Source organism: Pelecanus crispus, chromosome 10 (assembly GCF_030463565.1).
Source record: "Pelecanus crispus isolate bPelCri1 chromosome 10, bPelCri1.pri, whole genome shotgun sequence".
Taxonomy (NCBI): Eukaryota; Metazoa; Chordata; class Aves; order Pelecaniformes; family Pelecanidae; genus Pelecanus; species Pelecanus crispus.
In genome coordinates, this window is record NC_134652.1 from 18,726,250 (window position 1) to 18,870,428 (window position 144,179).

At 40.5% G+C, this 144,179-nt stretch overlaps 3 protein-coding genes and 1 long non-coding RNA gene across 15 annotated transcripts; 3 read left to right on the forward strand and 1 right to left on the reverse strand.

Annotated features, from left to right (window-relative positions):
* Positions 1–961: 961 nt before the first annotated feature.
* On the reverse strand, positions 962–67,222 carry IDE (insulin degrading enzyme). 9 transcript variants are annotated; one of them, XM_075717561.1, is made up of 26 exons: positions 66,047–66,147; positions 56,603–56,787; positions 54,072–54,279; positions 53,101–53,270; positions 51,558–51,680; positions 47,944–48,056; positions 47,368–47,530; positions 46,642–46,734; positions 46,019–46,110; positions 44,333–44,413; positions 41,357–41,460; positions 30,712–30,814; positions 29,610–29,732; positions 27,092–27,174; positions 22,903–23,043; positions 22,218–22,362; positions 19,998–20,108; positions 18,476–18,596; positions 16,061–16,152; positions 13,597–13,708; positions 12,310–12,477; positions 9,226–9,498; positions 7,130–7,191; positions 5,504–5,576; positions 3,473–3,540; positions 962–2,285 (listed from the first exon to the last, which is right to left on the reverse strand). In XM_075717561.1, the coding sequence occupies exons 1-26, from the start codon at positions 66,112–66,114 to the stop codon at positions 2,190–2,192; spliced, it is 3,171 nt and encodes a 1,056-aa protein (XP_075573676.1). In that variant the 5' UTR covers positions 66,115–66,147; the 3' UTR covers positions 962–2,189. The 9 variants fall into 9 exon arrangements, with proteins under 9 accessions (XP_075573676.1, XP_075573684.1, XP_075573682.1 ...); XM_075717565.1 differs by lacking the exons at positions 962–2,285; positions 66,047–66,147 and adding exons at positions 4,697–4,851; positions 67,202–67,222; XM_075717564.1 differs by lacking the exons at positions 962–2,285; positions 66,047–66,147 and adding exons at positions 4,697–4,851; positions 66,850–66,872.
* A 755-nt stretch (positions 67,223–67,977) lies between these two features.
* On the forward strand, positions 67,978–71,319 carry LOC142594441 (uncharacterized). The gene is made up of 3 exons (XR_012831431.1): positions 67,978–68,180; positions 70,268–70,302; positions 70,600–71,319. It is a non-coding gene; the product is annotated as an uncharacterized LOC142594441 (long non-coding RNA).
* A 2,256-nt stretch (positions 71,320–73,575) lies between these two features.
* Positions 73,576–99,208, forward strand: KIF11 (kinesin family member 11). Of its 4 annotated transcripts, none has more exons than XM_075717341.1 (22): positions 73,576–73,716; positions 77,642–77,774; positions 77,900–77,997; positions 78,077–78,155; positions 78,489–78,674; positions 78,761–78,885; positions 83,870–83,960; positions 84,256–84,498; positions 84,611–84,706; positions 85,398–85,486; positions 86,015–86,102; positions 86,883–87,071; positions 88,237–88,444; positions 88,720–88,892; positions 89,206–89,328; positions 90,273–90,431; positions 90,826–90,965; positions 91,575–91,854; positions 92,905–93,127; positions 93,384–93,538; positions 93,863–93,979; positions 94,677–99,208. In XM_075717341.1, the coding sequence occupies exons 1-22, from the start codon at positions 73,712–73,714 to the stop codon at positions 94,800–94,802; spliced, it is 3,126 nt and encodes a 1,041-aa protein (XP_075573456.1). In that variant the 5' UTR covers positions 73,576–73,711; the 3' UTR covers positions 94,803–99,208. The 4 variants fall into 4 exon arrangements, with proteins under 4 accessions (XP_075573456.1, XP_075573458.1, XP_075573457.1 ...); XM_075717343.1 differs by lacking the exon at positions 73,576–73,716 and adding an exon at positions 74,383–74,480; XM_075717342.1 differs by lacking the exons at positions 73,576–73,716; positions 93,863–93,979; positions 94,677–99,208 and adding an exon at positions 74,398–74,480 and having other exon boundaries at positions 92,905–93,136; positions 93,384–93,410.
* Positions 99,209–116,598: 17,390 nt separating this feature from the next.
* Positions 116,599–121,872, forward strand: HHEX (hematopoietically expressed homeobox). Its single transcript, XM_075717777.1, has 4 exons — positions 116,599–116,992; positions 118,627–118,805; positions 119,043–119,093; positions 120,762–121,872. The coding sequence occupies exons 1-4, from the start codon at positions 116,599–116,601 to the stop codon at positions 120,993–120,995; spliced, it is 858 nt and encodes a 285-aa protein (XP_075573892.1). The 3' UTR covers positions 120,996–121,872.
* The last annotated feature ends 22,307 nt before the right edge of the window (positions 121,873–144,179 follow it).

The following is a 144,179-nucleotide window of genomic DNA, read 5'->3' on the forward strand; positions in this document are numbered from 1 at the left end:
ACATGATTTGTGAGCTTGTGTTAAATACACTGCCATTCCAATTTATTTATATAATTTGTTAAATTAGAGTTGATAGTACTTCCATGAATATATATCTCTCTCTATTTTTTACACATGACAGAAGCCATTTAATTTTATTCACCGTAAGAGTGGTATGTTTAAATACTAAATTCCAAAATATATATTTTTATAATATGTTGTCAAAACTTTTAATATATATAATACAAATACTTTTACTAAAGGAAAACTATGAACAAAAGCGAAATGCAAGAGGGCAAAAAGCCCATTTTATGTGAAGGATCCGTGAAAAATGTTGTGAACAGAGACACCTTTACTGTTTTTGTTTATACTATGTTTAATTTTTTTTCTCCTTGGGCTACAAAAAATGCTCGTGGCCTTCCTTAGCAACAGGTTACATCACAAACTATCATCAAATTTATTAAAAAGATGTTCAAACATGTACTGTTAACCTTTAAAACAACTTTTAAATACACTATATTTATTCAATTAGAAGAGACTCTCAGATAAACACAACTTAAGGCCCTTACCCTCTCAAGCATTCATTTAATTTGGCTTCAGAGCCAGTGTAAGAACATTGATTCAATGACAAGAACAGCTCTATCGAATATACCAGGATTCTGATGTATGACAACATGCGTGTCACATCAGGGCCTTAGTTTCAGGACTTTTTATAAGAAGCAAACTCTCAGTAACACCCCTGAGGAGCAGATTTTGTATCTTCAGTGCTTTGCATACTCTATCCTACCTGAATAATTACAATTAATTTTATGCATTAAACAGGTGGAAGAACTTAGTAAGATGCTCCCTTACCTTTTTCTATTTGGGGGCTGTCCCAGGCACAAGACTCTCTGCAAAAGTCAGTAAACTTGGTGAAGATGAGACACCATATATTGTTTTACCATTTCACTAAATTATGGAATATATATATATATATATGTATATATATATATATATAGTATTTCAGCATCATTCTCAAGCCTTCTGGGTTTTGCACAGCCTTCTTAAAATAAGTAGGAACAAACATTTTGTGATGTAACCTGAACCACACCCTGTGCTATAGCAGTACTGCTAACACCGTACTGCACTCTCCCAAATGCCCTCCTGAAGGACAAGAAGGACCCACACAGATGTATCAGAACAGTGACGCATCTGGTTCATTACAGGGCCCATATTTGACATTCACGTGTTCTTGAGTCAAGAACTAACATATGCTTAAAGTTATTTGCAGTAGGTAAGTACTTTGCTGGACTGAGACCTAACATAACAAATGAGGCAAAACAGACCGAGTTCTTCATCAGTACATGTGCAACTGAAAACAAAAAATGACACCAAATAAATTATTTTATATACCAAATGGAAACAATTCACAGTAACACTGAGAAACTGAACAGGATGTTGACAGTATCAAGAGACTGGGACAACACTTTTGATAACAAAGATAAGATGCACTATTAAAGTGTTTCCAGCATTTTACTAGTTTTAATATAAAATGTCCCCAAATTTGTATAGAAAGATTAAAATCATGCCCGTATCTTCAATTATTCTCATTGAGACAATTCTCTCACTCACTACTGTGTTGTCAAATTTCCTTCTTCCCCCCCCCCCCCCAACTGATCTTCATAAAACTTAAATAGAAAATATGTTGGTTGCATTAAGGATCAATTAAAAAAGTATCATTCTACACACCACTTCAAAAAAATGTGAAAGTCTCTATTTTTAAGAAAAATTGTTGACCCTATCCCAAAAACTTTTGTCACCCCCTCCAGCCCCCAATAAGATAATTATTGGGATACTAAACGTTGTTTTTCAGGAGTGACAAGGATATTCAAGCAATTTTGTTTGGAGGGTTATTTTATCAAAATGAAAATTTGAAGGGATATACTATTTTAAAAATATACTGCATCTACAAGTTTTTTATTATTATTGTTTCAGTTGATTTTGGTTTTCAACAGGTTGTCTGTAATATAAATGACACATGACCACAACTGATTTTTTATATACTCTCTATCCCTAACACACAGGTAATGTCAAATGAACCAAGAAGGAATTCGGGACTTTCATAACGGACAGAACCATTTATCCTAATGATCTTTAATAATTTTGTTCATCATGAAGTCCCCTGAAATATCAGTACTGATCGTCTGCATTTCTTCATCCAGCGGGGTTCTTCACAGTTTTGCAGCCATGAAATTGATATGTGGTTTCACCAGCGGAAAGAGTGGCAGACTGCGCTTGAATTCTGTCATATTTTCAATCACACTTGGCTGCAAAGAAGCGTACGCAAGAAAAAGTCTGCTCAATAACTTTAATCCGAAAAGTGAGGAATTCCTCGAACTTTTGCTACAGCTACATATAAACACATCTTTTTTGCTCTTTTCTACAACATTAGTGATTCACATTTCATCATTATAGGATCTGCCAAAATACAGTATTATTTCTTATGAAATAAATGGTTTCATATTTACTCTAGGTAATTTAAAACAACAGCTATAATGCAGTGATTGCGTTACTGATAATGGCAGGAACTTAGTAAACGCAGAGCTTGTCTTTTCATTTACAAATTCTACTTCAGAACATCCCACCTATCCTTTGAACATCAGAGGTAAGATCATAAAAACAATAGCAATTCAATGACCTATTATTTTTAGTTGCAGTAACAAAGTAACTTTTTAATATTTCAGTCATAATGGCTAATATATGCACACATAAGTCATACAGAAATTTCCACCCATGGCAATTATTTCACCTGTAAGCACTGAATAAGAACACAGATTACTACTGCACTGTGAAAAGTTAATTATTTATTGGGACAAACATTACCATCCCTCTTCAAGAAAATTCATTTAAGGTCCAGTAAGGGCCCAGCACTATCATACCTAACCACACAGTGAAATCTGTAATATTTGTATGAACAGAATTTGTCAAATTGCTTCCTCCACAGGTTACACATTGACAGGAATGGGCATTACTATTTTAGGCTTTAAGATAACAACCAGATAGTTGGTTTTGTTGCTGTTGGTTTGGGGTTGAGTGGTTTTTTCAGGTTTTTTTTTTTTGAACAAAGATGATCAATTTTTTGATGTATATGCATCTTTCTCTTGGCACTTGATACATCCAATCATACACAATCAGTATTTTCAGACAATAATAATCTGTATTTTACTCCATAGTGTAGATATTCAGTAGAGTTTACTACTACTATTAGCTTTCATTTCAACGGAATAGAAGGAACAAAAGTAACAGGACAAACTGTTAAAAAGAAAAAAAAAACTCAGGAAAAATCCCTGTTATTATTGAGGATGACAATACATGTGGAAAAGAGCTGAAACGTCAGCCCCACAACAGCATGAATTTCAGGAAGTTTGTTTCTCCCCATAGACTTATATTTAACAATACTAAATTTCTGTATTAAGAATACAGCCTGGGATTTTTTGTGTGTGTTTCTTTTTACCTGTGGTAGTGGTGGTGCTGGTGCCAGGTTCACATCATTTTGGCATGGAAATTCTCCAACAACAGGGCCTATTTGACATCATGAAAATTAATTCAGGACCATAATTTAATCAGTACCTTTTACATAATAAACTGTTTTCTCTTGTAAGACAGGTATCTGTATGAAACACAGGTTATTAATTTTGAAGTATCTCTAAAGAAGATTTTCTGAACATTTTGCTTTTATACTCCATGGCTGTCTTTAGAAATACAAAGAGCTTAATCCATGATTTGACTTGAGAACATGTGCTGAGGCAGTGGCTTTTATTCATTTTACTTAAAGAGAATGCAGAAATAAAAATTGCTAATCTACTGATCAATGAATACTTAAAACTTTTTTGCAGTACAAATTATGAGAAGAGTAGTAAATGCCAGTGGTATATTCAACAAGAGCAATGCAACAACAGCACATCTTTTAGTAAGGACATGCCTATGGAGGCGTGGGGATTACTCCATCTACCAAAATTCTGGATACCAACCCCAAACCTTCCCTGCCTGTCCCCATGTGTGCCCTACTCTAGCCCCCCCCAAAACTTCTTCCTACGTCCAATCCACTTGTCCATAAGAATGTCTAGTCTTAAATTCCTTAAACCTCCCTTGTACCTCTATACTCAAATTTCAACCCGAACCTGCACCCTGGGAATTCAAGTGCTTCCCCCTCCTAAAATCCCAGATCTCTACTCTACTGCTTCCAAATTCTTTTCCACTCTCAGAGAAAATGGTGTGTCTGCCTCCAGGAAGAAGGGTTCTCACTGGGAAGCTTTTTAGCCTTCTTCCTTTGTGTTACTCTCTGGAGGATGGGCACCTGCACTTGGAAAAAATGCTCTTTTGGACTCATGGGAAATGCATTAAAGTCTCAGTCCTCTTTCATGGCAGAAGAGAGGCCACGTGCCAGATTAAATGGGTTAGGACCGGGGAGTATGTGGAGACAATACTTCGCTATAATCTCTGTAAGAGTAACCACTTGTTAGGTTGTCTCCCATGCTCACCTTTGTCTTGGGAAGATACTATTTCAAGCAAGTAAGAAACCGTTCTGGCAATGTAGTTACTACATTTTATAAAGTTTTCTCTACATAGGAAAAGTATTAGAACTTTTCTATTTAGCAGTGATTAGTCATGAAAACTGGAAAGATGCTTTGAAGCAAGTCTTTCTTACTCAGCTGCAGAGTTACAACTTCCACCGTACCATAAAACTCTGAGATGGTACTGAGACTGGAAGGAGTTTCATGACAGGCACACAGCTATCTGCTTCTTTCTGTTCTGCAGACAAGCCTTTAATATTCTTGATTTTGCAACCAGTTACATGTTGGAATTTAAGTCCAGTGTAAACTGGTGAAAAATCTGCACAAAACAACGTAGAAGTTTTTCCTCTCAGTTTATTTATATTAACCAGAAACACTTTTAACCTTTTCCTTCTTGAATTCTAAAATGGAACACAGTTTACAATGCACAGCTAACCTAGATTATTTGAAAATAAACCCTAAATAAACTTTTACTTTCTCAAGTTTAATTATAATGTTTTACATTCCCAGAGGGTTGGTTTTTGTCTTTTTTTTTTTTTTCCCCCTTTCCTTTGAGAGTGCTTCAATAAAATTGTGGACATTCATTGCTTGTTGACAACAAAAAACCCCAACTTCATTGTATTGATAACTGCAAATCCTAATTTTGTTTCTCCCTGTAGGACTATTACAGAGTTTTAAGTTTGTTTTAAAATATCCTGCTGAAAAGAGAAGTGCTATTTTAAGATAATATTGTTTTAATATAAATATACTTCAGAATGGCTGAAGAATTTGGCCAGAAACATCAATTAGAAAATTTGAAGCACCCATGTGAAGAAAACCTGTAAAAAGAAATAATTTTCCCTCTGAAAGGTATATAATCACCAAAGCTGAGTTTTTCTTATGGTGCATTTGTATCACATAACGTGTCTGGCTTTACCTATGACTTGCTTGAACAGGAATTGATTAAATACTATATTCAGCACAATACTTACAGGAATCCATTTCCCTTGCAAGGACATGTACTGATACCTTGTGTCTTCTGGGAGCATCTATTGCCAACAGCACCTAGAGTAAAAAACATCAAGTCCTTCAGGTGTGGGAAGTATCACTTAGACATTATATTTATAAAACAGTAAAAGAATGAGAGCATTTAAATTTTAATTTAAGCTTTAAAATGAGGGATGAATTTTGGGATGTCTCTTCAAATATTATTAAAGGTCATCCCTACAGTACTTTGAATAATTTTACAATCAAGTTAAGAAATTCATGTACTGTTTGGGACTCAGAAAAACTGGAAGTAATAGGAATTCAGCCATTAACTATCATAGTATCAGAAATGAAACCTAAAATCTCTGCAGAATTTTCAATCCCTAGCAGCCTTCTGGAAGCACATCACCCTGAACACAATTATTAAAATCAGCTGGACTAGCTCACCAATCTAGCCAGTTATTTCTGCTCTGGAATACAGCATCAGAGTAAGCAAAATAGTATAGATTCCTACAAAAACTGAATACGGATACTTGTTCAAGTTATCATTTATTAAAAAACAGCTGCTGAAATTCCATTTACTAAGTTTGTATTTGCTGCATATCTTCACCCATGCTATCATACTATTAAAAAAAAAAAAACAAACCCAAACCAAAGATGTTAGTGTTCACCGTGCCACGTAAATAATAACCAGTTTTAAGCATTAAGACTAAATCTCATAAAAATAGACAGTAATGTAAAAATGACCTTGGATAGTGAAAAGGATAAGACAGAGTACAAAAGAGAAACCATTTTGAAAGACATCAGCCCCCCCAAGAGAGAAAAAAAGAAAATATAGATACACACACCCATGCTGCTTCATGGGCAGAAATTTTTCCATCCAATAGTAAATTCCAAAGACATACATGCACATTATTTTATTCCCTGAGCTATTAGCTGCTCCGTAAGTAATAAAACAATATGTATACTTTGCAATATAGTGAATTATCATTGCCTATGAAATTTGCTACAAAACAGAAAGAATGAGGCCACATTTATTTTTTTGGGGGGCCCCTAGTATTTCAATTGCTTATATTAGATATCTATCTAGCAACTTCATGCCGAGTTGCAATGTACAATTATTGCATCATTACGCCGTTCCTTTGTTCTGCCTAACTATGAGAGGAAGAAAAAAAAGTGTTGATTTACAGTGAACAAAGCTTTAAAAATATCCGTTGCATTCACAATTCATGCACACAAAATAATCTGAATCGTTTACTAGTTGAAGAAAAAAAAGAAAAAGAACAAATCTGCAATTTTGGCCAAGCTTGGTCATAGAGCAGCACATTTTTTATTCAGACAGAAAGGATAAATGAGACAAGAGGGCAGTAAGAGCTGGTAAGTGGGGGAGGGGGACAAGGGCGGGGACTGACCACGACAAAACCCAATCCTTCTCCACAATTTTTAAAGTATGCTAGTTGCCATTAAACTAAGTGAGATTCAGGAAACAAAATTGTTATTAAGGTATCTGCATCAATCACATCATCTACCTAAAACAGGCATAAGTACATGCTTTCACAGTTCACACAAATAACATCCAGTTATATCTACATCTCTTTCCAAGTAACATTTTAACTACACAACTAGCTTACCTTGTAAAACTGTATAATATCATCCTTGGTCAGGGTCTTTAGGTAAGCCACTTCAATGTTATCTGCACAACAATAGTAAAAATTAGAAAAAGTCTGCAAATCATAGCTGGTCATTAGCACACTACTTATTCAAAGTATTTTTCTTTCAAATTCAGATGCTGTAATTGACTGCAAATGATATCCTTTTCATTCTTAACTTTTCAAGCTAATACTTGCATCACTAAAAGTGTCATTGGAAGCTTGGCAGAAAATTATACTTCAGTAAGTCCATTTGATTGGACTTACTAAAAAATGCATGTTTGAAGAATACTGATTGCACTGTATGTTATTCAGTAGCTAAAAAAGATATGCCTACTTCTGTATATTATCTTCAAATCAATGTTACATACTTCTAATGCAGACTGATTACAGATGGCTTTTATGCACAGTTAGGAAACAGGATGGTAGGATGTACTTTGGCAGGATGTACTTTTAAATAAATGTAAGGAACGGTGCCTACATCATACCTGTTAAGGAATAATCACCTTTAAGATATTTGGGGACAATGTGTCTCAGTAGCTACATCACTTCATATAAATTAAATTGTAATGAACTAATCATGTAATATCATTGCTGCATAAGCAGGAATGTTGTTTATTGTAGGCATGCTTGCTTTTCTTAGGGTTAGCAGGAAGATCAAGAAAGAAATATGTGCAAGAGAACAAATATGCAGCTAACAAGTCTGTGAGGCAGGCTGTAAGTTGTTAATACAAAGTTCTACAAGGAGGAAATAAAAAAAAAATCAAAACAGAGTTTGGGAAAATTAGATGACATGTGGGAGAAAATTTTTAAATTAAGTAAAACAGTGAAAGTAATAATAAAAAAATGTAAAAAACCTGAAGAAAAAACCCTTTCAACTTCTTAAGGCTGATATGAATTTCTGATTTTGACAATTCTAGTCATATTAGAATCATTAATGAAATAAAACTACTAGTGGGTAGAGGGGAATTAAAGATATAAAAGTCAAGGGAAATAATAAGTTGAGTGGGATTTAGATATGAAAGATATGGCTACAGCTAGCAGTAAGAAATTCCAGAGAGATAAGATCCAAGTATGGTAAAAACAGAAACACTTAAGGCAGAGAAAAAATTAAACTGTTTCATCAGACACAAAAAAAGTACTTGAGGGGATAAGTTTCCATGCCACTCCTTATACTCAGGCATGAAATGTTTTCAGCAGCTCCCATCCTCTCGAGACCAAGCTAGATGACAATTCAAAATTCTTCATTTTTAAAACTGAACTGTTAGTCACTGTCAACCAAAACGATTGTATTTGCTATTGTGGAAAGCCAATACTGTGCATGTAAAGCAGAAGAGAAGTCACAGGATACAGAGTGAGTTTTATGTAGGAGGCATATTATGCATGGAAGATGGAAAATTGTAGCTGTGAATAAGAGTTGAGACATGAAAATGTGAGGAAAAGCTGATCTGTACCTAAAACTGATTTTTTTTTTAATGTTAGAAACTATATCACTGATATACCTCAGTATTTTGGATTAAAGATCTTCAAACAATGACGAAAAAGGGAAAAATACAACCTAAATACTACGTAGGATCTCAACTGGTCTTCTACAAGCTTATAATCTTCAAAGTATCATTGATGAAAACCCCAAAAAATTAATGTTTCTTCAAGCCTACTCTAAGTTGAGACAGGTCACATGTTAAGATACCTGCTGTTGCCTCTGCCATTGCTCCTTCAAAAGAGCTGTGCAACGGGAAGAGGAATGGGCTTCATATGAACGTGGGCACCACCAGGAATGTCAAAATGTATTTGAATGCACCTCAGTCAAGTATTAGGCACATATGTAATACAGACGTCTGAACATCACAGAAAGAAATTTGAGCTTATGTGACATCAACATTTGCATTCAAACCACTTCCAATCCTTGACCTACTGTATGTCTCACTGAGCCTTAAGGGACAGAACAGAAGGTCAGTGAAGCATTCGCCAAGCCCACTCATACGGTCAACAGGGAACATGTTTATCCTCTATTACTAACGGCTCCCACAGCAGTGAGAGCACAGGCTCCACAAATGAGGAATTATAATTTGTCTTACCTCTGTCAAAGTTATATTGCTGGGAAATGATTTCTCCCCAGTATTTAGCACATTCTGCAGACAGCTTCTTTGGTTTGTCTAGACGACGGATTGCTAAAGCTTGGATGTGTTTCTGGAAGGCCTCTTCTGTCATGTCTTCTATGCATTTCTCCATAGTTTTTAAGAATGCTTCAACTCTGCTTTCTAAATAGTGTGGTGGCTTTTCAGATTGGATAATAAATCGCAGTCCTTGTATGCCATTTGCCCGACGTGGACCACTGAACACGATGTAACCTTGGCAAAACAAGAATAGTCACAAATTAAAAGAAATCCTTTGTTCCAGCATTAAGTTTGCCAAACATGGCATGTTTGACAGGAATGCAATTTTATGCTAAGTTTAATTGTGTATTACAAATGAATTAAGGCAGGTTTTCAGAATATGCCACTGTATTTTTTTTAAAACATCTTTATTTCACTGAGGTAAATATGAGTTCAGGGGAGGGGCGAGGAGGAGATGAGGCAGACCAAGACAGAACAAAAGGAATTCTGTCATCAGGATTAGGTAACCAGAAACTAAGCTGTACTCCACTGCTTCATTAGACTCAACATTAGGAATTTATTATTATTTTTTCATAACACCTAATCTGAATTCTCTTTGCTGCAATGTAAGACCACTATTTCTCATCAATTAGATAAAAAGAAAATACAATTCCCTTTCTTTTTGTTGCAGCTTTTGCTTATCTGAACTCCCAAGCCTTTTTTCAGTCGTCTTCCCCTCTTTTAATAACAAATCTGTCACATTCCAGCCTTTTAAATGTTGTGTTATAGCTTTCTAATCGTTCCTTGGTGCTCATGTCAAAACTGGATACAGTATTTCCAAGTCCTTACGTGAACAATATAGGAGTATTACTGTGTGTGCATCTTGGAAACTTGCATTTATATATCCCAGCGTTTTACACAGCAGCATGACACTGCTGATCTATGCTCTACTTCTGATCCACGGTAACCTGTAGATTGTTTCCTACATAACCAGTACCTAGCCAGTTGCTTCCGAGCTTGTATCTGTGCCATTGGTTATTCTTGCCAAACCGTTCCTACCAAATTGCATCTTATCTTCATTCAAGTCGTGTTTCCAAAATGTCAAACTAATTTTGAATTCAAATTGTATCTTCCTACACACTTGCAGCCTCTCCCAGCTTAGTATTATCTGAAGATTTAGTAAGTGTATTCACTCTTCTATCATCCAGAGTTCTGATGAAAATACTAAATAGCATTGGATCACAATAGAGCTCTGCAGAACACCATTTTTCTAATGAACTATTCTTATCTATTCTCCAGTCATGACTTTCCAAACAGTCTTGCATCCAAACATGTAGCACTTCCACCTAGGTGCTCTCTGTAGCCTGTTTGAGAACGTTACACGCCTTTCATACTATCAAGAAGAGACACACGACATCACCACTTCCATCCATACAGCCAAACTCTGTTCCTGCAAAAAAAACAATTAGTCTGACCTAAGTTTGTCCAGTAATAGTCTCTCAGTTATCTTCTATGAATTTAGAACTGGTTTGACAACTTATTCCGTATTTTCCAGGAATGAGAATTAAGCTGACTGATCTGTAATTTCCCTGCTCTTCTCTTTCCCTTTTTAAGGAAACATATAGCATTTACCCGTGTTTATTTTTCCAGTACCTCACCTATCATCCACAAATTCTCAGTTAGAAGCTTTCTAATTCCAGGATTTCATAGTTTTGGGTTTTTTTAAATGTAATGTAGAGTTCATCATGTCTGAACTCTTTAAAAGCTTCTAATTTACCTGAACAACCTTTAATCTGTTATTTTCTTGTTCAAAGGTAAGCCTTGGACTTTGATCACTGGTATTTATTTTGGAAATCATCTGGTCACAGTTGACATTTTAAGTGAAAACTAACAAAGCCATCCTAAAACTTTTTTACTTTTTTTGTCCACCATTGACAAGTTTTCTCTTCCTCTTTCTCATACTGCTAAAGCACTTCTTGAATGAGTTCTTGTTACTATCTCTACTGTTTAGCAAACTGCTAACTCCTGAACTTCTTTTTCCCTTAGCTTTCTCAGAGATCTTATTAACAATCCCATGAAGTTTACTGAATTTTGCTGGTATTTCTACTGTCTTCCCTCCTAAGTCTTGTGAACTCTTATCATTTGGCAGTACTGCAGTGCTGGACACACTCACACAGTTCTTCCTCACTGGTTCCCCCCACCAGCTCTTCAGCTGTTACCTCCAACTTCTATAGAAAACGTGCCACCAGCAGATTCCAAAAACCTGCTAAATAACCTGGGTCCTGCCCTGTTTTCAACAGATACCTAGATAGTTAAAATCCCTATGATCAATATGGTATGGCTGATTCTGCTAGCTGCTCGCAAAAAGTCTAAACTTGCCTCATCTCCTTGGTAGTTCATAGTCATCACGCTGAGACATTCCCCTGCCTCTCACCTTTGGAAAAACTGTACTCTTCCCTGGTATTTCCATCACGTAAACCATCAAAGTCTCTGTCTCTCCTTGTTATCCTGTTTGGAATAACCTTACCAGTTCTCAGTCTTACTGTTTCAGGTAACAATTACTTGTACTTATTGGTGAACAGCTGTATTCTTAAAAAGCCTGAAATGTATTTAGCGTGGCAGCTTACCATGACCCATACAGCAGTATTCCTAGGGCTCGTGAATCATCAAGTGCAGCTAGAAGTAGGATCACAAGCAGGAAAGATCGAACTACTGCCTACCGATTCTTTAAGACGACCTAAAATTTAGGAAACTGATCTCATCTCCTTTTCGTAAAAATTCGAAATATGAAATTTTCTGTGCAGTGATCAAACTTATTTTAAAGCCAGAGTTGTTCCAGATATTTCAGACTTATCTTAAAAATTATGCTTGTTTCTTCAGAATTTAGAGTATGTGCACAGTAACATTTCTTTGAGTCATCAGCAGTTAAAATGATTTACACTTACCAAGTGCCCTTTAAATGGCATTCACTAAGCAGGGAAAGAACACTTCATCATGTCTCATGTAAGCACGTGAGTATGCGTGTATGTGTGTATACAGAGACACAATCACTATGGGAAAACTTACCTAATTGTTCCTTGGTGCGCAGAGTATTGAAGCATGGTTCCGAGATAATTTGACAAAAGAGCTCCAAAAACATATTCTCAGAAGTGCTCTGCATGTCTGTCTGGTAATATATTTCAATGCCACAATTGTTATGAACTTCATTTCTCTGTTGATACACAAACCAACCTCCTAGAAGACAAAGTTAAAACATTTAAGTTCGTTAAAATGTACATTCTTATTGTCCACAATTAAAAAGATAATGGTCTATCACTTGTGGAATGGAATTATAATAACTGGCTTGTGACTGTTAAAGCAGAATTTCCACTAACAGCATGCTTTTCACAAGATTTTAACACATCGAAATGTCATAGCTTGAGCATATCAGCAAGTAAATTGAAACTGGCTGCTTCTACTCAAGCAAATATTTTTGGAACTGGAGTGGAATTCTGCATTGCCTCTACTGCGTAAATAGTTTCTAAAGACAATTTGTCAGAAACATTTATGAACATTAAAAATAATTCAGCATTTAATACCAATAGCTTCTTTGGTATTGGAAACTGCCAAATTTGGTATTTGGAAACTGCCATACAGTTTCTGCAGGCTGATGATCAGCTATGGGTAATTGGCTTTGGCTGTATAGCTACATACGTCATCATTCCTGTATAACTCCCACCAATTCCTTGAACGTCCTTTCTTATATATAAGATGTTTTTGTGCAATAGAAGTAAAATCATGTACAATATTAAGAGACCAAAAGAATTTACGTTAGGAAAAAACCCAAAAGTTACCTGCATAACAGATTTTTTTTTTCCCCTCAAAAGGCAAGAGTCGTTTAGGACAATCCTTCACTGAATGGTCAATTAATACTCAAAAGTGCTCCAAGAATGGTGCTTATTCAAATGTGTCTACTATGTGTAGCACAGAGTGGGACAGGGCTCTTGCTTCCATAAATCATACCAAGTGAATTAGGATTGAATCACAGAATCATAGAATGGTTTGGGTGGGAAGGCACATTAAAGATCATCTAGTTCCAACCCCCAAGAAGTCCAATTTACATACACATATTAAAAATGAAATCAAATTAATTTTCAAGTATAACAGAAAGATGATATATTAGTGTATAATTTTATTAACAAAAGCACACCCTAATTATATTTTTTAATTTAAAATTTAAAATAATTTGAAGTAAGTCTGATTTTGAAACAAACTCCTAGCAAGAGAATAATATTCATTTAAAAATGCTATTAGCAAACAGAGAATCTCAATTTAATGTGCATTAAAAAATTGTAAATAAATCATTTAACTTACTGTCAGGAAGTTGCACTTCTCTGTACCTCACTAGCTGACTGGGAAGGAGTGGCTTTGTATGAGCATGCTCAATGAGAGTGTCCTCAACCATCTGCATAATTCCTAACGCAGCCTGGAAGAGAAAACATAAGAGGATTTTTAATGATCATTAGTTATTCTGTACCTAACAGGAGGATAAGACTTTCCAATTACTGATGGCGACATGAGAGAAAAGGAAAAAAAAAAAAAGGGGGGGGGGGGGGGGGAGGGAGGGATGAAGAATAGAAAGTAGAGATATTGTAATTTCATAAAAATAGAGTGGAAGTAGATGAGAGGAAGTGGGGGTTAGGGAGGGTGAGGGTTTTCTGTTGGTTTTTTTTTTTTTTTTTTTTTTTTACATTTATCTTGTTTACATGTTTAACTACTTCTACTCCTCCCCAACACTGTTAGAATCAAGTTCAATGGGCTTTTTTTTTCCTTTCCCTTCACCACTTTGATGTACTCACCTTTCAAAGTTTGAAAACGAGATACCTACAATGTACGTTTGCAAAGCAAATGACACTCATCAGATGGAATTTTAAGAAAACAAATTCACGGTTAAGTTCAAACATGCATTCTATCGACGTGCTGGCAGTAGTAGGACACATTGCCCAGACACTTTCTTTTATTTGATGGATTAAAATAATAATAATAAATCATAAGTAGTGAAAAAATGTTAAGAATCATTAGTTTCATTCAAGAATTTAACTTCAAAAGCTTTACCTGTTAAGGGTTATGTGTTCTTGTAGCCTGCGTACTGGAAATGACAGTAACTTGCTACAAAGTAGTTTTGGCTGAAAGCTAAAATCTCTTAGCCCATGCTGCCACAAACTCACAACACCAAATGATCTTGTCAAAAACGTGCAAAAGGTTTGAAAGCTTAATAAACACATGCCCCCTCCCAATACCACCACAAAACCCTACCCAATATCAAAGACAAAAAGATTGAGGTCTAACAAAACACAGTTTGAAAGGTTAAGAGAAAAATACTATATATTCTTCCAATCAAGTCACCATATTAAAACAAAATATTTACAAGACTGTTCAGACAGATGTTCTGAACAGGATTAGTTTACTATTCACCCACTTGCAGCAAATAAATAAAAGGACCAGTCAAAAAATGAGTATCAGAATGAAATTAATTCAACAGGAAATGGGAATTTTAAGCAGCCAGATAGGTCTAATTTTTCAAAAAGTACAGATTCACTAAAAAAAATTTTCAGTATTGAAAGGTGTCACAAAAGTATGTAAATTTTGATTTAATTTTAGTTGGAAAAAATTCTTCGGTCCAGGTTGAAATTTCTGAGCTTTGTCAGTGATGATCACATCACGGGCATGAAGGACAGAGAACTTTTCCTACCCGCATCTATTCAGGGAAGTTTGCAGATCATTTCTAAACATTACACAGCTATGGGCGTAACAGTACACCCTTCCCAGTTCTCTAGCTGCAGTACTCTTCAACAGCCACCCATTATGCCAACTAACGAATGCATTTCTCTGCTATGACTGCATCATCGTGGAAATCTAAAAAATCTGGTCATTCAGTTATATTTCAGAAGGAACTGACTTTCATATACAAATGTGTAAGAAATAAGAAAGGAAAAAAGTGAGACTATTTTTTACATTTCTCCACATGAAAAATACTCTGTGAAATTAAAAAAAAAAAATTTTTTTGAGACATCCTTGAAAAAGAAAACTTTGTGCATCCAGTGCTATTGGCTCCTTTGTCTTTTTATTTTTCCGCTCCTTACTAGTTAACTTTCTTCTCCATACATTCATCAGTCACTAGCAGTATTTATAACATCTCCTGCTAGTAAAGTATCACAAAGCTGGTATGACATAGAAATACTGCTATACCAGCCCTACAGAAAAAGAACGCAAATATGTAAAAGAAAGGTACTACATTTACCGGTACATATACTCAAGCATTTGGTTAGACTTCCTATGCCAATATAAAATGTTACCATTTTAATGGAAGATAGAACAAATGTTTTCCAATTTTTACTCCCAAAAAGACAAAACTGAGAGCTGACACTTACTTTTTATGGCCCACCAGGTTTAGCTTTGTGCAAAGTACTTCATTTGGAAAGATCCTGGATTGTTAAATTTTTACTAGTTAGCCCGAAACTTTTAAATGGAAAAGCAGGATCTGCAGCTTGATCACATCACAGTAATGATATGCAACATAGACTTTAAAATATTTAGATCATAGGTTGTTTTTTTATTAAATTTCCAAGAGCAATACAAGGGCAGCACTTAGCCTAATAAATCTAAAGTGGAAAAAATGACACTACAAAACTCCCATAAAGATAAAAAAGTACGAAGTCAAATTATGAAATCACATTTGGCAAAACTGCTTTACGATCTGAGAAGATTAAACTAGCCTTCCATTTTTTATGCTGCTTTTAAATAAAAATTGTTTTATTAAAGAAAGTATCACACCAACCTGTTTTGTTATATTGCCATGGAGAAGAGCTTCAATGTGTAACCGTGACAACAGTTGAGCTATAAAGGCCTTGAGGCGGGGAAGAGTGACATCTAGAATAGATATTTAGACAATTAAATCAATTACCTGCATTTTTACATTAAGAAGTATCTAACTCATCATTAGATATGGTGCATTTCTTAGAGGAGGAGAAACTCATCATCATGAAAAAGTTAATCTCTCCTTAAAAATGCAACATTGGAAAGTTTCCAGGTCTAAATAGCAGCACTTATCATATAGTTTGTTTCACTTAGAATTCACATACCGTCTGACCCAGATTCCAAAAAGAAAAGAAAAGAAAAAAAAGCCTTCTTTCCAATCATGCTGAACAAACTCCAGAGAAAACAGTTGCAATCACTCAGGTGGTGTTCCAAGATAAAGCCTTAGTTATTAACTAAGCAAGCAGCATGTAGTTTATAACGCTCAAGAAACACACTGTGCATTTACCATCCAGACTAAAAAAAGAACCTCAACTCAAATATGGTGTTTTGATAGTATATTTGTAACAAACAATACACAAGAAAAATATTTGTGCAATATATCCCAGAGTACACATACACACACATTCTATGTTAGCCTGTCTTTGCAAAGCAGTTTTCATATATAATACAAAGTATAGTTTAACATACAGAATCAATGGAATAAGAGAGAAAGGATGGCTGAATGGATGGGGTGTTCATCCCAAAGTCAGTATCCCTATTCTTAATTCCCTGACACTACAAGAATACCCACACTATATCACCAAATCTATTAATTTCTCATTTTGTCATTTTCTCAACTAAAATAAAAACTAGTAATACTCCTGTATTTCACAAAAGTTTTGAAAAGACAAATGCAATCAAGATTATGAGGTCACTCAGTTATTCAGTGGGGGATGCATACTTATCTAACAGATTTGTGATTTGTATTAGAAAAGCCTGTATCGTGCTTATCAGTCTTTCCCTCTCTTAAAAGGGGTAACTGACCACCGGTAAAAAATTCATTTCCACATTTTTCCCCAATTCCAAATCAACTTTTTATTGTTGTATAATCCTAATCTTAATTTTTGCTTCTAGAATTGTTTATTAATAGTGCAAAAGATTATGGTCACATTGAGTGTGAGAGAGGAAAAGGGGGGGGGGGGGGGGGGGGGCGGAAATCACGCATAAACTCCCTGTATTTCAAGCAGATTTCCAGCAGTGCTAAGTAGACAGCATTCCTTTCCAGCATTCCGTTTTTAGCCATTCTTATGCTGAATACAGTAGCATTAATCATATAAAGACAACTTACACACGGAACAGAAAATCTCTTATTTTTTCAGAATTCAGTAGTCATTAAAAAAGGAATGACCTACATATAGCTGAACCCACTCCTGTGAATATTAGCATTAGTTTTGTCACTGACTTCACAGGCAGCACTGGCACCACTGCTAATCTCAGAGACGCCTGCAATCATTCAAGAAACTATCCAAATAAACATTTGTATTTCTGTCCTGGAGCAATCCTGTAGAAAAAACACACACTCCTGTGCAGCCAGCTCAGGGCATCCATAGAGTCTATCTTGATGAAGCAGTTTTCATCATCACAACTTCAAACAATAACGTATGTCACTCTTTGACAGCTATGGATATGTATTCTGAATCCACCCCCTCAAATAAATACAAAAGCCAGATACTCTTCTTGAAAAGAATGTCTCTGTGTATTCCAAGAAGATATTACAAGGTATTTTGCAAACTGTCCCAGTAACAGCCTTTTGTGGTAACACAGTAAGATACAGGCAGGGGAGAGTTCTTCAGCTATTACTAAAATCAATTAAATCTCTTAATTTGAAATTTCTTCTTCCTCCACATATAGTGGCGTGCCTGCTCTTTGTTAAGAACCACAATGTTCTTTATTCTTTATTATCGTTATTATCTACAGAAATTACATCTTTTTTTCTTTCTTATCTACAGTTCTTTATTAGCTACTGAATCAGGAGTTAGGATTCCCCGATAATGGAAGAAACAAAATAGTATGCACATTGGGAAGTACAATGCAGATACACTCCAATGGGTCTGCAAGATGTCAACGAGAGCCAAATGATTTTAGCAGTGTTGGTTAAGCATTAGATTCACCATACCCAGGCTTATGTCCACAAAGCCACTGAAGTTTTGCCTGAACTTTTACCTGCAAGTTTTGCCATTTCAGGCCTTTTGCCTGAACTACTATACTTTCTAGAAACTGGAGGACAAGTGCAGAGGCGTCAACACCCACCAGCATCAGCTCAGGTCTGGCACTGCAGGGGCTTCACTTGTATAATGGGCAGAGTTCAAAATAGATGCCTTCATTAGTTTAGTAACAAGACATTTTCCGTAAGAAAAAATAAAACCAGTAAAGTTTAAAACTGGCAGAACATTACCATCTAGAGCTTCTTTTAATTCATCTTTGGTCCAAGCAACTTCTGTCATCAGGAGTCGGAGATAATACATTGCATGCTGGTGAGGCTGTTCAGCCCTGAAGTTGTTAAGCGATCTCATATACTAAAACAAAGTAATTAAATTCAAATTATAGAACTCTATTTCCAAAGATAAAATATTAACCTTGTACTCTCAACTCTGTGTACCATCAAAAACATACACTTCAAATGTCAAGAACATTCTCTTGCTTGTTAGAGCTGTTAAAAAATTGTGTTAAATTACCTTAGTAATAATGTGGGCTTCTGAGCCTACAGATTAAGCAGTAACCATTAAGACAGCTGAAATGAGCATGAAATCAAACTTCTCCATAAAATTAGTGACTGGAAATTAAATTATTGCAGTTAGACCTAAATAAGTATTTAGGTCAAGTTGCTCTACCCAAGAAATATGCATTCTATGATGACTGTCCAGGGGTGGGCTGGGGGAATATCACTAACAGAAAATGTATTTTTCTCCCAGTTGCTTCCCTGGGCTGACTTGGTTAGAAAAACACAGGAGCATCTGGGAAATTCTTTGCATTCTTTGCCTGGATAAAGGAGGTATGAGAGAAGAATCAGTGAGCTTCTCCAAAGAAACTCCTTTCTAGTCCAGCTGCATCTTTATAAAATAAGCAAAAACTTCTTCCTCTATCAGAGGAACTGGAAAGTGCAAACTAATGGTTTTGGCAAGCTGGGATAATTTCCAGTACAGGAGAAAAGTAACTCATTTCAGGGCACACGAGTGAGAAACAGCGAGCATGAAGTTGCTAAGGATGCATCCTTCTATCTGTTCCAAACTGAAGCCAGAAGCTGGTATTTCCCTTATCTGCTAGCTGTAGACATGAGGGGAAAAGCTGCAATCTCCCCATCTTATTTGACCTTTTTGTATTTTTATTTTACATACACAAAAGGTCTATATAACAAAAGTCTATAAAATGACAAACCATGCATAATACAGAGACAAAGTTCAAGTGAACTGTAAAGACAATCAGGGAAACATCTTAAACTAAAAGAAAACAATCCAAACCAGATCATTCACAGAGCTGTGGGTTGGGTTTTTTCACCTTGACATTTGTAACATCCAGTTAAATCTTTCCAGGCAATTAATGTATCTTAGGCACAAAGAGCCCTAAGTAAAGTGCTGGCCTTTACAAATTGTAAAACAGGATATAAAGTTAGGATTTCCCCCCCTGTCCCTCTTCTTATATTTCCACTCCTATCAAAGCAATTTGCAATCCCTTGATCAATCATAAGACAGACCAACTGAAAGAAGATTCTAGGGCCAGTTATTTTTAGCTGAAGAATGTAATATAAACACTCCAGGGAACTCATGGCCATGAAAAAGAAATAAGAAAAAAGCTTCTGCAGTCCCAATGAGACAGAATTTCACTCTGTATTTCCATGGATAATCAGCCCTCAGATTTCATTTCAAGTCAACGCATTCAATTTTAAATTACTCCAAAATGTAAATTTCTCGTGTACTTACTGCTTCCTTGATAATTTCAAATCGTTTTTCATCAATCTCAAAAGTAGCCATTTTCTCAATGATCTTCTTGAGCAAGATATGTTGCTTGTCATTATAACCTTTAACAGAAAGCTAAGGAAAAAGCGCATAATTTGCTTTAAATGTGGAAGATAAAAGAATAAAACAATTACCAAGTCTTGTATAATTCAATGAACAATATACTTTTCAACACTCACTCTAAATTCAACATTATTCAACATCAGCTCACTCCAAAATAAAATCCCCTTACCCATCAAAAGATAACTTACTGATGAATGTAATAGTGCGTATTTGCCCAGGAGCTATGAATGCAGAGAATTAATGTAATTTCATGTTGATGTAAGCAAATTGTACTCGGAATACAGATTTTTAATGATTACAAGTATTGAGTTCGGTCAGCAAACTGTACATTTGGAGTACCAAAATGGTTTTACTCTAGGTTTCTCATGAAATCCAGATTCACAGCCTTCTTAAACATTCTCTCCAATTTACTTTTAACCTTGTTTCTTGTTTTTCTTGTTGCTCAAAAAATATTTTATGTAAGTGGAAGTAAGCAGTACTACAAGGAAAGGTGTACTGTCAACAGCAGCCAGCACAATTTATAACCAGGATGGTACTGGGCTGAAACACCAAGGCAGTTAGTCTACCATTGTAATGAGATATTGATCTGATCATACACATTTTTTGAAAGTGTACACGAAATAAAACTTGGTCATTTAAAAAAAACAACACAGAAACTTAAAAATTACTATATGATTGCATCAAACTACAGTAAGTTTGTCTAGTGAAAAAAGGCATTAGAAGGCCTTTTAGGGGGGGAAAAAAACCTTCAGAATTTGCTGTCTCAAAACAGGAATTTACCTGGATTTGTGCCCTTTAATTATTAAGGGTAAAACTAAATTTTAGGACACAAACCGACATACAGGTGAATTCCTGCTTTCCGGTAGGAAGATTTTTTTCTTTAGTTGCTGAAACATACCTGAACCATGAATTTGAAGAAAAAGCTATCATAAATGGATTTATGACCAAAGGCTGATACCATAAATTAGCGTAAGAACCCAAACTGTTCAACAATCACCATGGGTGATTATTCTCAGTGTAGCATCTGTCCTTGCTTAAAGTATCAACATTGTACAGTTACACCTATTGACTACAAAACTTCTTATGATATAGAAAAGAATATTAAAGTTCCCAGATATCAAAATGGAGTAAACTGATTTGAATACGTGAAAACAGAATCCTTACAGTAGAAGAATATAAAGACCCTACAAAATCCAGCTAATATTTAAACTAACTCTAAACTTCTAAACTGTGACTAAAAATGAAGAAAATTACACACCCCCCCCCCCCCTTTTTTTTTTTTTTTTTTTTTTTTTTTTTTAAAGGAACTAACTCTGACCATGGAAACATCAGCAAGCTTTGATACTGAGCATAGATAACCATGTTTGCAGTAAGTTAAGTGAATGCTAACAGGAAATGAGATTTGCATTGGATAAAAAAAGAAATTGCAGCACTCTTTCATACAGAAAATGTAAAGACAATATACAGTATATTCTCTTACTAAGATGCTTTGGAAAATAATACTTCTACAGGAAATTTCAAAACACATTTTGGTATATAAAATGATGGTTAACAAAGGCTTTTAACAGAACTTCAAGAGAGACTATTAAAATCTCCTACCATAAATCTCATAGGAGAAGCTGAGTAAGAAATAACCATTTATCAAGTAAGTATTGTCAGCACGTTAAAACAGATTCTAAAACACGTAATAAAAACAAACACTAAGGAAAAGCCATAAATATCCAACATTGCATTCTAATGAACACATGCACAATCCATTCCCACAGCTCACTCCAGCAGAATTAAGAGAATTATAACAAAATCCGTAAGTTGAGATTCATTCAACAGAAAAGTTAATCTTTTTATATAGAAACCAGCAATAGTACTTTCAAGATTACCATGCAAGCAAGTAAAAATGTGAACTAGAATTGCACTGCACACATGTTCACAAGACACTGCAGTCTTAAACCGGTCACTCGGTACTGATTAAAATACAGTTTTGCTTTGCCTTTAACTCATGAGATATATGCAAGGAAAAAAAACATTAACCATCTCATTTAGAAATGCAGAAGTCAAATGTTTTCTCCAAGCTCAACAACTCCCAAGCTGTTTCATTTCCTCCTGCGTTTTTTTCTTACTTACAAGTATTGCATTCATTCCTGATGCAATGCCATAGATCAAACCTGAGAGGCGTGCTGCATATGTATACTCTTTTAAATCATCCTTCAATAACCTGATAAACAGGTATGTCATGTTGCAATGGAGAGGATCAGCATAAATGTAGCGACTAACAAAAAGAAAAACAAAAGAAATGCTTTGATACCTCAAGCAGTGACAAAGTAATGGATGAAGAAACATGACTGAAGAGTATGTATATGCAGCCTCATGATCAGTAGTTCTTGAACAGGAAAGCTGAAGTGTACCATTTATTTAATAGCATGAAAAGAGGGTCTTCTACCCCATCAGTCAGAAGGTTTTTAGTAGATATCTGACAAACTGAAATAAATATGTAAGCTTGGATTAGGGTTCCCTTTTTCTTTTTTTAAATGGAGGAAGAAATCTTATAACTAATTAATTTCATGAATGATATAAAAATAAAGAATAAAATTTGCTTAATAAGAATGGAAAGATTGTCGAAGACTTTGAACAAAATTCAACTTAAAATTCAAATTAAAGAAAGGATGGTTAACAACCAAGATCAAAAGGAGTAACAGCCTTAGACCCATTTTTTAAATAAAAGTCCTTCCATCAAATCAATATAAAAATGTTGATGAGTGGAAGTAGTTTTAAGGCTCTAAGCTTTTCCTTGGTTTGGGTACTTACATACATCCCATAGATGGTATTTTGGAGATCATAGTTCAAGCCAGCTAGTTCTGCTGCATATGCATACTCGTTGAGGGAGTCTTTGAGTAGTTCAAGGTACAAATAGGCCATGTTACAATGCAAGGGATCCACGTAAGCAAATGGGCTGGAAGAAAATGTTGAAAGTAAAATATGCAGTTTAAAATTATTTTGCAGTTTCTTTTGGCCTTTTAAGTTTGATCTGAAGGAAACAGTATTTACTGTGAGTATGCTCATGGATTCCATTATGAAGCATTCCTATTTTGAAGCCAAATATGAATATGCCTGAAAATAATGATTTAGCTTGCTTACGTTTTGAGCGATGCCTAAATATATTGAAGATTCCAGAGATACTCTTATTTGTGCTCATAAATCAAAACACGTTATATTTACTTTGCTGCACAGTCAGAATTCACTAGGAGTGAAATAAAGCGAATACACCCTGAATAACAAGATAATTTAATAGACTGAAAGCCCATGTACTGAACATTGATTTAATTTATACTTCTACATTATCAGAAAACGAAGCCATTTCTATTAAAAAGTTAAGAGATTAGCAATTTGTGGTATGAAAAATATGCAGTACATACTAAGTTCAGCTCAGAAGTTTGTCAAACCCATTTTCATATCACCATAATTTTTTGTGTTATCTTTTTAATGGCAATAACTACACAAGCTCTACTGTTGTATTAGAAGCATCTGATCACATACAATACTGTCATAAATTTCTCAAAAAGAGAAATGCAACTCAAAGACTCAAGCCATGTTTCAACTGTGCCACTTGTTAAATATCTGTGTGCTTTAAAAGTCAAGTCAAGACAAGTTTTTTTGTACTACGATTGAGTATTTATTTCTAAAGCTTCTGAAGTACATGTAAATTCAAATCTTAGTCTACGATATGCTTTTTTACTACCACTGGGTTAATTATTCTGGGCTTTGGCTTGTGTAACTTAAGCAAACAGGTCAGTGAAAAAAAAAAAACCAACAAAAAAAAGCCAACAACTCTGCTATGTGCATTTCTCCCTACAATGAGAATTTCCCAAAACTGAGCAATTTCAATATGCCCAATGATGCAAATCCAATTAATATTGAATTTTTTAATTAAGACTGAATTCAAAGCAAGATGTAGGTCAATCCTGTGTTATCATAAACCTTCCTCCAAACTCATTATATTCTTTTCCGTTTTGATACTAGAATAGAGACTTAATCAGTTTGAATGATTTCTATGTCCGTATCAGTTATAACTTCTGTATACTCATTTAGCTGACAAAGTCCAACAGGGAGTTTTGAAAATAATGAAGATTACTAAATCATTAATCCTCAAGTGAAAAATAACAGAAAACAATTATTATAACACTGTTCTGGGAGTTGCCTTCTATTACTGACAACTTTGTAAATAAATGCTTATTTATAATTTACCTTTTTTTTTTGACTAGACTTGAGGGAGCAGAACAACTCAATCACTGATAATCTATTTGAAAAATCTTAAAGTCTAGTCTTTTCCCCTTTCAAACAGAGTTGTAAGTGACATAGCTGGAATTGACACTGAAGTGTTGATCCTGGGTTACCTTACAAGCAACTCAAGCTGCTTGAAATATTTCTTAAACTGGAAGGTAGCAAGTATCCAGTTAAAAATAATTAGCATTGTATTTTTAACATCCATTTCTCTAAACCTTGTGAAACTTGAAGTGCAGAGTTTGTAATCACCTTTAGAAAGTTTTCAAAACAACAGCACATTACATTGTTATTTTGCTTCCTTTTAAAAAAGGATACTTGTTGAGCTCTTAAGTCATAATTCATACAAAAGCAAAAGCTAACAAAACAAAAGCAAAAGATAACATCATCCTTCACGCTGGATGATAAGTCCCATGTCAGAGATTTTTACTGTGATGTTTCTTTAATGCAAGGCTTGTGCCATGTAAGGATTTTCAGTTTTGGAACAAGGCGACTTCAGGAGGTTCATATACTCAGATTGTTCTTAGCGGATTTGTATGTTTGAGGGAGAAACCACCCTCATCAACCTCCTCTTAATTCATCTACACAGCAGTTGCTGCTGTAACATCTGGGTCAGGAATTCTTCCAATGATTCATGATGAGCAGGGCAGCAGGCAGAAGAAGTCCTCCTAGTTATTTCTATCTTACTGAAGCAGTCTGTAGTGTGAATTGTAATCTGCTATAAGGCACCATAGCCATCATATTCTGATCTAGAATTGAGGCCAGAAATTTTTATGAAAACCCAGGTTATTAGGATGGCTTTATTTACCAATTCACTTGCCCACAAGAGCTATGGGTAATTTCATCAAGTCTCATGAATAAATACTATAGATTTCACCATTTCCTCCAATGACCAACATCATGACCAGTCTCAAAAGAGAGAGAGATTCACTAAGAATCTTTCTTAAGTATCAAAACCAGACAAAACTGCTTACAATTTCTTTTGGAGATGATGTACCCAGTATTGTCAAAATCTCCTCACATCTGTTCATATACAATTACCATCTTATTTTTAAAGAAAAGGAAAGAACCCTCACCCCCAACCCTAAGAAGAAAGCCAGCTTTCCACCTGTAACCATTCCTAGGAGGAAAGAGGCAAATAATTCCATTACATTAGTCAGCAAAGCTCAAGTACTCCTGACTTTTTAAAAGGGTTCACTGAGATGAAAGTACAAATCTAACCGGGAAAGACTATCACCACATATCTAGTTGAAGACATCCCTGCTCATTGCAGAAGGGTTGGACTAGATGACCTTTAAAGGTCCATTCCAACCCAAACCATTCTATCATTCTATTATATTGTGCGTATGTGCACATGCTTACACCTTTGTGTGCTCTACGTAAAATCAATTATTACCTTTTAATCGTTCACAAACTGGTATAGAGATTGGATTACTCATAGTTCATTTGGAATTGATTTTTTAAAAAAACCTGCAACTGTATAACATAAACTCAGTGTCCATTAATAAAATCCTATTTTGGATTTTAGCCAAACACAGTACAAGGGAAAGCCACCAGGTACGAACAAAGAAGGTGAAGTATTGCAATTGCTGTTCTCGGAATAAGAGATGGGCAGTTACCATTTTGATCTTCCATTTCCTGACACATCGAAGTTGAAACAGTTGTAATGTTTACCCTGTGGTTTCAAAAGGCAAAAAGAAAGAGGAAAGGCCCAGGCAACATATCTTCCTCAACCAGTACCAACAGCAGTACCAAGATCCGACACTCTGAAAAAACCCTCTATCTAAAATTCTGCCAAGAAAAATTTCAAGTGGTCGCTCAAAACAAGGACTCAACAGTGCATCTATGAGCATCTATCAGAGCCCACATAATAGCCTTTCCAGCAATATCACTGAATCATTTAATTAGGCCAAAGGAGGAGAGTTCCTGAAATTATTTGCACTTTCAATAGTCTAGCACAGAAATAGCTGCACTCTAAAGACAGCAGTATTTTTTTAATTCAAGAGTTAGAAATTATTACTTGAAAGGAACACTAAGAAGGTACGTCATTGTCATGCTGACTTAAAAAAAAACCAAAAAATCCTGTGACGAAAATAATGCAAGACCAGAATTAACATTACAGCATTTTATCATGCGTCTTGAGGTGACAACCACACATTCATTGATAACATAGACGGTGTTCTTCTAAAAATAAAAAAAATCAGTTGTTGGTGTCAGTTAAATAGAATCCCACAATTTTAAGCACTTCAAATTTTATACTGGCTTGCATTATGCAAATTAAAACAGAATTTGAACCTAAAACCATTATCAGAATAGCATTTTATAAAGAAAACACTATCTTAGAATAGTTGCAATTTAGTCATTAATTAAAAATAATACACAGCAATTTTTAAAGAGGTATATTGCTATACGGAGTAGGTCCTATTGGCAGCCGTATTTCAGGTATAGCAAATAAAACATAACACAAAATTTGGTTTAGAAGTATTTTTAGATAAACTTTTCCTGTTAATATAGATGGAGCACCTCAAACTGCTTGCTACTCAACTACTGCATAACTTACATGAGCCCTCCTGCTATCTGTATCTTATTGCATATTTGCAAGCAACGTCAAACATTTTAAAGTCTCAATACATGCAAGGAAGTTTATGCCACAGAAATGCAGATTCCCAACAAACAAGAAACTTTTGGAGAGCAATTTATGTGATGATGACATTGCATACCTGAAAAATTCAAAGTTGAGACAAGCTTTTGGCAAAAAAAATTTGTCATCTTGCTTGAACCATAGTTTGCTCATAGCAGTGTCCTGTGTCAAGAAAAGAGGTTTTTATAAGTCACGTAACTTTTACCTGTAATATATTACACTATTTTTAAAAGAAGTCTCTTCGGCACTTCAAATCTCAGTTTATTGTCGTCCCCTTAAATTCATATTCTTGCTATATACATTTGTGCATACATCCATCTATTCTTATTGAGACTCTCTTCTTACCATATGTCACCTTAACAAGGAGTTAAATGGCTGCAGCATTGTGAATGAGCTTATAATCAAAATGGGAACTACTTCTCTAGAGCAGGAGTGATGATCAAAGACAAATACAGAGTTAGCTTCACAAAATTCCCTGCTAATGCTGGCATTAAAAGATGTGCCATTATGCAGCACTACAGCAGCATGCAGTTACATGTTTTAGACTAAGCACATAACTGTGTATTTAATGCTTTTAGTAAAAAATACTCATATGTTGTATATTGTTTTAAAGTAACATTGGTAACAGAAGACACATACATGTTTAGAAAAAGTAGTAAAACTAGTTGGAAATTAGTTAAAAGATCTGTCACCAACATTTTTTAGAATCATCTCCTAGTACAAGAAAGATTTAAACAACCTCCTCTCTCCCACAAAAGCTGTGAAACAGATACTCTCTCTCTGTTCCAACTCCAGTTAACTTTATCCCCCAACACCTTTTCTTTAAATTGCTATACATAAGAAAGAACTTTTAAATGTAAAATTATTTCTCTTTCTCATATTTTTGAGCAGATGTTCTTTGCTTCTCAGGGATTTGGTGTGGTATTCTCCTCCTCCTTTTTGCATATAAGAAATAAGTCTCATCTCTTACAGCACACCTTCCCCTACACAATATTCAACTCATACTAAAAAGCCAAATTACAGCTTCTCTCCGAGACAACAAAATTTTTATTCTGTTAAATTGCTACTATGCAGTTTAGAATACATCTTACATCAAGGACAGAATGATAAACAGTAGAGCCTGTCTGTAGTACTGGAGACCTGATCCAATAGCTGGAGATCACTAGCTGCAGTCCATAGTACCAATCTGGTCCTCAGGCCAAAGCCCATATCCTAACTGCCCTCTTTCCTGAGGGTTTTTCAGGACAAGATGTGCCATTACAATAGAGGTGACCTAGGGACATGCTGCCAGTGAAAATGGCCATCCTGTTCCTGCACTATGTTCCTGTCCCTCCCTTTCTCCACAACACTGGTCCAGTCCACAGTAAGCTCACTTCAGCATATAAAAGAGCAGAAAACCTGCTTTTTTTGTACAGCTTATCTCTGCTGATTTAGTTCTTGCAATGTTTTGCTGTGGGGTCAGACAAATGCCAGGGCCCACAAAAGGAAAATTGCACAGACATACAGCTGGGGAGAAAATAAAAGAGATACAGGCAAAATAGATAAATGTCTATTTCATCAAGTACAGAAGATTAAAAACATTTTCCCTCAGAAAACATATTTTAAAGGGAAAGGAAAAACTAAAAGCAAATACATTTCTAAAGCAATGATGCCTTAAAGCAAAGCTTTTATGTGGATCAATTGCCTAGTTGCTACACAGACACTGAAGGACCATCAAGTTTCAGTAGCAAACCAATTAGTGTTACTTAATAGAGCTGTAATATGTTTCCCTGCTGAGGTTTAGGGTTTCAGTTCAGGATGAACATAAACATATGCTCAAAGTCCTCCTCTGTTAATAATACTGCTTTAAGTGTATACCTAAAATGCCCTGTGCAGAACAATTATGTTTTCCTGAAGGACGTCTTTGCACTAAAGTAGACTTACATTAATCTAGTTGCAAAAAGTATTCCTGAATTAAGTATTCGAGCTGAAGCCCAACATGTAATTGCAGAAGACTTTTCCTATTTATCCTCCAACTAAGCCTAGAACAGAGATGAGAATTAGCAAAGACAACTATGCTTTAGTAGTGAGAAGTACTTTTTAGTCAATTTTAGGAACTCAGAACAACTGAGATTTACTAAACGTACTGAGATCATTAAATAATGCTTCCAGAAGACTGGACAGTGATGTTTATATACGTGTTTACATCTCTCTCTCCCTCTTTCCATGCAATCACAAGGTCTTCCCATGCACAGTTACAAAAGAACAGCCTTGGCTACGCCCTCGACTTACTACACTGCTCAAAAAAATGTAAAGAGGGGCAGTCACCCTTCTGCTGAATAAACAGCTTTAATACCACTTCTATCAATTGTTAACGCACTTTCAAAAGCGCAAATAGAGTTCAAGCTGTTTGTAGATTCATTTTTGTAGGAACCCAAACAGTCATAATCCAAAGAATGAACTTTCTACTGCCTTTCTAGTGGTATCTTTGAGTTTTGTACTTTTTTGTTTGTTACACTTTGGAATATGACATGATCTGTATTTTAAAAAGAAATAGGAATTAACTGCTAACTTCCCAGAAGGTTAGTTAGCAAACAGAACAAATACAGATAGCTTACCTTCACAAGGGCAGGGTACTGTGTTGCATCTTTTTCCAGCGGCAAAATCTCAAAGTTAGTAGGGATGAATTCATTCTTCATTGGAAGCTTGAACTTCCCATTCAGGTCAGCATTTTGCCATTTCTATATAAATAGGAGAAACAATGAGGCTAAGTAGAATTTCTGCTTAACTAATAGATATATACCTATTCATTTTTGCTGTAACAAAAGGTTTTAAAATGTGCTCCATTAGCTTATATGTAAATACTATTAAGATAGCAGGGAAAGAGAGAAATATCTGTGAAACCAAGTTGGAGTAGGCTATCAGGCAGGATGAAGTGCTCCAAGGAGGAAGACAAAAGATAAAAAATAATTTTGAAGTTTATAGTAGAGTGGAAGGTGGTTCTATGTCTCATCTTTTCTCCTACTGGGAACTCTAAATGACGCTATTAAACTAAATACATAAGCAAGAATTTTAATCAAGAAGATAGGTACAGACAGGCTAAAGGAAATTATGTGTTCCTATGCAATGTCTGTTGAAAGCATGCTTGGCAGGTCAAATTTAGCTCTAAGGCGTTATTTTATAGCCATCTCTTCTTAAAAGAATAGATCAATAACAAGTTTCAATAAGGATTTGCCCACCTCCTTTGTTGGAGTTTAGATTTTTAGAAGCTCATTTAATTGCCAAAATTTACTCATTTTCTAAGATGCAAAAATCAATTTCAGAAACAGTTACATATAGCACTTGTAAAAAGATTCCTTTCCTAAAAACAAATTAGTTCATTAACATTGAATAGAGACTTTTAAGTTTTAAAAAGTTAATGCTTACACTTCTAAATAGCCACTGCATGCTGTGGATCTTTTATAGCAAAAATCTATCCCTGTACTTAATATGGTTTAAAATCATTAAAATATATCTGTCCTATGTAATAGACATTTGAAATCTAAAGACTAACATAAGAGCCTTACTTCTCTAACATTATAACAGATTCATTGTACAGTTTTCATGCTATGTAGAACAGCAGATTTAACTTCTCCCTTCAACTAAATGGAAAATTAGACAAAGAATTTACCACTGTCTTTCACTTGCAGATATTAGAATATATTAAAAGTTTTAACGTGCCTTAATAACTTCATCAGAAATTGCTTCTTGCTTGTACTGTGTTCCATACCAGTCTTCTGTTTGATCAGTTTTTCCTTCAAAAGACTTGGAAACTATTGCAACTCTGAAAACAAAGAGACAAAGCACTTTGGCATGAATGTACCTGAGAAAAAGACTGTGAGAAGTTATTCAGAGCACTATTTCCGTTCCATCACTAGAATGCGTTTATTTCTGGAAATGGTCCCTGGACAATTACAGAGTACATTTGGATAGCATGTATAGTGTGTAGTTCAGTACATACAATGTTAACCATGAAATCAGGTTACCAGTGTTATTTTTTCTGAAGTGTTACAGCGTAGACTTACACACAATTATTGTTGCATGCAATTTCTATTTTTTCAGACTTTGTCCTTGTTCCAGAAAACACAGAAAGCAGTTCTTGAGATCTCCTACAAAATTAATGAGGTGACTACATTTCTCATACCACCTATATCAACACTCAGATATGTGAAAATACTGACTATAGAAATTTTATTCCAGACCTTGCATTTTAGATTACATTATTGCAGTTTCACTCTCCCATTCATAATCTTGATAGTAAGAGAGTTTCTTCATTTTGTATCTTTCTCATATTCAGACTGATTCCTGTTTCTCCCCCACGTTTTTTTTTTTTTGTTTGTTGGTTTTGGTTTGAGCGGAAGGTTTGGTTTGGTTTTGAAGAGAAGAAAAGGAGGAAGATTAATGTATTTTACAGTCAATACAACAGAATTATACTCAATTAGAAACCTAACTCATAGAATCATAGAGTATCTCAAGTTGGGACTCATAAGGATCATGGAGTCCAACTCTGTCCTTCTCGCAGGAGTACCTACAACTAAACCATATGACTAAGAGCATCATCCAGACACTCCTTGAACTAAAGAAAACACCTAAATAAGATGAAATCCAGAATAAAGAAAATTACAAACTTATCAGTATTTTTCAGTAGTCTTCATAATAGGTATTGAGAAAACTCCTTTAATTCTTTTTAACAACCTACAACACAAAAGAGTATTCAATGGAAATAAGTAGCTAGCTTTAAGAGTAAATAGATGTTTGTAAGAATTCTGAAATGGTCAGAAATGGTAGCACAATTACTTCCTCCATATATTTAACAATTCCTAGATGCTGAATAGCACAGTAACAAACTTTGTCAAATCTTGTGCAGATGGCTAAAATACACATAAAAACATCAAAATATATGCAATGTAAGTGTTCTTTTTTTAATCACAATATCTTCAGGCCAGGAACATTCTGTTGTGTATTTCTAATGTGCACAGCAAAGTGGGGCATAAATCAAAACAGGCACATGGATGTGCCTCAAACTATAGTATTTTACATTACAAGTATGGAGAATACCCTTGGGATTAACTTTGTAATACGTTGAAAAGTTTAAATAGGTGGACTATTAATAATTGTAAATGTCTATGTCCTCATCCCTCCTTTTTCATCTAATGTTCACACATAAATGACTAAATGATCCAAGAAGATTGAAGAAAACAAGATTCTGCTGTGTTTAGTTTTAGATTCCTCTATTATAAAATTTTCAAATTATTAATAATTTAATCTGTGCATTGCAGTTCAAGTAGCCAGAGAAGAATGCAGTAAATAGCTAGCATTAGATGCATTTAAATAAATGACAAGTACATCTCAGAGTGACATGTGACTGTAAAGACATTCTCTAGCAATAGACTCAAACATTGAAGCAGGACTTGCACCACAGACTGTCTAATTTTGAGACAATATTTTAAATCATACACACTAAAGGGGGGCAATCAAATCTTATGTTTCAGGCATGCAGATTTCCTCTGGGTTGAGGAAGGGAGACATTTTTACTTGCCCGCCTTTGAAAGAACCATGTGATTAGCATGAACACGTGCACACATACATGTGCACAAAACAACCCTTGCTCCTCTGCAGAAGTTATGCAATATCCAAACCAGAATGAGAATATTTCATCTCTCATTGCAAATGGCAATAAAAATGGTTAACGTTTTTATTGTGACTTCATACAAAATGGCTTCATATCTGTATGGATGTTACTTCTGTTTCATTTTTTATACAAAAGAAACAATACTAAATAAATATTCAGCAAACAACTAAGCATTTTAATCCTAGAGAATATTTGTTTTTGCAATACAGCAGACACTAGCTTGGTCAACAAGGTGATATCTATTAGAGAGATTGTTGTTTACATTAAAATGAACCACAGAAATATTCTATTATGTTTTGCATTTTAACTTGGACAGCTGGTGAGCAAAAACTCTATCACCTACAGATGAAGTTGCTAAGAGACTATAAAACCCATAAAGTCTAGCAGAATTTCAGAGCAACCTACCAGGCCTCTCTGTCCTTTAAATAAAAAATAAAAAGAAAAAAAGAGTCTTAAGCTAAAAGATTATCCTGATAAAACTCCAATAATCAGTCTGAGCAGCAAGATGAAGGTGTTTTATACTATAATACACAGATGTCTGTTAGTTGACATTCCCTCCTTCTACCCTTCACCAATGTACCAATGCTCAAGCAGTAGTGACAATCCAAGCACCCAAACATTTGCTGTAGGAACATACTAAAATTAAAGAGCTAAATATAATTCTGTCTGCTCAACATATAGAAAATGACATTGTGGAAACCAGCATTGCAATTCTTCAAGCAGTTCTGCTTCAAGGGATCCTCCTGCCCTCCCTATACCCCAAATCACTGCTGGAATGATTACTTACATTTTGAGCTCTCAGAAACATACCCACAACCACATGAAACAAACCAAAAGGCATTTAATCTGCCTGAGACTTACAACCTAAACCAAGATACAAGCACCAACAGCAATGAACACCAGGACAGGAAAAGAAGAGAGGAAAAGAAACACCACAGGTAGAAATACAATGCTATGCAGTTATTTGTATGTATCATGATGCATCTTTAAAGTTACAAATTATGTAATGTTACTTCTGCTTTTCATTTCTGTGTTGTGCTGTACAGCACTATTAACATCCACATGGTTTAAGACAGTGTTGAAATGCACTGGAAAAGCAAGACAGGCAATCAGGCAATCTTTAATAGGTCCCGTTATAACATATTTAAACTCAACCAGTGCAGTTAGGCTTCCAAGCCATTCATGAACGTGGAACACAGCTGAAACTATAAATGCAATTTACTTCTATATGCACATTCTTGTACATGCAAACTGTTGTAGTCCTCAGTTATGATCAATTTTCAAAAACGAGCACAATTTCTATAACATGATATGTATTTCCTAGATACCATCTTGTTTTTCACTCTCCTGAAATCTAAAATGAAGCTACAAGTGAGAGATCCACAGAAGAGTGTTACTTGAGAAGAGAATGTTTTAAAATGAATGTACTTCCAGGAAAGATTATCAACTATTATATTCCAGATTTACATAACAAAACTCAAGCTTCTAAGGGCGAAACAGTAATAGAATTTGAGACCACAATATTTGTGGTATTAGTAACAGACACGTCAAAGCAAATTTGCTGCAAAAAAATGAATTTATACTTAAAAAGGAACAATTAGGTTTTTTAGGAACTAATTTAAACTTTGTCTTCCAAATGATGATACTGTCAAACAACAGAAAAAGTTACACATATCTTATTGAAATGTATAAAATAACATGACTGAGACAAAACCAGCAAAAACCTAGATTTGTTTATAACTTCCCCCCAAATCCTCAGTAAAACTGATGCAAGGCAATATAGGCTAATCAAAGCCACTTCCACACAAATCTCATTAGAGAACAGGGTAAGAGGGGGAACTACATGCAGAGAGATGCTGCTGGGGTGCAGCATTCTAACCATTGTGCAGAAGCATGAGTTATTTGTTAGGGTTCAGTAAAACTAAGTCTCTATGAACACAATGGTTTATGGGGGGAAACAAGTGAACAAACTGTGGTTTTCAAAATCTTTACTCAGATACAATGCGATTAAAAAATAAATACATACATTCCGTATTTGTAACACGTTTATCATCAGGAATGAGCATCGACTGCATTGAAATAACTGTTTGCTCAGTATCTGTGAAATTCCAGCCCTTAGAAATTTCTGTATCAACATTTTTGGCATTCATCTTATTCTTCTTCCCCCTAGGATAGTGCTAGTGCTGCACGTCAGATATGAAGAGAGGAAAAAAGTCCATTTACTATCCAGGGGAAAATGTTCTTTAGTTGCTTAATCTGATGAGTCACTAGCTTCTTAAATTTTAATAAGAGCATTTATTCTGCAGATGATGAGGGGAAAAAAATTGTATTGGAAATGATGGGAAAATTACATTTTTCAGCTAGGATTGCGACACATGCCAAGTCTACTCCCTTATCTTCACAGATGGCTGGCAAAACCCAATGCAGTTTGAACAAGTAAAAATGATACTTACATCTTAAAAAGGTTTCTGTCTTAGGGAAATCAAGCCACTAAACGCAACAAGTAGTGTGCGGGGGCAGGAGGAGAGAGGAGAATATGAAAACTTCCTGTTATGGTTCAGTCAAATAGAAGCACATATGGGTACTTGCTACCATCTGTGAGTATGGATATTTTTCCATACTTTTTAAAACCACAGTTTGTTAAGAAAATAACAGTTGCAAAACTAAACTTTTTAAAAAGACATTGAACAGTAGTCTCGAACTGTGAATGCAGCTACCCCAATATAGATATGCCAAGAAAAGTCCTGAGTGTAGGTGAATTCCAATAGGGTTACGAAAAAGAAATGATAAATAAAACCATGATACAACAGAAAAAAATCACATCAATGGAAACGAAACCATTGCAAGACACAATTTATGCAAGGCATAAAAACAACAACAAAAAAAACCAAAACAGGAAAAAAAAAAAAAAAACAGGCAAAGTTAGGATGATGTGGCACATACTAGTTCCTTCATAAAAAGGGAGAATAGAAAGGTAAACATGAGTATAAATACCAGCAAATGGCAGATAACCAGAACACATATAGGTACCTAAAAGCACATGTCCACACTTTTTTATTAGTATATATAATTTGTTCAAGCAAAGAAAAAAGAAGGAAATGAGCTACTGGATTGATAGTTTACTACATACATATAGATACAGATATATAGATAGATACATACAGTAATTAAAAAAAAAGTAAAAAGACAAGGGGACCCTTTTATTAGCACCCATAATCTCAACTCATTCTTTCAAGAGAGCCCACTAAAAATGCAAATTCACAGTGGCTTTCTCGAATCTTTGTAACATACCATGAAATCACTTTTAGTAATATTTAACTAACTTGGGTTTTTCCCCCCCAAGATCTTGCCAGCAATTTAAAATAAAAGATACTACAAAGTTATATTCCTTGTTATATTTTACTGTACTTTGAAGTATCTTAAGTAAAAGATGAAAAAATTCCTAGTTCATTTCATTCTACTTTTAATTTCAAAAGTGCTTAAAATTTGTCTAAAAGGAACATAGTACTATATACAAGTTAATATTTTGTTTCAATCACATGAAAATAGGAAATTCTAATTAGCTCAGCTGTTTAAACACCTGATGCCCTGAATAAAAACATTTAATTCCCACTGAAATTGAAAGGACTTACGCTTTTACAGCTGAAAAGAATCAGCTTTATTATCATAGAAGCATAACTGTAACTTTTGAGTCTACACTGAAAAAACATCATTTAGAGAAGCAGGAAAAAGCAACATGACACAAGAATCTTAAATTTGGTTTGATGTTTTGGGCTTCCTCTTATAAGTTACAGTTTTGGAGAAGACAAATAGTCTGAACATAAAGAGAACTCAGATGTGAATGTATAGTTATTATGGCAATAGCAAACACTAGCATGGTTTTAGTGTACACATAATAAGCAATACATTTATCATTACGCTGACCATACACCATTCAGACTCAAAGTATGCCTGCTGCTACATCATCATAGGCCTCCTGCAGGCCTCATTCGATCCATGTTAGAATATCAGTGCTTTGCTGAACTCTGCTGTCAAAACTGAATTTAATCAGTCTTCGGTCACTCTCTAGTTTGTAGGTATTTATATTTAAGCCTTAACAGGACAGCTGTAGGCATAGCTGTGGGTATTTAAGCTTCAGAGAACTAACCTAGTTGTATTTACTACCTTAAAGCCCTACTAAAATCTCTGCAACAAAAAGAATATGTAATTTCTCTAACAATAAACTGAAGAGGCCATAAAACCAGGTATATTCCAGTCCCTTTATCTCCCAATATTCAAATGCTTAAAGTTACATAATCATTATGATCTATTTCTTAAGCCAGGTAAAGTGAGGAGACAACGTGGTTAGTCCTAAGGGAAGATTAAACGCAACGTATTTCTTCCAGCATCTAAAAAGAAAGCACAGTAACAAGCTAGAAGAAAGCAGGGTGAGACCCAAGACATTTAAAGCCCAAGATTGCACGGAGACCCACATACACAGAAGTTACTAGATGACCATCCCTCTCTGATCACAAGCTTTCTTGATTCAGTCACCATGCCACCATCACTCTTCCATTATGAAAACTTTGAGACTTTCCTGTACAGAAAAGCATACCTATTCTAGCAAATTGAGTTTCCAGAACACTCCCACCACTGTGCCTCTCCAGTCTAAATGCACTACACTTTGCTACTTGAAAAGTCACATACACAGAATTCAAAACAGGTTGAATTTGAAAAGCTGAGATGAAACAAGTATCTCCATTATCTGAAGGATTAATGTTTCCCAGTTGCTTCAAATACTAAAGCTGATCATTTTCAGTTGGTATTCACTCTAGATGTGTTCCATCTTGAAAAAAAATCCCTTTTTTATTTAAAATTAATCCACAGTTACCAAGTGTAGAGAATATTCTCATCTCCAGCAAGTCACTTCGTCAAACGTGAGAAGACTGATGTAACCCTACAAAATTCCTATAAATATTAGCTATATATAATAGTGAACAATTATTTTCCCTGGTTACTAATATTTCAATTAAGTTACGGCTAAATTCCATGTCTTTTTAGAAGTACTTTCTCCTCTCTCTCTAGCGAGATTCTTGTTCATCTTGCTCTTTTCTTGCCTTTTTTTTTAACCTGAGGATGAAGAGGAATGCAGAATGGCAACTGCAAGTACAAATATGGGCTTGTATTAAAATAAAAGAACATTGTGAAACAGCTATGTTTACTACATAGTCGAAAAAAGCACACCATATAACATTCTAAATTCTTCTAAAATTTTCACCATTATTCCTGTGCTTCTGACCACATACTATAGACTTGAATTTTCTCCGTCTATGTGCATTTTCTACACTTTCCCTTCTCACACTAATAACTTTTGAACAAGTTAATTATGGCTATTTTATGCTGAAGTACTGTCAGCTGGAAGGGAGTGGCAAAAGGCTGGCATAGCCAGCAATGGGAGTGACACAGAAAAATGATGAGTGGTCTGTGGCGTCCAGCAGCATCTGATAAGCTTAAAGAGTCTATGAATGTATTTACATATATTAATTTCCTCGAGCAATTTTTGAAAATTTAAGCAAGCAGATGCTTTGGAAGTTCTCTGGCTAATAACAAAGACCCAATTTACATCATGAAAGGTATCCTTCCCTAAGATAATATTGACTGTTTCCTTGCAATGTTCAGAGTCACATTTTAAAGCTATGTGAAGCTATAATAAACATCAGATCTGATTAAGCACCTGCAGCTTGTTTACTAAATCAGTATAAAAAAAAGGTTTACCTATTGCTTGTAAGCAATTCTAAAACCAGTTAAAAGTTCAAATTCACGTGGAATTTGGTTAAGCTTTCTTCAAAGAAGAAGTAATTATATATTCTCTCTTTTATTTACTAAAACCAGTGTTTATGTTAAAGGTAAGCTCTTGTATCAATTTTCCAAGAAGCTGGGCAGCAGATCAGCATGAAAATACATCCAAAATACAAGTACTTAATACAATAGGAAAGAGAACCTGGAAATTTTCTTTAGAGTATTGTTTGTTCAAAATATGATCTCTCAAAATATTCAAGCTTCAGTTGCAGTATCCCACACACATTACACATAGATGCACACCCACACACAAAGATATAGGCCCTTCTTTAAAGGGCATTAATTACTATGGCAACTACTGTCACTGACACAGGCAGCTCCATTTAATTTATCATTACTCGTATACCCCTAGAAACACCAGAACCCCATGACATTTGCAAATACAGTTCATAATCCAATTTTATCCTACTTTATCCAATAATTATTTGAAATATACCATCTTTTGAAAATAAAGTAACATGCATCTTAAACTAAATGAATATACAAGAGAGATTTTGTCATACAAAGAAACATAGTGAAGATTCATGCCCAAACTTTTAAGTAATACACAGTAATTTCAGAAGGCTGAAATATAAACTCTGGAAACATATGAATGCATGCCTCACTGTCCTTCTATATCCAACACTGTCTGAAAATTGCCGTGTAAAACACCCCCCTGCCCAAAATTGTTATTTTTTTTTATCATACAGCTGGCTTCCAAAACACTGATAAACAGGTCAAATACAGTAAGACGGATACACAGAATCACAAGCAAGAGCTTGTTTCTGTGTTTTCATACATTTTAATAATATCTCTACACCACTAATTTAATATTACAATTTATTACAAGATACACAAAAGGTTTACTAAAAGAACCAATGGAAAAAAAAAAAATTCAGGCTCCAAAGTGCTAGTATAACTGTTGCCCATGCAACCTTCTAGTAATTAGATTTTACCACATTATACATACATATAAATATATACACACACCAATTTATATACTGTCCTACTGAATCTCTGCCCTGTTCAGTGCACAGAACAATTAAGAAACAGTTATTCAATATTTTATATTTTTTGCTCAATGTATGACTTGAATTCTTCTCTTTCCAATATTCACTTCTTTCTCTAAATAAATAGAATTACTGAAATGTCCCTTCCACAGCATTCAGTGTTACAGGAACTGATTTCATATTTTAAAATACCCCAAGAAACATTATTTTTCTAGATAAGAAGCCAAGGCATACAGAGATCCACAAAGTTATACTGTCCCCATTCATTTTAGATGCTCATTTTAACACTTTTTAAAAAGTTCTTCGCATTGTATGGTGCCTCACAGATTAAAAGCAAAGCTTCTGTTGTTTGTGGATTCAGGTACTCAGCAATTCTTCTAGTCAGGCCTTAAGATCTTAGGCATACTCAAGAAAATAAAAAGGAATGAGTAATTACTGGCTTGCTGTGAAAAATTGGTTTTAGGAGCTTGTCTCATGCCATTTAGGAAGCTTGTCACAAAGCAAAGGAGTTCAGTTCTCCTGAGCAGCGTTAAACAGTCTTAACCTTAAATCTGTACTTTTCTCTTTCTGCAGATTCCTGTTACTTTCATTACACACCTTCCAACTACATTGGTAGGTCAGGCAGAGCAATGCATGGCACTGCCATCTTATCATGTAATTCAAGAACATTTCTATTCTGTAAGAACTGAAACTGAAGTTGCCTTGCTAAGCCTGACATAATCTTTTCTTGTAGACTTGCTCTTTTACCTCCACCCTGCCTACTAGTCCCAGTTCCCATCCACCTCTCATTTTTTTGTCCAGTCTGCACTTAACCATCCCCAACAGTTCCACTAGCCAGCCTCTCTATCCATCCTTGACTGAGGTACCAGCTCCCCACAGCTACCAATATCCCCCTTTAAATTACACCCATGATGCCCCTTGCCAGCTCTCTTGTCCCAGGCTCTTCCTCCCTTCGGTTAACCATTTGTCCATATACCCTTTTTTCACTTGCCCTCATTTTCTTCCCTACAGCTTCCAGATTCCTTCACTTGTAACTCATCATCTCAGCAAAGTATTATTTCCCTCATCCTGGTCACGCTATTGTTCTTTAGGTATTCAAATAGACATTAGGTACATTTGTTCTTTCAGCCTCCCTTTTTTACCCTGCTTGGGGGACAACAGAAGATCCGCAAAAGCACAGGAGAGACAGGCTTCCCCTTTTCCTTTCAACATCTAGTCTGACCCGTTACTGAGCCCTGAAATTTGTATTGCAGCACGCTCATTCTGTAAAGAGAGCACACGCACAGCACGGTCACACTCACATCACAGAGATGCTCTGGAAGCCTGAGAGATTTTAGCAGCTAAAGACACAGCTATTTCTACCCACATAAATCGGTATTTTTCAGAGGGTCTGCTAATCTGCACAAAGTTTCGTAGCTCTCTATAGGAAAAATAAAAAACATACAGCAGATAAAAGCCATCCTCTTAACAGACTTCCAGACCTAGCTCCAAATTATGAGTATTAGAGCATTCCATATAAAACGTCCCAAGAATTTAGTGAGGCAAGATAATTTTACTAGGCTTTTTCTCAGTAACAGTGGAGCTATTCTCAGTAAGTATCTTCCTAAAAACTATTTCAGTCTGAGGAACACATCCTTCATAGAAAGGACTGCAAGGATGTTTCTGTCTGAACAGGAAGAGTTGCATGCACTTAAAAGCGCTTATTTTCAACGGGGAGCAGAGACATTAACACACAGAACAACTAGCTCTTTCTCAGTGACATTTACTTTGGAGCTGTAAGAGACACCTAAGAATTTGTGTTTCCATTAGTTCACCTGCTTTCTTATAATGTTTGGGTTAAAATACAAGTTATTGCAGTTTAACTTACCGAACATTTTCTGGTCTCAATTTATCCAGTACCATCTCTATTAAATCAGGCCTGAATTCTTCAAGCAAATATTCAGCAGCCAATACTTCTTCTATAGGATAATACTAAAAAAAACAAAGCCCAGAAACATGTAGATGAATTAAACAAAAGCTAAGCATGAAAAAAATACTGTTTTCTAAAGGAAATAAAAGTGTATACTTCTGGTCACTAAATCTGTATTACCTTGGTAATTTCAAATTAGAAGTGCATTAGAAGTCTTCATGAGAAGTATTAAAATCTTTCTCTTAAAACTAAACAAGACGGAGTAGTACTTTAACTATGCAATCATATTTCTCCTGTCTTAGGTAATTTTATATACTACATATTACTATTCTTTCCTCTTGAAATATTTTATGTCTCAATATAAAAAGTCACCCGCCTTTAAATACTGTTTTGAAGTAACTAAAGTAAAAATAACATGGTAAATGCTGACCCCTGCAGGATATTTTTAAAAATAAAAGAACACCAAGCACTCACCAGAGTGCATTTGCAAAAAACAAACATAAAAAAGCAAAAGCAAAAAAAAAAAGAAAACAAAAAACCCCACCAAGTTTTTTAGGATTCTCTAAGTATATTTCAATTATCTAAAAGCATAATACAAATTTACACAATTTTAATTCTAACATTTTTTGTTTAGGATCAAAACTGAAAATCTCCTAAGGTACATCACAATTGAAGAAGAAAAAACAGTGTGGTTGACAGGAAAACTTTGTTGATAAACATCTGTTTACCAAGGGAAAAATACCAGGTGACCTAAGCACCGAGTACTTGGAGTTTGCCATATAGGTATATTTTTTTTGACCAGAATTATTACAAAATTGCTTTCTGAATTACATACACTATGCAAAAAACTACAGTGGAATGAATTCTAGAACACAGAGTAACTCACACAAAGGATTCTGGAAACGAGAAAGGGGCAGGTGCGGTGGAGACAAAGGACAATGAGACAAACCCATGTTACAAAAAATTCAAGTGTGAATGCTAAAGATCCAGAATTTGAAAGGTCTTGTCCAAAAGATTCATCGTACTTTGAAGAATGCTCATTTAACTACATTCTGCATAAACAGCTCAGCAGACTAAGCAACTGGAAGGGGCGATTTTAAATAATCTATGCACTTCTAACCTGCAATTACCAAGGCAATCCAGACTAAGTGACGAAAAGTCTACACTTTATTTCCTTTACAAACACGGGCCACAGTCTGCCCACCAACTGGAATTAAACATAAAATTTATTTGGTTACTTTGTCATTTTTGTATTGCTTCAGCAGGAGGGTTGGACAAGATGACCTCCAGAGGTCCAGTCCAACCTCAACCATTTTGTGATTCTGTGATTACTTTTCAGGAAGGTCAGAGCATAATGAAACTGAAATAATAACAGAATAAAACAATCCACATACAACAATCAGATTAAAATGAGATTTTAAAAATGATACGATTAAGGAGACAAAACAAAACAAAAGAAAAAGGGCACTGCAAACCAGAGAACAACTACTTGGAAAACATCAAGCCTACATGACAAATACGAAACATGATTTGACAGCAAGACCTTAGTGGCGACTCCTTAGACCAGCACAAATGTGCTTTAAAGATGAACATCTGTTTTGTTGAATAAAAAGGTTTTTTAAACGCTTTTGGTAAACATGTAACAACTTACAACATTACATTTACTCATGCTAACTTATACACAGGTTCTTCTCCAAGTTATGAAAAACACCTAGTACTCCTAAGCTCATGAAATGACCAATCAACAGTTCTAGTTTGGTTAATTCAAAGCATAAAATTAGTATGACTTAGAGGCAATAAAGAGAACTATGAAAGTTATTTTTCTATTAGTGTTTAAGCAACTAACAGCTGAATCAGAATTACCATTCATACTGCAAAGCACAGCAAAAGAAAAGCGGTGAAAAAACCCTGTCCTGAATCAATACCCCGCTCTTTGGAACACTGATGGCAACTTCCTGGCCTGATTTTTGGAGACAGCAATTGTAATCAGGAATGATCCAACAAATACAAACCACTGAAAGATTGCTTCAGAAGTCAGAAGTCCATTTGTTAAAGAGATTTTATGCATTTGACAGAACAAAAGCAAGAGACAGCATCCCAAATAGGAGCTCCTTTAAATAACCTTTTAAATGTTTTTTCGGTTAAGTCTAATGCTTTTCAGTAAACAGAAAGACAATTCTAAAATTCAAGATCTTTATTTTAGACTTTACAAATTAAAGGTGTAGGAGCATTAAAAGGAATTCCTGCAAAGAAACCAAAAATGCCTCTAAGTAGATGTAGATATTAGCTGTGCAACGGAGAACAGTTGCAATGTATAAAAGTTGCAGGAACTTCACTAGACAAAAAAAAAATCCTACCTAAATCTTCCTTTAGTGCAAAATGAGGGAACTGAATTTTGCAAGAAGTATAAAGACTAAGTATAAGCTACATGATGATTGTTTCAGTACAAATACATAGTCACATTAGTAGAGTCAAACATTTCCAATTTGCCATCTTAATATGAACATTTCTGCTTACTGCAGTATTTCAACATTGTTAACTATGGAAGCACTGAGAAACATAGTGCTTGTGTTTATGATAAAATATTCTTTCTCTAATATTTCCCTAGTGAACATCTAGCTATTAGGTAGACACAGAATGACAAGGTACCTATGTCTTAAGAAACACTGAAACAGATCAAATTGCAACTCCAGTTACTGTAAAATCAGTTCTACCAAGTATAGAAGTATAAAATGGTAGAGTGAAGGAAATATGACTTACTGACTGCCAAAACTAAGATCTATGCAGCATGATATTAGCTTCCTAAGCTCAAGAAGGGCAAAGGACCTTTGCTGATACCTGTATCTATTAAGAGTATAATCAAACATACTGCTAAATGATTCCTATATTGTTAAAAAAAACCAATGAAACAAACAAAAAAACCCCCACACTTACATGCAGCATTCCCGCAAGCTTTGATGTATAACCTCGTGGTCGTTCTTTATCTTTAAATCTGAATGCCACAGCATTTAGATCCTAGGAAACAATGTAGGAAGGGTTGAAAACCATGTATTAAATACTATTTTGTGAATAATTATTGGCTACTTAATTCCTTTTTATAACGTAAGAAAAGGAAGGAGTTTTGCTGCATCCATTTTATAGTAGTTAGACAGGTACCTAACACAAAAGTTTTCAATAATATTCACATTGCACAAAACTCACAAGCAATTTCGGATAGTCTCACAATGTGAAGCATTACACAAGTCTTGTAAGTCCTGTTTGAAGTGAGAGATCTGTCCCATAGCTCATATATTTAAATTTCCTGATAACCTGAAAACACACCAACTTTGATACAAGCAATGTATAGTGTTCCAGTGCAATGTTTGTTGTCTGTTAATGAACTGAAGCATTTCCCCTCTTCCTTTTTTGCTCCTTTTGTGCAGCCAGCCAAAAGCTAAGTTTAGAGACAGAAAAAGTGTTTCTTTATGCCATCTTAGCCACCGAAATAGAACACATCATTCTTAGAATACAATAGCAAGGGTGAATTAAAGAGATCTAAGACTACAAAGCCAATGAAAAGGACAGTCCACCCTTCTGTGAAACCATGCAGAGAGTCTGGTTAATTCAACAACTCGGCTGAGAACAAAATCCAAAGCAGATTCTTTTCAAACTAGTTTGCCAACTCTTCTGACTCACCTCACAGCCTCAAGAGTGCTGGGGCTGATACAAGAGGTGCAAGGGAAAGACACAAGGATGAGATCGGATGATGGAACTACCTCTTTCAAATCTTGTATTTGCTTACAATGACAGTGAAACGATTCCATTGGGACTTTTATCTTTTACTGGTATACAGTGTCAAAATGCAAGAAACAAAGTTAATGCATCTGCAGAATTTCTACTCTTAGACAGAAGAGACTCAACAGTTTTCACCAAATAAAGCTAAGATGGAACAAGAAATTTTTACCCAAGTATTTGTAGTGAACCAATGAGACTGTATTATATATAAAAATAAAACTTCTAATTTCACACTGTCACTGAGAGGTGCAGTACTACTTAATCCTAATAGGATATTTTACATTTTTGCTCCATGCACACAGAACTATATAGACTTATAAGAAGCATGAACAGTTCAGCAAAGACTGAAGTGTACAGCCAAAGCACTCCATGAAAAGTTTTAGTTCACCCCTCAAAAAGGTGAGAGAACAAACAGCAGACTAAATGTCCTACTGCCTTTACAATCTCAACTATACAATTTGACACATGAAAGAAGAGAGGAGTAGAATAACAGCTATTTGAATTTCCAGTTCATTGTTACCCCTCACGCAAATGCTTCCCCGTCTCCCCCTTCAGTGAAGACTAAGGAAGGTTATGCAAAATCCTTGCGGACAGCATAAGATACTTCTTCCTCCACCTCCATCATCATAAAATGTAAACTCACGCTCCCTAAGAGCATCTACATTAAGACAATATATTCCGAAGGTACTTGCCATTTGTGCCATGTTGCACCTTTAAAATTAATAAACTTAATTACCATGTGATTATTAAAGGCTATTTCCCCAGGCAAGGAATCTGTTTCTACTTAGAATCCAAAAATTTGTAAAAATACAACCACCACATTATTTCAAGTACCAATCATTATACCTTGCACTCTTGGAAAACCCATTCTTGAGGTCCTTCTGTACGTAGTTTTTGAATATATTGAAACATGTGCAAAATAATATCTTCAACGTGCACTGGGAAAAAAAAAATTTGCTTAGTAATTCACTCAGTTCTGCACAAATAAAAAACTCTGATGAACACAAATATGTAAGGTTTTGTTTTTAATTACACCCTGATACATCAAGATATTTAAGTACATATGCAATCCCACTGGCAAAGTTAAACATGTTTTTCTCAGACATGAGTTTAAGACAAGTGTTTAGGTCCCCAGACAATTCTGAGAACTGCATTGAACATGTCTTATGTTAAGATACTGATTTATAATATAATTTAACTCAGGTCTAAACAGTATGAATAAGTAGCACACAAAGGTATTAACAGATTTTCTTTTTTAAAAAATTTACTTTAATATAAACTCAAATAAGTTGGTTTCTTATGTTAGATGAAGTGTTTGAGCATACTGAGAGGATCTCAACACAGAAGAATAACCAGTTAATTAAAATAAATTGTCTTTCAAGCTATAAACACGATTAGTCTCTTCGGATACAAACACAAACCCATCAGATCAGGAATAACGTGGAACGCAGACACAGTGTTTCACTTACAAAGCCCTTCCTCTGTCAAGTCCACATTAATGATGAAGAACATGAAACCTCTAGCACCTTCCTTCTGTCCTCCAACAAGAGTATTTACCCATCCTATGAAAAAAAAAAATATCTACTACATAAAGAAATCTAACAATTTATGCTACTTTTCGTATGCTTCAGCAACATTACTTTTTTTTTTTCCACATTTTGACTACTTTACATGTTCTCCTTCTCTTCCTTAATGCCTATAGCAACAGTGCAAATTAAACATAACAGAAGTCAGACCTATCTGATTTTGTGCTCAGAGCAATATAACAAACTCAAGATCATTTGACTACTGAGTAATTTATTTCTGTTTGGAACACAGTAATATAAAGAAAAATAGTGAAAGATACACTCTTCTAGTCTTCCAGACATTAAGAGACCTGACAGCAGTCTCTAAGTCAGTGACAGAACAGAGACAAGATCATCATGTCAAAGTTCACGTAATTGTCTAAATTGGGGTAGATAAAAGGTGAGTGCAAGAAATAATACCTTCAGTAGCCTGAGTGCCTGTTTATTTATTTATTTTTACCCACCACAGAAACAAAAATAAAGCACAAAATGACTTATAACTCAAATTACTCAAACAGTTGGGGCCTTTAAATTTAACATGCAGAGGTCAATTTCAAGTGAAACATAGCTAAGCTTTAAAAAAATTGTGTAATAAACTACTTTTTAATTCTTTACCTTCAAAGGACTTACCTTTGGCTTTAAGCTCTGATAAAAGACTCCCCGGGCCTTCATGCCCAATCAGATGACCAAGATAATGGCCAGGGTTTGATTTATAGTACTTCTGAAGGTCCGGTATAGGAAATGTGACATAAAGATTTCTAATATCCTTAATAGGTACCACTTTGTAAAGTTGCTGAGGGGGGAAATAAACGAGGAGATCCATAACCAAAAGGAAACTCATTATTTTATTCATCTCAGGAGCACATATCACATTCCTTTCACACACACATATTTTATTACAAACATACCAACAAAACCTCAAAAGTAAAGGTATCTAAAACTTAGGGCAACACTTTAGCCATGCATAATGCAAACAAAAAGAGAATTATCTCTCGGTTGCTTACAGCTGTAACCAAATGTGCACTATAAGCTATACAAAACTATACTATATTAAGCATAGAAAGGTGGGCAGAAAATTAAGAAAGAAATATGGAACTTGACAGGGACACTGACACAAAAGTAGTGAAGTGCACAATGTATTACTGAAACATAAAAAATATCATTTAAGGTATACACTCCTGATGGAAGATGTATCTCTATACATACCCGGAGATGTTCTTCTTGGAAAGGATGTTCAGGAAACTCTGGTATAGGGACATTTTTATTCTCTACTTCTGAAAATAACTTTACCACTAGGCAAGTCAGTTCATCCAAGGATTCTAGAATAAGGAAACATTAGAAAAAGCATAATCATTACCTGAAGATTCTGGCAAATTTGGATTTTGTATATTCTTTGGGGGAGACATGAATTATATGGAAAAATAGTTTTAATGGTATGATGATTATTAATTTGAGAAAGAAAATCTGTATTAATACTTAAGATTTGAACTATAACATACTATAAGCACCATGCTTATTAAAGGAAGGCTTCAACCATGATTAAAATAAATGCTGTAACCGGAAAGAACATCTTTAAATTTTACTGATGAATCTAAGCTGGAACTGAAGAAAAGACACATCAGATATTGACCATTTACAAAAATAAACATTCCACAAAAAGCTTAAGGGACATGGAATTACAGCTGCAAACTTTCCAGAGGGAAAGCATCTTTGCCACAACTTGGATTTTCTTCAGCCTCAGCTCACCTCCCGCACTTCATGTACACTGTGAGCCAGGGTCATCTGTCCTTAGCGCCCCAAAATTTCACACACACCTGTGACCTGTTTAAGCATTTCTACTTTTATATCCATTCTAGTTTCAGTCCATGACTCTAGTATGCTCCAAAAATGAGGGGAAGACCATTTGCGGAAAGAATTTTACGTGCATGAATTCACCTTAATTGACCTATACCATTTCTGTTGAAATACTGCCTTCAAAATAGCTATCTGCTTAAAGAAATGCGTTTTGGAGCCCTTCTCAAAGTGAAAACAAGATAAGAAAGACTCATCCGTCAAGCACACGCCTTTCAAGGGTGGGGTGGGTGTTGTAGAAAAAACTGGGCGTTTCCTGCACGTCTCAAAGTACAACCTTAATCCTTGAAAGACTTCAAAAAGCAGTCACCTTGTCGGTCAAAACAATCCCAGTTAGATTTAGAAAGCAGAACCCTTCCTGCCCAACATATGCATGCTCCTACACTGAGAGAACCATGCAGGGAAAAAAAAACCCAATGCAAACCAAGACGGGTCGCTGTATAATAAAGTTTTGTGAACTGCATGTGATTCTATTAAAGACCACTATTTTTTATCCACATCAGCAAAATACAAACTCATTTAAGCTTTACAGTTACAGTGAGGGTCTTCTTTAGGACAAATTTCCAGTTGCCAGGCTGATTCTTATGGAAAAAGTTTCCGTTTAAGAGTCTAGGTGTAAACTGCTGTACTAAAGCCGTTCTATGATTTATCACTATTTACTAGAGAAATTATATTCTGATTCCCCCACCACTTTTTACTGACATTTTTATTTGTTTTACATTACATATATAAAGCGGTAGGAAAATCAGAGAATTACTAGGCTGCACATAGCTTCAGACATCCACTTATTTCAGAATGCACAAGAGTAGAGACATCATGGGGGACTTGCAGTGTGCAACTCAACATGTTTTTATGTTATAGAATTTCTAACTATTTATTTACGTATTAATTATCAGTACTGCTACATTGATAGCAAGGTATTTCAGCAAATAATTTATGGAATAATGCTAACAGGGTTTGTTTTCTGCAGTTTGCTTTTTATGGGTGGAGCTCCCTGAAAATCAAAAAGAAAAATCAGGATGAACGTGGAACTTGTAAATTTTCAAATTTGATGCTAGGGCAATTTGAGGGCGAGTCCTAAAATAGCCAAATCAGTCATTAATATAAAGCCTTCTGGAAAGCAATTGCATAATTCTCCTGCTTGAACAGAGTGAGAAAAGGTATGTGTCTTTTCAAGGAAAATAAGACGCAACTTTTGTCCAAACAGCACCTCACTATTACAGTGACAACTACTTACTTAAATATAACAAATAGGGGTAGTTGTACGGCATTTTGTATACAAGCAGACTAACAAAAAGCCTGAGAGCTACCTTTCCAAAATTATAAGATTGAAAGGAAAAATCCCAAAGGTTTTTCTAAGTATTGAACTATTTACAAGGGCAACTCACACTGAAAGAATTTGACTGTGGAAAATTACTAGTAAAACCACTTGAATTCAGGATTTTAACGAGAATAATTCTTGTATTTTTGTAGTAAAAAGATACATATGTGCAAATTGCAGAAATGTTTGAAAGGTAACAGATTTTAAGACTGTTTTCTACATTTTATTGATATTAAAAATCCAGATCTTGTCTGTCCTGGAATATTGCCTGTCCAGTAAAGAACTAGTTAAAGAAAAAAAGATGCCTGGAAACCTTGAAAACAGAACTGTTAAATGAGGAAGAGAATTTTAATTCAATTGTTTTAAACACTGATCAATATCTGTTTACCTTAAATTAATAAACATTTTTAAAGAAAAAAGAAGATTTTTTTTTCTATTTTACTCAGGTAAAATAAACAGAAGGAAAAAAAAAAACTGAGAAGGGAGAAGCACCTCTTCTAAGTAGCAATAGAAATAAATTCACAATATTGAAAATATCTATAAGCTATCTTCATCAATATTGCAGTGTTTACTTGCAGAGAGTTTCCACTGCTACCAGAAGAAAAAGCAAGGCATTTTCACACATGACATACATTAAGCCCTTGTGGTATTACCTACATACCTACTAGTAACACATCTGATACCCCACCTTTAAAAAAAAAATTCCAATACATTTTACTCTTCAGCTTGCAACAGTGGTGGTGGGAGGGGAAAAACCTTTCACCACATTCTAATCAATATGTGATGTTACAGCAGGTGAGATATAATAGTAAATTGAATTGAAAGGAATTAGGGCACCTGGAACTGATTCAGTAGTGAGTATATGCACAAAACTTGGATTCAGTTAAGAAGTATAATCCTCATCGTGTTTGGCCACCTTAAAAATCTACAAGAAAAAACGATTCATGTATATGCTATAATTGAAATTAAACAGGTACATTTTGTTCATCAGCTCCATACTCAGCATCCTGTAAAGAAGTAGCTGTAAAGGAAGATTTCACTTTGCTAATTAATTTTATTCCATCCATACTCACCATCCAAGTATTACTGTAAAACATCATACAAATACCAGTCTGCCAGCATATTTTCAGAAAGCAGTTTTCAACACACTGTTATTAAGCTTTTGACAATCCTGTGTAAAATATCATCTCGACTGTGGAAGATTTTAAGCAGTTGGAACCTCTGTTAAGTTAATTCAGAAGTAAACTGAAGTAAAGGCTTTTTACCTAAATGTTAGGTTAAGTTTATCCTTTGATAATACAGAAGTTTTTGTAGTGGAAGTCTAAAATATGAAAACAGTATCAAAAGCTCTCCCAACATCTGAAACTAGACAGGTGTCAGTCTTCAGAAGACAAACATGCAATGACAGCAACTGGTGACTTGATAATGGGTTTAAAATTTTCAGTTTATTTTTTCTACTGTAAGCTTATAAACACATAAATTTATACATTGCAAGTTGCTTTGGAGACGTCACTAAACATACAGTTATGTTTGGTTAGCTTGTTCTACTTTTGTCCTTTCTGTAGATTTGCAGACACTTGCATACACTTCATTTTCTTCAAACATAAATACATGTAAAGTCATACTCAACCAACAAAACAAAACTCACCTCTTCCTAAGACACAAATAGCCATTAAGTTTGATGAATAATAAGTAGAATGGAACTTCAAAAGCTCTTGTCTTACATCTATTCCTTCTTTGGTTGGTCTAGTTTCCAGAGTGAGTTTGTTCCCTGTAACATAAAAAAAAAAAAAGTTAACAATACTTGATGTTTATGAATTTACAAATCAAAAAGAAAAATATAAATTAATAAATCTGCTTTTCTCCAGATGCATAGTAATTTTAAAAACAATTACTATGCATAATAAGTAAACTCGATTAATACTGTCTCAGCTTATTGGAAACAATAAATACTTCCACTCTCAATCTGCACATTCCTAAAGAACTGAGGATATTTTAGTCTTCCAAATTAATCTTTTTAATTTGAATGGGTTATTTCAAAGCAATGCAAGTAAGGCCAGGCTCTAATTCAGAAGAAGAAAAAGGTTTTTCTTTAGCACATTTGGAGTAGGTTTTACTCCCATGTACACACACTCCTGTCATAGGAATCACTGTGTGAAACTATTTGTGGCATTGTGTGCCACAAATTATAGCCTAGTATATTAAATGAAATAAATAATTACTAATTTACAAACATGATTTGTAAATCGTGACTGTTCAGCTGCTGAACACAAACAGCTGAGCTGTTGCTGCAGTAGAGGAACAGGACTAGAGAGGAAGTAAACTACAACTCTCCCTGAATAAGACCATAAGCAGAAGATACCAAACTTTCTCCATTAAGTTATCCTCCTGTTAACTAGCGCAATCTTTATATCAACATCAAGCTTTCAATAATTTGCTCTAAGGACATACTCCACATTTATAGTCAAAGCAGAAATCGTGCTTAGTAAAGGCAAGAACTTGAAACAACAGAAAAATTAGAGTCTACAAAGAACACGCTGGATTTTAATCAACTCCACTTCCCATTACTACAGGGACACACAAAATGGTCAACAGAATCTACAGACCAGAACTGCAAACAAATACTCTATCTATTAACTTTGAGACCGGTAACTCCCTGAAGCCACAACCAGACCAGGTACAGAAGAGAGCAAGGGATGAGGAGGAAGAATAAGGCAAGAAAATGTAGCAGAAAAGTTTCTTACTCACTAATTTTCACACTACTTTGCTGATCTTTCTGATTTGACCTAATCACTGTCATCTAGTCCTAATGCAATACTAGTTAGCAAAAAGAGGATGTGGCTAACAACAATTTAAACACAGTTCACTCACTTTGTTATGCACAAAGGCTTAACAGTACCAAATTATGACAAATCCAGTAACAGGAAAACAGCATTCACTGCAGTAATTATCAGAATCATAAAGGATGCTTCATCACTGTACTGCAAGTCTTGGATCACTCTGTCTCCTATGTTTTTGTCTAGCTCTGTTTGGTCTACGATGCGGAAAATGTGATAAAGCACCATAATAAACATGTATGGAGAAGAAAAAAAGGGAATTGTTTCAGTCTGTCTTTAACAATTTTATATAAACAATAATTCTATCTATGTTACACAGAACTCCAATGGATGGATAATTATATTCTGACAAACCTGTTCCAAATTTACTGAAGGGATGATTGGGGTTTCCAGTAGCCTTCTCCAATTGAAACAACCTCCAGGCATCATTCATCAGATTCTTCTCATGCTCAGAATCAACAGCATTCACTTCCCTGTCTTTGCAGCTTTCATCAAACAAAGGGCACAGGAAAAACTGGGCAAATCTAAACAGAAAAATTTTAATTCAAGTCAAGAGTACTCAATGTAAATGCTAACAGAAAAGTATAAAGCTTGGTACTTCCTGAAAACAGCTGAATATATTATTTTTTTAATGCAGAACTTACAAATTCTGTAACAGTTTTGACACCAATTCACTATCTTTATTTCTCAATTTCTTTATCTATAAATGCAGACAACAACGTATTCATCACACAAAGTACTACAAGGACCTTGCATCATAATTCATACACTGAAAATTTCTACTGTTTGAAGTTTAGCTGCAAGAGGCTCTTAATCTGACAAATCAAATCAGTCTTGTCAGACATCCAAGGAAAAACCACAGGGAAAATCTACCCTAACTCACTGACTACACACCTTTCAGTTTCTGTCCCCTCCCACAAAAGGCAGAGATGCCTTTACTAAAGGCATCCTAATATATTTCTAGACTTCATCCTTCTTTTGATGTCAATGAAATAAGGATCCTATGGGAAGCATAGTAGTTGATTATACAATCAGAGTATTTGCACAATGCGTAAGTTCACGATCCTATTCTGTGCCCCACGTTTCCAAAAATATTCAAACAACCTTTGAAATTAAAAAATTCAGCCTCAGTGAAGAACTCTGCTAGCTGAAAAAATCTGAGCAAAACTTTTGAACTGAAAAATAACTGGTATCAGTTTTAATAAAAGATAGTGCTCTCAACCCTTTCTTTAATATCATAATGATGAAACTATCAAAAAAACCTTTTACACAATTTCAAATAGCACCTATATAACAAAAAATTAAATATAAAAAAATGAGTTTACCTGTCTAGTGCACCTTCTAGGTGTTCATGTGACACATCAAAGTAATAATTGGTATGTTCTCCACTCGTGAAAGCATTTGAGCTCCCGGCATGCTCACTAAGAAATTGGCTGTACTCATTCTCTTTTGGATATTTCTTGGTTCCCAGGAACAGCATATGCTCACAAAAATGACTAAGCCCAGCAATGTTGGGGGGATCAGACAAGGATCCTACAGGAGGAAAAATTTCATGTAACCATTCATAAAAAGCAACACTAAAAAGTTACGTCTTTTAAAGTGCTTTCTATTACAGTATGTTGCCTCAGGCAATTATATCAGTTCTGTAGATGTAAGTAGACACTTGTGCAGCTATAGTCAACTAAACTCAATCTTTAAAAAAAAAAGAATTTAGAATGAGTAACTGAACCAATTAGTGTCTCAAATTGTCTCTCCAGATCTGCCTGCATTGCCTTATAGAGACAATTTTTCAACTGAAGTCCATGACTCATAATCTGTAAAGACCTAGCAGATCACAATGTTCTGAATTCTATACCTTGACGTTAATAACTGCACTGTGTTAAACAGCAGCAATTAAGGACATATTTATCCTGTAGTTTATAGGATGAGTGATAACCTGTAAGTGCCTGAACACAAGCAGCTATTGATGACCAGCTAGTAGGTGTGAAGGCAGACAGATTAAAAGACAGTAATGATGTGCAAGAATGGAAGCCAGAAATGTGCAGATGACACCAAGTTGGGTGGGAGTGTCGATCTGCTCGAGGGTAGGATGGCCCTGCAGAGGGACCTGGACAGGCTGGACCGATGGGCCGAGGCCAGCTGTATGAGGTTTAACAAGGCCAAGTGCCGGGTCCTGCACTTGGGTCACAACAACCCCATGCAATGCTACAGGCTTGGGGAAAAGTGGCTGGAAAGCTGCCTGGCCGAAAAGGACCTGGAGGTGTTGGTAGATAGCCGGCTGAACATGAGCCAGCAGTGTGCCCAGGTGGCCAAGAAGGCCAACAGCATCCTGGCTTGTATGAGGAATAGGGTGGCCAGCAGGAGCAGGGAGGTGATTGTCCCCCTGTACTCGGCACTGGTGAGGCCGCACCTGGAATACTGCGTCCAGTTTTGGGCCCCTCAATACAAGAAAGACATTGAGGTGCTGGAGCGTGTCCAGAGAAGGGCAACGAAGCTGGTGAAGGGTCTGGAGCACAGGCCTTATGAGGAGCGGCTGAGGGAACTGGGGTTGTTTAGCCTGGAGAAGAGGAGGCTGAGGGGAGACCTTATTGCTCTCTACAACTACCTGAAAGGAGGTAGTAGTGAGGTGGGTGTTGGGCTCTTCTCCCATGTAGTTAGCAATAGGACAAGAGGAAATGGGCTTAAGCTGCGCCAGGGGAGGTTTAGCTTGGATATTAGAAAAAGTTTCTTCACGGAAAGGGTAGTCAAGCATTGGAACAGGCTGCCCAGAGAGGTGGTGGAGTCACCATCCCTGGAAGTGTTCAAAAAACGGGTAGATGTGGCACTTCAGGACATGGTTTAGTCTAGTCTACCCTTGATTGGTTTAGTGTGGACTTGGTAGTGTAGGTTAATGGTTGGACTGGATGATCTTAAAGGTCTTTTCCAACCTAAACGATTCTATGATTCTAAATGTGGAAGTTTGAATCTGGCAACCCTGCTTTGGAGTGTGCAATGATGTGCAATGGGAGAGTAGAGATGAAGGCAACAGATACATCTCCAGTACATGTGCAGGAACTGGATGCTGCAGTTGGCCATTACTGTCACAGTATCGAACAAAACCACATTTGGGATCCTCTGAACTAGAAAATGATTTGTGACAGTCATCTCCATAATAAAAAAGCCCAGCAGTTTTCAAAGTTACTCTACTACTTCTGTCCTAACACCAACAGCAGCAAGAGCTCCCAACTACAAACATAGCAACAGGATGCTTAGGTAATGAGTAAGGATGCTTAGGTAACGTGTGCGTGCATCATACCTTCCAAGCAACTGAGAAACTACACAAACTTGAAAAATACCTCAGATATAAGAAAAGGCTTTCATTATTCCAAAGAGTCAAAATAACTGCCTTCCCCTTCTATGTCCAGTATTTCTGTTTGCACACTTAAGCATCACTGAAGTTAGGGAGTGCCTCTCCAACTCCTCCAGCACTACAGCATTTTCTCACCTCTACACATCAACAACTTAACATGAAAAAAATAAAAGTCTGACATGACAGATGGAGCTGTCTGAAATAATTGCACTCACACCCGCCCCTTTTTTGCTTACAAAAGATCTTTCATAACACAAAACTTAATAGTTAAAAGAAGTCTTTCTACTGACTGAGCTACACTTGAGTAAACACAGAGTACAGTAAGAGAATTTAATTAGCTCTAATTATTTTCAACTTGATGTGTCAAAGAATTAAACAAACTCTAAATTACAATACAAGGCTAGGCTGCCAACTGGATACCACTCCTGTCAGTTTATTTGCAATTAAGATACCAAAACTTAAAGCACTTTTATTAATGACATAATGAACACAAAATGCATTAAATACCTATGTGTACATCAAGTGCTGCTGAAGACTTATCTGTGGTGGGGTCACTAATGAGAAGAGCTTTAATGCCATTTGCCAATTCCAGTCCACGATATTCTCGTTTATCCTCAGGTGATTTGATAATTTCATTTGTTATTCTCTTAATAGCTGGATTGTTCATTTTGTTGTTTGTCTCTTTCTGAAACCTTAAAAAAACAGAATAAATTTCAGTTACTATTTTTACTCAAGCCCTGCTAATATTTTAATATTACATTGGAGAATACCGGGCAATACTCACAACAAGGAATTTAGTTCTGTGCAAAACTCGCAGAACTTGCCTAAAAGTATAGTTCAGATCCTGAGAGATACTGCTGTTAAAACAAAACAAACACACAAAAAAAAACCCCAAAACCTGAAGACCAAGCAACATGATAAAATTGTAGATCTCGTAATTGAATGTTTCAAGTTTCATATTAACGGTAGTTAAAAAAATAACTTAGTAAAGAAATATCATCCCCTTATTCAATTATAATAAAAATGAAATTAAATGAAGCATACATTGCTATCTCAAGTATACTTTCAGGCTTCAGAAAAGTATTTCATGTGTCTGAACTGGTGGTTATATTATGAATATTGTAACTTTGCAACTGTCAGATAAAGAAAATTTTACTAATAAACCACCGGATTTGTACACTCAAGCAAGAAAGGGTGACACCATTTGCATTACTGACATAAAAATACAAACACACTGCAGAATTGCCATGATAAAAAGGAACAGACTGTGTCACATGTTTAAACTTCTACTATTAGTTGAACAGACGTGCTACGAGACATGCTTCTTTAATGGCACAGTTTTGAAATGCTAAGAAACTAAGCCTGATTCTGAAATTATAAACTCTGGTTATTCGATTTTTGTAAATGCCAAGTGAAAAGGTGAGACATTCAGACTTGGATATTTGGGGAGGTAGAATGGAACCACTTGGCTGCATGTTGAAAAAAAAAAAACAAAACCCTGAAAAAAACACCAACACAAAAAAACCCCAAACAAACCACACACACACACAAAATAAGCAAACCCCAGAAACGGGAAATCAGAGAGCTATGCTCTGAGCCAAGCATATGGTGCATTCCTGTATGTAACAGCCACTGAATTCTCACCCTGTTTTACGGGAAGGGTTTTAGAATGGGGTCTATTGTAAATATATAGTACCAACCAAACTCAATCTTTAACCCTGTGGTGAAATGTTGCTTGCCATATTGCCAAGTCACTTTCTACATGAGCTTCATTAGTCATTGCTGAACTAATTTCACTTACAAAGAAAACGAGTCTAACTCCTTACCACAACACATACACAGAGGCGTGAGAAATTTTGTATGGTCCTGTCAGTATCAAATAGCTAACAAGGAGTTTCACAGTATTTACTTTTCCATTTTCAGGTTGTACAGTTCAAGAAACTTCATCCCAGTTTTAAGACTGCACACAAGCTTTAAGACCATACGGGATGTGGAACATGAAGGACTGCACAGCTCTCAACACACTTACTGTTTCAGGTCTTCAGTCATGACATTTTAACTAACTCTCTAGCTAGCACATCAACTGCACACTCAATGTTACCACATACAAAACAAAAAACTTTGGAAAAGAAAATCTGATTATGTATTTTATTTACAGTTTAAAATCACAAATGAAAAAGGGAGTCGGATAATAAAATCTCCTTCCTAAAATGCTGTATCATTCTCAAAATGGGAAGCAGTTCTGCGAACTACTGTCCCTCTGGATTATCTCCTTCCCATTTATGCATGTTATTCTATGATTCTGTGGTATAAAAACAACAGCCAACTTGAAGCCAGCAGATGCACAGTCATCAGTGTTGGTGTTATATATTATAAATGAGGCTGATATAGAACTCATTATTAAAAGCACATTAAGGATAGAAAGTTTATGAACATAATGTCTACAGAAGAATCAGTGAAAAACAGTGTTTCACAAACAGAAAATTAAGATTTTACCTGCAGCAGAGTGAAAGTTTGTATAAGACTGGATTTATTCTTGAGGAAGGAGACACGTATGTAAACTGGAGAAGATATTATTGTTAAAAAAAAAAAGCAGTAAAGTAAGCATTAGATCTTTGAATACTTTTGAAAGAAGTAAAAAGATTACTTTGGAACTTTCAAATAGACTTAAGTTATACTGCACCCTTATATGAAACAAAGCAAAATTACAAACAGGAATTATAATCCAAATAAAAAAATAGAAGCCGTGAGTATAGGAAGCATCAATGAATAATCAGAATCTGAATGTCTCTAAGTAAGAGACATAAACAATATGAAGTAACGTTTTAAAATGTGCAGCTCAATGCATTTTAGAAGGAAACACTTCCACTAGTAAAAAATGGTTCTCATACTATGCATTACTTAAAAAAAAGTGCAGTCAAATGTAATCACTAAATAGTAACTGAAATGATGAATTCAAATTTAACTGTCTACACTCTCATTTAAACCTGTCATTTATCCGCTAGTTTAACCCTGTACTCAGGCTAATCCTGCTTGGAATATCTATGGGCTTCTTTCCTCTGAAAAAATGCAGATACCATTCAAAAACAAAGAGTACTCCAAGTATGGCAACATCTATGTTTCGCTGCATCAACAGCAATGATATAATCCATGCCTATGATTTAAAAAAATGCCTCCTTGTTCAAAGTTCAGAGTCCTAAGTAGAAATACTCTACTGATCTTAAGACACTGTGTGAAATTTATGAAGTGAGAATAGGTACTAATTTTCATAAATGAAAATCAGTAACTAAACTGTTAATTGTATTTCACTTGCACACAATTTATTGGATTGACAAATGTAAGTATGTAGGAGAGGCAAGGAGATCTCTGAATCTCCTGATTTCACCTCTGCTAAGGAACACCTGTCTCTTGGTTTTTAGCTAAAATATTCCATCTCATTAAGATGCTAGTTGCTTATTGTATGATGCATATATACTACAAACTTCTCAAATTTTTTCTTAAGTGTTATACATTTCCTTGTCATCTGATATCTCCTTGTTATTTCTATACCACATCATTAAGTCACAGAACTTTACTCTTTGTTCAGATGACTCATCTTTCCAACGTGATTCATCAAACTACACAGCTTCTGTGAAATCTTATGAGATTTCAATTGATGTCTTGTGAAGTTGTATACCTCCACTTCATTTTATTATTCCCTACTTCCGCCTCCTTCATAGGCTACCTCCAGCTTGGTAGTCAAATTTCAGTACAGGAAAAAACTACAGTTTTCAAAAGGTCAAAATCAGTAATTAAGCCTTCAAACCAAGGACTTAAACTTGCATCTCTGTCTTCATTGTTATTTCAATGGGCATTATGAATACAACACTCTCTTCAACTTCAAATGGGTTTGCATGATTAACCCAGTTATTTCCCTGCACAGTAAATTGTACTATCAGACAACTCATATAAAAGCAAGAGCAGTTCCAACTATGCAATATTCCTGGAAGGCAATGCGTCAAAAGAACAAGACCAATACTTTCCTATTTAAGTACCATTCCTCCTGGTGCTATGTTACTACAATACAATAGCTAGAAAAGAAAATTTCACTGAAGATAGAGTATTTATACAATGCCTGTTTCTTAAGGAGTAAACGGTAAGGTGTAATATTAAACATTCCCTCATATGACTGTTTTTCTGTGCAACTTTTAAGTTCTCTAAGTGCAATTGCTTTATAATAATATCATGTTCCATTCTTTCACACAAGAATCCTAAAACACTACAAACCACTTTTTGACAATAGAACTGCTTTTGACCATAGGAAAAAAGTAATGGAAACAGAAAAAATTCTTTATTTCTAGTTTTTTGAGAAGTAGCTTAATTCCTAAAGTTGCGTTCAGATGCTGTCCTGAAGTACATGTGCTGTATCTACTTGCTATGCTGTCATTACAGTGAGCATTGCATCCTGATGGTCAGTAGCAAAGAAATTCATCCACAAACTAGATACTATGTTTATTGCAGAGCTAATATCCTAACAAAAACGTCATTAAAAGAAATATTGTCATACTACTTTCACAAAACAGAAGCAACAGAGAGAGACCAAATAAAGCAAAGACAGCAGGAACAAATACAAAGCATTACTGTAGCGCTTGGAATTCTTCCACTGGCTCAAAAATTACAGGTGGGCAGATAACAGAGCTAGAAAGAAAAAGAGACAAGAACGGGGATGTTTGAACTGAGACCTGTGTCCCTAGTCAATGACTGGGAAATATTAAACATTCTTCCTCCTCATCAAAATTCCTTCACTTGTACAAGAAAAGTATCAGTTAAAACAGACACTGAATTCTAAGCTATAGCACTTTGAAGTAAAATTATATTCCGTTCTTTGAGGCCCCATTTTCGTAATGATTTCCAGGCAGACAGTCCCTTGGAACCAGCGAGGCTCTCTGGGGACACCAGGTTCCACCCGCAGACAGAGTATTACAGAGTGGGATTAAGTGATATATGATTCTGCCTAACTATTTTAATCTTTCAAAGTTATTTTAGTAAACTTACTTTAATTAAAAATGAGCCAGTGTAGTCAAATCTTAGTTCAACGTTTGAACAATTAAAGGACCATATTTGAAAACCAATTAACAGAAACTCCTGAGGGTTACTTCAACGCAAGAATGTAACTAGCTAATAAAAATATGACCCCCAAAGCACAAACTCCAAAGCACTTTTTAAGATTTTTTTTTTTTTGCCATGACAGACTGCACATATTTAAGTCAAATGCTGGTACATAGGTCTGAGCCAGATGAATGGCTATAAACACTAACCAGCTTGAAGTAACCAGATGAATGGCAACAAACAGTTACCAGCTCAGCAGATTTTGATACTTGCTTTCAATTTATACCAGCTGCCTCAAAATTTTGGGTTTGCTTGAAGCTTTTATGCAACTGAACCCAAACTACTTCTATGGACACACCTGTGGGTGTTGCAACATACTCACTTTAAGTTTACACTTGTATATACTAGGATCTGAATTGCTCCTTGTTTTCAACTCATGTTTCATCTGCCTTTTAAATACACTTGATACACTATGCTGACTGCAATACAGTTGTTATTCAAGTTCTAACTGTCTTTGAAACTATACAAAGACCACAGTAATGTGTAATCTCACATTTTGCACCTGTTCCAAGTTCTGTATTTTATTTATATACATTTCTTTTTAGTTTTTTTTTAATTCCAAACTTAATTGCCTACCATTTACCAGAGTGAGGTGAAACCTTTGTTGAGCCAAAACCTCTCTGCTCTGTCCTGCAAGCGAGCTACCATTGATAACATGGTCTCTGTATTATTTACTAATCCATCTTGGTTTACAGCTCTTAGTAACTTGCACAAAGATTTCTTCAGCTGCCAGTGTCTGAAGTGAAAGAAGTGCTGCGTGCTTCGGCAGGAGGCCCAGTGCTGCAGAACTACCAGCCACAGTTTTCTCACCTCTCTTACAGGGATGATAGCACTGAAGTGAGCACTCTGGAGGAGTCCATGAAATTCTTCAGTTGCAAGCTCATGGCTTTGCAACAATAAAACAAATCTGCATTCTCGCACAGGTCTTCACCCCTCCTTTTTGTCTCTTGCACCTACCTCTCCTCACAACAGCAGTAGAATTCGATGGCATTGTGACATCCTTGTATGTGTAACAGTGATGTTACCAGTAAGTCAACCAACAATCTACCTCCTCTCTTAACTTCTCAAATCACTTGTATGCTATAATTAAAAGTTATTTTTTAGAGACTAAACTGTAGGCAGTACAGGTTTTTTCCTAAAAATCAGACAAATGTTTTTACTAAGTTCTGTTACCAAGAATGTAATAAAAAAAAAAAACATGGAGCAGAGAAAGAGTAATCTCAAAAAAAAAAAAATTTACATCAACTCAGGTGACCATTACCATAAAGGATATTTCAGGAGGCTATCCTCTTTCAGGTTAAAGGTTCATCAGTAGACAAACCTACCAATCCTTCTTTTACACATTTAGAGATTAAAACAGTACACATTATTCAACATCCATAAAGCAGCAATCTTCTGTGAATTTACTTGTCACGAAGCTAGAGAATGTATAAGATCCCAACACATTCCTGATGCTGATCTAAATAAATCTGATTGCATACACAGGCAGATAGACTGCATAAGTAGATAAACTGCTCAAAATGTTAATGTGTTTTATCACTTTTAAATTCATCAGGAATTCAGCATATTACTTCATACACAAAAGCTCCAACTACAAAGACCCACAATGATTTAATCAGTGCTACCAAGTTATTAAGAACAACTAATCATGCCAAATCAGGCAAGTGCGAAGATTATGAATATTTATAAGGTTTTGTTATGCAGTTCATTTTGAAGAAATTCTGAAGTCTCACTACAATTAAAGCATTTTCAGAACCTCTGTCTGCAGCGTTTTGCCAAGTCTGTAACTGACTCGGAAAATTCCCTCCTAATGATGGCGGACAGGGCAGACGCCTACCTTGCGCTCATTCCCAGAAGCGTCCAGCTTCTACAGCTTCTAGATCACAGCAATAAAACTTGGTCTGCCACAGATGTCACTGCCAACGTGACAGCAGAAACAGGACGTTACCAGTACAGGAATTACCAGTATCATTAATGAGACAATACCACGTGTGAACCTGGCAAAAACAAGGGCCCTGGTAGCTTCACATGTAAGATCAGGCCCCAGCTGAGTAACTGGCCTGAGTAGTAAAATGATGTGTGTTTTCAACAGTCTTGTGTTGGTCAAACAGGATGGGATATACAATCAAGACACCATAAAGCTAATATACTGCCCTAAAACTACATTCCTTAACTTGACCATTGCACAGTTTCCAAAGCACTGGGTAAAAAAGTCAAACAAAAAGGCAGGATTTTATACAAACTGATTTCAGACATAGTAATAAAAGATAAAAAGTTTTTAAAAATGTCTAAATCACTTCAGCTTACTTTTCCTCTCTCTTCAAAAATTGCCCCAAACAATTCATCAAAACACATGCTTCAAGGTAAACAAGTTTTATCCAGGTTCACCAGAAATAGAAAACAACTGAAATTAATCTTTCCCTAGCACTTCTTTGCTTCAATTTTTTACAAGACTACTGAAAAACAGGCACATTCCAAAAGGGTTTTGAAGCCTTTCCTTATTTGAAAGATTGGTTCTTTTTTAAATTTAAGTAAAATTATCTGGTCTTAATGTTTAGATGATATGATGATATAGGATCTTCAGAGTGATTTCACAAATCTGGCATAGTATTTTGGCTTGCATCTTTATTATCACCAGTCTCAAATTATGTGCTAAGAGCAAGACTGATAAGACTAGGTTCTGCGTTACATGACCAGCTGCTTGAAAGTGTATTTTACTCATTTTCTTCAGAAATGTACTCATTAATTCCATTAGTTGCTTTACGCATCAAATACTTGCAAGCCAGTGGTTCTCATTCTCTCTGCCTACCTCCCTGACATTTTTCTTCCACCACCCTACAGCTGTAGGGCTTGGGTCACAACCACAGTGCAGCGCAGTGGCGTCTAGCGCATGGCCCTGCACACACTAGGGAACGTAAAACTGAATGCTACAGGAGAGACCTCTGTGCTTTGTTCTAACTGTATTTTGATGTGTATTTCACACATTTTATCTGGAAGTCGCACATCAGATTGCCCGAGACTCTTTGTAAAGCCAACTCACTTAACACTTTATGCTACCATCTGTCTCATACCCTCAAAAAGAAAAACTTGTGAGGTCTGAATTAAAAAAAAACCAAGATGAGACTAAAACTTTAGTTATACTGCATAACAACAAGAAATACACAGAAAGATGAGAGAACTGGCAAGAAAATCTGATCTAGCAACAAAACCAGAAAGAACTTCAGGATTCTGAATCATGAAAAGTACGTAATCCCACATTAAAAGCAATTGCTTATCTAACACTTGAGCTTTGACATAACTAACAGACCTATAACAACGAGCTGTTTGCAAGAGTCAGCGGTGTGTTTCAACAAAGGAAGTCCTGCCTCTTTACCCATTTTATGTTTTAGTTTTTATTATTTTTGGACAATTCAATTCTAGTTCTACTGTTAACGCTGTAAGTAAACTCGACTCCACAGCATATTTTTCCATGTCAATTGTTCAAGCAAGCTATAGTTCTGACTCATTCTAAAAACAAGTTGCAGAAGGTCAGATTTAAATAGAAAGCTATAGTGAAGCAACCTTCAAACAAGCTCCATCAAAAATTGTATTACATATATACAGTGCTATCTCATAAGCATGTTTTATCAACTTACGGACATCATAAAAGCTGAGAACATAAAGATGCTCATTGACAGACCACGCATATACAAATACATAACTAGAAACAAAACTGCTTAAATCAATTCCTCTACAGACTTTTTTTATTACAAACTTTTTGATTCCTATCTTGTTAAAAGATCAATATATCAAAATTATTATGAAAGCATCTAATACAATAGAATTAAAATATCAAACATATCAACCCAACACGTGATCTCCCAAATGGTCTGACAGTATTTTTAGTAAATTACTTCTGCAGTAACCTGCAATGACCCCTAGCTAGGAGCCTAACACCTTCCAGTTCACGAAACACTGGAGGTAATGAACTTCCTGTCCCTTCTCTCTTTCTTCTGGACCTAACAGGATACAGAACTACTTTTCTATTCATGTGCAAAGTTAGTTATATCCTTGACACAAATTCCCAAAGGTACCCTTTCGTCTAAGGGATTAAGCCACAGCCTTACAAGCAACTGAAGACAGAAAGGAGAAAGGGAGCAAAAAAGCATACAAACATGCAAATATGAACCCTTCTAGGGACTTCCCAGCTAGAATAGATAATTTCAATGCTGCACATGAGATGAAAAGGAGGAGATAAGCTTAACTGAGAAATGACCTTGCTACTTGATGTGCAGATGAAGGTTAAAAATTACATGAGAAGGAAAAGTTAAAGCTGAAAAACAGGTGAAAGTATGAACAAAATTCAGAACTGGAAACAGGGAACACGTAATTGAAAAAAGATTCTTAATTTTCACATGTTCGCCATCTTAAAAAAAAATCATCACGTGAAAGCACTATGCCTGCTCTCATTTCATTAGTATTTATGTAAATCCTAATTCACAATTAAACGGATGATTAAATCATGGTTGTAGGCAGTATGAAAACACAACAGGATTTCTCCTGAGAAAAGCATTGGCTCCAAATATGCACTGTGGATTACCTTCAGAATACTGAAGCGTAAGTAGCAATTACGAACAACAACAGTGCATCCGAATTCTGACACACGAGCACTGACAGCATGAGTCATCATAACTCACTTTTTTCCCCCCAAAACATGCTACTTTCGACGTCTCTTACTTTCGCAGTGTTAAATATAGGTTTTGCTATTAAGATAACATACAGTGCTAAAGAAAGAAAGAAGACAACTTAGCCTCTTCCCCTTACCCAGCTGCCTTCCTGGAAAAACTTTGCCGAGTAGTTACGCAGTTTAATTTGCCCCTGAAGTGAGCCATGCCAAGCCTCCCGGCCGCTCCTCCCTCCGCCGAGGTTACTTACTGTCTCCACCGCAACCGGTAACACACGCACGCAAAACCAAGCCCCACTACGAGACAGCCCGTCGCAAACTGAAGAGGCCGCTCCCATCAACTTCGAGTAACTCTGACAGCAGTTTCTTTTTAAAGAATGCAAACGTTGTTTTTTAACATGTATGGCTTAGGAAGACCGGCCAAGTTAAGAAACATGAAAATTCCAGCTTTTTTTTTTTTGAGGGGAGGGGGGAAAAACGCAACAAAGCAAGCCCACCGGGCAACTAAAGGCGCGCCATGGCCGCCGGGCCGATGACCAAGGCTGCTTTGCCAACGCCGGTGCACCGGAGGCACGGGAGCGCGCCAGCCGCGCCGCACACCGGGCCCTGCCGGGGGCGGGCAGGGCAGGGCAGGGCAGGACGGAGGCCTCCCGGGCACACACGGGCCCGCCGCCCCCAGCTCCCCCCACCCCGAGCTTCGCCGCCAGCCCCGCGTTTCCGCGGGCGCGGCCCGAGTTCCCCCGGCTCCCACAGACCCGGGGCCGCCCTCAGGGCAGGGCGGGCGCTCCCCTGGCCGCACAAAGTGCCCCCGCCCCGGCCGCGCCGCCACCTCTTACACAACACAGCGGGGGACGGGAGCGGATCTCCGAGCTCACGGCCCGGCACACGGTGCCGGCACCCGGTGGCCTGCCCCGCCCCGGCCCCCGCCGCACACGCACCGTACCCGAGGAAGCCGCGCCGCCGGCACTGAGGGAAAAAGCGGGAGGCCGGGGCGGCCCAGGGGCGCGCTAAGCCCAGCAGCGCCCGGCTCAGCACAGGAAGCAGCCGCTGCCGCATATCCCGGCCCCGCCGCCAGCGCCCGGCCTCTCCCCGCCGCCGCCGCCGCCCGCCCCGGCCCGGCTCCGCTCGCCTCAGCACGCGCCGCTCCCCGGCGCCGCGACCGGCGGCGGCGCCATCTTCTCCGCCCGCCTCCCCTCGCCGCCTGGCCAATCCCTCCCCGGCGCCCTCGGGGTCCCGTCCGCCCTCCTCGCCCGGCGGGGCCGCCGCCACCGCGCCGGGCCTAGCGGGGCCCGTACCTGGGGGTGCGGGAGGCTGCCTCTGCTGCCGGGAGGGCCGCGGCTGCGGCTGGGGAGGGGGCAGGGGGGCCTCTGGGAGGAGGCGGAGGCGGCGGCGGCAGAGGGGGTGGGTGGCTGGGCGGGGAGCCGGGGCGACACTCGTCGCGGCGGGGGCGGGGGGCCGGGGAGCAGCGTCCGGCGCAGGCGGACAGGGCCGCGGCGGGAGAGGGCACCGGGGCGACCCCGCCGCCGCGGCGCTGGGTTGCGCCCGCGAAGGCACCGTGTGGCGGCCCGGCGCGGAGGGAGCGGCCCGCCCGCTTCGTGGTGCCGGGCTCCGCGTCCCTGCCGGCGGCAGCCAAGACAAAAGGTAATGAGACGCCTCGTAATTTGAGTAGAGCGTGTGCGGTGCCGTCCTGCGTGGCAGAGATTTCGGATCGCCCGGTGCAGCGGGTGGCAAAGGCTTCCCTCCCCCTGGGAGCTCCCCCGTGGGAGCTCTCCGGGAGCGGGCCCGCCGCCACTCACCTGCCGCGGGAGCTCTGCAGCGCCGGGGCCCCGCTGCTGCGGGCGCAGGGCTCTCCTTGCAGGATGGGTTTACGAGGTGTAAGTGCCGGGTAAGGTTGAACTGCTGTTATAACTCCAGGTATTTGGTTTTCTCGGGAGATTTTTTTTTTTTTTTTCCTTGGTAGACGTCCCTGTGGGAAAGTCGTGGTTGTGGCTGGCTGCTTTAATTCCTTTCTAGGCAGGAGGGGGAAAAAAAAAAAAAAAACCAAACAACAAACCACCCCCAAAACCCCCACTGTTTGCAGTTCTAGTAGTATGCTTTCTTCAGATGTGTCTGTTTTCCTACGTCTTCTCCCTCAAAGCTAAAAAAAAAAAAAAGAGAAAAAAAATTAATGTGCTACATTTAATGCCTGACTTTAGCTTCCCCACTGCTTGCCTTTTATTACGGATGGTACCTCACAGCTGGAAGTTCACAGAACCCTCCTCCTGTCATGAAAAGGTAGAAAGATGTGAGCTGACAAGTTAGCTAAGCTTATATCTGCACCCAAAGATGGGACTGAAGATGTATTGGAAGTAGCTTAAACTAGCCAGGTTTTGTCAAATTAGCTGTTAGAAGTGGCAGCACACCACTCCATATGGTCAACAAAATCTGTCAGGGAATTTGGGTAGACATTCAGCTGCTGGTTTACATTGAGGTCTGCGCTGCTATAGAGACGCTCTTACCAGTACCTGAGCTACCCCGTTTAAAACATTCGTGTCTACATCAAGTACACCCACACTGTTGGCCTCAGTTTAGACACAGAACTGTCTCTCAAGTTAACTAATCCTGGTTGGAGCAAGGCAGTTGGTAGTTTCCACCTAAATTAACTCGTTGGATTTAGAACTGTGTGGGAGCCTAATTTTAACACAGTATGTTAACTCCTGTGAAAAAGAAGGATATCTTTGTCCTCGTGGGATTCTAGTTCGAGGCAGTCTGCTTTTTTTTCCATTTCCTAGTGTATGTAGAAGTCAAAACCAGGTCAGAGGGAAAGAGGACAGGATAAACGGTGAGATCTTAAATCTTCTGCCCTGTTGCCATTGCCAGCGCATCACAGAGGGTGATGCCATTGCATCTGGCAGAAAGCACGCTGCCAGATGAGTGCCTCTTCGTGATCTATCTCCTCCCTCTCTGAAGCAACCGGGGGATTAAGAGGTTATGAGTCGGAGTCGCGCTTGTAAATTGGATGTATAGTAGAAATGCTTCTGCCTTTATCGTTAACCCCAAGTTGTAGGTATGTTGTATCAGTTACCATGTGCAGGTGAAAGCTATAAAAGTATACAGAGTTTCAGGCAGTTTATTCTTTTTTCAGGTCCTGACAGACAGTTTGCTAGCCTAATGTGGCCAAATGTATATATTTAGCTAATGCTGGCCTGATGTATATTTAGCTGCTCTGATAAATCCTGCCTTTCCCTGTAGATCTTGCCTAAGATATACACAGGGGCAATCCTGGGAAAGCAAAGTAGACCACACCAGCAAAACTGTGGTGGTCTGCTAATGGTTGCATCTAAAGGAAGTGCTTCTGCTTCTGTAGCTGTGTTGATGAAAGAGCACACCTCATGCATCTAACGTAGCTATTGCAGCAGAAGTGTGCAATAGAGGTCACACCTACTGTACTTTACACCTATTTTATCCACTGTAAACTTATTTAGCGGCTGTTCAATGGCACTGATGTTTATTCAGAGCAGATTGTGTTCTTACAATCTAACCCTTCTCTGTTTCCGTTTATACTTGCCAAAATCACACCGACTATTTTGGATATCTTTTCCATGTTTTAAAGGTATTTTTAATACGACACCGTCAGCAAAAGTAAAGAGGACTTTCAGTAAAATTCCTTTCTCAGTGTAGTCCAGCATGACTACATGAAACTAAGTTTCCCCATGAAACTAATTGCTTATAGACAATTGGTGCTTTCAGTCCTGCCTTCTTCATCTGCCCTAGTAGAAAAACAGGTGTTGTCCAAAAGGTCAAATGAACTTAAGTATAATTTAGAGTAAGTGTGGAAATTATTCAACAATTCCCATGAAGAAGCCTTATGGAGTAGCAGTGTGGAGATCCCTCTTCAGGATATGTGACATAGGTGTACAGTGCAGGGAAAGTGATCCTCAAAGTAGGCAGGTTACAAATAATTTAAAATAAACCTGGTGTTTTATAGTCCTCTTGAAAGCTAGGAGGCAGCAAGTGTAAAACTCTTCAGTACAGTCTTGATATGCTTCTAATGGAAGCATATTTTTCCACCTATCTAAAATTCTGGATTAAATTCAAATTGTAATTGTATATAAAAGGGCTTTGTAGCAACTGGCCTCAGGCTGAAAAAAGCATTGCTTATGATTGTTATTTCCACTCCAAAATAAATAGTGGCAATTTCATGACAAGGCATCTGTTGACTGCTCTCAGTATAAAAATACTGAATGAATTAAATTTTAAAATACTAAAATCAAAAGATAATGAGAAACCAAGGAGACATTTCCTGTTGACTCCAGCGGGTCCTGTCAAATCTGTATGTTTCCAGTTTTCCCATTCATTGTTTCTTTTCTTTTTATGTAAAGGGTGTCATCCAGCTGCATGCCTTAACTGAAAATAGGTAAGTGTGTGGAAAATTGCTTCACTCTGAACTAATTACACAAATGCATACACCTCCCTACGTGTGGTGTTATTTTTTTTTATTATGGTGACTATAACTATAAAAAGATGTAAAAGTGCTACCATCTGTGTCTGTGTTGGACAGTGATCTGGCACACATGCAGAAAAAAGAGATCCTTTATTCTGTGTATTTTCCCTGGTTAGTTGAAACCCATTCTGTTTTTAATCATGTTAAGAGTCCTTATTTTTTAACAATAAGGTAGTTATTTTATCACATCGTATCTTTCATTTTTAACAGTGAAGTAATTATCCTGCTACTTTGACTGAAGGAGAACCCTGTCCTCAGCTGAGAATATACCAGTACAATGTTTGTGTAAGTCCTTATTGTTTAACTTTCTGTGTGTGGACAACACAGACTTTAGAATATTACTGGCCAACTGGATGGGCTGTTCAAAGGCTAGAAATTGCTTTATGCTTATCTGAGGTGCAGGTCGTCTCCCCTTTAATGTGAATATGCAATTAATCAGTAAATTTTTCCTATGTCACTGGTAATATTAAATAATATTAAACTCTCCACATATTCAATATGACGCATACACTGTGTAGCGTGTCGGTAATCAAAACAGGTGTTACTAAGCCTTGAAGAAGTTTCACCCAAACTTATAATTTCTATTAATTATATCTCTCCATTATTATAACCTTTCTTAATTGTTAGCTAATAATGTTTAGGGTCAACAATTTTACTATATGTCAGGCCTCCATACCTATAATTACCCAGGTCATCTGATAATAAATCCTAGGAAAACACTGATTTTTTTTTTTTTTTGAAGACTTGCATTGTTTATGAATATCACTATAGTACATTGACTTCTTGTTGGCAAGCTTTAGTGAAAAATTGTCCTTTTTGATCAATAAATGGGGATTAGTAATCTCTACTGAAGTCATTACATTGGCAATTGTGTGTATTATGATATAATTTATTTTTCTGTAATGTTTTTGTCTCTCTTTAAAAAAAAATAAAAAGTATGTGTCACAGATGATGTACATGCCTTCTTAAAAGTCATTCTCCCAACCACTGTTAAGACTATCCTAAGTATTCTTGTTTCTTCTTTTTTGTCTTTATTACTTGTGAAATGCTAGCTCCGTTTGTGTTTGTAGTGTATTAGTATCTTTAGGCTCTACCTAGTCTAAGAAAATGTATGACCTATGCTATAAATTGACGTTGTAAAACAGAGCTGCCGTTATTAAACTGTATGCATTTTTTAAGCTAACTTGATTACCAGAAATACATCTTTTGTGCTTACCACAGCTATGGCAAAGGTAGCTATCGGCCAGATTCAACTCCCAATAATTAAATAGATTCCTCTTGTTTAAATGCAGGTTTGAATGATCTCTTCTTTTCTTCTGTGTTTGTGAGAGACATATTTATATTTTGAGCAAAATTCTGACTAATGCAAGTTACGCTTTCATACTAGAAAAGAACAAACAGGCAGAAGTGGCAAGAAAAGACTTCTTGTGTTCCAGTGCTGCCTTCTTTTGTATGATCCATATGAAGGAGTATAAAGCAAAAGGTAAAGATTCAGTATATTTGCATACCTGCCTTTGACTTTTCAGTCTAGCAGTAGATCCTACACAGTTGTCTGTGTGAATTATTTTTGCTCTTAGCATACATGGAATACAAAAAGCAAGCAAGAATAAGGGTGGTCTCAATATGATTGCAATGGATATCGCTTTTATCTTATATTAATTTTCCCACTTGGTTAAATCTTCACTTAACTGAAACAAAATGTATTATTGTGATTTTTAGTGGTTCATTAGAGGAGAAGAAAATAGCATGTCTTATTAATACTAATCCACCAAACTCATTTTGGTTGGAAAGCTAAGCTCTAAGACTGTTAGAAAATAGATTCCTTAGTTGTCTATGTATATAAATTTTAAGTGTTTTATTGCAAGCTTTTTCTATAGAATCACTGCCTTATTTCTAGGTTTGAGGCCAAAAGGTTAAAAATTGATTTTGAAGGGCAGTAATTCATCTGGCAGTTACTAACTTGCAAATGTCTGTCCTTGCAAAGCAATTTTCTTTTCATGTAATATATTTATATGCTATATATACTTTAAGATTGTATTGTTTTCAGTGGCATGCAAGCAGTAAAGTCTTACATGGAGCAGACAGAAAATACTCGCTCAGAAAGGCTGGAAATGAAAATTGTTATTAATCAGTATAAAGATTTCATAGCTCTTGTCCTGTCTCATCATCAGTCTATATTTAGCATGGCCGACAAATTTGTTGAATGTTAATGTTTTCTGAATCAATTTCTGCGCACAGCAGACTAGGAATCCAATACGTCATGTCCTTTTCTATAAAAATAATGTATGTATTTCTCAGATCTTGTTCTTCATGCCTAGTATAAGGTTGATTGGCTCTGACATTGTTCTAACTTCTGGAATCAATGGTAGAGGACCATAATGTGATGCTGCTTCATGTCACTGTCAGAAAAATTACCGCAAGCCTTAGGGGTTAGGATTCATTTGTTATTGACTTTAAGAACTCACGGAGGAGATGTAAGTTTCAAAGCAGCCAACTTTAAAAAAAGGGGCAGGGCAGAACCTGCAAAATTATAGATGGGTAATCTGAATTTCGGCAACTGGGGAGGCCCTAGAACAGCAGCAGTGAAACACTGCAGCACTGTAGGCCGTAACAGGTAGGTGAGAGTATGACAGTCTGTAGGAGCCAGTACGGATTTGTTGAGAACAAAGCATGTCAGACCAGTTAATCCCCTCTACCCACAAGACCTGTTATCCTGTCATAGATGTCCACCTAGCAAAGCCGTCAATACCGTCCTAAAGGAAGCTCTCACAGGAAAGCTAGGGTGACAAATTAAACTGCTGGTGAGAGGGTGCACTTGTACTTGGTGAGTGGTTCACATGATCTAGTTTCAAAATAAAAGGATGGATGTGGTGCACCCACAGTGCTTTGTCCTGAGCCTTTAACTATTTATTTTCATTCTGACATAGGGTTTTCCCACTAACTGAGCAGGCAATACCAGCCTGTAAACATGTTGAAAGTTAGGTGTTGATGAATTGAGCTGGAGACCAGCCTGCGTTCACGCACGCGGGACGCGCGGAGGGTCCAGAGCAGAGCTCTCCAGGCAGGGCCAGCGAAGCGCCCAGCTGCGGGATAGAAACTGCCACAGACGCGTGGCAAGCTGCAGTGGGGCAACCACGTCTACGGAGATGTGATGCTATTTTTTTTTAAACAGGCAAAGGCTTCCACTCCACCCGGCACTGGCTAGGTGTTCTTGTCTAGCTTTGAACGGGGCATTTAAAGAAAACGTGGACTAACGGGAGAGCCAGTGGGGGTAGAAGAAAGGATGGCCAGAGGGCTTGACCTGTGATGAAAGATCACACGGATGATGTGACTCTTGGAGAGCGATGACTGAGGTGAGGCGTTTGCCTGCCCTCCGGTAGGCGGGCGTGCAGCGGCAGCTGCGGAGGCAGCCGTGCGTATCCCTGCTGCCCCCTCGTGGGCGCGCGCGGTAACGGTGGCAAAACAGCTGCACAGCGGGTTCGAGTTTGACGGCGGGTAAAATGTCACAGCGGTGTGGGGAACCAGGGCAGGGGCCGTGACGCAAGTGCGCCCCCTCCCTCCTCGTCCTGGACCGCGGGATCCGCCTTCCCCCGCCATCCCGCGGCCCGGCCGGTCTAATTCGCTTCACCGTGCTGCCTCCTCTGCTGTGACGCCCGCGCCGCGGCTGCCGGCTGGGCTGGGCTGGGCTGCCGGGGGCGGCAGCGAGTGCGTCGCCGCCCGACCCGCCGTCACTCGGTCACGTGATAGCGACTACAGCCCCCAGCATGCAGTGCGCTGCCGGCAGGACGGGGCGGTGCCGCCGCTTCCGCCGTGCCCGTGCGTCACCCCCAGAATTTGAAAACCGTTCCCATGGTGCCCCGCGGGCTCCCGCTGATTGGCCGGGCCGGGGGGAGGTGCGTGGTTCAAAGTCGGCGGCGGAGCGCGCGCCCCCCCGGCCGGAGCGCGGCGGCGGGCGGTTGGCCGAGGCGGCCCGAGCAAGGCGGTCAGCGTTTCGCGCCGAGGCCCGCCATGGCTTCCCTCAGCTTCCAGAGCGGCGGTGGCGCCAAGAAGGAGGAGAAGGGCAAGAACATCCAGGTGGTCGTGCGGTGCAGGTAGGCGCGGCGGCCTCCACCCCCCACCTCCCCCCCCGCCCCCGGGCGAGCGTTGGAGGTCGGCCCGCAGCAGCGGCCCGCGGGGAGCCGGTGAGGACCCTCCTCATAAGTCCCTCAGGGACTTCGGTCCGAACCGTTTGCTGCTCTCTCCCTCGGGGAGCCCGGCGTGCCCAGGCCGCCGTCGTGTGGCAGGGGGCCGACGGGGCGCCGTGCGGCCCGCGGCTGTGCCGAGGTGCCGCTCCGCGGCCCCGGGGAAAGGGATGTCCCTCCGAGTGTATCCTTACTAAAGAGCCCGCCGTTACTTCCAAACGGCGCTCCTTACCGCGCTTTAAAAACGCCTGAACGTCCGAGGCATTAGTCGTACGCGCTGTGGTGGCGGATCCCTGTAGCCAGCAGGTAATCGGCGCTTCCGCAAAACGAACGCTGGTATGAATAATCTTTTACAGCTTAAAAAGGCAAAAAGTTGCAATTTCCTAACTTGATTCAGTGTGCGCCCGCTATGAAGCTGTGTAGGAAGGTTAAGAAGAGCTAGATGAGAGTTAGTATGACTGATATTCAAGACACAAAAAGCCCCCCTGATTTTTTTTATCTTCTGTCAGCTTCTGTGGGAAGCCGCTACGATTTAACAGCTAATAAAATTTTTACTACACCCACTTTCGTATCTTTCATATAACTTCAGTGATGCAGACTCTCCGAATTCAGACTAAAAGCTATGGGGGTCAACTTTTTAAGTAATAATGACCAGCTACCTTAGTTGATGAGCTGAATTTATTTTTTGGTATGACATGAGAAATTTCATGTACCATAAAATTAGGTTCTCTTTGTAATTTTGAGGTGACTTTAAAGACTTGCTCACTGACGCTGGATATTAAATGCTCTTAAAGTGTTGCTTCTTAAAACTCTACTACTGCTAAGGGTTAAGAACAGTGTTCAAAATACCTTTGGAAGTTGGGGGTTTTTTTGAGCCAGAACTGCAATTGTTAGCTTACATATTATTGTTATTAATGCCTTTTGCAATCATTATATCCTCATGCTCAGAAGTGCTTTTACAGATGCACAATGAAAATGGAAATTAAAAGCGTTTTTCTCTTATTTTTGCAACACAACTAAAAAGCTGCTGAAGCAAATGTTGTGGGATTGGTGAAAGTGTTGATGTAAATCAAGGCTATTGCAAAAGACTAATTTTATTGAAGCAATTGAGTTTGAAATGCTGTCAAGAGCAATCATTTTCTTTTTCATCTGATTAGTCTCAATTGTTCTTGAATAGCCTCACTAAGTATCAGTGTATATTTTAATCAAATATAATGCTCAATATGACAGTAGCACCAGGATTGTCCATTTTGCTTTTGTTGCAACTCATAGACTGTCATATGTCAAGATTTTGTCTCTAACCCCTAAAAACTTTCTAGCTCACCCTTGCTCTTGCCTCTTGTACAGCTTTTTTAATAGAGCTTCACTGTATTTGAGCTAGTAAATGGTCCTTCCACCTTTCCTTTTTCTTCTGCATCAGTCAACTTCTAGTTATCTTACAGATAGGTAGATAGATGCAATTGTATTAATTTGCTTCCAAAACCTGATGTGTCTGAGCTTATCAAAAACCTTTTCAAGCAACACATTCACTATGCTTTGGTAAAAAATTAATTTGGAAACTCCAAATGCATGCATTGGCATTGTTAATATGCTTCATACCTATGGGGTTAAACCTGTGATCAAATGTCACCATGGCATACCAGGTTGCTGCTTGTCTAGTAGGACGTGCGATGGTCTGCATGTATGCTCCAGCCTAGCTGAATTGTTCCTCTAGTCTCACAGTTGTGGGCTATCATACTGTAAGGCTCCTGCATTTGACTGGTTCACTGTCATATCATTACAGAGCAGAATATATTCATTGTTCAGCCTCCTACTATTTTAAAAGTCACAAAACCGAAGCTGTAACTTGCCTCAGAACAAGATCATCTGTTGTCACCAGTCTTGCACCAAAGTGTCTAGTGGTCTGTTTAGAATCTAACACTTCAGCCTCAGTGCTGTGTTGAAGAAGAAATGTTAGCCACTAGAGTCAGGAAACTCAAGATGCAATGTGCTTGTGGGGTTTGTTTTGGTTTGTTTTTTTTTAAAGCACTGTAATTTAAAGAGTTGGCATCTGAAGTGCCTCTACTGTCAAAATATTTTAAAGATTACTAAGGTTGTAGAAGTTCTATTTTCAAGTTGACCGTTCAGGTCAACTATACAGGTAACATAGACATTCAGTGCAGTAGCACTACTAAATGAGCAATAAAATTGCATTTCATGCTTTTAGTTTTCAGCCCATGATCATTTCCATGCTTTTTGGGAGAAATTGTTGCAAAAGCCCCTTCAAGGAAAATGGTGTGCACTAGGTTTAAATTAACTTAGTGATGAAACAAAATGCTTACCATCAAGTTTCTAAACTTTTATTTTACACCTCTATTAAACTTTACTTAAAACTCAGTCAGAGTAAAAAGGTATGTGGACTTTTTCCCCCAAAATCTGATGTTTTGTCTGCCTTATTAAATTCTATTCACAATTCACAAATTCTGTTCAAATGCATCAGCATTATAAAGGTTCTGGTATTGCTGTCTACTGTTCTGCTATTAGTAGGGTCTACTAGTATTTCTGATGCTTCAGTGTGTTGTGTCATCAGTGCGAGATGTAGGCTTCATTGCTTGTGTAAATGCAAAAAAGAAATTTTTTAAAGTTAATTAGTTTTATTCACTATTGCCTTAGCTTTCATGTATAAGTTTTTCCTTTTTTTTTTTAAGGCTTTTATTTATACAACTATCTGGTATTTAATCTCCCACCCCCCTGCAATCGAACAATATTTTCTGATGCAAGTTATCTGTGTGCGCATCTAAATTATCTTAAAAGTGTTTATGGACTTGTTAAAAAAAAATATGTAAACAAATTAAAAGCTATAGGTACTTAAGTTGTCCCACAGTGGGTGGAAGGAGAAACAAGGTCTGGAAACTGCTGAATTGTGGCAGTTATTTGTTAAACAGTTGTTAAACAAATTAAGTTAAAAGCTTTATGTTCCTTTTACCCGATTATACTATTCTGGATCCTTAAACTTAGTGATATTACTGCTTTGTCAGTTTATGTTCTTGTTAGCAATTGTATCAATCCATTCTTAACTCCTGTCTTTTTAGGCCTTTTAATGCCTCAGAACGTAAAGCAAACTCCTATGCTGTTGTAGACTGTGATCAAGCAAGAAAGGAAGTTAGTGTCCGCACTGGAGGAGTGACAGATAAGACGTCAAGAAAGACTTACACGTTTGATATGGTAACTGCTTGTCAAGTTGGGGACTTCTAGAAACAAGCTAGTACACTTCTAATATGGTCTGATTACTGTGCAATGCCATACATTACTGTATGGATAAAGGGAATGTGTTGTCTTTGCCTCAACAGGTTTTTGGAGCTCAGGCAAAGCAGATTGATGTATACCGGAGTGTTGTGTGTCCCATTTTGGATGAAGTTATTATGGGCTACAACTGTACAGTGTTTGCGTAAGTAAGCCAATAATTATTATTAGGAAGTCTTATTTTAATTTTAGTTTCTTGTTTACATTTTAATTTTTTCTCACAGTTATGGCCAAACTGGTACTGGTAAGACCTTCACCATGGAAGGGGAGCGGTCACCCAATGAGGAATATACTTGGGAAGAGGTATATTTTCACTCCTGAGATTTCTCTTGTCTGTACTATAGTTCAAAGTCAGCAATTGCAGGAGGCTACAGAAAACCTGCAGTTGATGCCTTTCAAATTCCGAAGCTGACTTTTCTTAAATGTTTGTAAGTTAACAAATGGTCTCATTCATTTATATGAAAATCAAAACTTTACGTCTTTAATATGTGCATACAAGTCTTGGCTGTCTTATGTAGAAGATTATCTTTGTCCAAGGTATTCTTGCTTCTATCAAATCAGACTATTTAGCTGAAATTCCACCCCCAAATCTCTTTCAGTACATTTATGTATGAAATATCTCACTTTAATTTATAGGATCCATTAGCAGGTATAATACCCCGTACATTGCATCAAATATTTGAAAAACTCACAGAGAATGGTACCGAATTTTCAGTGAAAGTCTCTCTTTTGGAAATCTATAATGAGGAGCTTTTTGATCTTCTGAATCCTACTCCTGATGTTGGAGAAAGACTGCAGATGTTTGATGACCCTCGAAACAAGGTTAGTGCTGTTTTCCAAAATTTGTTGTCTTAAGGCTTTCAGGATGGTTGAGAGATGTATAATAAGCATGCATTATTTTCTGACAGAGGGGTGTAATTATTAAAGGCTTGGAAGAAATAACTGTACACAACAAAAATGAAGTCTACCAAATCCTGGAAAGGGGTGCAGCAAAAAGAACGACTGCAGCTACTTATATGAATGCATATTCCAGGTACAAATCTTCCCCATTTCAGAAATTTTGTTTTGTTCTTGTTTTATTAAACAGGATCTTACTGAAGAAGTGAAAGATGTTGCAGCTAGTGCAAACCTGGCATGATCGTGAGATTGTGTATTGCAGTTCAGATCACCAAATGTGGGTTAGAAAGCTGTAATTAAAACTTCCTTATCACATCCTGTGGGGTGATTCTAATAAGGGGCATTATAAAATCTGAATGCTTCTCATCTTAAAAATAGTCAAGCTGTTTCTGCATGATTTTTCACATAAGCTTCCCCTCTTGTTTAGACTTTGCATGCTTTGTTATGAATATATCCCTTGTTAATATGCAGGGTCTAGTTGGAACAGTAGCCCTGGCATTCCACCTAACTCTAGCTGAGATATAAGTAGCAGAATGTTCTTAATCTGGCATCTAGAATATTGAAATTTAATTATAGAATCATAGAATCATTTAGGTTAGAAAAGACCTTTAAGATCATCCAGTCCAACCATTAACCTAACATTACCAAGTCCACACTAAACCAATTAAGGGTAGACTAGGCTAAACCATGTCCCAACGTGCCACGTCTACCCATTTTTTGAACGCTTCCAGGGATGGTGACTCCACCACCTCTCTGGGCAGCCTGTTCCAATGCTTGACTACCCTTTCTGTGAAGAAATTTTTCCTAATATCCAATTTAAACCTCCCCTGGCACAGCTTGAGCCCATTTCCTCTTGTCTTATCACTAACTACTTGGGAGAAGAGCCCAACACCGACCTCACTACAACCTCCCTTCAGGTAGTTGTAGAGAGTGATAAGGTCTCCCCTCAGCCTCCTCTTCTCCAGGCTAAACAACCCCCAGTTCCCTCAGCCACTCCTCATAAGGCCTGTGCTCCAGACCCTTCACCAGCTTTGTTGCCCTTCTCTGAACACGCTCCAGCACCTCAAATGTCTTTCTTGTATTGAGGGGTCCAAAACTGGACGCAGTATTCCAGGTGCGGCCTCACCAGCGCTGAGTACAGGGGGACAATCACCTCCCTGCTCCTGCTGGACACCCTATTCCTCATACAAGCCAGGATGCTGTTGGCCTTCTTGGCCACCTGGGCACACTGCTGGCTCATGTTCAGCCGGCTGTCAACCAGCACCCCCAGGTCCTTTTCGACCAGGCAGCTTTCCAGCCACTCTTCCCCAAGCCTGTAGCGTTGCATGGGGTTGTTGTGACCCAAGTGCAGGACCCGGCACTTGGCCTTGTTGCACCTCGTACACTTGGCCTTGGCCCATCGGTCCAGCCTGTCCAGGTCCCTCTTCAGGGCCATCCTACCCTCCAGGAGATCGACACTCCCACCCAACTTGGTGTCATCTGCAAGCTTATTGAGGCTACACTCAATCCCCTCATCTAGATCACGGATAAAGATATTAAACAAAGCTGGCCCCAGTACTGGGCCCTGGGGAACACCACGTGTGACCGGCTGCCAACTGGACTTAACTCCATTCACCACTACTCTCTGGGCTTGGCTACCCAACCAGTTTTTTACCCAGCGAAGAGTATGCCCATCCAAGCCATGAGCTGCCAGCTTCCCAAGGAGAATGCTATGGGAGACTGTGTCAAAGGCTTTGCTAAAGTCCAGGTAAATGACATCCACAGCCTTTCCTTCATCCACCAGGTGGGTTACCAGGTCATAAAAGGAGATCAGGTTGGTCAAGCAGGGCCTGCCTTTCATGAACCCGTGCTGGCTGGGCCTGATCCCCTGGCTGACCTGCACTTGCCTGTTGAGTTCACTCAGTATGAACCTCTCCATAATCTTTCCTGGCACCAAGGTCAGGCTGACAGGCCTGTAGTTCCCCGGGTCCTCCTTCCAGCCCTTCTTGTAGATGGGCGTTACATTGGCAAGCCTCCAGTCATCAGGGATCTCCCCTGTTAACCAGGACTGCTGACAGATGATGGAAAGTGGCTTGGAAAGCTCCTCTGCCAGCTCCCTCAATACTCTCGGGTGGATCCCATCTGGCCCCATAGACTTGTGAGCGTCCAGGTGGCATAGCAGGTCATTAACTGCTTCCTCCTGGACTATGAGGGCTCCATTCTGCTCCCCATTCCTGTCTTCTAGTTCAGGGGCCTGAGTACCCTGGGGATGACTGGTCTGGCTATTAAACACAGAGACAAAGAAGGTGTTAAGTACCTCAGCCTTTTCCTTCTCCTCCGTGACAATGTTCCCTGCCACATCCAGCAAAGGATGGAGATTCTCCTTGGCTCTCCTTTTATTGTTGATGTACTTATAAAAACATATTTTTTTTTTATTATCTTCTACAACAGTGGCCAGATTGAGTTCTTGCTGGGCTTTTGCTCTTCTAATTTCCTCCCTGCATGACCTAACAAGATCCCTGTACTCTTCCTGAGTTGCCTGCCCCTTCTTCCAATGGCAGTAGACTCTCCTTTTTTCCCCTGAGTCCCCACAAAAGCTCCCTGTTCAGCCAGGCCAGTAGTCTTCCCCGCCGGTTGGTCTTATGGCTGGTCTTAAGGCACACGGGGACAGCCCACTCCTGCGCCCTTAAGGCTTCCTTCTTGAAGAAGGCCCCGCCTTCCTGGACCCCTTTGCCTTTCAGGACTGCCTCCCAAGGGACTTTCCCAACCAGCGTCCTCAACAGGCCAAAGTCTGCCCTCCGGAAGTCCATGGTAACAGTTTTGCTGCCCCTCCTCTTTACATCGCCAAGAATCGAGAACTCTTATCATATCATGGTCGCTAAGCCCAAGACGGCCTCCGACCATGACATTTTCCACAAGCCCTTGTCTGTAAACAGCAGGTCAAGTGAGGCACCTCCCCTGGTAGGCTCGTAGGCTTGCTTACCAGCTGCGTCAGAAAGTTATCCTCCACACACTCTAGGAACTTCGGAGACTGTTGCCTCTCTGCTGTGTTGTATTTCCAGCAGATGTCTGGCAAGTTGAAGTCCCCAACAAGAACGAGGGCTGGTGATTGTGACGCTTCTGCCAGCCGCCTGTAGAACGTTTCATCTATCTCTACATCCTGGTTGGGTGGTCTATAGCAGACTCCCAACAGGATATCCACCTTGTTGGCCTTTCCCCTCATCCTTACCCATAAGCACTCGACCTTATCATCACCACTGTTGAGCTCTATACAGTCAAAACACTCCCTAACATAGAGCCACCCCACCACCTCTCCTTCCCTGCCTATCACTTCTGAAGAGCTTATAGCCATCCAGTGCAGCACTCCAGTTGAGAGTTGTCCCACCATGTTTCTGTGATGGCAACTGTCATAGCTATCCTGCTGCACAAGGGCTTCCAGCTGCTCCTGTTTGTTGCCCATGCTACGTGCATTGGTGTACATGCACTTGAGATGGGCTATCGATTTCGCCCCCAATGTTGCCATGCTACCCCTGGGCTCCTCACTAGCGAGCCTGTTTATATCCCCTTCCCCCTTCAAACCTAGTTTAAAGCCCTCTCAATGAGTCCTGCCAACTCATGACTCATATATGACTCATATAACTCAAAGTTAAGAAGTTAACTTCTTGAAAGCTTTCTATGCCTATGGAAACAAAAGATGCAAGTTTGACAGATAAATTACTGAAATACATTGTCTGTACTGGCATGAGATAAATATTCTCTGCAGTAGATATGGTACATCTTCAAAAAGAAGGCTGTAGTCCTTTCAAGTTTGGAAGATGTTTAGCTGATATACCTGTATTAGAGAGGTGGGTCGTCTTCCTTCTAGCTGTAATGGGTGCTTGGGTTTTTTGCCAATCCTTCTTCCTTCGAGCTGTTATGGGTGCTTGGGTTTTTTTGCCAATCCTGTTTACTACTTGGTGTAAGAGTCTTAAGTATCCTTTCCTCTCCTCACCAGCAGTAGAAAATGGTATATTAGGATTTGTTACTGAAGTTGGAATTTCAAAATACTTCTAAGATCTGCTTTTTACAGGTCAACACAAGACCCTCTTTTCAAACCCCAGCTCCTGAAAACTTGCAAACCGGATTGTGGAAGTTGGGGATAAGGTTGAGGGGGTTTATTGTATGGCAATGCAGGCTACTTCATATGATTGTAGCTCGTAGTCAGAATCTGGTAGACACACCTTGGTCACAAATATCATTGTTTAGTACTGATTTCTCATTCTTGAACTGCAGATGTGATATCTATGTCACTGAACAAGCAGTGATCCAGTGTTGCAATAAGCAAGGAACACCCTGCCCGTGTCATATTTTAAATTAAAGATATACAGAGCTCATCTGTCTACTGGTGCAAGGGAATGGGTATATTGGCTATCGCAGTTTAGAACAGAGAACTAATTTAATCTGAAATTACAGGGGATTTAGAGAATTCATTCTGCCTGAACTGTTTTATGCAAGGTCAAACTGGTGTAATTTGACGTCTGTGGTTTTCTATATATGTCAGCTTCCTATTGTAAAAACTTAAAGGAATAAGCTCAAGCTAAAATAATCTTAAACTGTACTACCGTTTTGAATGAAAACTGAATTGAACTTCTAAATTTTTAATATTGGATTCAGCTACTTGCTGATTTTCTTAGCCTGAATAAAGAAAACTGAATTTCTTAATCTCACATTCTGTAAAACTGTACTGGATGATCGTAAAGGTCTTTTCCAACCTAAACAATTCTATGATTCTATTCTATGACTAAAAAAAAAAAAAAAAAAATCTACAAGCCAGTTTTCTTGACATATCTGTGAGTGGAGAATGCACAAATGTAAACAAAACTGAAGTGTTTCTTTTGGTTTTGCTTGAAATAAGATAAAATTTACCAGGCTTGAATAAGGCAAATATCATCCAGTTGTTTCATCACTGTTTTTAAGTACTGTATTCCTAAGTATATACATAAAGATATACTTGGTAGAATAACTTTGTGTATTGAAAATGTGTAAGTCCCAATTAATGGGCCAAATGTATTTCCTAAAAAGAGAACAGATACCTAACTTGCAGCAGTATCATGTAGTAAGCAGATAATAGGATGTCCATCTGAAACTGAATTCTTTTACAGCCGGTCCCACTCTGTGTTTTCAATTACCATCCATATGAAAGAAACGACAATAGATGGAGAAGAACTTGTTAAGATTGGGAAGCTGAACTTGGTAAGGATTTGCACTAGATGTCATTGATGACATTCTTAAAGTAATGAACTAGAATAATCTGACCTCATTCTCTTCAGAATCTAAGGTGAAGTTTTTTCCCTAATAAATAATTGTTTTTCATAAAGTGGTATGAACTGTATCTGTCATTCTGAGAAATGTCAGTCCCATTTATCACCTCAATGTCTCCTGAACAACTCATAAGCTAGTTCATGTGTGGTGTGTTCTGCAACACTATGGGGCAAGCATTCTTCAGGGTGATTTGAGACAGCAGCATGTCTTTCCTCTTGTCTTTCAGGTGGATCTTGCAGGAAGTGAAAACATTGGTCGATCTGGGGCAGTTGACAAAAGAGCTCGTGAAGCTGGAAATATCAACCAGTCTCTCCTGACATTAGGAAGAGTTATTACTGCTCTAGTAGAAAGAGCCCCACATATTCCATACAGGGAATCTAAACTCACAAGAATCCTGCAAGACTCTCTTGGAGGACGAACCAAAACATCAATAATTGCCACAGTTTCTCCCGCGTCTATAAATCTTGAGGTGAATTTAAGTCTGAAAATCTATTCCTAAAATAGATATTATATTTTGCTAATGATACAAAATTATGAGTTAACTCCTCAGCTTGACCTAGTGTTACATCTATTTGTCACAGGAAACATTGAGCACGCTGGAATATGCCCACAGAGCAAAGAACATAATGAACAAGCCTGAAGTTAATCAGAAGCTAACAAAAAAAGCTCTTATTAAGGTAGGCCAGACATACAGCTTTACAAGTTAAGTTACAGGTTAGGTTTGATTCTGGTAACATAGTTTTTGCTATGCAGGAATTATGAAGTTGTGGAGAAGCTATAACTAGGAGCAGTGCTTTTCTGAGGTGACTTTAATCGCTGAACTGATGCTTTCAAACTAAGCTGCTCTAGTGGTACAGCATTGGTCACTTTGCAGATACTGAAACTGTTGCTAAGACTAAAGCTGGATAGAGAGGGCTATGGCTACTAGCCATGACTGTGTAGGGATTACATGTTTACAAATTAGTGGTGAGCCACTAAATGACACTGGATTTTTTTTTTTATGGACTTGCTGTATTAGCAGCCTCGTTCCCTACAAAGTGCCTGAATTAAAGTGAACTTATCATAAGTATGAATGAAGAGCCAATATAAAGTAGCTGACTGCTACTAAAGAAGCTGCGATTCCCATTGTAAGCTGTTATATGCAACAAGTACGATTCAAATGGGAGGTTACAATGCTCTACATATATCCAGTGGTATGAATTTGAATGGTGCTATATTGAACTTATTTGGAACAGAAATTAATTGCTTTGCTCCTGTGCTTATGCAAAACTTCCACAGAGCACTATTTTTGTGAAGTATCTGTTAAGCTAAAATCTTGAAAGCAAAGTAGAAATTTTCAGGTTTACATGCGATTGTTTCTTTATGCAGGAATATACTGAAGAGATTGAGCGTCTGAAGCGAGACCTTGCTGCTGCACGAGAAAAAAATGGAGTCTATATTTCCCTTGAAAATTATGAGTATGTCTTCAAAATTTCTATAACATTACTAACAACAAATCTCAGATACCAGTACCTATCCTTATACAGAAATGCTTTCAGATCTATTTTCACACCAAAAAATTGAAGATAGTCAGGAGAATTTAACTGATGGGTCAACTTGTTCTTTAGAAATTAATTATTACACGGATAGAAGCCTAAAGAGTAGGTTTGCACTGGGGATCTTAGTTATATGTGGAACTTACCGTAAGCATAGTCAGGATGCAGATTTACACCATGCAGCCCTTCTTTCAGTGGAAGCTCATATAGGAGAGCAAACTTGATGTAGTTTACTCCACTTTGTAAGAGGGCTAATGTATGCAGAAAGTTTACAATGAAAAAGTGTCTTAAATCCTTTCTGCATTAAGTGAAAATGACCTGCTTTTCATATGGAAGCTAGCAATACTTATTTTTCAAAATTACAAAATATGTCGTATAAAAAACAGTCAATAATCTTGAAATCAGCTCTTACTTGACTAATCTGCTTGTTTGTTTTAATTCTTGCTTGAGAGCCCTTAATGGAAAGCTGACGGTTCAGGAAGAACAAATTGCAGAGTATATTGACAAAATCAGCGTCATGGAGGAAGAAGTGAAAAGAGTAAGCAATGTTTCTCAGCCGTGGCTTAAATCTGCCAAAAAAATGAAAGAAATCTTTGGGGAAGGAAGAAAAAAGTTTGAGCAAAGAACAGTCTAAAGAGTTTTTGTTCTTGAAGTTCCCTAATTAGTCAAGAGTGGAAGCTTCCTAATCCTTGAAGTTAAAGGAAGTTGAAATATCATCTATGAAGTTGCAGGTTGCAATATTTATTTTTTTAAAGCTGTTTTAATATCTACCACTTTACCTTTAATTTGCTTTGCTGGGTTTTCAGCAAAAATCTGCTTGTAAAATGGTATCGTCTCAGTTGACATATCTGCTTAGGAGCAAAGAATGAGGGGAGAGAGGAGAAGGTGATGAGCTCCCATTAACAAATGACACAGAAAATGGGAGCTTCCTCTTTAAAAGAAATGCAGATATTAATTTGCTGGAATATGTAACTACTCTGTGTAGTCAGTTTTACTGACTCTCTTCTTCATTCTATCTGCTTAGGTTTGTTTAGTGGGATTGTTTTTTTTCTTGTGCTGTAACAATTGCTTGGTCTTGTGGTTTGAGTGGGGAAGCAAGGGATTATTACAGTGAAGATGGTGTTGGTTTGTGCTATTTTCAGTGAATATAGAGAATATACAAATCTATAGTCTAGCTTTAAGACCTCTGAGCCTTACAGCTGAAACTACGTTGGTAGATGACAACTTGCCTTCTGGTATTGTGGCATAATTTGAGAGATGTGACTGTTAAACTTATAAAAAGCAGTGTTGCCCTATTGATGTTTGTGTTCCACTTTAGATCACTGAACTATTCACAGTTAGTAAAAATGAACTTGAACAGTGTAAAACGGATCTGCAAATCAAGGAGAAAGAACTGGAAGAAACACAAAAAGATCTGCAAGAAACCAAGGTTCATCTGGCTGAAGAAGAATATGTGGTTTCCGTTTTGGAAAACACTGAACAAAAACTTCATGGCACAGCTAGTAAGGTAGTCACAGTTCTTGTACCTAACTGTAACAGTAGCTTCCCACGTTTAGGAGTTTCATGGGCTGTTCAAGGAAATCATTGTTGCTAAACCATGATGTGAGTGTGACAAAACCTGAATTTAAGATGGAAAACTAGGGTTAGTGCTCTCTATATATTATATTGTGATGAAAAGCTACTTAAGATTGCAGGACTTTCTCTGTTGTAATATTGACAGTTGACTGCTAAACAGGCTGTTGGTCTGGAGCTACCTTTCCTTCAGGCCAGTTTGTCACGAGAGTTATAGTGCTTTGCAGTACCTATTGTCATGAGTTGTTTTGCAGAATTAAGTAGTTTTCTTTACTAGAAACTTATGGCTGGCCCTACAAAAGAGTAAAGTTGTATATAATTGGGGCAGAAAAATAGCAAAAAGCTTTGCAGAGATGTGTGCAGTAATTTACACTCACTGAGTGAATAATGGAAACTGTTGCCCTGTCACTTCTATATTTTAGGGTATGGTTTTGATGTGTTTGTAGATTGGTCATAATTATCGAAACAGACTTGATGTGGGGGGAGAGTGAGTATCCTGCTATTTAAACTGCAAAGTGATGAAACTTGTATCTTGCGTCAACATGAAAATTTCTTTCTACTTGGATTCCTGTAAGGTTGGGAGGGGATGCCTAGGTTTTTTGCGTGTGTGTTGTGTTTGTGTGAGAGAAATGGGTACAGAAATTATTTACGCTGATTACAAAACCAAGAATCCACGGTAGGTTCGAATTCTAAATTATTTGTTGCAGAACTAGTGCTGGAAACCTCTTGCTTGAGAACTATTAAAGAATATATTTACTGTCAAATCTTTCAGAAAAAGTTGAAGTGGTCAGGAATTTTTTTCGGCTACTGTTCTGTGATAAATTATATCTTAATTCCTTAAATACTGAGGACATCGTTTATTAATGCTTTAATTTCAAAGTCAGAACAAATGGTCTCTAGTAGGTAACTTTTTCCTGTGTTCTGAGACTATAAATGACGTAACACCAGGATTAAGAAGTCGTAATTTGATGATGTAAAGGGAAATACCTGTCCTTTCTAGGGAGATAACTTCTTTAACGCAGAACTACAGTTGCTTTTTCTTATACAATGTATGCTTGACTTCTTGTTTAAAGACTGACTAAAATAACTTAAAATTGTAGCTACTTAGTACAGTTGAAGAAACTACAAAAGATGTATCTGGTCTCCATGCGAAACTGGACCGTAAGAAGGCTGTTGATCAACACAATGCTATCGTCCAAAATACATTTGCAGGACAAATGAATGTTTTGTTCAACAAAATACAAGATTCAGTTAGTGAAAACTGTTTGAAGCAGCAACAGATGTTGACATCTTACACAAATTTTATAGGTAAGTGTAATAACTGTATCAGTATGTCATCCTGAATTTTTGCAACAGTAGTACCAAAGACCAGTTCCTAAAACAGATCTGTTTTAGTAAGTGGAAAGGGCTTTATTTTAAGCAATATACATTATTACTGGTGCAACTGTAATAATGTATCTGGAATGATCAACTGCCTTCTGGTGCTGTAAGAGGCAATAAGGTGATGAGCAATAAAAAGAGTTCCTACCTTACAGTGGAACTTTTAAAAAAAAAATTGTAATGCTTCTTGATTTCTTTTGTAGGTGACCTCCTGTCTACCAGTTCTTCAGCAGCTAATATTCTTGCATCAGTTGTATCAGCATCTTTTGCTTCTGTTAAAGAATTGGTGTCTACTGAAGTTTCTCACGTGTCTGCAAAAATAATACAACATGAGAATCTGTCACTTGATTGTAAAGCTGAGCTGCTGAGATTAATTGTTAGTAAATTTACATACTCTTAAATATTTGAAACTGTTCTTGATCAAAAGGGGTTCTGTAAATATTGTATAGGTTTTTTTCTGATGCTCTCTACCTGTCCCTGCTTCAGCACTTGGCCATGATTATGTCCCTCCCCCCTTCCCCTCTCGTGTCACCACCACAAGCTGTAATGTACTATATAACAAATACTGTTATAGCAGAGTACATGGTTATGTATATGGATAACTTCTTACAAATATAGGTGGAGGAACAGTCATATCCTGTTTTACTTTTCCTTTTTTTTTTTTTTTTTTTTTACACCATTGTTCCTAGGAGGAACATACATCTGGATTAGGAAAAGCATTAAATAGCTTGACTCCAATGGTAGAATTTGTCTTGGGGCTAAACTGTCAGTTTCAGAGCAACATGAAGAAATATTCTGCTGTGGCTGACAAGGTAATGCACATAACTTGTCTCTTACCTTGTGCTCTTCTATTTTATTTAATTTAGAGATAACCCTTTGGTGGTTTTTCTGCAGTGTGTCAGAGTGTTTCCACTTCTGGTGTGGCCTTTTCTCCTTTATTCTGTTCCATGAGTTCTACCTTTTAGCTCTTTCTTTCAGACTTCTTTTCCACTTCTGAGTGTGGTGCCACAGAACAGTGGTAAAATGTGGATGCTTAGAGCTATATGTAACAAATATTTGATAATATTCTTAATAGAGTCTCTCCTGTATTTTAGAAATCTAAAATAACCAACTTAGACCAGTATTATCACTCCAGATTTATCCATAGTCACTTTGATTCCTGGAGAATGTGGTGCTGTATCTTGTTAACAATAACCATAAGTGCAGACAATGCTGCACTTATAAAAAAGTCCTTGGCTTCCATTTTTAGTTCTAGTTGATCTCATAATGTTTATGTAGAACTGCAGCCTCACTCTTTCATTACTTTTGTTCCATTTTGTCGAAAACAAATCTTTGTTCCTGGTGACCTGTTGCTCTGACTGAAAAAATTCCCCCTTCTGTCAATTACAATCCATGTGAAATCAACTCCCTTTGTCTAGAGGCTTTTTATTGGTTTTCAGACTTAGACAGCAAATAGTCCATGGCTTACCAGCTCGCTCTTCTTGCTCTTGTCTTAACCAAGTACCTTGTCTGTGTCTTCCTATTTTGTCTACCTCACATGCCAAATTTTGTGTTTGGAAAAGCCCATACCAAGTTCCAGTCTGTAACTTCAGATTGCTCTAAGTGGTATTTTCTACCTTTTATGCACAATGCTTTATTAGTGCCTTTGACAATTTCCTTGCGTTAGAGTTTGTTTCTTTATAAATTATGATAGGGAAAAGTATCCAGTTCTTACCTGAAGACAAATATCTAACTTTAAATAAAACTTTTTTCAAAGATGGAGGGTCATAAAAAGGAAATTGATACCTTCTTTGGAGATCTTTCTCTCACTCTGAAAAAATTACGGGAAGAAACAGCCAGTGTTTTTGCTCAGCTTCAGAATGATTGCGAGAATTTAAAAGAAGAAGTGGAAATGACAAGGCTGGCACATACAAAGGTATCCTTAGAGTAAGACGAAATCCAAACATCAAGTGTGATTGCTTGCTTTGATTTAAACTCTTTGTGGCAGTAAACAGTTGTACTGACTTCAGAAGAAATGTTAGGACAGTAACTTGATGACCCTAATTCTTTTCAGCCTTTGTTGTGCTGCTTTAAGATCCTTATGTAGCAAGGTAACAAAATTTACCTTTGGTCTGAGCAGGTCCAGTATATGTGCCTTTACATGTATCTCCAAAAGCAAAGTGTCTATATCTTCTCTACACAAAAATTGTACCTTCAGCTTTAGAATGACAAAGCTTTTTTATTTGCTGCATTTTTAATAGAGGCATTCAAGTACCCTTTAAGAATGTTAAGAAGTGCAGAATAACAGTGTATGACATTTTTCTTAACAGAGCACAGCTGAATTAATGTCCTCACTGCAAACCCAGCTTGACCTGTTTGCTAAGGAGACTCAGAAGAACTTAACTAATGTACTTGCAAAAAATGGAAGCTTGAAGACTGCCATCAATGCTGTGCAAGAAAATGTTCACCTGTAAGGAGCAGATTACTTTTGGTGTATACTGATGCAAGATAAAAATATGTATGAAGAGGACAGCAAAATTAGATGCTCTTCATATTTATATGCTTATAAAGTCTTCTGGTCAAGACCTGTATGTTAGAGCTGAGTTCTGCCACAGAATGTAGATCATAGTTCACCTTTCCCCAGAGTAAAAGTAGCTCTACAGGACTTTTCCTCAAACTTGTCTCTTGAGCATTTGCAGATAAGAGACCATGGTTTTGGGAGCAATATGCTGATGAATGGCCCTTAGTATGGCTGGACTTCAGAACTTCATACCATAAAGGCTTAGCTTGAAGTATAATAGTTGTATCTATTGCAGCATGCTTCATGCAGTTGCAGACTGAAGTAACTAAGGTCTTGCCAGAGTTGTTGTTTTTTAGTTTGTGGCGGGGGGCAGTTTTAGGGAATTTAACAAACCTACTGCTCCGAGTGCTGCAATTTGTAAAGTTGCTAAATAGAGCAACATTACAATTAACTGGTTTGACAGAACTGCACTAGTTCTGGTCTCAAATATTTCTAAATGTAGAATGTGTTAAAATCCCCTTTCCGGATCTCTGAACTGTTACAAATATGTTGTTGCAGGAAAACTACAGACCTAGTCAGCAGTACAACTTCCAATCATAGCAAATTTATTGCATCTCTGGATAATTTCTCTCAAGAACTCAGGATTATAAATGCTGAAAACAAGATGATGCTGGAAGAATCCACTGACCACTGTCAACAACTTCTCAGCAATCTCAAAAATGTGTCTCAGGATACTGATAAATGGGGTGAATTTACAACTGCTCAGATAGTCGACTTTACCAATCAGCAGCTATTGTCCTTCAATGATGAGAAGCAGCAACTTCAGTGTTTGCAAACGGTACCTATAGTTGTTTGTAGTCTAATACAACATTGCGACAAACATTTACAGTAGAATTTGTAAGGGGAAAATAGTTCTCACAGAACAAATTTGTGGGGTTTTTTTAATCACAGCAGACTTGTGTTACTCAGCTTGAATAGATGCAATTAGAGGAAATCGAAAGCTGAATTAAGAGGAAGACTTTGAACTTAATGTGCAAATAACCTCAAAAAATGGTGTCTTGATTAATCCTGTGCAGCTAACTTGTAACTTGGGCTTTTTACATCTTTTTGGTAGTATATATCTCTAATTCTAAAACTTTATCTACTAGTAATGTCTCTGGGAGATTTGCATGATGATCAAATACAGACTGTATTCTGGAGGATGCAAATGACTTTATTCGTCAGATAGATTAACATTATGGGAGAAATAACTCCTTTTAGGTACCTACTAGTTCTGGCCTCTTATTGGAGAATTTCTTTAATTTTTTTAATTTCCATTGCAAACTTCACTTCCCATCCTTCTTGTTCTATTGTTCTAATAGGTAATGAAATAGGCAAATACAACATTTTGCTAACTTTCAGAAAGAAAAATTTAAGTGTTAAAAGCATTTGCAGTCTCAAGACACCCCTGTACCTGTTATACCTACTGAACACTTCAGGAGTTTCATTCCAATGGGAATGGCTGAAAATACACGTTTTCCTTCTTTTCTCCTACAAATGCATAAAGCTTCTACTGCTTGTAGAATTTTCACTTGAATATCCTAATTCTGTGCACGGTTGTGCATAGAAGCATGAGGAGTCTGATCTGAACCAGATGGCATCATCTTTATTCTTATGAGTAGCTTTCTAAAATGATCATACTTTCTAAGAAACTGACTCTTTTCTGAACACAGTTCTCGAAACAGGAGTGTCAAACTGGCACTGAAACTTCTCAATTTGAGGTCTCTCAGTTGTTTCATTTCAGGTCATGTCACTAGTCATGCACCACATCTTAGAAAAGAGGCCATAACCTTAACTTTCCTGTTAACTTGGTGTTTTTGGTTGGGGGTTTGTTTTGTTTTGTTTTCAGAAAACCGAAGAAAACTGTGATAAAGCAATAGCTGAAATTGTTGACTGTATTGGTACACAAAAGGCTTCTGAGGAGAAGGTACTAAATGGCCTTATCGACCAGATAAAGGTTGATCAGGAGATACTTCTGGAGCAGAAGCTAGGACTTAATGAGGAAGCACAGCATGGATTGTCTCAGGTTAATGGTTTCCTGCAAGAGGATCTTAAAGTGGATATTCCAACAGGTATTTAAAGTAGGTCGGTGACAGGAATGCTCTTACAGAAAGCAATTTGAGTTGGAGAATTCATAAGTGAAGGTTAATGGGGGACATAATATAACTAGCAGCCTTACACCTTTTTTTTAAGGTGCATGCAAAGAATGCTGACTGAACAAAGCACAATTTCTGTTATTGAGTTAATGTAAAATTGAGGATCTGTAATTAAAGCAATTGCTGAAAGTGTTTAATAGTGCCTTTCATTAGTGTACAATCTTCATTGAAGGGACAACTCCAGAGAGAAGAGACTACTTCTATCCAGTCACGCTTGTGAGAACAGAACCCCGGGAACTTCTACTGGAGCAATTAAGGCAAAAGCAGTCAAAGCTTGATGCTATGCTAAGCAGTGGGGCGAAGGAGGTGGAGGATAATGCAGATCAGGTATGTGTATGAATGGCAAATGGGGCTCTTCAATGAAGATTTCACATCTTTAGGAGGTTTTTTCATGCCATTGTGGAGAGTTGATTGGAACCCCAGAGCTGTTGCAGCCTTTGTGTTTTACAGGGGACTTGGAGTTACGTGTGCTGAGCTTTTTGACAAAAACAGTATCTTGAAAAATAAGAGAGGACATTAACAATTTAGAGACTTTCATTTCTGTTTTTCAAAAATTGAAGTGATGTGTCTTTTATAGATGTGATCGTGCTTAGTACATTCACCTAGGAAATTCGGACATTAAATACACTTTTCTGAAAACTGCTGTTTTAGGACCTGTTGGAAGAGGAGGAAGGGTTGCAAGAATCCAGTGACAGCCTTTCCAGTGACAAATCCTTAGTGGATGCAAACATATGCTGCCACACAAATGGTGGCATTCCCTTTTTCCAGGTAACTTCCACATATTCCAAACAGCTGTGTATTTAAGAGTGAAGAAAAATTATTGTTCCATAATAGTTCTGTAGTCTAAAGTCACCTGCTATACTTTAGTGCAGTCTCACAACTTCCTTGAATCCTGTAGAATATGCTTTGTTAAACTTGAGCTAAAATAACAGCAGATTCTGGTAACAGTTAACAGCAGGTAAAATAATGCAAATTTCTGACAAGCTTAGACAGACAGTAGAAAACTCCTCAGCAAGTAGTCCTGCATGAAAAAAGTTGTCATAATTTACTAGACATTAACACATGTGTTTTAATGGAAAAGTTGAAATTAGATGTGGAGTATTTTCTTAGAGGCCAGGCAGAAATATTAGCATTCTTGATTCTTCACTAATTTTTTTACTTCCTTCCTTCCTTTTGACCCTCTTGCTCTACCAATCTATCAGTGTAAACCCCTGGTATATTAGACGTGGGTTTGGCTTGGGGGGTGTTGTATTTACGTGTCATGGATCCCTTAAAGTAGCTGCTGAACTTCTAGATGTCTACAATAAATCTCTTTAGATGCAATATTAGGAACCTTTTTCAGGAGTTCTACCAACTTTTTTTTCTCAGAACACTATATACTGCATTGTACATGAGCAAGTAGTCTTTAACTTCTTTGTATTCTCTTAACATGGATAATTTATTGGGCATTTTCTTTAAATCCCAGCACAAAAGGAGTCACAAAAAGGATAAAGAGAACAAATCTGCAGCTACAGTGGAGAAGAACAAAATAGAGGATATGACGGAACAGTTTCTTCCAAAATCTAAGCTTCCTTTAAGATCACTGAACTGAGATACATATCCACTGCATATCCCTGTTTTGAAATACTTTTATGTCTAGTTTTCTACTGAGCCATAACTTTCTTTGGTTATTCTTGGTCTCTGTATATAGTGATATATTGATGCAAAGTTGGATCAAAAGGTTGCCCTGCGAGATGTCCTGCCTTTGTCCCATTTTTATATGCTGTAGCTTGCAAAGTATTAACAGACTTTAAAAAAAAAAAAAAAAAACAAAACACCACCCTGCAGATCATGGTGCTGTATGTTAAATAGACTTTTATGTTGTCAAGTAAGAAATCCTTTTCTGTTTCTCAGTAGATTTAAAACAGAGCAGAAGGGGATATGGAAAAATGCTTTGTCAGCATTGCCCGCTACCGTTTTATTTTTTTTAATTAACTGTAAATAAGTGTTCTGGTTTTGTACCTGCTTTTTAGTCTGGTTCTATTTCTATCAAGTAGATAGCTGTCTTTTGACTGGGATACTTCAACTAAATCATTGATGGAAAATAAATGTACAAGTACCTCCCTCAGAGTCAAACAAGTTTACATGACTTTCATCTTATATTACCAGGTTTAATTTAGCTAAAACATTAGCAGCTATGTCATTAAGTCTTGTGCAGTCAGAAAAGGATGGTTCCCTCATTTCATAATAGACAATAGGTTTATTTCAGTGCCTCTTCAAGTGTATGAAAGCTAGGCTCACTGCTGGGTTTTGGGGTTTTTGTTTTCATTTGTTTTGAACCCCACTGTTCTTATCTTCCTCTTAACCTAGAGCTGTGATGTGTTGTCTTGGATGTGGTGTTGTCAACCACAGCTTATGTATTGTAAACTGGCGGCATTTCTTTTAAGATGTAGATACTTAACATTAAAACATGCAAACTTGGTTACAAATGCAGCTCCTATGTTGTATAACAGTGAATTTCCCGTAATTGACAGCAGCATTTGACCAGCTGCTCTCTTCATGCTGCTTACCTGAGAATTTGAAGAAAATTTCAAGCTATGATGTGCTAGAAAAGTAGATGACTAGGACTATGATGGGAGGGGGGAAGGCAGCCTTAATTTACATTGAAGCACTATTCTTAGCTAATTGTCAAAACACGATTTAGGAGGTTGTTCATTTTTTCTATATCTAGTTTGCAGGCTTAAGTTGATCTTTCTTCAAAGGGGTAGTCCATATGTCTCTCTGTCTTTGAGCAAGTATGCCAACTGGATATACTTTGGACACCATTCAGACAGCACACTGCAGTCCTGCTGATAGAGACAGAAAGACATAATTTGAAGTATGCCCTTGCACTGATTCTCTGAACTCTAGCATCAGAGAGATCATTAATCAGTTGTGTTTCTCTGAAACACCTATCTTAACTCTTATTTATCCTCTCTCTTTTGCCTCTGTGGGCAAAGCTAATTGCTTTTTCTTAACAGCCTGATAAGAAGAGGAAAAGTATTAATTCCCTTTCAAATGAATGACAGACATAAGTATGGATTTTTAAAAATGTATTTATGTTACTTTGGGGGGGGGGGGGTATGCTATCTTGGTACCTAGTTTATATACCAAATCTTTCTAGTGTTGTAAGGGACTTGAAACACTGGAAACTGCAGGACTGCCTCCTTCAGAGAGTGTTTGGCATATTGTCAAATTCTGGCACCAGAAACATAATGGACTTAAGAACTCTCCAGGGCCTAGGATCCATTTTCTTGCACCACATGCCTGTTAACACTGACTAAATATTAGCATGATCTTCCAAGACTGTTCAAGAAATCATTTACGAGCTAAAATCCAACCAGAAGAGCTGATTCCACAGCTGTATATTGGAATGGCCTAAGCCAAATGCCAGAGTCTTGTGCAAGCCTTTCACCCTACTACTTCATTTTCCCTATGGAGTGCACTGGATCAGTATGAGCAAACTGGAACAGCCAGTACCCAAGGAGGTTTGCATCCATAAAATCATGCCAGAATCTGTGCTTCCTGGCTTTATCCTCTGTGAAACTGTCTCCTCTACCTTAGCTATTTGGTTTCCACTGGTACAGGCACAGGCTGCTGTCCTGGTAACTGAGAGCCTTAACAGCTGTACGTATTTCATGGACTGCTTGTATGGTTTCTCTTTTTCCGAAGTACCCCTCAGAGTCATGTTTTCTTTTGCTTGCAATACTGGCATGGCAGATCATTGTTTCATTGGCCCTGGTGTCTGGAGGTCACACCAGAAAGCTGAATAGGAGGAAAAATACGGATGCGGTACCTGTCTCGGCTTCTCTGTCCATGTCCGTTCTCCCACTAGATGGCTCTAACACTAAAGCATTAGTCCAAAGCTCAAGTACTGGCCACTAACCAGGACTTAGAAATAAGCATTTTGCCAAGCATCTGTTAAAAGAACAGGTTTCAAAAACTAATCTCTAATTTGTGCTTCCACGAGGCTAATTCTATATTCAAGCTTGGGCAAGGGGTCGTTTTATGAAGAGCTGCGTTTGAGAAAAAGATGATCCAACCTATGTCTTGAGTTTTGCTGCAGGGCCAATAGACGCTCTTAGTAACTAAATTCTTGTCCTGACCTGCTCTCTGGGTTTCCCACCACATGGACATTGCCCAAAGTAGAAAGGAAGGCCTGTTTGTTTTGGTATATTATACAATGTATGATAGAAGGAGAAAAGGAGGGCAAGAAAAATAAAGCAAGAGCTGTTCCTTGTACATAGTCACTGGATTCACAGGTCTAACCCAGAGAGAAGGGATGGCATGTTCCAGGCTAGCTTACGTGGTGGTTTGAATTTGTCTTGTTATAAGGCATCCATTGTAAGAGTAGGAGGAAGCCATTTCCACAGAATAAATAGCAAGGTCATACCCTGACTGAATTAGTCCAGCTGAGCATGAGGGAGAGTTGTGGTGACTGGGGCTGTAGTATATGGCTGTGTTCTAATTAACTTGATGAGGGTTTTTGGTTTCTGGATTAGTGGCCAGGTGGGACAGCTCTTGATTTAACAAAAAACCCAGGTAAGATGAATGTAATGTAGGGAAGTGAAATGAGGAAAACTACAGTTTAAATGCACATAAAGGGGGAATACGGAGATAGCGATGAGGGCCGTGGGAAGCACAGATAATCAGAGCCACCAGCTCGCTTTTCAAGTGAAAAATGAGCAGCTAGGAGGAAATGGAGGAAAGGAAAAGTCCTGCTTCCTCCTGGAAATAGGGGAGCTGCGGCACTTGTTGCATCAGAGTTCCTGGGGGATGCAATTTTTATTTGAAGAGAGGAAAGAAGACTAAGCTGACTAGCTGCTATTGATGGCTGGTTTTATTTTGGGTGTCAGAAGCAATTATGTGGTGCTAGAGAGAAGCGAGGAGAAGGTGCATGGTTGCTAGACTCTGCCTTTCTTTTTTCTGTTAAGTGCCAGTCACCATTGCAGTCATCTGTTAAATGGGTAGAGGAAACAAGAGGAAGCCTGTAACTCTTTGGGGTGATAAAAGAAGAAATAAACCTAGAAGGAACTGGAAAAATAAAGTTTAACATTCCTTTTCCATCAAAAAGAGATTGAAGGGAAAAAAGAAAGAGTTCTAATGTTCCAGAACATTAAAAACAGGAAAAAAAAGCAATAGATTTTAAGATATATAGTTGGTAAATATATGCTTTTCAAACAAGTGTTTACAACTATTTGACTATATTTTTTTCTTTCCCTGTTAGAACCCACTTTTTATGGTAGAGGGTAATGCTCTATAAACTGCACGCCCACCCACACAGTTACATTATAAAGTTAAATAATAATAAATCATGCTACGCTTTGCATTGGTAGGCTTTATGTGACATAGTAGTATAGGTGAGATGTAGACCACCTAGCAAAGTAGGCCGTTCTTGTAGGTTGAACACAAACTCAATCCACAGCAGCATTGCTATGCTCAATCTTGAAAATGTGGAAAGTACGCACACAGTGCAGCGAAGTGAGTGTTTAAATCCCTATGTTGAGAATACTTCTAAAATCATCTTTGGTTCCCTAGTAAAGGGTCTAGCTACCAAAAGGAGGGCACGTTGTAGCTACACAAGCAGTCTTCAGACAGATAAAAAGGAGCAAATACTTGGTCCAGCAGTCTCTTGTCAGGGAAGAAGTTAGAAACAAGCTGCCATTTTCATATGAGGTCTGAAAATTGTTCCATATTTCTAGATTTCTAAAGCCTTGAGAAGACTGTCAGTTTTCAGGTGGTGCAAAGTTAGATTTTTTTAAAATAATGGAAATTAACTGGATTGTTTGCTTTTTCTCCAAAATATTAAACCTATATAAATGTTCCTTTGAATTCCTTAGTTATACTTGAAATGCTTTTGTGACTCTTGGTCTGTTAATAACCTAAACACTGTAATTCAAAGAATGAGGCACAATGACTAAACTTTGAACTTGACCCATGTATTTTCTTTATTTAAGATGACCAAAATGTAAGAATGAAATAAACAGGACTATGACATAAAAGTGCATTAGATTTTTTCAGATCTTTCCAGATGGAATCATCTACAGTTGTTGATAACATATATATAGTTTTGACTGTAATTTTATTCTGACAATGTCCAGAGCACTAAAGCTACTATACGAAGATGTTTTTCACGTGATAAGGAATTGTATTTTCTTTGGGAGAAGTTAATTTTTAAAAAATACCTTTTTTGCCTAATTGCAAAGCGTCTGTGTTAAAGTGAAAAATAACAATTAGCAGGAAAGAAAATATGCTCTTTTAGCATTTATGACAAATATTAAACAAAACAGATTAAATAGATGGTAAGATACTTTCCCTCCTCCCCAGCCATTCAAGTAAAAATAATGAATTCTGCTTTTCAGAGGACCAATTTCCCCACTGCACAAGTCCAGTCGTACATGGGGATAATTCTGCTATGGTCACTTGATTTATACTAAAGTCATAAGGTGAAGGATCAGATTCTCCGTTTTCCAAAGTATATACTGACTTGATAATGCTGCTTAAAAAAACAAAAAAATCTAAGGCCCTGTTTGGTCTCTATGGCCAAAAGATTTCATGGCATTTAGAAGGGTTTGTCTAGGCAAGCCTAATTCTGTATGTTCTTTCATGGGTACTTCAAGCATACCCATTTCCCCTACTTTGTAAAATGACTTTGGGATCTTTCAGGATAGGTGTGATGTTATTGCTCTGCTGTTAAAAGACTAGACCCAATGTCAGTTGAAGCTAGCACTGATTGTAGCGGCCACTGTATGATGCCAGTGCCCCTAGGCATAGTGTGCATCACAGGAAGAGAAACCTTTTAAACCTCGGCAGGATGGCACAGATTTCCCATCTTCCAGAATATAACTTCATGCTGAATCTGAACACCACTACTCCCACTTTGGAAGTAGAAGCTTGTAAACATGTTTCTGAGGGAATAAATTCCTTTTTTTTTTTTTCTTTTTTTTTGACACAGAAGAGCTTAAGTGTAACCCCTGTCATATGTAAAGCCTGTTTTGGGAAATTGTTTTTTCACACTTCAATTAGCTTCCCCTGAGGCTCAAACCAAAACATAAGTGGCATTATCATTATGTTCAGAAGCTAAAGGAAACAAAGTGAATCACTTATCATTTGTTATAGCCACCATCTTCCATGACTTAATTAAAATATGACATTAATGTCAAACCCATTCATCTGTAGATAGATATATATATATTCAAATGGTTATAACATAATAATGATAGGCGCCAAAATCTTGCTCATTCACTCTAACAGTTTATTTTAGGAAACTCAGTCCAGCAGATGAACCTTGAATATACAGATTAATGCAAGGAAGGAAATTTTATGATGTCTGTTAGTTAATACAGAAACCAATCTTATTAATCATGGATTTACAGAGGGCTGTTTTATTAGATGTTAACCATAGCTTATGTTGACAATTGATTTTCATTGTAGGACAACTAAATTTATTATTTGTAATAAGATAAAGATAATTAAATTGACTTTATAAAGGTTACTATCATAAATGTTAGTACCTGTGAACAGCAAACATAAAATTGCTTTAGCAGTGAAAATTCAGTTAAGTGATAGGTGCTTTCTTTCCATTACATATAATAGTCCCTGAACATTTTTAACCTGCATTTTATTTTCCAGAGTTTATACCTACTGCTGTGAAAAACTGTTTGGGTTGAAGCCTCACTCTCAGTTTATTTTCTTTCCAATAAAACAGGATTAAAACATTTTTAAAGTTATAGAAGTAAAACAAAACAAAATGAAGTGCTAAGTACAAATGTATTACGCAATCGAGTTTTGTCCTGTCATTTCCCAGATTTGTCATTAAATTATTCAGAATAGTATGTTGAAAAAGACATTGGTTCTACAATAAAATCAGACTTTTAGGGGGTTTTAAGTATTAAAAAGAGTAATTATTAAGGAAGTTAATTTGGACCTTTCAAAAATGAGAGTACTTGGAACTTATTTAGTCTTTTTTAATTGTATTGGGTTTATGATACGTATCTCTCCATTCCTTAATACCATCTATTCATCTGGGTACGATCTTTTGAAAATGTGGAGGAATACAGCAAATGTTAGAGACCTTGGAAAAGCACCTAAAGTAATATCTTCAAACCTAGTGACAGTACATTCCTGAGCTTTGACAACATGGGAACTATCCAGTACCAAAGTAATTCTATCAGAAGGCTCACAGTATATTTTTACTGTAATCTTAACCTTTGGTTTCTAGTTCTCAGTTGCCACAACATTACAGGCTTGTAACTTGTCATTGCTGCTTTGGTGTTTTGGACCAGTAATGAAAGGAAAGAGGGAGTACTTTAGAAAGACTGTTTTAAACTGTGGTGTAAGACTGAATATTTGACAAGTTGGAGTTTTTTAATGAAATATGATTGGCTGCGGGATCTTTGTATTATTCAAGCTAGTTGTGATTAGTTCTCCCATGGTTTTGCAGGTTGTGGAAAGAAGGGTTAGCTAGACGGCAGAGCACAGAGGAAGTGAGCAGCATGTCCAAGAAGTACAGTTTACCAGAGATGTTGGGCTGCTGGTTGCTGGGCTGCAAGACAGATGCCAACCTAGTGTGTCTGCTATATTCAGTTTATAACTTGGCACATCAGCTTGGTGCCCAGAGCAAAAAGCACTGAAATTCATCCTAACTTAAATTGATGGCCGGTTTCCCTATGGCATCGTTACTGGTGTAGCTTTCTCTAACAGAAGAGCTATAAAACACTTTGTGCCCACTGTAGTTTTCATGCTTTGTTGTTCTTGCGCGGACACTGCTGATGATCTGACCCCAGAGCTCTTTGCTGCTTGCTCCAAGGGTAAGTACAGATCTTGTACTGCCAAGATCCAAGTATCACAGAGAAATTCCTCATCTCTGTGGCATTCCTGCTGTGTAAGCAGCCACAGAAATCCAGTCAGAAATGAGTACCCGCTCTGAGTGAAAGTGAAGAAGGGTGCTAACACATGGGCACTGGCAATGCATGCTGCCATGCTTTGAGGGCTGACCACCACTGCTGCCTACCTGCCCCGCCAACAAAAGCTGCTGTCAGAGCACAGGCCGTGCATCTCTTCCTACACCACCACGGTTTGGATCTTGTATTCATGGAGCTGCAGTTATTTCCACTTGTATTTTGTGTGCTGAGGGGCCCAGTCTCAAACCCAGCTGGAGCCCAGTGCGGCAGAAGATGGGGTTTCAGCCCTCGCCACCTCTTCAGCAGTCCAGGTGAAGCTTCAGTGGAGATTGTCATCTTGTGCTCAAGCCACCTCCTGGCCCCAGATTTTCCTCCTAAAGCAAAGCATGGCCTGGATTCCCCCTGCCTATGTTTGGTGAGGTACCTAAGTGAGAACCCTGTCATACCCTGCTCTCTCCAAAGTCAGGGGAGAGAGACAGGAACCTCAGAGATGATTCAACACTAGGTGCCCTGCTTGTTTCTCTCCATCGAATACATAGGAACCTAAGGAGGTAACAATTTTAACTTGGATGCTGCAAGTCCATAGATGAATCTGGGATAAGCACCACTCACTTTGAATTTTCCTATTGTGTTTTTTTAATGTTAAAGACGTGCATTGAAACATAAAGTACAGATGCCTTGGCTGAATTTTGACTCTTCACAGCTACCTCACACTGTACTGTTAGCCACCTTCAGGTCATTATAAATAGCACTTTCTGATTCTCTGTGTGTGCGTTTGTAGTGAAGGTGCTGAAGCCGTTGCAAGAATCTGATATTGTCTGGTTTTAATACATTACTTAATCTGCTCAGGACTAAGCCAAGGCAGACTCATTCTTCAGGCAGTTTCCATTTTGATGTAGTATTTACTTTAAATGAAAGGCTGTGATCCTGTTCAAAGACATGATTTCCCCCTCTCTCCCCTGCGGTCATTAGAGTCAGATAACAGGAAGAGACAGGAAGATAACTGCCACTTATTTGGATTTCGCTGAAGCTTTCAGGCAGAAACGGGGACGCCAGCCAGAGCCAAATCAATTCATTTGAATGATTTGCTGATTATCTGTGTTAGTTATTCCCCGATTATCTTGCCTGGTGTCCAGGACTAGCTCTTTGCCTTTGGGCTTGGGTTGGCTGTTTATTTTAACCTATTATTTCTAGGGAATATTCCGCATCATGAGTAGAGCATCCCAGTCTGTAGAGAAAAGAATAATTGGCATTGGAAAAACTGAGGACTGGTACATTAATAACTGATTGACAGAAAAAAGCTTGATCATAGTTTTTCATGGGGGCATCTTAACTTGTTAGTGAAACAGGGCTAATAAAGTGGCCTTTGATAGCTTCTTTCAAGACTATGGCTTGAATATTTGGATTACTGCTTTTGTGTTGTGATTAATATTTAAACTATGGATATTCCAAGAGCTCCCCACCAAGATACACTGAACAGGGCACTATGTGGATCATAGTCTGAAAGACTGGTCAGGGAGCAGGTGAACAGGCACAGACAGGCATGGATGCGGTGACCTGAGCTCCAGCAGCAGTGTGCTGTGGCAAAGGTAGGTGGCCGGGTCCCCAGTTTCCAGTCCAGAATTGCTGGACCGTGGTCTTCTTCCTCCCCTGTCTGGCAGCACAGGGCTACTGCAGTCACTGCTGCATCCCTCGCTGGGAGCTCATGTTCTCCATCCCAGTAGCACTCAGACAAAAAAAGAGAACCAGTGTTGCTCCTAACACTTGACTTTAATGTAAGCTTTTCTTCTATAGAGTCTACCATCATACAAGACAAGGAATTATAGCAACATTTAGGAAATTTGAGTTAATAACATTGAAATGCTAAGGTTAAAAGTACTGTGTGATGGAGCTAGAGTAGCAGACAACTAGTTTGTTCAGATTGTACAGTCTGACCTTCTCCCTCCTGCAACCAAAGGATCTGAAAAATTCTTGAAAAATCCAAGGAAAAATCCCGTACTTCAGGGCTTCTGGCGACAAAGAGAAAATGAAGCCTCTGAATTTGATCCTCTTACATTGCCATTACCATCCCAGTGAGGCAGGCCCTTAGCCAACAGACTGTTTTCTGGCTTTTAACTGCGTGCATTTGAACAACATAGTGTAGATATAGACTATGTACAACATAGTGTAGATATACATATACAGCTTTCGCTACAATAGAAATAAATCACTTGATTCTATTTGTTACCTTGCCTGAGTGAATTTGTCTGCAGTAACTAAGGCAGTTAGCACACGGTCTGAGCTAATGCAGGAGAAGTGGAGAAACAGAGCTGTGACCAACATGAGATTCTGTCATTCTGAATGATGCAGAAAGAAACCTCAATGACAAAGCAATGGAGATGAAATCAGACTACATGTTTTGCAGCCAAACACATAGAACAAGAAATGAAAGCAATTCATGATGCTATCAGAATTACGGGCCAGTTTTCCCTCCCTCCCTCCCCGCCTCCCAGACTGGAGCAACTGGTGCAGCCTGTGGGGTGAGGCTCCCTGCCCAGGCACGAGCGGCAGCCACGGGGCCGGGGCTCGCTCCCTGTCTTGCCAGCCTGCCATCCTCTCCTTCCTCATCAGCCTGCCGTCCTCTCCTTTCTGACTCTGAGTGTGTGTGTATGGCTCTGCTCGTTTTGCTCGTCAGTTAAGACAAATCGAGAAGTCCGAGGAGACGCTGATAAACCAGCAATTACAGAGCAAAGTCAACAAGAAGAGATGGCACCATGTTGACCGGTGGGAGCGTTTGTTCAGGGAGGGGAGAGACCTCCAAGAGCAGATACAACTTTCACAGCACAGATAACGGGTTTCCTCTTGACATCACTCCCCAAAGAAGTTGATCCAACCTGTAATAGCTGCAAAATCAAACTTTTGACTAGGCCAACAAACCTAGCCATCCTGAAGCCTTAAAATATCCCATTTCAGTCATACAGTTTGCTGTAAACTTCACATATTAACATCAGCTGGATCAGATCTGACAAAAATGTCCAAAGAGGAATTCAGAAGTGTCAATTTTCAGCTTAAAGATTAATTTTTTTAAACTTACAGGTATCTATTGACCTCTGTGTCTTGTTCGGAGAGGAACATTAGAGCTGCTCTACTAAGGCAGACCATTGACTCCAATGTCTTCTTCCTGCCAGTGACCAGAAGAGGCTACTGAGGGGAACTCTGTGAGAAACAGGCACAGAGAGAGAAATCTTTTCCTGTCTTCATCAAACAGCAGTGTAAGAGCTTCCTGAGCCAAGTGCTGTGAGCAAGCTACTATGTTTAAATACTCATCAATGTACCTATCCTCCATTAATTTGTCTTCTCCTTTTCTGAACCCATTTGTACTTTTGGCATCCAGCGCTTCCCATGGCAACAAGTTCCACAATTTAATTATGCACTGTGTGAAAAAGTACTTCCTTTTGTTTGTTCTAAACCTACTAAAACAGAATTACAGGATGCACAACAGAATTGCATGGGCAGACTTAAATGGGAAGATAATGTGGAACGACAATGGAAAATCAGTCTCAGCGCAGAGAACTGGAAACCGGCTTTGTTTTTGCTTTACTCTGACCACCAGTACGGGGTTAGTTAGTTCTTCCTATCGTTCCTCTCCCTGTCATAAATAAGCCAATTTACCTGATTTGTGTGAAGAGTTAGAAAACAATCTGAGCTCCCTACAAAAACGGCAATGTTCGTCAGAAAGGCGAGGTCCGCCGCCTTCCTTTTCTCTTCGGGCGGAAAAGATGTGCTGACTGCTGCGCCGGGCAAGGAGGGCCTCTGAATTTGCATTTGCTAGGTGATGCAACGGTTAAAAATATCAATACAATTTGGGGCTCTCGTGGAGACGCACCACAGGGAAAGAGCGAGTGAGCCTCTCTTCTTGGAACTGACATGCGATAGCATCTGGAAAAGGTGAGCGCAGTTCTCTGCACCTCGTTACCAGGAAGACAAGCTGGAGGAAGTTCAGAGAAGAAGAGCCAACTGTAGCTATATGCTTGGAAGAACTGGGTGATGAGAAAAACTACAAAGAGCTGACAGCATAGCATTTGCTAACCAACACTTAGGGAGTAAGATGACATAATAACAGTTAACTAATGTTTTAAGTGTAAACCTGCAAGAATGAGAGGAACTAGGTTAGTGTGGGACAAGAGAGTAGCATAAGTAATGACGGGCTTAGCAGAAGGAAAATGTAATAACAATACTTCATCATCCTTGGCCTTGCCCCATGTCTGGGTTTGACCTGGGCGTTCCAGGTCTCAGTGCGTGATGCTTGCCAGGAGCATGCAGGCTATGATGCTCTCGCCCAGCAGAGAGAAGTGTGGGCACAAAGTCACCAGTGCTGTTGCCTTCACTATGAAGAGGGGCTTGAGCTATCTACTCAAGGCCCACCAGAAAGGCCCAGTTGGTGCCGCTGGAGTCATTGCTCTGCATGTCCCAAAAGCAGACAGAGGCACTGTTCATGTCCCATTCGCGCTCCTGTCTGTGGCGATGCCAGCAGGATCTTGACCTTGGTTCAGGTGTTCTCTGGAGAAAGCACGTTCCTGGGTCTAAGTTAGGGTTTAGGCAGATATGGAAAGACTAATCCTGTTTGGACCTTATACGTTGTTCTCTGTGTACTCCTAAGAAGCTATTCATGTCGTGAAACCCACAGATGGGGAGACTCGTGTCCAAAGCCCATACATGAACTAAACACGAAGAAAACTGTAGAAAATGAAACTGCAACACGGAATGAAAATGCAACAGGCAGAAAATGAGAGCGCATCGAGTTGCAACAGATGTAACTGCAGCAGGGTTTTGAGGAGTGCCCACTGTGTGGCAGACCTGGCCAACACGACTTCCTTCTGCTACTGTGATTTTATGGTTACCTAGAGCATCCTGACTCTTTAGGAATTTACTCCTCAGTGATATAGACAGAGGCTTTGGCAGGCTGTGGCGCTCTCTCCCAAACAAAGCCGTTTATCTATAGAACACACTTATCCTGGCTAACTGACTTAACATGCATTCTTACAGTTTAATATTTTACAGGTGTCAGATGCTGCTATGAAGGCTACAGAAAGAGCAACATCATGTCTCCCAATAGATTCAGTCCTCAGGTGAAATGTAACATAACTTGAAAGAGACAAAACCAATAGAAAAGCAGCTTGGGAAGCCACAGAAATGAAGACGTGCAGTGAGGGCTTGGTTCAGGCACATCCTAAAATTAAATGGCTTATTTATCTTTAAAGGTAGACTGTTCTGACTTGATTCTGTAACCATGGTCCAACTAAACTTGCCTTTACTTCTGGTCAGATTTTCAGTGCATCTGAGACTGTAGAAGACCTCCTTTCTTCAAGAACAAATCTCCTAGAAGGTGATGCAATGGCAAAAGTCAGGCAGGGTTCACCCAGTTCCTCTCAGGCTGTCGGATGTTCTTCAAAGAATAAATGTGAGCTACCTCTACCTTCAGTTTAAATTGGTTATATCATGTTAATTAATCCTGAAAATTTAATTTGCATTACCTTTTTAAGAAAATTACTGAAATTGTATGTATTTCCTAAAGTCAGATTACACAAATGTAAAACACACAACTACAGAGAGGGCAGTGTAGAATCTGTTCTTCTAAAAGGAACACATTTCTCCAGTTAATTTCTAGTACATGTTGATAATATTATATGAGGAATCATTTTGGTCTGTTATGATTGTGCAATTAGTGGGTCTCTCCCACAATCTACAGTGTCTTTGAAGTCTCTGTCCTGGTGAGCAGCCTGCTTTCTGCATCTCCTCCCCAGATGTTCTACATACCCGGTGAGTCTGAACAGATTTCGAAAATCCCATTTTTGTTCACATGCTGATTATACCTTTGGCTGTCCTTGACATGTGAAGAACTGCATGCATTGGCATGTGAGCCATATGCATGACGTTTCTCGTTGCTTGCTGTATGAACGACCCCGCAAACTGCACTGCCTGTTGCTGCCTTGGGGTCCCTGGAAGCAGAGACGCTTTTGAACGGTGGGCATTTGCTGCCTGTGCTGGGGAAGGGGAGCCCCGGTGCAGTGCTCCTTCTCCAGCATTCCTGCATGTGCCTGCTCCAGCAGATGTAGGTGCAGAAGCGTGGACTGTGGATCTGCCTCTGAGTTACTGTGCTAATTCAGCAGCTGAGCTGAACAGTGTACAAGCATCTACGAGGATGCAGCACTAAGCTCTGGGTTGAAATCCAGCTGCCTCTTCTCAGCAGCTATGTATCACCTGTCTGGCAGCTGAGGATATTATTCAGACACCTATTTACAGCTTTTCACAGTATTTTTGCTGTAATGTTTTAAAGCAAGCATTTTAAGATAAACAAAGCATGGTTAGAGATCAAGATTTGGATTAGCATCTGCATCGGGTTTGGCTCTCATGTCATGGTGTGACTTCAAGGAAACATCTAGGCTATGGTTTAGATTCTGCAACACTAAAACTCCTATGTCTGCGCCTACAATTTCAGGCCCCAGTACTGGGATGAGGTAAGATTATGAGATGGTCAAACTAAGGAAGGATTGAGAAAGAGCAGCTGTTCTGAAAAGTTAGTCAAACCCAAACCTTAATGTGTTAGGAAAGAACTGTAATGTTTTGAATACAGATTTTACAGATATATACAGATTTTTATATCAGAATATTTATTTTCATGTCAAGCATGATTTTTTTTTTTGTTTTGCTTTTACCAGAAGTATTATACCAAGTACAAGTTGTGGTGTGGATATTGCCATCCCAGCATATATTGTTGTCCCGGTTTCCATTCGGCAGTAATTATATTTGGTATAAAGCACCTTGCTATCAGCCTGACTTTGTGCCTACCAGGAGAGCTGTACTCTCAGCTGCACAAGCATTTCAGCAGCTTTTCATGACCAGCTTTGCTGACACAGAGAAGCAAAGCATAGAAACATGATAGCTCAACAAAGACAAATTTCCCAACCAGACTATAGGGAAGAAAAATTTAAAAACCCCCAAAGGTTATGAAATAAACTCATAGAGCATGGGAAAGCCTGCAGCTTTGCAAAAGCATTCCCCTTATTTCCAGACTCTGAAGGGACTTGAGCAGTGACTTGCGTGACAGGCGATTATTGCTGGAGAGGGCAAATGAAACCAGATATGACAAAGACCCACTCAGGATGCTCACCTACACCTTCCTCTGAGCCAGCTTAAGCTCACATCATTTTAGACAGCCAGCAGTGAATACAGAGCTGAAGCAAGGCTCTGTTTATTAAATGATGCATGCTTTCAGAACAGTAAAAATAAAATAACTTTCCAGGTTGGATGTCAATTGCTCCTATATCCCGCACATTGAATGGAATCTCTTACCCTCCACTTCAACTGGGAAAAGTATCCTCGGTTTGCCTTATCTCCCAAATCGTGAGGGTTTCCTCTCCGCTCCAGGATAACATCAGGGGCCAAACCAGAGCTGTCAGCAGAGCTGGACAGTTCAGAAGTCAGTCCTTCCCAATTCTGCACCTGGAGTGGGGCAAAGCGTCCAGAGGCCAGTTTAGCTGCGCTTCCAGAGCATGCAGCATCCTCCCGAGTCCCTGTCACAAAGCAGAAGTCCCATCAGCAGGTGCCAAATACTCTCTGTGTAGCTGAAAGTACCGCTAGTACCCTGGGACACTGAGATTTTGCCACTACCAGGAAACTGTAGCGTCATCAGACCTAGCAGTAACTCTCCCGCCACCTCTGGCGTGAACTAATGGAGTATAATTGGCACAACAAGGTCCTCCGGACTCAGAGACTCGAGGCTGGGTACCCTCTGCGACTGATGCTGCCGTGTTTCATCAGTCAGTTCGGGGCTATGCACTTTCCATTACAGGGAGACCTCAGCTCTGGGGCAGGAGCAAGAGGGGGAGATACCTGCCTTAGGAAAAAATGATTCTTCCTTTCATTTCTGCCATTTAATATTGTACTTTACGAGATATTTTATTTCCATGTGCAACCGTCAAGGCACATTCTGTCATTGTTATGAAAAAATACATGATCCACCTATGAAAATCATCAGCTTCAATGGACTCCAAACCCATTACACAAGTTCTGAATTTGTCTCTAAGGCAATTCCTCCTTTAGCCTTTTAGTGCCAATTCTACCCAAGTATTTTGGCTCCTACCCATGGAAATGAAGCCTTTGAAGAATTTCTGCACCTGAGAGTCTAGCAATCTACTTTTTAGATGAGGACAGATTTCAGATCCATCCTTCTAACTCCACTGTTAAACAGCCATTAATAGTTAGCTAGATTGTTATTGTAAGCTTCTGTATTTGACTATTAACAGCAACTGCATGTGCGTATCAGCTCCAGATAAAACAAACCTGCCTAGGGATTGATTTTATGATGCCAAAATGATAAAGTTTGCTAAAAAATGTAGGGTGAATGTGTAAGCTCTGGAAAACATTAACAAAAATAACTAAGTAACACTCCCTTTTCATACCTAATTCCTACTGACATCAAATTTAGCTGTGTGTACTTTGGACCCATTGGAGCTGTTACAGTGAAAAATCTTGCTGCACAAGTGCTCTTTGAAATGTACAATATTTTGTATTCTGATTACTCTGTAAAAAAAAGATGTTTTGTCATCACTGTAGTTTAGGCAGATTCGCTATTGTCTGGTATCTTGTTATAGTCATTTATATCAACACAGAGTGGGTGTATGGTAGCCAGCAGTCTGTGTTAGCAGCGTTTTATATTCAGTTTGCACTTACGTAAATGATTGTGCAAGATGTGAGAGAGAATCTAGCCCCTGGGAATTATATGTGTTTTTGGGTGTAATCTTTATGTATGTAGCCAACACATAAGAATATAGAGAAGTTTTAACATGTTACCGTTGCCATCACCCCAAATAAATATAATTAACCGAGCAGCTTTCAGTTGCACTTATAGGAAGGATCCAAAATAGCTCATGGTTTGTGGTGGCAGATATATAGGAAATATGAGCCTGTAAGGAACAATATATTGCTTTGTTTTTCATAGCATTGTTCACCACATTCTCGTAATGGTCAGATAAGAAAGTCTTCAGGCCAAGGAAGGGTTAGGAAAGTGCATTCCAAAAAACATTAAAGCCTACATAGTTTCATGGGATGCCTCTTTGCAATTCCGAAGAAAACTCTGGTGAATTATGTCACACTTCAGCTGAGTTAAACTCTGGTTTAGAGAAGCTGGTATCACGGTAATCACTAGGACAGCCCAGTCCACAAAGAAAATGGTATTAAGCTATGTTGCTAATACAGGGCCATGTGTTCCTTCCTTTTACCACAGAGCCATAAATGTTGCATATCCCACTTTGCAAGTCAAGGTGTCCCAGAAGAGATATTAACAATATTGGGGGCTAGAGGAAATGGAGGCACCTTACCAGTGTGCTCCCCTGAGCATCTGGCATGTGTTGGCTTGGAAATTCTTGACAAGACTCAAAAGCACTATTAAAGCTTTTCTGTAGCTTTTTTTTTTTTTCCCCCTCAGAACCGGTGACAGCATGTAGGCAAAGAGCACTTGCTGGTGGCAGCCCGTGTCTCATACCTGCAAATATTCAGTGCCAAGAAAGAAGAGCTCTTCAAATCATCGGAGAGCCAAGTCAGGCCCAGGGGTGGCCTAAACACTCCCGAGGTGTCCGTGTCTCTCTGCAGAGGTTTGGGATCTTTATTTTGCCTGAGTGTAAACCACAGCCTCGGGTGGAAGAGCAAAGGAAGAACCGAAGAGGCAACCCCTGGCTGACTTTTTGCTGGACGCTTTCATCTCCTGAAGTTTCCCTTGTGGTGGGGCACGGCAAGTTTTCAGTACAAGGCAAGGATGTCTAAATGCCAGCGAAAAAAATCTGCTTTCCTCTAATCCAATGCACAGAAACAGCTGAACCAGTTTTGCTGAAACCTTAAACATACTCAGCATGAGGCAGATTCCCTCAGAACAGAATTTTTTCCACCTGGATGATTTAAATTTGGCAAAACCATAATCAGATTAATATAGGGATGTAGGATGGAAAAAGATAAGCTCCTGCCAGCTCTGCCTGGAATAATAGTTCATATGTTGTCCACCCCTTTTTAGACCAAGATTTGTCTTGTTCTGCTACATCTAATGAATGCCTTTGAGACTGACCTGCCTTCATGTTTATTACGGTTGTAACTCATTTGGTAAATCAAATCACAACGGTGAGGAGGAGGAAGATGTGAGAAGCGAATATCTAACAGATGAGTTATCTGGAAGACGGCAGCACCGACTGACATCACCCCACAACGCGCGGTGCCTCTGTCTGGAGCAGTCTGGCTTCCACGGTGCTAGGAAAATCAGAGAGGTGAACTCCCTCCTATTTCCTCCTTGGAAGGTGTTCAAGGCTGTGGCCTCACCTCTCTTGGAAGAGTCTTGAAATATTTTCAATAATGGGATGGGGTGGAATGGCTGCGGGCTGGATCCTCTTGGAAAGTGCCCTGTAGCGTTAGGGGATGACGCTGCTGGTAGCCCGCTCCGGCTGTTAAAAGATGGACTTTGCTGGATTGCTCACTAATTCTGTAACAGCCAAACGCAGTTACTTCAGCTAGGAATGATTCATCTCTGGTGTAACTCTCCTGAAGTCTGCGGTGTCACAGAGGCTGCTATTTTGGGCGAAACTCCCGTTTTTGGGAGCAGAAACCGGGCAGGTACCATGCCAGAAAAATACACGTTAGTGGTAACAGAACCTGCGAGGCAAGGAAAGAGTTCTGTGCCTCGAGACTCATTTCACTTATAAATCGCGGCGTAGTTCACATATTGCCCGGAATAACCACCCCAGGAATCAGAAATCTTCTGTGGGGCGTTTATCGCAGGTAATTGGGGGCGCGGTGGAAATACCACCTGGCCTGTGTCGCAGGTTTTGGAAGCATTCATTTCCTGATGTTCCGACGTTTTTTTGGGGGGGGGGGGGGTCGGTTGATTTTTATTATCACTATTTTTCTTACTTTATTTCAACGCACTTGCCCGACGACGGCCCGGCGCGGCCCAGCGCCCCCGCCCCCCCCCCCCCAGCGCCGCCCGGCCCCAGCCGCGCCCCAGCACGGCGGCTCGGAGCGGCGGAGCTAACGCGGCGCTGCCCCCCCGCCGCGGGGCACCGGGAGGGGGGCAGCGGCGGCCGGCGGGAGGCTGCAGAGCCCCACCGGAGCCCGAGGGCTGCCCGCTTCCTCCGGCAAGGGAGGGCTTCGCCCCGCGCCGCCCGAGGCACCCGTGGGCGCGCCCTCCTCGGGGGGAGCGGCGCCGGGCTCCGCGCAGGACGGGGCTGAAGGGGAGGGAAACGGGCTCGGAGCAGCCGGGGAGCGCGGCTGGGCCGGGCTCAGCACGGCCCGGGGGGCACCGTCCTGCGAGGCCGCCGGGGCAGCGTCGCTCGGCGGGCATGTGGGGGGCGGCCGCTGGCAGCCGGGCCCCCGCCGCTTCCCCCGGGGAGCCCGTCCGACCCCGGCCCCGCCGGCCCCCGCTTTGGGGGACGCACGAAGCAGCACAGTTGCGCCGGCCTCCCCCAGCCTGGGCCGCTTTCGCTGCCCGCCCCGTCGGGAGCGCGTCCCGGGCGGCGGCGGGGGAGCCGGGCAGCCCCCCAAGGCGCGGCCGCCGGCGGGGCCGCCCGGAACTAGCGGGGGCCCTGATTTTTATTATTATTTTTTTTCGCCCCCTCCTTAGCTCAGAACTTCTCGAAGGCGGGGGATTTCACAGAAAGGGAAGGGGAGGACAGGGCCCCGAAGTTATTACACACAATAATGAGTTCTCCAGCCGATCCCTTCGGGCTGAGCTTGTGCCGGTGCGGGGATGCACGCATCCCGCCCCGCCGCCCTCCAAAAATCCCCAGATTAGCACGAAAACTTGGGGGTGTTTCAAGCGCATTCCAAGAAAACTAATGTGAAAGTTTTTTTAATCGGGAAAGGAGTGTATTTTTTTTCTCTCTCCCCCCCCCCCCCCCCCCCTTTCCCCGAGGTTTTTCAGATAAATTGGAGTGCTTTCCAGAGGGAAACTGGAGAAGAAATAACAGAAATGTTAAAGCGCTGTCGTGATTGCACTGATCTCGGGGTGTCTGCAGCACCTTAGTCGAAATGCCCGCTAGACTGTAAAATGCAGTCAAAACTGTATTCGTCCCAGCAATATTGGTAATAATGTATTTTATCCGAAGCCGCATTATCTCCCTCACGACAGAAACTACAAACAAAATGTATGTTCCAAAAGAAAGGGAAAAGGTTTTATTTAATCCAGAAAATAATTAAAATCTCATGTATTTTTATTGGTTTTAGTATCCAGCAGAGTGAAAATATTGAAACTCCGAGACCCCTTGCATTAAAAAGTCACAACTGTTCTATTTTATTAGTTCTGACTGTGTGAAAAAAATTATAAGGACAACATTGAAAAAATCCGGGGTTTAGAGCCCCGAATGGCCATAAAAACAATAAAATCAACTATAAAACCTGCACTAGTGATATTAAAAAATTATGTAGTTCAATAAAAGTGACATTTCATGAATGCAGATTTAATAGTCTCCAACCCCTGGAAGGAGGAAGGCTGAGGTCTAACAATTGAATTTGAAAGGGGCGGTGCTGTAGAACTGCAAAATTAAGTGCTTCATTTTTCTTGTTGGGGATTATGCAGTGGTAGTGGAATGTAATAACTGTGCCATTAAAACTTCCTTTTAACAAGGCCTATTGCTTGTATAAAAGTCAGAAAAGAATAATCTCTTCCTCTATTTATTTGTTTTCCAATAATACAGCAAAACATGTTTTTTTTTTCTTTTCGGTTAAACTTGTTCTCAGGATTTTGAATCGACAGCTTGTAAAATATTGTGGGGGCCCTCCATCCTGCTGCCTCGTATCATGCACGTCGTTATTCCAGAGGGCAACGGGTCATCGGTTTACTGTACATTTATTAAGTAAATCAAGCTGCAAATCCAACACTTCCAGATGAAAACATTAGCTAAACCCCTTGGAAAGAGCAATGCCTGGGAGACTGAGCGGAGAGAGAAAAAATAATCAAAACTGTCAGCTCGCTTTACGTGTACCTGATATTTACAAGACACAAGACCACGCTTTAAAGGTGAGTTTTGGCATTTGTTAACAATGTAAAGAAAAAAAAAAAACCCACACCAACCTCGCTATATTATTAAAAATATATATATTTCCATTTCACCAACACCCTTTCGTCTTGCTCTGAGCCTCTTAGTTATTAAGATCTTCGTGGGTTTGAACTGGAGACCTTTTTAAAAAAAAAAAAAAAAATTAAGTTAAACCAGCACCTGCTACTCCTTAACAGCTTTGCGTGCTCGCTGTCAGCTCGGAGGCGGGCGAGGGAGCCGGGCGACCCGGCGGGGTCCGCGGACACGCAGGGGGCACCTGCGGCCTCCGCTCCCACGGAGGGGGGGGAAAGCGGCGCCGCCCGCTGCCGTCGGGGCGAGTCCGCGGGTGGGTGACGGGGCGCGGGGAGCGCGGGGGTCGCTGCCCGCCCCGCACCCCACCCCCCCCGGGGCCGGCAGCGGCGCTCGGCGCGGGGCAGCCCCGCCGCGGGGCCGGGAGCGGCAGCCGGCGGCGCCCGGACGGAGCGGCCGGCCGTCCCTCCCCGGGGCGGCGGGAAGAGCCGAAGAGGCGCCGCGTTCCGCACAGCCGCGGCGGCGGGCGCAGGTGGCGCTGCGCGGGCCGCCGGGCGCCTTCCCGCGGGGCTCCCGGGCCGCGGGTCCCCAGCGCCGCCCCCCCGCTCGCCGGCCGCCGCTGCCCGGCCGGGCGCGAAGCCGAGAACCGCGCCGCGCAGCTCCGCGCCCCGCCGGGCTCTGGGCCCCCGCCCTGGGGGGGACGGGGCAGGGGCCTACGCGCCCCCCCGCCCCTTTCCCGGCCCGCGCAGCCAGGCGGAGCGCCCGCGGGGGGCTTTCCAAAGGCCCGCGGAGCACGGCGGGCCCCGGGGCACACACGGCGGGGGGGGGGGGGAGCGCACCCCCCTTCTCCGCCTCCTCCCTCAGCCCGGGGCCGGGCCACGCTGCGGGGGCGGGGGGGGGGGGGGTGTCAGCGCTCTCCCCCGTGGGGACGCCGTGCCGCGGGCGGGCGCAGGAGCGGGAGCCGGCGGGGGCAGCGCCGGGCGCCCAGCCCGCTGCCGTCCGACCCCCGCTCCGCAGCCGCGGCCCCCCCCGCGCCGTGCCGTCGGGGCTGCCGATCGCGCCCGGCTGCCCGGGCTCCCGCGGGCCGCGGCGGTGGCTGCCTGGCGCCGCGGGGAGCTTGCTCGGGGAGGCGGGGGGAGCGTTTGCCGGCGGGGGGTGGTTTCCCCCGTCGCTGGCCGGGCTCATTGGCTAGACGGAGCCGTGGCAGGAAGGGGACAGAGACCACGCGGGCTCCGCCCCGCGCCAATAGAAACCTATCGAAGGGTAACCCGAGCCCAGAGAAACCCGCGGCGGCGGTGCCAGCACCCAGCCGCCGCGGTCGGGGCCGGCTTTCCGCAGGGGCGGCCGGGGGCGCGGGGGGTGCGCGGGCGGCGGCCGCGCCATGCAGTACCAGCCGCCGGGCGCGGCGCCGGCGGCGGCGGCGGCGGCGGCCCTGGGCGTCGGCGTCCCGCTGTACGCGCCCACGCCGCTGCTCCAGCCCGCGCACCCCACGCCCTTCTACATCGAGGACATCCTGGGCCGCGGCCCCGCCGCCGCCCCGGCCCCCCACTCCCTGCCCGCCCCGCCGCCGCCGACGCTGCCGTCGCCCAACTCCTCCTTCACCAGCCTGGTGTCCCCGTACCGGACCCCCATCTACGAGCCGACCCCCATCCACCCGGCCTTCTCCCACCACCTCGCCGCCACCTACGGCACCGGCGCCTACGCCGGGCCCCTCTACTCCTTCCCCCGCGCCGTCGGCGACTACGCGCACGCCCTGATCCGGCAGGACCCCCTGGGTAAGCCATGCCCTCCCCCCCCACCCCCCCCGCCCTCCCCGGCTGCCGCTCCCATCCCGTCCCCGTCCCGTCCCGTCCCGCCGTCGGGGGCCGGGGTGGGATCGGGAAGTGGCTGAAACCTTCCCCCCTTCCCCGCCGCCGCTCCGCGCTCCCCCTGTCTCCCTCCGGCCCCCGTCTGATTTACAGTAAATTAAAGACGCGGCGCGCTCCGGCGCTGGCAGCGGGACCACAGTGCGCGGCCGCCGTGACTCAGATTTGTTTTCCTTCAACCAAGTGACTCTGAGAGTGTCCTTAGTAATGTCGCGTGTGGTTTTGGTGGGGAGTTTTAATTGTGCCGGGGGATCGCATGGCAGATGTCAGCCTTTTCCTGCGGATAACTTGAAAAAGAGTCGGGAGGCCGGCTCCGCTCGCCGGGGCCCCCGCGGCTCCCCCGCGGGCCGGGGCGGGTCGGGCCGGGGCCCCGGCGGCCCCTCCTCGCCCGCGGCCGGGGGAAGCGTCCCCGCTGCGGGGGCTGAGCCCCGCGCCCGGGCTGCAGCACTTGTTCTTAGTGATTGCAAAACTGGACCTGACTCACCACATTTGTGCAGTGAAAGAGGCTGACCCTTTCCGTTCATACAGGAAACCTTGAGCTCTCGATAGGAGTAAATCTGGTTTCAGAAGCTGTTAAGTGTTTTCCTGGCCGCCTGAAGCAGGCTCTTCCCCGGGAGTCGTGCACATTGCTGATTACTTTATCGACATCCTCAATACAGACAAATTCAGGAAACACTCGACTTCTGATAGCCGGGATCCGTTTTTCTGATATTGTTCATTTCCTCTGTGTGGGATGTGACTTTATGACAGCTAAAATAACCAGTTGCTTCCTATTTTTTGAGTCTGTTTTGCACCAGAATTACTAAAGCCTGACGCAAGCAAAATCTTGAAAAACAATGCAGCCAATTTCAAAGGGTGCAGGCAGCAAGACAGAAAGACAAACAGAGTGACTCAGTGGCACTGGCCAGAGCCTCCGGCCCCGGGACGCGGCTGCCGCTCCGCAGCGGGGCTGGCTGCCCGCCGTGTCACCGCCCCGCACCGCCCCGCACCGCCCCGCTGCCCCGAGCCCCGGGCCGAGCCGGGCGGAGGCCCCGCGGCCACGGGCGGGCGAGCCCCCGGCCGGCGAGGGGGGTCGGGGCGCTTCTTGCCCGAAGCGGGTGGGCGCCCCGTGCCCGCGCCCCCCGCCCGGCCCCGCAGTGGCCCCGCTCTCCGCGGGGCCCCGGGCACCGGCGCGGAGAAAGGGGGATTGTTTCCCTGGGGCATCGCAGCGAAAGAGCAGAAGGAAGCAAAGGTCTTGTCTTCTTTTTTTTTTTTTTTTTCTTTCTCTGTCTTTTCTTTGCGAGATAGACCAACAGGAAACACATTGACGGAAATGTTGCCAAAGCCCGTAGAGTGGCTTTAACTGGTCTCTGTTCGGCGGAGGTGAAAAATCAGAGGAGGCAAAAGATCAGGCTGGGAACCGGGGCAGAGAAAGGCGGGCGAAGGAAAGCGGCGGGCCGCGGAGCCGGCGCGCCTCCAGGCCCGGGCTGGGGCAGGGGCCGGGCTCCCCGGGCACGCGTGTCCGCGGCGGCCCGTGACCCTGGGCGCTGCGCTTCTCTTTGAAGGCAAGCCGCTGCTGTGGAGCCCCTTCATCCAGCGGCCGCTGCACAAGAGGAAAGGGGGGCAGGTCCGCTTCTCCAACGACCAGACCATCGAGCTGGAGAAGAAGTTCGAGACGCAGAAATACCTCTCCCCGCCGGAGAGGAAGCGCCTGGCCAAGATGCTGCAGCTCAGCGAGAGGCAGGTGAGGCCGTGCCCGCCCCGGGGAGCCGCGCCCCAGCCCCGGGCAGCCCCCGCCGCCGCCCGCCCCGGCCCCGCTCCAGGCTCCGGGCCCCGCTGCGGCGGCTGCTGCCGGGGAGCCGGCCGGCCCGGGGGGGCGGGGGGGGCTGGCTCTCGCTCGCTGTCGGTGGCGCGGGTAGGGCTGCTGGCGCTCGTCGGGCTCCGAGACTACCCCGTGCCTTCTCTCGTTGTCGTTGCTCAGGTCAAAACGTGGTTTCAGAATCGCAGAGCCAAATGGAGGCGTCTAAAACAGGTACGGGGATGTTTCCGTTTCTATAGAAATAAGTGGTTTAATTGTCTTATCTTACGCCCTGCTCGCCTATTCCAGGTTGTATGCAGAAGTCATCTGAAAGGCTGTTTAACCTCTTCACCTTGATTAAAAAGACAAATAGTCATGCTGGAATCCGTGAGGGCTCGTTCAGGCAGCACTAACGTTAAAAGCTCCTAATGTAGTTCCTATATCAATTATGCCCGGCTTTCACACACCGCCTATTAAAACTCCACGCTAATTGTTTTGTAAACCCATATGTTGTTTAGCCAATTAACGTGGAGAAGATAAGTAATTGTCAGTAAATTACTTAGGCAGTTGTTTTGGAGCAGAATATTTACAGGTCTTTCAAATCGCCATCCCTTAATAAGCACCAGTCGATTTATTCTGCAGGCTTTGGGAGAGGCCGGTACAAACGCCTCGTTTGTTTTGAGGAGCTGCATGGAAAACTGAATAGCTTTTACTTTTCGTTTACAGGTAGTTACAGTGTATGAGGCTGAGAGGTTGAAGTGGTTTCCTTTCCCTTAGAAATTGTGCTCAAGCAGATGAATCTTTTTTTTTTGTTTGCGGCCCAGAGGGCCCGGTCGTGCCCAGCTCGGCCAGATCGAGCCCCTCGGCTCAGAGGGTTGTGAAAAATCCCTGCACCGTGGTCCGAGCCTGGCTTCAGTAAGTGGGAGACGGGTGGCCGAGTTTTATTGGTAAATCAGTAATTTTTATATAAATTTAATATAAAAATAATAAGAAAACTAATCATGGTGCCACGCTCTAGATATATTTGTTCTGTGACCTTCCCCTGGGTTTAACCCATGCTTCAGTTGGTTTTTGAATAAAACTCCTTTCCTCCAGCAAGAGGCGGGCTGGGTCCCCGGCGGTGCCTCCTCGGCGGGGCCCGACCTGCACTGCAGTGTCCGGAGAGCTCGCTTGGGATCTCGGCCATTTTAAGTCATTTCCTCCTTTTCATTCACTCGCATCCATTTCTCTGAGCCCGCACGGTTATATCATGGGTACATGTCTCTGCCTGCTTTCTCCTGAGAGTATCATTTCATGCCCCCTTAGGGGACTGGGCTGCCCAGACGGCTGCCGACGCAGGGCTACTCCTGCCTTCAGAAACAGGGTTTTGGGGTTTTTTTTGGTTTGTTTTTAATGGTGAGTGTTTTAATGTTGAGTTTTAGCTTAATTAGTAATTTTTTCCCGTTTGCTTTCAGGCCACTGATGGATTCGGCCTCCCTCCTTTTGCCGTTGGGTGTAATTAAAGAAAGATCAGGGCAGGAGGAAGCTGTGTGTCAGTGTTTGTAGACTCATAATAAACATTTGCTTTGCTAAAGACAAAAGTTCAGAGGTTCCTGGGCTCCGGCAGCTCCTGACTCTTTTGAAGTGGCTGCGATAACCATCGCAAAGGAGCCTTATTCACGGCAGCGGCCCCCGTGGCTGCTGGGGAGTGGGATCGGAGCTGAGCCCCTGCGTGGCTCAGCCCTCGCCTGGCCCCGTCCCATCGGGCCGCTTTATAGGCAGGAGGCCCGGGGCGGTAGCGGGACACCTGCCTTTTCCTGCGAGAAACCCAAGGTGGTTTTCCCACCCAGCACAGCTGGAATTCCTAGGCCTCCTGGCCCCGTGGCCCGTATTTCTGTATAAAGCAGGCTTCTTTTGTTGCAGGAGAACCCGCAGGCCACCAAAAAAGAAGAAGTAGAAGGTGCTGACAGTCATAGTGACCAAAGGCTGGAGAGCTGCCCGACCCCCGAGCAGAAGGGTAAGGAGGTGTCCCTGGACGGCTCGCAGTACACCCCCTCGCCGGCCTCACAGGAGGACCTGGAGTCAGACGTCTCGGACAACTCGGATCAAGAAGTGGACATTGAAGGCGATAAAGGCTATTACAACCCTACCCACTAATGGCCCCATGCAGAGAGTGGACCCTAACTCGGCTTGCACTTTACCAGGGGCTGGTTTGGAAAAATATTGTGCTACAGGAGAAAACTTTCACCGTTCCACTGAAAGAAAAAACCACCAACACCAAACAGACTCATTTTATAATAAGCAGAGAAAGAAAGATGTATTTTTCGCAAACAGTCCATTTTTGGCAGATCTCTAATTTGGTTAAAGGAACATGGTTTGTATTTAATTATTTGTAAGATATATTTGTACATTAATAATCGATGTTCTAACTGGAATATAATACTGCACCCTGTCCTTACTCACAGGGGGTCTGAATCAGCTGCTGTTGGTGATCAGGCAAAACTCCTCTCTAGCTAGTGTGGAAGTGAGTATGGATTGCAGGACTAAGCCCTTTGTACGTGTAAACAAATGTAGTTTAAATAGATTAATTTAAACACCCTTTGCAAGCAGAGAAACATGTTCTGTGAAATAGGGAGGGATTTGACCATCCCGACAAGTGCCTTACGCTCATACCCTGTTACCTGCCGTGGTGCTCTCCACCGAGACATCCTTCCGTTTGTCGGGTGGAGTCTTTGGACAGATTCATTTTTGCTCTTGCGTGAGATGAAATGTGCCTTCTCAGATTTTTGAGGACTTTGCCCCGCAATCTGGATGGTTCCATTTGCAGGAAAAAAGCCCCATATTTTTCTCCTTGAAAATCTCTAACGCTGTTTGTTACAGATTTCATATTTGAGAAGAAAATGTGGGGAGTGATAGGGTCCTGCTGCAGGAGAGAAACTGCCTTCAGCTGTGGGGGTTAAGTGAGGCGCACAGCCGTGGGAAGATAATGCCTATTGTATACACATCTGCTTCTGTACATACTAGTTTTCTTTAAAAGTCTTGCGGTTTTATACCTCACGTTGTTCATATTTTGTACATATTTGTTCAATGTTTAAAAAAAAAAAAAAAGCAAAACCTGGTATTTAATTTTTGATGGACTTGTCTGTGAAATAAAAACCTAAACTCTGCACCACCAGCCACGCTGGCCGTCCGCTTACTGACAGGAGAAATCCCAAACCTCCCCCCCGCCAGCAATGCCCCAGGCGTGCTGTAATCCGGCTTTTCCCTCCGGTACCGTGCCGGTCACCGGCCACCCTGCAGCCCTCTGGGCGCTCTCGCGTTGCGGGGGTCTCGCGTGGGCTCACTGCCTTTTTTTTCTTTTTTTTTTTTCCTGTTTTTCCAGCCTGCCAGCCCGCGGTTCGGTTTTGCCTGTACCTGTGCCTCGCTCCACGCCTCCCGTCAGCTCGGGAAAGGGCTCTGCGGCGGGAGGAGCAAAGCCTGGTCTGCGGGTCCCAGCTGGGAGCGTGGGTGTTCACCCCCGAGTCGCCCCGAGCCTGGGGGGGCCGGGGGGGCGCGGGCTGGAGGAGGAGCGGGGCCTGCTCGGGGCCGGGCATCGACCCCAGCCGGGGCAGCCGCTGACCCGCCTGAGTCAACAGTGGTTATTCATCGGCCTTTCTCCGAAACCATGCGGGCCCGGGGGCGCGGGGAAGGATCACGGAACCCCCCCCGCGGGGCCGGGCATCCGGGGGTGGGCACCCACGCGGGTCAGCCCGCACCGTCCGGCGTCTCCAGCCCCCCCCCCCGGGGGCCGCAGAGAGGCCCAGGGGTCGGGGAGCTGCCCCCCGTGGGTGCCGCGGAGGCTTTTAGTGCCAGGCAAGGATTTTGGAGAGCGGCAGGTGACCGCTTCGATGGGCGAGGGGCGGCGGCGCTGGGGGCGGCCGGGCGCCGCGTCTAAGCGGGTCTACGCTTCGCGAAATGGCAGCTGAGTTTTCTGAATGACTGAGTGCCTTTAGCTTTGGTTTGTTCTTTTAAAACTGAACGGAACGGGGCCCGAAAACATGAGGTGAACGGGGAGGTGCCGTTGCCACCTGTTCGTGCACGCTGGGAAAAGGGAGAAGCCCCCGGCCGCCCCCCCGGCCCGGCAAGCTGCTGCCGCTGGCATGGCAGCCCCGGGAGCGGGGCACCGGCCCCGGTGTGACGCCACCCGCGACAGAAGGGAGCCCCGGGCCGCGCCCGGGCCGCCTCGGGGGTCTCTGCCCGCCCTGGAGCTCGGACGGAGCCCCGGCGCGGTGCGCGCAAGGCGAGGAGATCGCCGTCGGGAGCAGAAAGCGTGGAGCGGGGCTCCGCTGAGGACGACACCGCTTTTCCATCCGTGGCATCTTCCCCCGCCCAGTGTCGCTGCCGCGGGTCTCGGCCCGGGTCCCCACGGGGACGGGAACAGCCCGCCCAGAGCCTGCGGGGGTGGCGGGAGCGGGGCGGGGGGCGCCTCCCGGCCCTTTCCCTTCCGTCTTTCCTCCTCTTGGCTGTCTGTCTTTCCCGACCGGGATCGGGGAGCACGAAACTGGCGTCGCCTCTTCGGGGCGGCTTCGTGTTACGGCTGTGAACACGCGTGGGACAGAGCCGCCGCGCCGGGTGGGCGGGGGTGCGGGGGTGCGGGGCCTTGGGTGCGCTCGGGTGAGCCCCAATTCCACGCGGGGCGGCGCCGGCATCCCCCGGCCGCGGCGAGGCGGGAGCCAGCCGCGCTCCGAGACCTGCACGGCCCGCTGGCACGGCGGGAGTGGGGGGCTCTGCCCGCGGCGCAGCCCGGCTCCGCGTCCCGGCCGGCGGAACGCGGTCCCGGGAGGCCGGGCTCGTCGAAGCCAGGCGCTTTCCCAGCTGTGCCGGGGGCTGCGGCGGCTCCCCGCAGGTGGGCAGCGCAGATGCATCGTCTGCAGCCGCCGGGCCGGGGATGTGGATTTCCAGGGTGTCGGGACAGGTGACAACGGGGCTGCCACCCAGGCTCGGCTGCGGGAGTGCCCTGGCTCTCCCTCCCCGCCGGGCAGGGGGGCTCAGGGCTTCGCGGCGCCTGGGCGAAGCGCCGCGGCGGGGGCGGGGAGCCAGGGGCTGAGCTGCGGCGGCGGTGGGAGCGGTGCCCCCGCAGCTGCCCCCGCCGCCCGGAGCCCGTTTCCACAGCGGGGGAGACCCGCGTGGGGGTGCCCACGGCCGGCCGGGCGAGCGGCTCTCCCCGGGCAGTCCCTTCTCCTCGGCAGGAGAAAAACGGCCAGAGCACTTTGCACCGCTCGGCAAAAGCTTCGAGCCCCTTCCGTGCCACCCTGCTTTTCCCCGTTTGTTTGCCTGTTGGCTATTTCATGCCGAACTAGCACGTATGACCTTTCCAGCACAACTCCCGTCTTGTTTTCGACTCTTTTATCAGCCGATTCAACTTGAAAATGGTTATCATTTAGCAGAAAAACAAACAGAAAAGCACATTTTTGTAAGCAAAACGTTAATGATTGGAAGAATTGCACCAATTTCAGCTTGACAGTGTGTGATTAATCCTCCGGGTCAGGTACTTATATTTTTAGTCATTAGGTTCGTCGCCCTTTGATATGCGGGACTGTTTCTAGCCTAATAGGATATCGACCAGCCGCCTACGTACTTTGACTCCTGGCAGAGCGCGGCTCCCCGGCCCGCGGGGTGCCCGGCCCGCTCCGGCCCGGGGGAGCCGCGAGTGGGGCCCCGGCCCGAAGGCAGCGGCCGGGGGCACCCCCGGGGGCGGGCGGGCGCCCCTCGGTCCGCGGAGGCCGCCCACGCGTGGGGCAGGGCGAGCCCCCCCCCCCCGCTGCTGCGGACACGCGTGGGTCAGCCCGTTCGCGCTCCCCGAGGGAGCCCCGAGTGCTTCGGCGGTGTGCGGGGGCGGGGGGAAAGTGGTTGCGCGATGTTTGCCATCCTGGACACTTTAATCCTTCGCGCTGAAATGGCCGGAGCCTCTTTCATTGCACAATAATAGGAAATCATAACTTAGGGCTCCGAATTGTTTGCTTTCGCTGCAAAGGAGCGTCGTCTGCTCGTATCGGATAGCGGAGGGTTTACCGCGCAGTGGAGTGGACAACAATAAATGATATTAGGCCCGAAGAAATCTGCTATCAGATGTCTTCTCAGAGGACAAAAAAATCAGACAAAAATCTCTGTGCGTGGGTATTATCGTCTTTCAGCTATGTGTTTATATAAAAAAGGTTAGATTTTAAAGACGTTACTTTAGCACGTGAGAAAGTTTCAAGACAGACAGTGCTGAAAACCTGAAATAAGCATCAACAGCAGGTGAGAGCGCGCTGATCTGACCCAGATCAACTTGCCATTAATATTTAATGGTGGTTTGGGCTTAGCAAGGACAGAAAGAGTTTGTTCGGGTTTGTAGGTGACAACAACTGCTTACCAAAGAGTCTTTGCTGACTGTAGAGTCTCTGTCTTATTCTGAATCATAGACTTTGTTGCCTTCAGGCCTCACGAGCACAGGAGATGGGTTTTCTTCCTATTTATTCAAAACAGGAAATCAATGTATATTTCTGAAATATTTCAGGTGGCGCACACCAAGGACAAAAAAACTTGACACAATCGTGACAAAGCCTCATCGTGATAACTTAACTGGCTCCATTTCACAGCTCCATTGTTTGAGAGCTATTGACAAATGACTACTAAACCCGGGGAATCTCAAGCAAGCCCAGACTGCGTTGTTTTGGTCCCTTGGAGTCATACCAGCAAATTATTATTTGGTGGACTCTTTTGATTGAGTTGGTGACTTGTGAATTTTCCCCTGAATGTCAGATACCCACCCATGTCATAAAGACATAATCTCTAATGGGACTAATTGAGATGTAGATGTTTTTTCCTACCAGACTGATACCCATCCATGCAATTAAGCCTTGATAATAAATAGAACTAATAGTCTCCCCCCCTCCCCAAAAGGGCCTGACATTAAACGGTCAGAGAGGCTGGGCTCATGCTTGTTCTTAGTTGTGGTAGCGACTTTTTCCTTTTTTTTTTTTCTTCTTTCCTGAAAGTATTGTTTAAGATGTCAAAGATGCTAGTACAATTCTGGGAAACAGTTACTCTAACTTGTTCACTCTCCAGTCAGCTTGGTAGAAGCAAAACAGTGTAAGGAAATATATTAATGACTAAGAATTTATCTGCTGACTTTGTAGAAGACAATTATTACAAGGGGTATGTGTGCACACACACGTTAGACATTGTCAAGTAGCTGTTTAAAGGCGTAGATTAGATGGAGGGTTGAGTCTGAGTACATTTCAGTAAAATGAAGTCAAAGTCAAAGCCAATTGCTGTCTGGTGGCCTGTAGAAAGTGAGTTGGTGCTCACAATTGACTAGAAATACTAATGCTAAAGGCACATTGAACTTGGCGTTTGTTGGTACAATTTAGGCAAATGAATTGGGTTCAAAGATTGAATGGGCATGGAAAAACAAGCTACCATCTCATCAGCCTTAAGGAAAGGGCCATTTCCAGGAGACCTAATTTAATCAAGCTTATTTAAGGACTAAAAATCCTATCTGACAAACACATAGACCCCAATACCTTTAAACATGATTTTAACAGGCTGAGTTACAGCCAGCCAGGAGCCCAGACTATGACCTGCTAAAACTGAGCAAAAGATGACCTTAGTAGACTTTTAGTAGGGTTTGCTTTTGAAAAAAGAGGGCCTGACTGAACTAAATCTACTGAAAAAAGGATCTTTTTCTCTTGTTGTCTAGACAAGGCCTTCAGGGTTTCCCCGCACGTCAAGTCTGTGCCATTGCTTTGAAAACCTTTGTGGAGAAACTGCTTATTGATTGCTTCCTATGCTATAATTCTCCTTGGCTGTTGCAGTGGGACTTCCCATGAGCATGGCATGTCATTTTAGAAAGTATTCTGTCATTGTCTAGACAGGTATAAAAGTTGTATTTTTAGAATGACTTAGCAAACACTTTTTAACACCTTTTAGCGTTTGACTTGTCCTATCTATGCGAGGTTTCAAAACGTGTTAGTCAAGCTGCGTTAGCTAATATCTTTAAAAACACAACTTGTATCCTAGTCTAGACGTACTGAAAGAGAGTACTTGTCCTGGGATACACCCACATGAGGGTACAACCGTTTTAAAATGAGTCAGGACTGTCCGCTACCATGCAATTGTATCTCAATGACTTACTGCAGCTATCAGGATAAAGATCGCAGGTTAAAAGGGGAAGAAGTAACTTTGTTTTATACACATCAGTTCTTCCACTTCCTTCTCTATATGAGGAGGAACCCTCTTACCCAGCCAAAAACCTCCTAATCTAGCACACAGAGTCAATCAGAGAGCAGCTCAGACCTGTTGTAGACCTAAGGTATAGACAGACCCAGTTCTGCAAAAGGCCGGGCCAGTGGCCCAGGTTACTCTGCAGGGGCTTGTCCTCCCCATCATCATCAGAGCCCTTTGGCTCTGGCCAGGGGAGCCCTTTCCAAACCTACCTTGAATGAAAATAGCCCAAGTTAGTGTAAGCACTTTAAAGAAAAGGTCTGCACTAGCTTGGTTCATTTTGGCTGATGGGTGTTGGAGCTTTGCTGGCACATTGGAGAAAGTTTTGCTAATTGAAGGAGTTTAGATGGTTGGTTCTGGGCTCCTTGGCTAGTAAGACACCGGGATAAATTTTGCGCTGAGCATGTCGGTGCCAGTTAGATGTGGGCAGGAACTGTGAATCAGTTGCTCTGTTGGCTGAAAACAAACACAGAGCTGTATATAATTCAGGGTGGGAGCAGCTGAGGAGGAGCTGTGCTACGAGTAGAAGAGGCTTCAAGGGGCTCAGAGGCCGAGAGAGCGGGATGGGACGGTGGCTCTGCAGCCCTGTGGCATCCTGGTACAGGCAGTGGAGCAAACCAGGAATTTCTTCTGAAGTTTGTCAAATGACAAAAAGAAATTTGCCAAATGATTGCTTTGGGTAAAGCGCAGAGACTGCCCTGGCAGCAGGGACCAGACTACAGCTTTCCATCCCGGTAAGATTTTGGGATAACCGAGCGGCCAGCACACTCTGCTAGGCCATGGAGGGGGTCTACCCTGCCGAGCTAAGCCCATTTCTTTGGCTTTGGCCCTGGAGGCTGACACAGGCAGCGCTGGCTCACTCACCGGTATTGTGCCTCATACAATATTGTCTCCTTGGTGCAACAACAGCCCCCCCACCAAAGCATCTTACCCTGAGTGAAGAGTCTAATTTTATTCAGTGGAGCAGCAGCGTTAGTGGCAGCAGCAGAGATGGCCGCTCTCGGCAGGTTCTACCACCTGGATCTCGCCTCTGTGAGCAGGCAGGAGACGTGCAGCACTTCCCCAAAATCACACCCCTTTACGGTAACTCTTTTTAGGAAGCTGAGGATTGAACCCAATCAGATCACTAGTCACTTTTGAAAATCTCGGTCAGAACTGTATGCAGGTAATCTTCATGTTGTTCACGGTTTCCCATACTGTGGTACGAGAAGACGACGCTGACGCTGCAATAGCTGAATAAAAGACACCCATTTTCTGCCAGTGCTACTCTCATAATGAATATTGTTCACACTCAGCACTGGTTTGCTCCACAACCTCCTCTCCCCTCCCCAAACCTTTGGGAGTGTCTGGGTGGTCAGGGTGTACTCGCAGGAAGTGCAGGTGGTGAATATCAGCATATAAGAATATGTTGTGTCCCTTAATTAAAAAAACCTTACACTGGAAAGTCACCAATTTACCTGTTAACATCGCCACATTGCACTGCAGTTTTTCTCCCTTTTTAGCCATTGCCTGATATTTTTGCTGGAACAAAATATATGCTACCTGCAGGTGGAAACAAATGTTTTTGCTAGAGAAGAGAATTATGCTACAGATGCCTGTGTGATGTGACATCAAAACTCCTCTGAACGTAATGTGTGGTGGGATATGACTGCTCGATTTCAGAATCTTCTGCAAGACAGCAGAAGCTCCCTATGCTTCAGGTAATAGATATCTTACACTCACAGTCGTGGTTGGGGAGGGCAGTTTATACTGATTCATTATCAGCCACTCCAAAATGAGATCGCTGTGTTGTAATATAGCCCTTGGAAGGGGTTTCCTGACAAAATTATTTTATGGTTTTGTGCATTTTTTTTCAAATATGATAATTTTGCCTCATGACTGTCTCCTGAACTATCAATCGCATGGTTCATTAACATGACCTGTAGAATCTTATTTCCTATATATGTAATCAATACACCTAGCACTGCCAGCTGAAGGACACATGATTATATTTTAAAATACAGAGTATTAAGTTATTTGTTGGTTGCACTAGAACAAATGTAGGATAAATAATGCCGTTAAACAACAAACAAATTAAGGCCTTATTTTTCCTTAGTTGCTTACGGAATCTGCATTACTACATACTTTCCATTATTTGCAAATTACACCAGACTGATTGAATAAATGCTTTAAAATGGGTCCTGAACACTGGTTTAGAAGCACAGAGGAAGTGGTTTCTTAGACAACTGCTACCCACATATTGATTTGATAACAGGGAGGTGGAGGGGCGAAGATGATTATGTTGATGTACGGAGCTGTTGATTGTTTAATTGAAGGTAAAATTTTTAGCTTCACTAGTCAATTACCTGATCTCATTAAGTTCTTAAAAATCACTAAAATACCATTCTGGCCGAAGCAGCTGCACTTTGCTACTATATTGTCTAAAGCATTAGGAAAATCATTTGCTAATGGTGATTTACAAGTGTAAACATGTGACATTTTTAGCATCTGAATAAGCTTTCTCCATGTGAGAGGTCTTGAATAGCTACCATGCACCACCTATGTAAAGACAAAGAAGGATATGAAATGTGTTTTTATGTTTGCTTAAATGAACTGTAAACTCCTAAATATTTCAAGGCTTGGGCTAAATATTCAAACCTTATCAACAGAGTGGAAAATGGAAGAAGAAAATCACAATTTCTTGACATTAAAGCTGTTTCAAGTATAAATGTAAGAAGTTGTTCAGTGCCTGGCACAAAACAGAGGTTGTTTTAAGGATAAATGTAAACTAAGACAGCATTTGGCATCCCTGTGGAGGAAGATGCCCCGTGCTATGAAGCTGCTATAGACGCCAACCTGGCAGCACAAGGTAACGGTGCTCTGGGGACTCCGGAGCAGCAAGGACGACTTGTGCTGTGCCTGGCCTCCTTACTTTGGAAGCTGCTGATAGGGGGCTTTGCATAGCACCTCCCAGATTCTGCACACCACGGTGCGCGCGGTACTGACAAGCACTGCTGGTTTCCTTGCAGAAGAAGGAGTCTGGGATGAATTTCTTCATTCTTGCAAGCAATGTGACTTCAGTCACAAGAACTTGATGAACTCTCAAAAGGAGCTAGACATGTTTTCCTCTCAGTGCAAAGATGTAACAAGAGGTTATGAATCAAGTTCCAGAATGAGAGATAAAGGAAGAATTGCCTTTCTTTTTTGTTTTTTTTCTTTTCTCCTTCACAAAGGGGAAATGGTAGATATTAGTAGTTGAGAAATAATTTAGAACAACTTCAGTAACACCAGCGCTTCCCAGGTTTTGGGGTTATTCCCATTGATGGCTGTTACTGGTTCTGTTTCAATCTGTGTATCGCTTAACAGTCTCTTTGGAGTCAAAGATGACTGTCAAAATATGAAGAAGGAACAAAAGCGCATAGCACTCATGAAGAAAGGTGCCAGTTCCCCAACCTTAGAGCACAAGCCTCCAAACATCTCAGGAAATAAAATTATTATCTCCCAGTAGTTATGTATTATAACTTTAAGTTCCCATACCTCAGTAGTTCCCAAACAACCTGTCTGCCTGTTACGTTTTTGGGTACCTGAATTGCAGTGCAAAGTGCAATGCAATGAAACTGCTAGTGTTGCATTTTGAGGTTATGTAAATTGGCAACCGGATTCTGCACAAGGCATTGAAATAAATTATGAGATCAACCCCACATTCTAGGGCATTCACAGGGAGTCCTCCTTAATGTTACGGTAGGTGCCATAAGGTTTTTTATGTTCTAACACAAACAGTGGCATGAAAAAGACAAAAACCACTTTTCAATAAGACAACATCGATTTAGGTCTTTGAGACTGCAAAACTACTCAGGGTCTGGGTTTTTTTTTCCTTTTTCTGTTTTTTTTTAGACTGGCTATTGCCTTTTCAGGGTGTGGGGAGGGGGACGTCTCGGTCCTGCACTGCTCTGTATTGGCTGTGGAACTGGGCAGAAAGAGTAGGAGCTGTGTAGAGCTGTTCTGTGACTCACTTGTACTGTCAAGGCAGACAAATCTGTTATGCCAGCGTTATTGTGATCAACCCGTCTGTCCAAAATGGTACTGAAACCTTTCTCAGGTTTAAATAGCACAAACCCATTTTCGGAAGGGGTAGAGCCACTATAACTTGGTTTACCATCACAGTTTCTGGCGGGGTAGCAAATTCGGCTGTGATTTGTTTACAGGAACAATTAAACCATTTTAAACACTGATTCAAAGGCATTTCTTGGTGATAGCTGCTATCAACAGTGGGTTGACTTCCTACTCGGTAAGTGGGCCAGGAGAGCCATCCTGGTGGAAATGAGAGCCTGGGAGCTCTCCTCCGAGCAGAGCCCTGTACGATAGGAAGTCCCGCAGAGAGAAGCTCTGGGAATAGCCAGCTCGGGAAAGTGCCCAGGGCCAAGTATTTGCAGAACTGTTCTGAACTATCGTTCTGCTTAAGGTCTTTGTGGTTTTGAGATAAGAAACTGAGGAAACTGAATAAAAGCAACTACCCACCAAAAGAGTTGTATAAGAATATCACTTCTGTGCGCAATCTCCTCCCCCTTACAGATCCGTGCGCTGGAGGAGGCTGCCTCACTGCTGTTGGTAAACAACTTTTGAAGCGTTTGACTGGCATTAAAGTTCATGCAGCTTAAGAAATTAAGAAATGCCAAATATCTCCTAACCTGCACCCTGAAGGACACATGCTGCTACATGGCTATACATTTACAAGAATCCTTTGCAGAATAGAATGGTGGAGAAGAATCAGGGTGTCATTTTCTTGAATATAATAAGTATTTAATTCTGAAATCCAGCTTTTTTAAGTTCTCCTTAGTTTTGTGTGTTTTTGTGGGTTTATCTTCAGTGATTTTTCACTTTATTTTCCGAGTATGAAGAACTATTTCTCTGGTAGCATGAGCTATACCAAATCCCACAGGGTGCACTTACTATTGATTTCTGTGGCAGACTTACCTAGGAGTGTCAGCCTAGAGAGATCTTTTTCCTAATCAATAAATCAACACATTTCCTAAAATGCAGGTGGTAGGTGATTACTTATTTTGTGTCTTTCATTCCTTTTTCATTTGAGTGGAGCTCATGCTGTCTTACACAGTGCTGGATTGCATTTAAACTTTCTAAACAAGTTCTCTAGAAAAGGAGCAATTACAGTGCAGCGTATTTTGAAACTACAAGAGTCTGAAGCCATAGTATTTGACAATAAAGCACTTTTCTCAAACTTCTGCCAAGAATCAGCTAAAGTATAATTCTGGGAATATAATGCATAGTGAATTAAGATATTTCAGTGATTTGTGAGGATTTGTCTCATTCTATTTCTAGATATGAGTAGGTAATTAACTAGCCCATAAATATTTATACATTTTAAAGAAGAATTTCCTCATGCCCACTAAGACCAGTAATATATGATACAAAAACACCGAAGTGTTTGATTTTACTTCAGCTGTAATCTTTTCTCTAATTAGGTACATCTTATTCCCAAGACAATACACTTTCTGACAAACCTTTTCATATGATCACTCACAGATATTAAGGCTTTTAATAGTCACATCGTTCAATGCTTATATTGCCTAGCCTACATCTACTGTGAATCTATTAATGTCCTGCTTTTAATTCCTAATGATACTAAAATTAAATTAGCTATGTGCTCTCTTACAACGTCTGTCTCCAGATCTAGAAGGCTGTTTATTCAAGCAATCAGGGAAGTTAGCTGTTCACTGGCAGGGCAAGTGTCTGCAAATAGTCTCTGCAATAACATATTAGCCACTGCAAATGGAGGAATATGAATTAAGCATATAGATTTTGCACTTGTTTCCCTTGTGCCTCCCCCCTTTCCTTGGCATGTTTGCTAATACATTTGTAATGTCAGAAATGGCTCCAAATGTTGAGCATTAATTAGACGTGGGAACTGGAGCATAAAATAACATCTACATTTTATCCTTTTTAATCAAGAGGAAATGCTCTAATGTTGGATTTAGATTTAATGCAAAACTAAATATTTGACTCACTATATATTATGTCAGTAGATTAGCTGGTATTTATCACAGTTTTCAAAACTAGGGCTTTAATGCCTCATTTGACATGATTTTGTCAGTCCCTGGCAGAAAGCTGATAAACCGTCCATTTATGCCATTACAGCTGCCTCTTGTAGCACTGTGCTGCTATGGAGAGGGGTCAGTTGTCATTTCCTTAAAGCCTTTGGTTTTGGTCATTTTATAACAGGTTGATCTTTAAAGTTCATTTGGCTGTATTACAGTAGATAAGTTCCGGACTATAAATCAGGTTTGATGGTACAAAAATAGCTTAAATTGACAGAGTGGCCAAAAGTTATCTAAATACTGCACTCTTTCTGTCAAGGTAGCTGAAGCTGGAGTTAAAACTACCACTGAACTTGCATTTTTCCCTTATTTTCAGTTTCTTGTCTATAGGAATTTTTTGTTTTCTTTGCTTCGGCATTTTTTTTTTTCCTGAACAGGTAGCAAGAAGAAAGGTTTTCCACACCAAATGGCAAAGCTGAAATGGACCAAATTATATGGCCTCTGCTGACCAGATAAGATGATTCCAGAAGATCCTCTAGCTCTAAAACCCTCTCCAGGCATGTGCTATTGCCCAGGTGGGATTGTGAGAATGGGCAGCATGTTACCCTGCACCCCGGCTCTTAGAGACAACATGGATATGCCAGTGCCATGTACCCTGAGCTCAGAAGATCTGCACTGGGAATGTCATTAGTCCTACTGACTTCTGTTGTATTACTTGCCATTTCCACTGGGAAGAGCTGATATACTCACAGGCCCAACTACAGATGTGTTTGAGATGATGAAAGCCACCTACATTGTCTGAGATGATGGAAGCCCATGTACAAAATGGTTCCAACCATTCCTCCGGAACAGGGCAGATTCTCCATTTATACAAATGCTGTGCTACACTCCTTTTGTAAAGTCCAAATTACATCAAGTCCTATTATAAATGCAGCAAAACTATTTACCATTAATTTCTAATTCATCTCCTTTCTTCTTGGTTTTAGAAGTGGCTATTGTGTCACTGACCCACTGATAGGGCTGCAGCACTGCTGGGATAGCTGTGACAGCCTGACAAGTTAAAAAAGAGCTGGGGATTTCTGTTTCTCCTGTGATACCTTTCACTTCATCAGGCTCTGCTTACAGAATGAGAGCTTTACTAGTTTTACCAAAATCAGTAAAATAGTAATAAAAAGACAAATGCAATCCCAGCAAGAAGTGCTTGGTCCCTCACGCACACTGGCAGGTGAATGGCTTCCTGCAGGACTGGCTGAAGCTCTGTTGGGTAGTTAGTGAGTGAGCTGCACAACAGACTCCCTGTTCAGTGTAGTAACTCCATTAGAAATATGAAATATGTGTCTATTTAGGAAGTCTGGCACATTTTTACAATTCTCTAAATGAAATTAATTGCAGAATTTAAGTAAAACCTGAACTTCACCCTGTCTCCCTAAGTGCAAGCACAATCAAGCCATTGACTCGGAAAGAGCACAACCCATCCTGTCCATTCTTTTTCTTTTTTTTTGGTTGATCCCATTGAAGCCAATATCAGCATCTGCATGAGTAAAACCAACATTTACCTTTGCTGACTGGCTTTTGGTAGGGAAAGTATGTGAAGAATCAGCTGCTCAGGAGATTGAAAACAATGCTTTTTATTTTACAGGCATAAATGAATTTTTTCCCCACCAAAATAAAAGGAAAAATAGTTCCAGCAACGACAGCATATATTCTATGGAGATGTCCAAAACCTGAGGACACAATCTGTTTTAAGAACTTCAGTTGCCACTTATCTCTGTTCCTGGCCAGTCCTGTCCTTGCTGACAGTGTTCAGCCATCACCAGCCCAAGGGTACGATAATCCTTTGCTGTGACCAGTGGCGATTTCAATGACAGGGCTTTAATTTCTCCCTCAGCTTTGAGGAGAGCAGAAGATGGGGAAATAAAACAATTTCCCCCGTAAGACCCACTAGAAGGTGGGAGGAGAGTCATACGTATTTGTGCCTACTTGCAGTCCACCCACTCCTTCCTTCCCTGGGCCCACCCTTCCGCCCTCCACGCTGTCCCCAGGGGCGCAGAGGCTCTGTCTTAGCTGGATGTGGTGGCAGCAGTGGGGGGGTGGGGGTGGCAGAGAGCCCTTCCTCCCTGCAGGGCTTGGCAGGAGGGGAAAAGATGCTCGGGGTGAGCAGTCCTGCAGTGCTCCTCTGGCTAGGAAAGGAGTAGTCTGTGCATCTAAAAGCAATAAAAAGCGCTTCCCTCCTACCTACGCCAACTCGCGTGGTGTGTGTTTGGCAAGTCTAGGTAGCTGCGTTGTTCCTGTGCCCCAGGTCTACCAGTTGGAGCTACCATTTCTCTGATATAACTCATTTTGCTGGGTCACTATCAAGGCAAAATTACCTGCGTGGTGCTTTGAGGTTAGCACTCCCATTCTCATGGGAACCTGCAGAGGAGGCACCAGCCTCTGGGACCACTGGTACAGCACCTTTCGTTTGCTGATCTGAGCTCTTCTGTGGTCAGCAGAGGCCTCCGAGCTTGTGGGATCAGCACTTTATTCACATGAAAGACCTGATGCCTTTGATTCAGTACTTCTGTCTTTCCAGGATGATGACACCAAAGCAAAGGTCTCTGTGATCTCACTGTCTCAGCAGCTTTCATGTGTGAGGTTGGTACACAGAGAGTTGCCCCTCTGGCACCTATTTACTCAGTGAAAAGGGAGCAAAGAGGCACAGACTTGCCCAGGGTCGCACAACAGAGGTGTCGCCAACTCTTCATAGAGCTGTTTTATTGCACCAGGTTTTACGGTTCATTTTCAGCCTTGGTTTTTGATATTGTGTGATAATCTGAGCTCTCATTAAAGAAAAAAGTCCAAAGACCCTGTAACTGTGAAATTGTCAAAGAAAAATTAGAAAATGTTCAACTAAAGAACTAAAAGAATCTGAGTGCAAATAAGAACCTATGTGATGTGTAGGACAAATGTGCTTTTCTCAATTTTCTGACTTTTCTGGCATTGGGGAACTCATGGTTTTAATGCAGTTAACAGAGATGGTGAAGGTTGTGCTTTGAAGTCCTCTAACTTGCTGAAGATGCTCCTGTTCACATGCATGGTTCTCAGGGTTGCCCTGGCCACAGCTTTAATGGGACAATGGTGTGGGTGGAGGCAGCCAAAAAAACAAAAAACCAAGGGAAGGAAGAACTCTCCTAACTCATCAAATTTAGTCTTCTGTTCTCGCAGGCATTACGTTGTCCTTATATAGATCGCTGGCGGGGGTAAAAGGAACCGCACTAAAGTCACACAGCTTCTTTTTCCACTCCTTGTCCCCTTTCATTTCCCGCACAACCCCTGCAGCTGGTGACATACTTATTAGGTGATGGGCCAGCATGGTGGCTGGCCAGTGTATTATTTACGAACTGCCATTTAGATGGGGCAAGTGGAGCACCAAAACCCAAACCTCTATGTACTCACCTAGTAGAGCAAACCAGAAGCTGAAATACCCTGACTAGGATGAGAGCTTCAAAAGTATTTGGTGTTGACCTAACCACATGCACGGAATCTCAGAATAAAATCCTTCCCTGCCTCAGTGGTGGACAAAGCCATCCCAGCCTGCTCCTACAGATGTGACTGTCAGTGATGTCTCGTCCCTGTTATAACACAGCTCAGTCTTCCAGCTAGAAAATCAAAGGAAGAGACATTCTTAGATTAAGACTTAGATTAAGGTTATAAACTTAGATTAAAGCTATAATCTCAGGCATACTCAGAAAGAGTAAAGAAGCAGCCATTAGATTGTTTTACAGATTTCAATTCAAAAAACACTCAGATTTGTTCAAACTTTAAAGCCAATCTGTTTAAAGCAGAACAGTTATTTTTACTTTGCTTTTCTAATTAAACACCGAGAGACACTGCTCCCCACATGCCTCGATCTTATAAATGCTTACTGTTTACCCAGGCAGCTGGAAGGACTGAGAAACAGATACGATTACGTCCTTGTCATCTTAGGCTGAAATAAATGCAATAAAACACATTGGTTTTGTTACATGGTGAGATCCTGTATGGTCCCCTGATATGGCATAAAGTACCTCAAAACACTGTAGATTGAAATCTGCAGGTCTAATTTCTGCTGTACTTAACTTTTTAAATCTCAGATACTACTAATTTAGACCTAGCATTAGGGTGAATAACTGTGCAAGGTGTGCAGACTGATGGGAATTACAATCTTTGTACTTGAAATTTCCCATGTCTGATATAAGATGCCAAAGACTTCTCTTAACCTTGCCAGCCAGAGCAGAAATAACTGTTCTACTAAAGTGAATAAAATAAGCTGAATTTTAAATACTACATATACATACAGTAAAACTCTGGGAAAGCAATGATCATGCTTTGTTTCCATTCAATGTCAGACTCAATTAATTCTGTTCAGATTCATTGGATAACTATGTTAAGCACTGGCTTGGAAGGGGAAAATGCTGTGGTTTTTAACCCATTATGTAACATCAGAACTGCCAATTTTTTATTGATTTAAAATTAGAGAGGTGTAATGATAACACTTTGCAATAATATGTGCGAGGCCACAACCACATACCCTAGAAAACAACATTTCTAAATATACACTGCAAGTGAAGTATGAGCATCTAGTCATCTCTTCATGTTCCAGCATAGAGAAAGGAAAAGCTAAGCTTAATGAAGTTACAAACCCCATGATTTCTTAGAAATCATGGTCTGAATTCTGCCTCAGGAAATGACAAGCCTACTACTCACCTACCATGAATGAAAATAAGAAACACCTGTTGTCCATTTGTTCTTTCTTAATTTGCTTCCTCTAGCTCAGCTTGTTCCCTTGCCTGCCTTCTGGAGACCTGGGAGGAGCGGTAGTTAGGTCCTTCTTGTCCTTTGAAATTCCTGATGAAAGAAATAGGTGAGTGTATACTCTTATAAGAGGCTGTTTCAATGTGCTCTGGTTTTTTATTCATTGTTTTGTTCTTGCTCTCTTCCTCAGTTATCTAGCACAGTATGTAACTGCTGGAGGATGCTTGCTTACATGGACTTCTGGTCTGACCTAGTATGGCTGGTGTTATGTTCTCAAGTCATTACTGCCTTACAACAGTATAAAGTCAATCAGTTGGGAAAACGTCACTGTTTTGTATTGGTTTTTTTATTGCCTTGCTGTGACAGATGTGTTCCTCGGGAGTCTCTCCTTTTTTTCTTTTTATGCTAGAGTCAAACAAAATCATGTAGATTCTCTCTAATTTTTAGGGGCAGGAAAATCAAAGCCCTGTGTCTTCAGTCCTATGACTGAATGTGTTTCAGCTGATGATACATTGGCCTCTTCTCCTGAAAAATCTGTTCAAGGCTATGAAATAAAAAGGGGAAAGTTCTGTCCACTGCACATCATAGTTTTTTGTAAAATAATTCAACATCAAATTTCAAATGAGTAACACTTCCTGTTATGATACCACTGGCTTAAGAAAAATGGAGCACGTGTCTGTTTGTCCTTTCTGTCTGAAAAAAACCCACGTAATTTGGCTGCTTTTCTTTTTTCAAAGAGAACATTCACACATCCTAGTGGTATTCTTTATGGTCATTTAAAAGTCACTATAATTGTGTAAAACTATATATCCTCTAGGCAACAAGAACAAAAGCTTCTATACGTGCTAAATATTGTTTCATTCAGGAAGTTATTCTTATGTGTATGTTTCCACAACTATTATCAGTAGAATTGAAGGGTAGCAGCAATATCCACAAGTTGTCTGATTTCCTTCCCATCCTATCAAAGATTAAAACAACAAAGATGAAAATGTTGGGGGAAATGCCTGTAACTAACATAAATTGCTTTCCAGAAAAGATTTAAGGAAGTTGCCTTTAATATATTGTTTAGGGTATGGAGGAGGCACTCCAGCCTGCAGGAGTTGGGTTGTGTTGGATCTTCTAAGCATTCCCCAAGTCTGGCCTCAGGATGTTCTTCAGTGGGTTATGTTCTGCTCTTGGTCATGGTAGTGAAAGCACAAAGCTCCTCCATTGTTTCTAGGATGTTTATTCTGAATTTGTGCTAATGTATCTGAAATCAAACTGTAGCAAGTATCTGTAAAAATTCCAGTTCAACCAACCCTGGAAAGTTCAGAGGATAAAAATCGCATTCAAATTATTACTCTTGCAGTGCATGTTTATTTTATAAGGTTCCATGATTAATACAGACTTTTTTTAAAAATTGTGACTTCTCTCACAATGTTTGCTAGTGCCTGTGCCTTGGTTATATGCAGCGGGAAGCTTAAAGAAAGAGAGCAGCTGCTAAACCCTGATGAGATGCTGGAGCCTACATTTCCAGCTCCTGTTCCTGTCTGGGAAAAGCCCTCTTGATGTGCATCACTTCCAATGGAAATCCATGCCCAGTGAATGGTTTTAACATCACTCAGCTCCCTTTTATGGCCTTATTTTGTCTAAATATCATGGGTCAGTTTCATGCATGTCCTGGTATAGGAACTGAGAGGAAGCACTTGGCATGGCAGCTGGTTGGGAAAGGCTGTCTAGCATTAAAATCGGACATCCAGATGCTTCCTTGATTAGAATCTCTAGACTGGTGTTCCCCTGCAGTCTGGGAAGCGGTGAAGAACTGAACTGATGTCTGCCCAGGCCACAGGTTAGCCTTCTCCTCCAAAAAACTTCTGTCCCATCCTTGTCACTGCTCCCACCCCAGGGCTTCTGCCGAGGCAGAACAAGAATGACTGCAGAGATGTGTGTCCACCAGGAGCCTCTCCAAATGAGCTGAAGAAGAGACCCTGAAGCAATGCCTCACTGGAGCCCACGGGTCTGTCGGGCAGCAGCATGCCTGTCTCTGCAGGTGCCGTCGCTGTTGTTCTGCTGTGCTGTCCTCACACATGAAATACCTGATTCTGACAAGTCTCTTGATTCTCGAGCTCAATAAAACAGCTCCTCTGTTAGCGGTTAGAAATGTTTCTTGGGAGGAAACAAGAAGAAAGCAAGCTTTTGCATAGCATCAGCTAGACAATGGGTGAGACCAGATATCTAAGATGTGTTGAGGCAGGTAATAGTGCTCACGTTGGGGTAGGCCTGCCCGCTCGTACACGCAGCAAAGGGTGAATGCCAGGGAAATTAAATTCTGTCCCCAGTGTTAGGGGAAGGAGCTGGATTACACACTTCTAGATTTAGATGCCTCAGTTCTGCCCAAGTCTTTCTTGTACATGATATTTTTTTTAAAAATGAACAGCAGACATTGCCCAAAGTCTGGAGGAATGAAACCTGGCTTATTTGGAGCTTGCTGAAGGAAGAGTTTGGACCTTTTTTAAAAACTAAGCATATGTTAAACAGAAGTTAGTACATTAGGTTAAGATGACCTCTCCAAAAAGAAAAAAAGTACTTATAACCACCATTATTAAGAGGTGAAAATGAGTCAGTACACACCAAATCTCACTTGGTGGACCCAGCTGCTTTGTGCTTGTCTCCTCTTGCTACCTCTCTGATACCACCTCAAAGGCCCATGTTAACCTGCAATCTTCATGGTTTCAAGAGCAGAGGCATCTTGTTCACTTGTTGTAGTGGAGGCTATAAAACCACAAGATAAAAATATTTAACAGCCAACTAGCAACTGCCTTTTGAACAGGTGAGATCTGAATATCCATTACCCCACAGTGTGTGCCATCATTCATGTCAATACAAAGTGGTATAAAAGAGAGTCAGAAGGGTGGTAGGGTCAGAAACTATGCTAAATTGGGTGTTAATCTGATTTTTTTTTACTACTCTACACAGTGAAGTAAAGCATTGCTTTCTCCATAAAGCTCAAAGGAACACCAGAGGCTGCAATACATATTTTTGCATGGCTTCATATAGGCTCTGAAGGAATGACAAAGATTTTTCTGCCCTTATGTAATGTGTGTTTTAAAAATGGAGTAAAATAAAATACCTCCACCTCCTTCAATAGCATTATAGTTGAGTTTTTTCCCAGCTGGGAGTGGTATAACTTGGCAGTAGGCACGTGGGGCTATGCACGCTCTTCTTGATTTGCTAGGGATGACAAAATAGTGGCTCCCTCCTGTATCTCATGACCAGCCAGTTCCTGTGCAGGGTGCAGAGCCCTACCACAGACAGGACAGGGTCAAGACCAGCCAACACCCTGTACCCTCAGGAATCTGCTGTGAAAATCTGCTGGTTTTGTATCCATGTCTAAAATCCTATCTTGTGTCTTTCCTGGATTGCCTACCCTTGTTCTCACCAGATTTACAGGCCACCTCCTTCGGCAGAGTGCACAGCGCCGCGGGTGCTGGTCCTGTGTGTTCTGCTGTTCTCTGCCTGTGCAGCCGAGCAAGCACTGGTGTGGCTACACAGCTGCTCATTTGCCTAACTCGCTAGCAAATGCTCAGGGGGCATTTCTTAATGTTCTGCATGTTGGTCACAATTGATTTATTAATTAACCTAGTGGTGGGAATCAAGGATCAGTGTTTTGTTTTTCCGTCTCTCTTCCACTAACTTGCTTTTTGCTTCAGGTAAATGATCCAAGCTCTGTCCACATCCTCATTCCTGTAAAACAGGAGTGATAATACCTACCAAGGAGCTGTTTGTGAGCTTTGCTGAGCTCTTTAGCATCCTCAGCAGGAGGCAGCATAGAAGCATATCGCCAACATGCTATTTCAAAACAACCCAGGTTTAAATCATTGCAAAAACCTCCTGCTAGCCCTGCGGTAGCTCACAGTCCCCTCCTGATGGTTCTACCATTGCTTTAAGAAGTTGCAGCCAAAAGGGTTTTTCTGGCCCTTCTCTCCGCAGTCATTGTTCCCATACACTTTGTGAAAACTCACGCTAGTGAAAACTAACCACTTTATTTGTATTTTTTCAGGTTAATTTTCAGCAGAAGTTCCCTGATCTAAACTGGCCACATAGTTTCATGACTGCTCATGCTCAGAGAGGAGACACAGTAAGAATATGCATCTGAGTAGGGGCAGGGTTGCCTCTTTCAGTCACGGCATGCATTTAGATTAGCTTAAATTTATTGGGAAACCCAGGTTTCAGCAAAGCCTCTCCAGGTAAAGGTAGGTAACTTCAGTGAGCTCTTTGAGGCACATAACCTCATGATGTTTTGGTTAACCATGCATCTTAACCTTTAGCACAGATAAAAATTTGAAATTCGGTGACCTGCCATGTTCAGGAAACAATGATTTACAGAAGTCATATAGTCAGCCTTCCTGGCTATCTGGCTAGAGGTAGTAGAAGGGAAGCATGTCTAGCTTGTGCTCCGACACAGTCGTCTTTGTATGCCTGCCTGAGCTGTGGCCTTCCAGGGAAGGAGCAAGCTTCGTATCTCAGCCCTGTGCTCTGCGTAAACTCATTAAAAGCTACAACTCAGCTGAGGTCTTCTGTAATCCCCAGGTGAACTGGAAGATAAATGGGATATATAAGTTTCTGAAAGCCGCAGAGTTAAGAAACTTCTCTGGGATAGTGACAGACTTCACTTAACACCTCGGAGACATAGTAAAGCAAGTCAAACAGAGTATCAAGAATGTCTCACATAGTTTTCTCTGCTGTTGAGGACCCTGCTCACAGATAACAGGGTAATATAAGCTAAGTACTTGAATCGGCATTCCTGGCTGCTAAAGTAAAAATCTAGTAATAGTGCCCATTACACAAAGTGGTATTTCTGTCATAAAAGATGGGAAAAGCATTAAATTGTCTTTTTTATTACTGAAGTATATTAGGCTTTCAGATATTTGTTGTTTGTTTAAAAGTATATATCCCAACAGCAATGGGCAATCTGCATTATAAAGTAATGCACCATCAAACATATGTAAATGTGGAGGAAAAAAATGTAAACAAATGCTGAGAGGTTTCTGAAAACGAAACTGATATGAAGGGTTTAGTAAGTGTCCTAATCCAAGTAAGATGTTACTGAACATTCCCTAGTAAAGTAAGAGAGAGTGCTAAGGTATTTTTTGTTCCAAATGAGTCATGTATTCTTAGGTGCCTGTTTGTGGAAGGCTTGCTAGCTTTTGTTCAGCATACAGCTCTGAATACAGCTACCTACAGTAATGGGAGCTGGAAAGAAACAATTCCACGTCTGAGTAAAAAAACTACCGCAGACGCTGTTCCTGCTAAAACAGTTCCTGGGTGGTGATAGCTGTTTTTTCGTAGTTAAGTGTGTCCATTAGAGTGCACAAGGAACAGCTAAAGGCATTCAATTACATTGTTGAGGGGCTAACCTTCTGTGACGGGACTAATGTGGTGCTTGACCAAGAATTGATTTACTTCAGGTTTCAAAAAATGAAGTAAAATGTACTAGAATGTCCTCTTATAGCAACAGTTGGTAGCTTTTCACTGAAGTTTAAATAAATTGCACTCAACTAATCAATGTCCAGAGAATCCCAGAACTTTTCAAGTAGGCATTAAAAACAAACCCTGCTCCTACTTTTGGCTTTACCAGAGTAAGTCTGTAGTAACATTGTGAAAGTCACTGCTTAGGAAGTGTAGACAAAACACATCAGTTTTGGAGTATGCTTTTCCACTGTGCTGAATAGCTCTAAAACCACTGGAATTACATGGTCCCAGATGTCTAGCTTGCTTCAAGAAAAAAGTTTAAAAATTGTCTTTTACTTTCTAGTTATCGGGAGATCCTGGCATGTCTCCCAAAGTATGGGAATCTTACTCAAACTTATTTTTATAATATCTTGTTCCCTTTTCTGTACATATCTGGTGGGCAGAAAGTACACCCACCTCAAAGGTCATCTTAAAATGACCGTTGGAAAAGCGTAAGATGCTCTTGTTTCTTTGGTATGATGTAATTAGGTTAGGCTTTAGTCCTGAATGAAGATACTGGAGAGCCAGGTTGTATCACAGTTGTTTGCATTATTCTTTTACTTTCTTGATGGTTTACTTTCTTGATTAGGAAATAGACTGTCTCCCCTGGGAGCTTCAGACAGAAAGTGCTCTGATAGAAAAATACACTGAATCCTGTAGATGGTTGTTTTTTACACTGGTAAAAAAGTGTGGAGAGGTGAATCACTAGAGTAGCTGATGATTTTTTTTTTTTTTTTAAAAACTCGTACACAAGGCACAGGTTTTCTGGCTTTTTTTTAAAGCAGCTTATTCAGCTGTA

Coding starts and splice junctions, on each gene's coding strand:
- IDE (XM_075717560.1), bottom strand. CDS start 66,114: ATGGCTCACTTCAGGGGCAAATTAAACTGCGTAACTACTCGGCAAAGT. Junction 47,531..47,943: donor TCCAAGAAGAACATCTCCGG/GTATGTATAGAG, acceptor TTCCCCCCTCAG/CAACTTTACAAAGTGGTACC. Junction 16,153..18,475: donor ATTAAAAGAAGCTCTAGATG/GTAATGTTCTGC, acceptor TATCTATTCTAG/ATGTCACTCTTCCCCGCCTC.
- KIF11 (XM_075717343.1), top strand. CDS start 74,398: ATGGCTTCCCTCAGCTTCCAGAGCGGCGGTGGCGCCAAGAAGGAGGAG. Junction 78,156..78,488: donor AGGAATATACTTGGGAAGAG/GTATATTTTCAC, acceptor TTTAATTTATAG/GATCCATTAGCAGGTATAAT. Junction 88,893..89,205: donor CTGAGCTGCTGAGATTAATT/GTTAGTAAATTT, acceptor CATTGTTCCTAG/GAGGAACATACATCTGGATT.
- HHEX (XM_075717777.1), top strand. CDS start 116,599: ATGCAGTACCAGCCGCCGGGCGCGGCGCCGGCGGCGGCGGCGGCGGCG. Junction 116,993..118,626: donor GATCCGGCAGGACCCCCTGG/GTAAGCCATGCC, acceptor TTCTCTTTGAAG/GCAAGCCGCTGCTGTGGAGC. Junction 118,806..119,042: donor TGCAGCTCAGCGAGAGGCAG/GTGAGGCCGTGC, acceptor GTCGTTGCTCAG/GTCAAAACGTGGTTTCAGAA.